This window comes from Juglans microcarpa x Juglans regia, chromosome 1S (genome assembly GCF_004785595.1).
Source record: "Juglans microcarpa x Juglans regia isolate MS1-56 chromosome 1S, Jm3101_v1.0, whole genome shotgun sequence".
Taxonomy (NCBI): domain Eukaryota; kingdom Viridiplantae; phylum Streptophyta; class Magnoliopsida; order Fagales; family Juglandaceae; genus Juglans; species Juglans microcarpa x Juglans regia.
The window spans coordinates 28160576-28295040 of record NC_054595.1 but is presented as its reverse complement, the minus strand read 5'-3'; the positions used below and the strand labels follow the sequence as shown (position 1 = coordinate 28295040).

The 134465-nt window shown below is 35.7% G+C and overlaps 12 protein-coding genes, 2 long non-coding RNA genes and 1 pseudogene across 22 annotated transcripts; 11 read left to right on the top strand and 4 right to left on the bottom strand.

The window, feature by feature from the left end:
- The first annotated feature begins 12485 nt into the window (after positions 1–12485).
- Positions 12486–16665, top strand: LOC121246316 (ethylene-responsive transcription factor RAP2-7-like). Its single transcript, XM_041144432.1, has 8 exons — positions 12486–13509; positions 13697–13722; positions 13825–13855; positions 13949–14036; positions 14123–14268; positions 14823–14926; positions 15765–15871; positions 16483–16665. The coding sequence occupies exons 1-8, from the start codon at positions 12971–12973 to the stop codon at positions 16603–16605; spliced, it is 1164 nt and encodes a 387-aa protein (XP_041000366.1). The 5' UTR covers positions 12486–12970; the 3' UTR covers positions 16606–16665.
- Positions 16666–23757: 7092 nt separating this feature from the next.
- LOC121246317 lies at positions 23758–24783 on the top strand. The gene is made up of 2 exons (XR_005937103.1): positions 23758–24262; positions 24592–24783. It is a non-coding gene; the product is annotated as an uncharacterized LOC121246317 (long non-coding RNA).
- Positions 24784–27502: 2719 nt separating this feature from the next.
- LOC121246318 lies at positions 27503–28141 on the top strand. Its single transcript, XR_005937104.1, has 2 exons — positions 27503–27947; positions 27991–28141. It is a non-coding gene; the product is annotated as an uncharacterized LOC121246318 (long non-coding RNA).
- A 4145-nt stretch (positions 28142–32286) lies between these two features.
- LOC121246315 lies at positions 32287–35317 on the top strand (annotated as a pseudogene).
- Positions 35318–40679: 5362 nt separating this feature from the next.
- LOC121246312 lies at positions 40680–49543 on the top strand. Of its 2 annotated transcripts, none has more exons than XM_041144428.1 (8): positions 40680–40840; positions 40909–41374; positions 41504–41621; positions 47414–47535; positions 48102–48187; positions 48559–48668; positions 48766–48798; positions 49202–49543. In XM_041144428.1, the coding sequence occupies exons 1-8, from the start codon at positions 40747–40749 to the stop codon at positions 49256–49258; spliced, it is 1086 nt and encodes a 361-aa protein (XP_041000362.1). In that variant the 5' UTR covers positions 40680–40746; the 3' UTR covers positions 49259–49543. The 2 variants fall into 2 exon arrangements, with proteins under 2 accessions (XP_041000362.1, XP_041000361.1); XM_041144427.1 differs by having other exon boundaries at positions 48763–48798.
- A 1575-nt stretch (positions 49544–51118) lies between these two features.
- On the top strand, positions 51119–55779 carry LOC121246314 (nuclear transcription factor Y subunit B-10-like). Of its 2 annotated transcripts, XM_041144430.1 has the most exons (8): positions 51119–51404; positions 51570–51815; positions 52080–52209; positions 53098–53103; positions 53523–53606; positions 53734–53772; positions 54335–54409; positions 55423–55779. In XM_041144430.1, exons 2-7 carry the CDS (start codon positions 51595–51597, stop codon positions 54353–54355), a joined length of 501 nt encoding a protein of 166 aa, XP_041000364.1. In that variant the 5' UTR covers positions 51119–51404; positions 51570–51594; the 3' UTR covers positions 54356–54409; positions 55423–55779. The 2 variants fall into 2 exon arrangements, with proteins under 2 accessions (XP_041000364.1, XP_041000365.1); XM_041144431.1 differs by lacking the exons at positions 53098–53103; positions 53734–53772; positions 54335–54409; positions 55423–55779 and having other exon boundaries at positions 53514–53609.
- Positions 55780–57016: 1237 nt separating this feature from the next.
- LOC121246311 lies at positions 57017–61343 on the top strand. The gene is made up of 3 exons (XM_041144426.1): positions 57017–57186; positions 57366–60550; positions 61000–61343. Exon 2 carries the CDS (start codon positions 57377–57379, stop codon positions 60539–60541), a length of 3165 nt encoding a protein of 1054 aa, XP_041000360.1. The 5' UTR covers positions 57017–57186; positions 57366–57376; the 3' UTR covers positions 60542–60550; positions 61000–61343.
- A 4880-nt stretch (positions 61344–66223) lies between these two features.
- On the top strand, positions 66224–68421 carry LOC121246313 (probable RNA-binding protein ARP1). Its single transcript, XM_041144429.1, has 7 exons — positions 66224–66545; positions 66676–66817; positions 67110–67224; positions 67330–67372; positions 67607–67853; positions 68063–68103; positions 68148–68421. Exons 1-6 carry the CDS (start codon positions 66360–66362, stop codon positions 68080–68082), a joined length of 753 nt encoding a protein of 250 aa, XP_041000363.1. The 5' UTR covers positions 66224–66359; the 3' UTR covers positions 68083–68103; positions 68148–68421.
- Positions 68422–71358: 2937 nt separating this feature from the next.
- On the top strand, positions 71359–77001 carry LOC121246310. Of its 4 annotated transcripts, none has more exons than XR_005937102.1 (4): positions 71359–71504; positions 71722–76093; positions 76653–76734; positions 76962–77001. XR_005937102.1 is itself a non-coding variant. In XM_041144425.1 (3 exons), the coding sequence occupies exon 2, from the start codon at positions 71894–71896 to the stop codon at positions 76082–76084; it is 4191 nt and encodes a 1396-aa protein (XP_041000359.1). In that variant the 5' UTR covers positions 71359–71504; positions 71722–71893; the 3' UTR covers positions 76085–76093; positions 76653–77001. The 4 variants fall into 4 exon arrangements, 2 of the variants coding, with proteins under 2 accessions (XP_041000359.1, XP_041000358.1); XR_005937101.1 differs by having other exon boundaries at positions 76643–76734; XM_041144425.1 differs by having other exon boundaries at positions 76653–77001.
- A 1384-nt stretch (positions 77002–78385) lies between these two features.
- LOC121246309 (40S ribosomal protein S23) lies at positions 78386–80296 on the bottom strand. The gene is made up of 4 exons (XM_041144423.1): positions 80113–80296; positions 79328–79483; positions 79102–79228; positions 78386–78706 (listed from the first exon to the last, which is right to left on the bottom strand). Exons 1-4 carry the CDS (start codon positions 80115–80117, stop codon positions 78566–78568), a joined length of 429 nt encoding a protein of 142 aa, XP_041000357.1. The 5' UTR covers positions 80118–80296; the 3' UTR covers positions 78386–78565.
- A 10501-nt stretch (positions 80297–90797) lies between these two features.
- On the top strand, positions 90798–92885 carry LOC121246308 (LOB domain-containing protein 1-like). The gene is made up of 2 exons (XM_041144422.1): positions 90798–91248; positions 92152–92885. Exons 1-2 carry the CDS (start codon positions 90889–90891, stop codon positions 92494–92496), a joined length of 705 nt encoding a protein of 234 aa, XP_041000356.1. The 5' UTR covers positions 90798–90888; the 3' UTR covers positions 92497–92885.
- Positions 92886–99294: 6409 nt separating this feature from the next.
- On the top strand, positions 99295–102534 carry LOC121246307 (ATP synthase subunit d, mitochondrial-like). Its single transcript, XM_041144421.1, has 5 exons — positions 99295–99563; positions 100288–100369; positions 101865–101929; positions 102029–102115; positions 102195–102534. The coding sequence occupies exons 1-5, from the start codon at positions 99393–99395 to the stop codon at positions 102294–102296; spliced, it is 507 nt and encodes a 168-aa protein (XP_041000355.1). The 5' UTR covers positions 99295–99392; the 3' UTR covers positions 102297–102534.
- Positions 102535–102919: 385 nt separating this feature from the next.
- Positions 102920–112920, bottom strand: LOC121246306 (mitochondrial substrate carrier family protein C-like). The gene is given in 8 exon segments (XM_041144420.1): positions 102920–103572; positions 104477–104710; positions 105583–105661; positions 105739–105854; positions 106040–106184; positions 106564–106981; positions 111253–112002; positions 112005–112920. Coding segments are annotated over 8 exon segments (2424 nt in total). The 5' UTR covers positions 112339–112920; the 3' UTR covers positions 102920–103224.
- A 1513-nt stretch (positions 112921–114433) lies between these two features.
- LOC121246305 (mitochondrial import inner membrane translocase subunit TIM14-1) lies at positions 114434–117685 on the bottom strand. The gene is made up of 3 exons (XM_041144419.1): positions 117529–117685; positions 116311–116489; positions 114434–114733 (listed from the first exon to the last, which is right to left on the bottom strand). The coding sequence occupies exons 1-3, from the start codon at positions 117529–117531 to the stop codon at positions 114577–114579; spliced, it is 339 nt and encodes a 112-aa protein (XP_041000353.1). The 5' UTR covers positions 117532–117685; the 3' UTR covers positions 114434–114576.
- Positions 117686–118700: 1015 nt separating this feature from the next.
- On the bottom strand, positions 118701–123687 carry LOC121246304 (protein IQ-DOMAIN 1-like). 4 transcript variants are annotated; one of them, XM_041144415.1, is made up of 7 exons: positions 123216–123687; positions 122616–122713; positions 122100–122456; positions 121411–121638; positions 120670–120813; positions 120408–120527; positions 118701–119727 (listed from the first exon to the last, which is right to left on the bottom strand). In XM_041144415.1, exons 2-7 carry the CDS (start codon positions 122694–122696, stop codon positions 119005–119007), a joined length of 1653 nt encoding a protein of 550 aa, XP_041000349.1. In that variant the 5' UTR covers positions 122697–122713; positions 123216–123687; the 3' UTR covers positions 118701–119004. The 4 variants fall into 4 exon arrangements, with proteins under 4 accessions (XP_041000349.1, XP_041000350.1, XP_041000351.1 ...); XM_041144416.1 differs by having other exon boundaries at positions 122100–122453; positions 123216–123686; XM_041144417.1 differs by lacking the exon at positions 120670–120813 and having other exon boundaries at positions 123216–123681.
- Between the last annotated feature and the right edge of the window lie 10778 nt (positions 123688–134465).

The window sequence follows — 134465 nt, the reverse complement described above, 5'->3', positions numbered from 1 at the left end:
GACAAGGAATTCTGCTATCCTCTACATCTCAACTCCAACTCAAGGCATTTTGTGACTCTAATTGGGCCTCGTGTCTTGACACTCGTCGCTCGGTCATGGGGTATTGCATCTTCCTTAGCAACTCACTTGTTTCTTGGAAAGCAAAGAAACAATCTGTGGTTTCTCGCTCTTCAGCTGAAGCCGAGTATCGTTCCATGGCTTCCACTTGTTCCGAGCTCACTTGGTTGAGGTACTTGCTCACTGATCTAAGGATCTCACATCCTCAAGCTGCTTTACTTTATTGTTACAACCAAGCCGCCTTACACATAGCTGCAAATCTTGTTTTTCACGAAAGAACAAAACACATCGAGTTGGATTGTCACTTAATCCGAGACAAGATTCAAGAGGGAAGTATTCTCACATCACATGTGGCTTTTCACAGCCAATTGGCGGATATTTTTAAAAAGGCATTACCTTCTTATCTTCTTCAATCACATTTATCCAAGATGGGTATAATGAATCTCTATTCTCCATCTTGCGATGGGCTATTACACATTGTGCATAAACAAGCTGCTACAAGTCGTTCTGGAAAAGGATAACCTTTCTTTTATTTCTATTTATATGTATTTTTTCTTATTCATCTCCTTTATTTCTGTTAATATGTATTTTGTCTTATTCACTTTTCATTTTATTGGCTGATTCTGTTTTGGGTATACGGTTCTGTTAGGTTGTTAGGGCAAAGTGTCTATATGAGGATTCCATTGTATCGTGCATTTCTATTCAGTGAAAATAGTACAGAATATTTTCCAGACCTCCATGCCTTATGCTTTCTGCTATCTAGCATTTCCTCCCTCTATTTTATGCTTTCTTACAAGTTTTGTCTCACAATACTAGAAACTCGGCACTCTTTGCCATGAACTTGTAAGTTTTCTGCAAATGTGGTCCATCAATCACAAATATCTTCAATGCTCCCAAGCAATGATGAATAACTATTAGGGTGGCAATACGTCAATACCAACACGATACAAGATTAACGAATTTGAATTTAACGTTAACAAGTTCGGGTTAAAACGGATTGATTTATTAAGACAAGATTTATAAACAGATCAATAATGATTATTTTTAGATTAAAATTTTATTATTGTTAAGTTGCAATATTAGTATTTCTCAGTATACTTATGTTTTTATTTTTTTATTATTAGAATTGTAATTTTAGACCTATGCTCATGTTTATTATTGTATGGTTTGTAATTTTAGTTTTATTTTATGTTAAAATTTGAAAAATATTGATATATATTTTTTAAGATATTGTTGTTATTAATAAATATATATTTTAATTTTTATGTAAAATTATGTTAATTAGGTCAAATGAGTTATACGTTTTAGTTCAACCCATTTATATAAAACAAGTGGATTTAAATTAGTTGTGTCGTGTTAACATATTTCTAATTAATTATTAAATGGGTCAAAACAGATGATACAATCCGTTATCCAAATGTGTTGATTTAGTGTTTGAAAGTTTGGCATATTTAACTCAATAGATTGATTCGTATTGACCTATATAATCAAATATTTATGACTTGACATGACTCAAAAACAAGATTTGCCATCCCAAGAACTATGCACTTATGCACTATCCTTTGCCTCGATTCTTGACGTATGAATCAGACTTTTTACCCGAAGGCAGTAGTTATAGGGACTGAAGGGGCGAAAAATCCCTAATGGATTATGGGATAGATATACCAAGCCCAAGGTAAGGACCGTAAGGTCATCAGGTATGATTGTGAAGTGGAATCTGAAAATAAATAACTTAGGAATTGTTGTGTAATTTGTTAAGCGCGGAGATAACAAAGATATCACTTTTCTTTTAATTCGAACATCGCCCGAAAAGCCTTTGGCCCTTTACTAAAACACAGAGGAAAATAATGACTAGACCCCCCACTTTTCTTCTTTTCTTCCACTATTTCTGGATAAACGTCCACGCCTACCCTTTTTACTCGAATATGAAAAGGAAATAGTAAAAGAAAGAAATATAATAAGGAAATAAGAGTAATACTATAAACTATATTCTAATTTCACTTTTATTGTATTTTATAAAATGCATGTGATATTTTTATTCTTTTTAATTATTATTTATTTAAAAAAAATTAAAAATTGATAAGTAATTTTATTTTATTTTTTTGTCCTTTTTAAATTTTACTAGTCAAAATTGTGTGCCATTGATGGAACACGTGCGACCAGCATTTCCATTTATGTTAGAGAATTGTGTGCGACACCTGAATTAGGGCAAGCTTTTTAAAGCGGCCATTTTCGATGCGATCAATGGGAGTTAAAATAATGAATAATTTCTAATTATCATCTTCACAGATCATTTAGTATAAAATTTTGTTATGTACAAGTAAGTTTGCGTATTAATTTGTGTACTAATTTTGTTGCCTTCATATTTTAAATTAAAATTAGTACTGTTTTCAATAAAATCTACTTTCTGACCAATCATATTGAATGTGTGCGCATATTAGTAGGCAGAATCGCTTACAATTAGATTTTTCCTATACTATATATATTTTAAATGTTTTTTCATTTTTTTAATAAATATATGATATATGGATAATAAATAGAATAATTTAATTAGTTTAATAAAAATAAAATAAAAAAATAAAAAATAATATTAAAATATATAAAATATATAGTGTAGGATGATGAGTATAATTTCTCACGTGTTCTTTTTTTTTGGCCTGCAAATTTCAAGCCTGTTCTTTTCTCTCACCTACCTTTCAGGGTTTTTTCTTGTTTTGAGCTTCAGCTTTCAAGATTTCACTCGAGAGTTCCAAAATGCAAGAGATTAGGATTTAGGCGCATGCTGTCATCCAACCACCCGTTTCGTTATAGCTAACCAACGGAAAAATGATTGGTTATTGTCTTCATATTACTTATTTATCTAATTTTATATTTTATGTAATAGTTAAGAAAATAACTATTAATCAAATTATATATATATTTTTTAATAATTAAGGATATTAAAAAAATACTTAAAAATAATAATAAAAAATTTCGAATGTACTATAAGTAGTGGATGGGTAGTAAAAAGTAGTAATCCTATCACTATCTTATTTTTTTTCAATTTTTTTTTTCAGAATTTTTAATCCTTTTAAAATATTTTTAAAAAATATGTAAAAAAATATCAATATATTAATAATGAATTCTTTAATTATTAAGTAAAATAAAATAAAATAAATGCCGACACTGACACTGAGAGACGAAAGCTAGGGGAGCGAATGGGATTAGATACCCCAGTAGTCCTAGCCGTAAACGATGGATACTAGGCGCTGTGCGTATCGACCCGTGCAGTGCTGTAGCTAACGCGTTAAGTATCCCGCCTGGGGAGTACGTTCGCAAGAATGAAACTCAAAGGAATTGACGGAGGCCCGCACAAGCGGTGGAGCATGTGGTTTAATTCGATGCAAAGCGAAGAACCTTACCAGGTCTTTGGTGCAGGCTGTCCCTCATATCCAGGATATATACATATATGGCTCCAAATTCTCGTAAATTCGATTTTGATCTGTGATTTCAGACAAGACTGTCAAACATCTGCTTTTGTCCTGTCCTCGGTTCCATACTTTGTCATTACGGTGCGTGGCTGTGTTTTATTTCTCTCGGATTATTAAGACCTTATATATATATATGAGATTTCAAAATGAATGAAAAAATTAAGTGTGCAAGTTAATTTTTCAACCCAAAAACGCAAAAGTTCAAACCAAACCTGTTGACTTTAAAGTACAACGTTTTTTTTTTTAAAGTTTGGTGAGGACAGTTTGATAAATTTTTAAGTTCATATTTTTTCTCTCTATAGGAAAAATTGGGTACTGAATGAAAGGAGAGGAAGAGGCCACGTCAGTGCACGAAGTTTAAAAACCTTTGTGTTCTGCCGACAACTACACAAAAAATCTCTCATCTTTGCTTTCCCAACAAATTTTGTAAGATTACAAGTACAAAAGTCTGTCGTGGGTCACACATCTAATCAAATCCAATACATTCAGCAATAACGTGAAATGAAATCCGAGCCCTAATCTAGTATAGAGTTTCCGTTTTAGAACATATATGGTGAGTAGATGACACGTTCGTTAAATTTGAAGGTTTATGTGGATGGATTTTTCGGGTTGATATAATCTTAATTTTTGTTTGAATTAAATAGTTCAATTCGGGTAAAATAGATATAATATTAAATATTTTATGTAATCTATCAATTCGGGTAAAATAGATATAATATTAAATATTTTATGTAATCTATAACTTTATACGAATATAAAAATTTTTATAAAAATATATTTACAAACTGATATGATTTGATATTGTACTTTATATTGTAAAATATATATAACGTATCATATAAAATTATGTTAATTTTTAAATTTATTTTTATGAAATCTATTTATAGTCCGTAACACTTCTCAATTTTATAAGCCATATAGACAATAATATTGAAATGCGCATTAGAATTAGGTGGAGCATCACAATCGAAATTTAGAGACATCTTGAGTATCACATTTTACAAATATCTTGTTTTTTTGGCTGTCTTTATTAAATTTGGTCTGCCATTTTTTTATTGGTGAATGCCAACATTCTTGTCAAAATTTCTGCAAAATGCATTGTTTTTAACAAAGGGAAGTATTTATATGTTCACTACTGTCATATTGATCATGACTGTAATATAATAACACCTTCCGCATGTTTCTTTACGAAATCGATGTATCTTGTGACGATCATAATATATAGATAGACTTTGGAAAAAGAAGCACTCTCTCTTGAACTCACATGCTAACGAGTCAAGAAAAATTAAGAGAAATGTTTATTATTTATTTTATTTTATTTTATTTATGGTCACGGGTGCTATGGTTAAAGCAAAGGGGAAAGTGCTCGTGGGCTTCACGCTCATAACGGACGGTCAAACCTCCCAAACCCCAACTGAAGACGCGTGGTTCCTCCTAGCTAGTAGATCTCAACGACCCAACTAATTAGCTTTGTCAACGGCCCACCCTTAATTTGCTTTGTCATTATTGGTTTCGTATATATTTGTAATTATCTAATTTTATGCTATTATAAATAATTTTATACATTATTTTTTTAACAAAAAAGTGTTCAAAAAATAATTTAAAATATCTTATAGGATCAAATATGATCGAAAATGATAACTAGTATGAAAAGTTGCATTCATGAATAAAACCTTTCAATTTGAGAAATGTTTTACTTATAAATCGATCTCACAAAAGTAAATTCATAAATCGACAATATTTGATGTAATAAGTTAGATTGTAAAGTATATCTAATATATTATATGAAGTCATTTTCAATTTGTGAATTTACTTTTATAAGATCTTATTATGGTTGTAGTACTTCTCTTTCAATTTATAAGTGAAACAAAGTTAATGACGTGCATAAGTTTTTGTAAAGATAAATGCTTTAGCAACAAAGAGTTTTTCAAAAGTAAATCACACAAACTAACGTGACTTGATATGATACTTTAGATTATAAAGTTATTTTTATTGTAAAATAAATCTAACGTGTCATATGAAATCATATCAGTTTGTGAGTTTACTTTTATATGATTTATTCGTGAATGTAGCATTTATCTTTTGTAAATAGAATATGACATAAGTTTTACAGAAAAAATATCTAGTTCCTTCCATATTTTTATGTTTTGAATGGCTATAAATATTCTTATACTTTATATTAAGTGGAAAAAGAATAATGATAGACTAACAATCCATTCACAACTTGTAGATAATTTTAAATATAATAATAATTTTTATTAAATTTAAATAAATCAAATAAAAGTCAAAATAAAAATTTAAAATAAAATTATTTTATTATATAATTGTATATAAGTTGTTATTTAGTTGTAAGTTTATTATTTCTCATGGAAAAAAAATTTCTCCTTATAAATTAAAGACTTTGGAGTGACGAGGGATTAAAATTTAGTGGCGACCAAATCTGATTATAACACTAGCAATAGTGTAGACAAACACCAATGCAAACTAATATTTATCTAACAACCCCATTAAATGTACTATACTGGAAGAGCCAAATGTAAATTTTTTGCTTACAAGCTACAGTGTCTCTCTATATTTGGATAGATTGTTCACCATCTATTGATTATTTTATCACTTGTTTTTCTCTCCTCCCACTTGCTCTCTCTTGACAGAAGGCAAAATAATAATTTAATTAAAAATTAAATTATTAATTAGGTCAGTATAATTGTAAAACATGGAAAACGAAATTTTAAAAAAATTATTATTAAAAAAAGTAATATTATTTTGACTAATAGATGGATAATCTAATATGAGAATTTCTCTTAAATGATAAAGGTAAAAAATAAAATATATAATTTTGGCCAAATTTTATCTTTATCTTTACCTAGACCATTGGTAATGCTCTTAGGTCTTGTTTGGATTCAGAAAGTATTTAATCTCATCATTACAAATTTTTTAAATTTTTACACAAAATATAGTAAACAATTCAACGTTTTAAATTTCAATTTAATTTTTTTAAATTTTAAAACAATAATAATATTAAAAAATAATATTCTAACAATATTTTTTCAACTTTTATCTTTCATCTAAAATCATCTCATCTCATTTATGAATCTAAACCATCCAAACCAGCTGATTACTTGAAGACTGAAGTGGAATGGGAATGGAAGAGCATATTTATCTTTTGAGTCGTCAGAATAGCCCGCTCAAGTTGACCGCTTTTCACTTTTTGGTTTTTTTTTTTCATTTTTCTTCTCACATTTTTTTAATATATTGAAATATTTTAAAAAAAATAAAAGAATATCCCAATATATTTAAAATCACTAAGTAAAAAAAAAAATTGACAAACGATTAAATTGAATGATACAATTAAGAAGCAAAGTAGTTTGTTCCTTTATCTTTTTTAAGGTAAAAGGATTACAACAAAAAAATGATAAATACACAAAATTTTACACAATAATATTTTAAAAGGATTGGTATTTTTGTAAAATATTTTATAAAACTAACATCTTTTTATAAAAATATCTTTATTTTATAATATATATTGTGAAATATGTTGTGCATATATTACTGTTCCAATAGAAAAAGAGGAAAGGTTCTCACGTGGTAGGGTATGAAAGATTCTGGTGTCCTTTATTTGATTTCCCACCAATCATACGCTTGTCCTTTCCTACTATGTTTCCCAATTGGGAAAGTTGGACGGTCCAGATTTGACGTCGATAATTACTGTGTTTGGTTGGAATCGATGCTGTTGAATTCGATGGTGTCAGTGACAAATGATACGACACGTCTTGTCTCCATTAAGGTCTCTCTCTCTCTCTCGATTGGTTTGGTTGAACCATTCGCTCTTTGTCCTAACTTTGCTGTAATGTCCTTGTTCTGCAATTATTTCTTTCTGAAAGCTACTTTGTTTCTGGAATACTGATTGGCTTAATATATTATTATTACTTATTTATTATTTAATTTATATTTGGCTTTTTTAATTTTTTATTTTATTTAATGATTAAGAAATAGAGTATTAGTTAAATTATATATTTTTTTAATTTATTCTCAGTGATTAAAGATGTTAAAAAAATACTTAAAAGAAAATGATAAAAAAATAAAAAACCTTGAAATAATTAAATGGATAGTGATAGGGTACTACCCTTGTATCTTTCATATATTTGTTTTTTCATATCATGTAATTAATTTAAATAAATGTTTTAACCATAAACATATTTTATAAAGTTAAATTTAATAATTTATTTGATGTGATATATTATATTCTAAAATTATTATTATTATAAAATAAATCTAACATATTATACAAAGTCACATTAATTTTTATATTTACTTTTACGAAGTATTTTTATAATGGTAACACTTATCATTCATTTATTCTCAAATTACTTAATAAAATTTAACCTTTAGAAACATAACATTGACATGAGGCGATCTAATGTATTATTTTGAAATAAAAAATTCTATACACTATATTATCATTCTACTATAGAAGATATAACATATTTATCACCATCGGATAATCTTTTATTAAATGATTTTTTATTATTTAATAGTAATAAATATGTCACATCTTATATAATGAGATGAAAATAAGATGAAAGTGTGTTATATAACATTTAATCTTTTGAAATTATTGTTCATGTCTCTATTGTAACACCCCGTATTTTAGTGTATTTTCACTGAAGGATTATTTTTAATAATTCAAAATTTATTCTCTTATTTTATAATTATCGGATATTTTAAATGGGTTATTTTATGATCTTTAAATTGTGAAAATTAAATTGTTATGTTTTCTTAATATTTATTTACTGTTGTACATTTAAATTGTTCTTCTTTTAATTTAATTGATTGTGGGATTTAATTATTTTATTTTCATTGTATCATTACGTTTAATATAATTTAATTGATTTGCTGTTTTAAAATCATTTTCGTTGGATCATTTTCTGTGACCCAAGATGTGAGGATTTGACCTCATTTCTTTCCCTTCATTTTTTCTTTTTCTCATTTTTCTTTTCTTTCTTTTCTTTTTCTTCCCAGTTTCCCCCCACCCCGCGCGACGCTCTCTCTCTCTCTCTCCGTCCGATTTCGTCTTCCACCCAGCCCGCCGCCGTGAGCCGCCGGTGACCGACACCGCCCCCTCCGTCCAACTCCCCACCGGCCGGCGACCCTTCCCCGTAAATCTCAGCTCCTCCATCGCCGGCGTTCTCCTCCACACACAGCTTGAAGCCGCGGCCTTCTCTTCCTTCACGCGCCGCCGTCGCGCCACCTCCGGCCACCATCTCTTCACTACTTCATCACTAACCTCTTGGCAACCCAATGGACCCAACTCCGGCTCCGATCCGTCACCGGTGAAGCACAACCAAGCCATCTCCGATTTCGACTTTTTGGCCTTAAAACCACCCTTTGCGCCGCCACCAACGGCAAACCACCACCACCATTGGCTTCACCGACCTCTCTAGGCCCTATCCTATCAATTTCGGGTCTTAGTTTGTCCCCATTCAAAAGTAAGTTTTTGAGACCCACAGCCACAGTGTATTTTACACTGTTACGTTGCTGAGTCACCACTTCTTGCACTTCCGTGATCATTCGAAAATCATATTATAGCACTGTAAGTATTTTTCCAAAGAACTTTCGTGATTTAAATGTATTTTTGCACTAACACATATTACTGTAAACTGGTTGGTTATGCCGGACTGAGTCCGAGGAGTTCGGGGGTCGGATGGATTGCGGACGGAGTTGATTGTATGTTTGGTTTGTGATTGGATTGTGTTGATATTGTTGGTTGTTGGATATTAGTGTCGTGTTTGTTCACTGCATTTGCACGCATGTTCATATTTGTAACTGAAAACTGAGTTTTCGCATGATTGCTCACATGTTCATGTGTTTATTTGAAAACTGGATTTTCATGTGAGAAATGATTTTTGGGTGTGTTTGAAACAACTGGATTGACTGGTTTAAGAAAAAGGAAAAGGAACTGTAAGTATGGTGGTAAGCAGGGATGGTGGTAGAGTTCCGCCTGCGATTCCCGCTTACGGTGCACGCGGTAGGGATGGTGGTAAGCAGGGATGGTGGTTGTGTCCTGCCTGTGATTCCCGTCTACGGTGCACACGGTAGGGATGGTGGTAAGCAGGGACGGAGGTAGAGTCCCGCCTGCGACTCCCGCCTACAATGTCTGACAATTGGTTTGTTTTGTGTGAATCATTTTCTGGGAAAATGACAGACTATGTTTTTGGGCCAAAATGAGATTTTGGCGTGTGTTGGAAATAATTATTTTTGGGAAAAAATGGTATTTTATGGCTAAGTGGATTTTGTCATATGAATGTATGTTGGTTGTATTAATATATTTTTATCTCGAGAGTTGTTTGGTTTATATTTACCTGTGGTGCCATTTTATGGTATCGCAGATTTTGATGCAGATGAGGATGACGAGCCTTAGCTTGGCTCTGTTGGTGGAGTGATCTGGGATTGCTCCTGTTTATCGAGTTTTATTTTTTATCAATTTATGTATTACCTTTGTAATATATTCGGGATGACTGTATAACTCTTTAAAGGTAATTTGTTTTGAATATTTGTATTTAAATTTCTGGTACTTAGATGACTTATTTATATTATCTGCGGCGATTTTTATTGGGCATTCTTGCACGTTGCACATATTTGAGTTCAATTCATTAGGATGTATGACCTCTGTTATCATCATCCCGACATCACGATGTTTTTATTTTATACGTGAGAGTCGGACGTCAGATCTATTTCACTTTGTTTTAGTCTAATACACCTTTGCTGCTATATTGGGTGTGGAGTTCTTAAATAGTGGTTAAAAAAGCGATTAAAAGCTGACCAAATAATGATTAAAAGACAAAAAATTAACTCTCCTACTTTTTGAGTAGATTCCGATGGAATAGTTAAATGGTAGTAGACATTAAAGAGATTACAAAAGAGATAAGATGCCAGAGTCAATAAGATTTTTTAATATAAAATCCGATGATGATTTGTTAACTACACTTGTAAGAAAATTGAAGTACACTAGACTTAATTTTATCCGTCGTAATACTTTTATTAATTTGGATTCTAGAGCTTAAAGTAAATGGAATGTTGACTGATAATAATAAGATAAATTGGTAAAATTAACAAAACAAAAACGTGGAGACTTATGAAAAACGCAGAAAACATGAATTTTTAGCATTTTTATAATTATTTAAAGAAAATAAAAGACAAGAATGATGCTTATTGTATTATGAACGTCACAATTTAAGGGAATCTCCAAAAGATTAATATTAAATACAGTTTTATGGTATATTATAAATTCTGCCCATTCTATTTAAAAAAATTGAGATATATCATTTAAAAAATAATTTTTTATTGAATCTTAAATTTATCTAATGATTTTTTTTAAATATGCGGGACTTGCATATCCTAAAATTACAAATATAATTACTCATATCCAAATTACACATAGCAAAATGTTTCTTAAAACATTAGTAAAAAAAAAAAAAAAAAAATCCAGAGTCCTATAAATTCAAAGATTGGTCTTTCCGAGTTGTTGGTGTCCAACTTTAGAGGATGCCCCAGCCCAACTGTTTGTATTTGATTGAGGCTTTGTTTGGATCTTCAACTATTATCAACTCATCTCAACTCATCATTATAATTTTTTCAAATTTTAACATAAAATATAATAAATAATTCAATTTTTTAAATCTCAAAATAATAATAATATTAAAAAATAATATTCTAACAATATTTTATTATCTCAACTCAACTCAACTCACTTCAACATCCAAACGCACTCTAAATCTATGTAGAAGGGGACCAGCACTCATAAAATAGTTAATACATTTAACATAATTTAAGGTGCTGTGGTCCTAATTTACCAGAGATCCACATGTTTGGCACAGTCCAGCAATTAAGCTGGACGTTTGAGATCCGGCAGTGAAATCTCCGTCCATCCTTTGAGCTTGTACGCCTATCAGTAGCCGCCACGTAGAGTTGTACCACAATAAGTAGATGAAAACCGAATGCCTTCGTATTCGTTGGAATTAAAAACCTACGGCTTTTCTATTTAGGAAAAGGGTAGTGATACTGTGATATGTGACCTCAATTTGCTCGGTTGGTGTGCCTAATAGTCATTTTCTTAATTAATAATAAAAAAAATTAAATATTTGAACAGGTAAAATGAGTAAGCATACTAACATTATTAAATAAATGATAATGCTATTATACCCTTTCGATTTGCCAACTTGGTGCGTCCTTAGTGTAAATTGTACTTTTATTTTATTTTTTACTTTTTATTTTAAATATTGTTTAAACATTTTTAAAAAATAATAATGGATTGAATTGGGAGTTCCGTAAATTTTACTTATATGTGCAATATGCCTCGAACGTGTCTGTACTAAATTATGAAAAGGGACGTCATTGTATAGGCCATCCCAAATTTAAGTTACCAACTACTCATTCTTGTAAGTACTTGGATTTCAATAACCAAATTGGGCAAGATTTCTCATTTCTGTAGACTGTACCCATTTTGGGATCAAACATGCATGCATTAACTTGGGAACAATTTAGTTTGATCAGGTTCTTCTAGATTTTCACTCAAACTTTAAAGGTATAGAGGAGAAATCAACACATTATAAATAAGTTTCAAAAGATTTATTGTTGTTGGGACTTGGCATTTAACAAAATTATATTTCATGATCTACGCCGCCATTCCTCTTATCGCATCTTCAATATATATATATATATATATATATATATATATAATTGGTTGTTTCAAATTATATAATTCGTCGTTAAGGACGATGAGATTAGAGGACTGTGGCTCACTGGCTGCTAGGCGCGGCTAGGTAGTGATAATGCTGGGGTATAAATAGGTTTAGAAGGGAGGTGAGAAAAGAAGGTGAAAGGGGTGTTAAGTTGAAACGCAGCAACCCAAAAGTGCTGCAAGTGTGGAACCACGCTCTACTTCTACCTACAAAGTAAACACATCCCACCTCTTTGGCTATTTCTTTGAAAGTCCCCAGACTCCCCCAGCCTGTTTCTTTCTTGTGCCTCACAATCCTCTGATCATCTATTATTGCCTCTCTCTTACCGCCTTCTCTGATCCCTTTTCTCTCCACTCGTCCTCTCTCTCTCTCTCTGCCTGTGGACTGTTTCCTTGCAGGCCTTTTCTCTCTGATCCATTTATCCATAAAGCCTCAAGAGTCAAGACGGCTCCTTTTTTTTTTATTAATAACTTAGGAACACCTCTCTCTCTCTCTCTCTGCCCAGTACCGTTGCAGAGAGGAAGCTATACTTTGCAATACCTCTCAAAAAAAGAATTTTTAGCTGCTATTGTTCGGTATTTGTTGAAGAAGATTTTGCCATGCAAATGGGTTTTTCGTGTCAAGCTTACAGTGCCATGTAAAACGGATTTTTTTTCTTTGAATATTAAACAGCCAAGACAGATCAGAGTCGAAGAAAAAGAAAATATGTTGGATCTCAATGTTAAAATCCTCTCCAGTACTTCACTTTGTGATGAAAAGGTGGAGACGTCAATGGAAGTGGAACTGGAGAACCTCCCGCCGGGCTCAGGAACACAAATGGAAGACTCGGGGACTTCCACCTCCTCCGTTGTCGAAGAAGCTCCAAACAACCGAGATCATGAAGCCTCTTCCAATAACTCCTATGAATTCATCTTCGACATCTTGAGAAAAGAAAATCACGGTACTGCCCGTCCCACTAAGGAGGTCAAAGACGAAAACCCGACATCGGAACTCGTTACTCGACCCCTTTTCCCGGTTACCGGCAAAACAGGAGGCGAGGAGTCTGAGTTAGGGTCAGGGTTGTCGTCGAGGCCTCAATGGTTGAACTTGTCGTTTTCTGTCTCGGGTGGTCAGGCCGAGCCGAGAATTTTGCAGCAGAAGCAACAGCAGGTGAGGAAAAGAAGGCGTGGGCCGAGGTCTAGGAGTTCGCAGTACCGGGGCGTTACGTTTTACCGGAGAACCGGGCGATGGGAATCACATATCTGGTATAAATTTCCATCTATAAGGATATATGTATGTTTGTTCATAAATAAACCGTCGTATGTTTCAATGGTTTAATGTCTTTACTGATCTCGACTTTTATCACATGAGCTGTTTCATAAATGGTTTCATCTTAAATACATTGAGTGAATTTTCATCAATGGTCTGAATTCATTCTCTCCTGATGTACAGGGATTGTGGGAAACAAGTATATTTAGGTAAGAAGATGATCTTTAATATTACTATGGGGAAACAAATTCACTGAATAACTTTATGGTTTTTCGGATATTTTGACGAATTCGGGTGTTGGTATTTTTCAGGTGGGTTTGACACTGCTCATGCCGCTGCTAGGTGAGTTTGTTTGTTTAATTATAATATTTTGAATTAACATAATTTGCTTTATGATTGATTTGATTGTCCTGAGTTTGGACCTTGTGATTTCAGAGCATATGATCGAGCTGCGATTAAGTTCCGTGGAGTTGACGCTGATATCAATTTTGACATAAACGATTATGAGGAAGATATGAAGCAGGTGGAAGTGGGATGTGTTTAATGGCTGATTGCTGCAATTTTGTGAATATCGGATTGCAAACTGACTGTAATTTGATTGATGCGCAGATGATGAATCTGACAAAGGAAGAATTTGTACATCTTCTTCGTCGCCACAGCACAGGATTCTCTCGAGGGAGCTCAAAATACAGAGACATGACCCTGCATAAATGTGGTCGATGGGAAGCTCGTATGGGACAATTCATGGGGAAGAAGTAAGAAACATTCCTTTAGCTGAAACTTCATGTCTGATGATTTTTAATCGAGAAATGATATTTAGAGTGTACAAATCTCGTGCAATCCTTTTAAAAAAAATGAATAAATACGAAACTCATACAAAAAGAAACTAAGAAACTCATTTTTTAATAATGAACCCCATTCTTTTTTAAAATGATTGGACGGCACTTACGTACTTCACGACTGTATGTAGCATTACTCTTTTTAACCAATGTGGATATCAAAAGTTGGTATATATTGTAGTTCTACTTCTATGCACCATCTTGATTGTTCAGAACTTGTCATTTTGACCTTCCTATGGTGGGAATGAAATCTAATATGGTTATGCAAAATAAGAAACTGAGGGAATCAAATTTCATGTCTATGAAAAAATTATGATTGCTTGCAAATACATATACGTACCTTGGGTTATTCGACACTGAAGCGAAAGCAGCAAGGTCCTTGTGATCACGAATTTATTGGCCTTGGACACTCTGATTTAGATGGGTTCAATCAAACAGAAATCTTTATTTTCTTTCTTTTTTCAATCCAGGGCCTATGATATGGCAGCGATCAAATCGAATGGAAGGGAAGCAGTGACCAACTTTGAGCCAAGCACCTATGAAGGGAAGATAACTGCGGTTGACAATAATCAAGGTAATATATATATAAGAAAAAGTCTCGTTAGAAGCTCCTGTTCACGCATCATCCAAAACACACTTTACGTGTCATAGTAAATTGACAAATTTATCCCTAAACAAATTGACAAAATCCCACACTCCCCCTCCCCCCTGCGAATTCGAAAAGTTGAAAACTCATTTTGGGTTAGGTTGATCTCAGCTGCGATTGAGGGTTGCCGTGACTTGGATTTGGCGGTAGGGGTTGCTGGGAGGTCGTGCAACTCGGTAGTGGTGGCTGGGTTGGCTTATGGAGGCGGGCGGCGGCATTTCAAGACTAAATCCGTGTGAGACCCATTTCGGGAGTGAGAGGACGCTGCGCGTGGAGGCTTGAAGGTGGCTGGAGGATTGCCAGTGTGAGAGAGAGCTGGTGAGGTGTTCGATGGCACTGCTGGGTGGCTGACAGCAGCAAAGAGAGGCCGAATGCAATTCGGTTGCTTGGCGATGAAGGAGTACGCGATGTGGCGAGGGAAGAGTACACAAGCATCAGCGGTACTGACAGTGGGGTTGGAGGCTGACGATAGTGGTGGCCGGTGACTGCAGGTGGCACACGGCAGGGTCGGGTGGGCTGAGAGAGGGAATCGGGTGGGGGTAAGGGCTGGGTGAGGTGAGAGAAGGTCGGTTCTGGATTTAACAAAAAAAAAACATGTCACATGTGCTACGGATCCGCCGAACAAGGGCTGATCCGTAGCACAGCTCTATATATAATAGATTCCTATCTTTTCATTTGACTTTATGGAAGGTAACTCTTTTTCGCACTTAAAAATAAGAAGAATGTTAATGAATTTATTGATGAATTTCTAGTGCTATGAATTCAGGAAAGCCAATCCACAATCTGGATCTAAGCCTTGGGGTTTCTAACAGATCAAAGGCGAAGGACAGTGGGGTCGATCTTCATCTTCATTGCAACAGAGATAGATTACTGGTATGATCACTCTATTTATATTCGGCCTTTAAGTGTTTAAGACATGTTTTCTCCAAGTCATCTTTTAGAGATGTATGAAATGCATGTGGCCAGTAGCAGCACATTAGCATACATTCAGATTCCCATCAGACAGCCCTTACCTTCCCATACCGTCTTGTAGGGGGATCATTTATAATGGTGTGAATACGACTGATATCGGCAATGGCAGGTTTTGCCATTCCTCTGTTCATTGTTTTAGGTCTCTTTGGTATATCCATGTTATCCGAATACATTTTGCAGTCGTTTTCGAGGTCTGATTTGTGGTAGTTGCCAACTCACCATATCAACCTTCAAATCATTACCTATCCTTCTCTTACTATCTGCCTCTAATTGGTTAAACAATTGCTGGATTGTCATGCATGTTAGCATTTCTTAGAGATTTTACAGAAAATCAGAACCAGAGTTGAAAAGGATTTGACATGGTTTAACTCGGTACTTATGTTTTAAGAATAATCAATAATCTGATATTATGATGTGCTAAGCCTTCTCTCAGATCATGCACGTGAATTTCTTCTTTTTGATCACTTCAGATTTATTAACTAGAACTTAAGTTGGTTATCTTTTACTTGCAGGGCATTAGGACCACAGAGAAGACAGATGAAACTGTTTCTTCTCCAAGATTTGCAAACTGGGCATGGCAAATGCAGAGCAATGGGATTGTTAGTGCAATGCCAATATTGTGGTTAAAAGGCTAAGGCCTCGTTTGGTTATACAGTTCAGATAAGATGAGATGTTTTGTTGAAAATTAAATAAAATATTGTTATAATATAATTTTTTAATATAATTTTTATTGAGATTTGAATTGTTTATTATATTTTGTATGGAAGTTTAAAAAAATTGTAATAATTATATGAAATGAGATGAGATGAGATCAAAAAATTTAATTTTGTGTAACCAAACCAGTTCTAAATTCATGTGATTGATGACACATCACCAATATAATAAATATCGGTTTTATTAAAATATAAATTAAATAATTAAATTTATCTATTACCATCGGCTTAAACTATTGGAAATGTGTTTTAATAGGTTTGACTTTTCTTAGGATTTGAAGTTTTAGTATTAGATGTCTTTTGGATAGTAAGATGAGATAAGATGGTTATAGATAAAAGTTGAAAGTTGAATAAAATGTTGTTAGAATATTATTTATTATTATTATTATTATTTTGGCATTTAAAAAATTTGAATTGTTTATTATATTTTGTGTAGAAATTTGAGAAAGTTGTAATGATGAGATGAGATGAGATGAATCACTTTCATTATCCAAACGGGATCTTAGTAGATGGCTTTTCTTTGGATGTAGCACAAAGCTACAAGTCTCAACACCATTTGAGTACCTTTCTTGCTTGCGAAAATGAGTCTGTCCATCTCTACCTCTCATTTTTCTGAGTAATGTTAATTTTAAGTTTCAAATAAACAAGTTTAATATAAGTCATTTGTAAAAAAATGAGTCTCATTAATAAATAAATAAAAAATTTACATTTTTTTAGGTAGAATCTACTTTTTTACAAGGGCTTGTATGTAACTTGTCTATTTAAGCTCTTAAAAATCATTTTTCCATTTTTCTTCTGTTACTTAAATGGCTTCACAGTCAAAAAATTCATTATGGTATTCAAAAAGTCATTTTATTCTTCATTCCATTTAAAGCTAAACTTTATTCTTTGACTCCATTTAAATTAAAAATTTTATATATTGGGTATATTCCGTGAGGGAGAGTCAAGATGAGAATTGATTGTGTTTGCATTTATTTACAAATTTAAACACTTGAGCCAACTGGAATCGTACGGATAATAATAGAGTCCTACTATAGATCAACCAATATTTTTAGGGGTGGGCAGCAGGGCCCCACCCCCCGTCTGCCCTGCCCTCATGGGTGAGGCGGATTACCCCGTCCGCCAGGTGTGGGGGCGTGTGGCCCTCGCCTGCATCTGGCATCCATGATGAGGGCGGGGGCGGGACGTCGTCGCTCATTTCTCTCACTCTAAATCTCTATCTGAGTCTCGCTCCCTCTTTGCATTACGCCATCTCCGATTCTCCAATCTCCATTGTCGTCGAAGAACTCTCAAATTACGTCGTCGCCGTCTTCATCTCCATCGCCGAATGTAAGAATCTTGATTAAAAAAATAATTTTTTATGATTTATGGAATGAAGATTGGAGGAAGGATGGAGTTTAATCGGAGATAAAGGATGAGATTTTATGAATTGTGTGTTGTCGAGACTTGATTGTGCATGTGGTTTGAATCATTGATGATTGATGAACTGTGTGTGAATTTGTCCTGATTTTTATTTTTGTAGGTTTGTATTATGTAATGTGTTTTGAGTTTTGATGATTGAATACATGATTTTGAATCATTGATAGTGAATTGTGGCTAATTAATTCAGATTGAAATCCTAAATTAATTTAGGATTTCGGATTAATAGAAAAGCGGATGTATAAAAACGTGGATGTATACTAAATTCATTTAAAAACATGGATGTTAATACTTTTATTAACCATCTGCTAATTGATTTGTAGTAGTCCACACATTTTTTTCCCTATAAAAAATTGACTTTTTCACTTATCATCATCCCACGCACCAAGTTTATTTGTATTCGAAGAGCATGATGAAGTATTTTCATTAGCATAATTCATGTTTGGATGTTAATTGTTTAGCATGTTGTTATGTTTGCTATAATTTCAGATTTATTGTTTACTTGAGTTCATGGATATTCCTGCAAATTCTAGTGCGAGCTACCCTTTCCAGGCCTAAGGTACCCCCACCCCAAATCCTACCCTTACTCCTACTCCTATTCATGGCCCAACACCTATCCTTACGGCACCTTGCCCCGCCCCCAAGTCCAACAAGAAACATTCTTGAAGAGTTTGGTCTCATTTCACCAAACTAAAAAGTGGTGACCCTAATAACCCCCAAGTCAAGTGTAGCTACTGTGAGAAAATTTATGGATACCACTATAAGAAACATGGTATCTCACAATTAAAGGTGCACTTAGAAAAATAATGTAAAAAATGTCCAATATTAAGATCATTACAAGAGAAGAACCAATCTAAGCTAAAAATTGGACTTAAAAAAATGGTGGATAAGAGTAGTGAGGGTGCAACGTTGATGGGGTATACTAAGTATGATCCCAATGAGTGTAGGAGACACCTAGCTCGTATGGTCATTATGGACGAGCTACCTCTTCAAATTGTTGATGGAAAAGGGTTCCAAGCGTGTTCTCACTACTTAGAACCAATGTTTAATCTTCATTCTCACCACACGGTGGCAAATGATGTAAAAAAATATTATTTGTCTAAAAAATAGAAGTTAAAGGATCAATTAACGGGTCAATTTGTTTGCCTCACAACTGATACATGGACATAAGTCCAAAATTTTAATTATATGTCTTTAACTGTGTATTTTATTGATGATGATTAGACATTACACAAGAAAATTATAAAATTTTGTCTTATCAATGATCACAAGGGTGAGACGATTGCGAGGGTCTTGGAGGCCGCAATAGAGGAATGAGGGGTTGACGCGAGTTGTTACAGTTATAGTTAATAATGTCTCGTCTAACGATGTCACATTGGGACATCTTAAGACCTATCTTAAAGAGGCAAATAAGATAATCATGGGTGGTAAGTGTCTGCATGTGAGATGTACGGCACATATTTTGAATCTTATTGTCACTATTGGTTTGAAAGATCTTCATGACTCGACTGCTCAGGTTAGGACTATTGTGAGATGGGTGACATCTTCTCCTTCGAGATTGGAGAAATTCATGGTTGCTACGAGGTTTGCGGGCCTAATATCGAAGAATAGTCTTTGTACTAATATGCCTACACGCTAGAACTCAACATTTTTTTATGTTGGTGGTAGCCCAAGAATATAAGTTGGCATTTGCATTATTGGATGATGAAAACATCCAATATGTAAAATATTTTGATGATCACGGGAGATTGAGGAAACCCGTGGATGATGATTGGGAAGTTGTATATATTTTCATATAGTTTTTTAGGTTTTTTTACGAGGTCACCACGACACTATCTGACACTTTGTACCATACTTTCCATCAATTCTGTCAAAAAATATGTAAGGTAAAAGAAAAATTAAATGACGTGGTCGCGGGTGGTCACATTAGATTGCGGGAGATGACTTTGATTATGAGGTCGAAGTACGACAAGTATTGGAGAGATTTCACTAGGGCTAATATTTTGTTTTATGTAGTTGTTGTTTTTGACCCTCGGTTTAAGGTGGATAACATGGTATTTGGATTGGGAATTGGGAATGGGCAAGCATGGGCGGAGCATATTGTAGCAAGGGTTAAGAAAACCCTTGGTAGATTATTTGATGAGTTTACCATCTTGCGGGTTGGTAATATTGCGGCACCTACACCTACCCCCATTAGTTCCAGACGCCGAGGTTGGGAAAAGACGTGAATTGGACGAGAGTGAGAGGTTGGAGTAGACCCCCTTTGTCTGGAGTTCTACAGAGGCTCAGTCAAAAATAGATAGATACTTGGCAACGGAGTTTCAACCATTTTCACGAGAGTTTGATATATTAAACTGGTGAAAGGCGAATGCTGTGAAGTATTCCATCATTGGAGATATAGCCTACAGTCTTTTGGTTATCCATATTAGCATCGTAGCCTTAGAGTCGACATTTAGTATTGGAGGGTGCGCATTGTATTCATTTCGGAGTTCATTAGCTCCTACCACTATGAAGGCTTTGATTTGCATGCAGAATTGGATCATGGAGACTCCAATTCATATTTCGGATGTTCTTGACTATGAGGAGGCCAACATTGAGAATGAGGGTGGTGATCAGCCTAGATCTGGTAATCGACAAATCATGGGATTTGAATTTCATTTTCTAATTTCTTATTTTTATTTATTTATTTATTTATTTTCATTTAATCGTTATTAATTCAAATTTAATTGTTGTAGTGATAGATGAAACAACGTCTACAGCTACCTCCGATGCAGAATGACCTAGTGTGTATTGGACCCACCATTGCCATGGCTTGCACAATTTGTCCCTTAATTGTTTTTTGCATTTATAATTTTATATAACATTTTAGTATCTAATTATTTTCCTTCTATGTTTTTTAGCTTTTATATTCTCAATATACATATGTCGAGTCCTAATCCTAAGGACCCATGATCTATGCTCATCACCCTCATCTTCATTCCAAATTCCAATAGTCCAATCTCATATTGGTTAATACTTTTAATATTTTGTATTTTAAATAATGTTTATAACTTTATAATTCTATTTTGTTTTATTTTTAACTTATTAATATTGCAGGATTATAACTTATTAACTTTTATGATGTCTCACAACAATAGACACAATTCACCACTCAGTGAACTCACCACCACGTCACCACCCCAAATTGATCAAATTGAAATGATATGATTGTGTTAATTTACAATTAATTATAATGTTTCCACAATATTTAATAATACAATTTGTAATATTTACTATCTTTAGATGAGTTTGTAATATTGTAATAGTTTATTAGTTCTCTTAATTTGTATAATTGTAAATTGTAATAGTTTAGTATCTTAGTAATGATTATATGTTAATACTCAATAGTATTAATTGAAATTTAAAATATAACTAATAGTTCTATCTATATATATATTTTTAAAATTTTTAAATATATTTATTTATTTAGTTAAATTCTGGGACCAAAGTGGCCCAAAAACATATTCTGGGCCATTTTCGGCCTAGATAACTCAACTAGGCTGAAGGCCTAGTAAGGGGGGTGGATGGATGGAGGTCCACCTCCGCATCCCGGGCTGCGGATAGGGTACCCCGCCCCCGCATGGACGGGGGTGAGGTACGGGTAAAATTTCCCCACCCCTACCCATTCAGGGGCAGGGGCGGGTAGCACCCCTAATGTTTTACTACACACCCTGTACTTTTTGTCATTTTCAACTTTATGTCAGTCCATCACCATCACCATCACCTTCGACCTCTCTCATTCTCCCCCCTCAATTCTCTCTGGCCTTTCTCTCTCTCTCTCCTCAAGTCTCCTCGGCCTCTCTCTCTCATCAAGCTCCCCTTGACACCTCTCTCTCTCTCTTCTCAAGCTTTCTCTCTCTTTCTCTCTCCTCAAGCTCTCATCGACCTCTCTCTCCTCAAGTTTTGTTAAAGGCAAGAGAATAAAAAATGAATTTGAAATAGGTTGTCTACATAAATGAGAGAGGAGGGAAAATTTTTTTTTGCCGACATGTAAGGTGTGCTCCGACTGCTGCCCAATAGTGGCTGATCCAAAGATTAATTCATAATAATATCATTACATACCTTGGTTGCTACGCTGGAACAACAATAATAATATATGCACACTTTAATTTGAAATCACTTGTATATTTGAGGTCCAAATTAGTAAGGTTAGATATAGTTGTAGAGTGCACAAGTACTATGCAATTATTTTAAAAAATAGTGATGTCTACAATTAAAAAAAGAGCGGTGCTACTCTGCCGCCCGAGTAGCACCGCTCAGTGTTACCGCTATTTGCAAAAGTAATTTTTTTTTTTATTTTTCTATTTACATTTTTAATGTATTTAAATATTTTAAAAAAATAAAGAAATACACCTATACACTTAAAATCACTTCTATCATCATTCGGTAAAAAAAAAAAAAGTTACCAAGAGGTGCGTTTGGGGTGGCGGAGTAGCGTTTTTCTTAAAAAAATTAATTTTTTTTTTTTTTATGTGAATCCCTTAATTATTTACTTTTTAAAAAAAAAAATTGTGTGACGCTTATTCACACAATTTACAAATATCATTCGCATATCACTTGCCAGTTGATTTGCTCTAGTCAACTTCAACTTCAACTTCAACCAACGTAAGTTGCAATGAAGGCATACGCATGCACATGACATTGGTGGGTATTATTGACTCTGTCCCTTAAAAAGAACGTGGTTATTAATTAACGTGGTCATCTGACCTTGATTAGAGGGCTCTTCAAAGAGATTACTCAATTCCATGTATGGTTAGTAACATCGCTTGTTAAGAGAAATATTATTATTTTTTCTCGAATTTTATCATTTCAGTCATATCGATTGATGTGTATGTTCAAAATTGCTTTAACATAGTTAATTCTTGAAAATATTTAAATATCAATTCATATAACTGAAGAAAAATTGCTCGCACTTAAAAAAAATTTACTTTTTACATTTCAATTATTAATATATTGGAAATCATAAAATTTAAAATTTAAAATTTGAATTTCAAAAAAAAATTAACAAAATAAATTTTATAAATAGAATTGTAAGTATATATAACATTACTCATTACTGAAATGTGAAAAAAATAACCATGACCATTACTATTTTACAAAAATATGTTATTTGGCCTCATTTGTTTTCAGAAAACATCTCATCTCATCTCATCTCATCTCATCTCATCTCATCTCACCTAATCATTATAACTTTATTAACTTTTAATACAAAATAAAATAAACAATTCAACTTTTTTAAATTTCAAAACAAAAATAATATTAAAACATATATTCTAACAATATTTTATTTAACTTTTTAACTTTAATCTTAACTTATCTCATCTCATTTCCGAAAACAAACGAGCCCTTAGAATAGAGTAGATATAGGGTAGTTGGGACAGTGGCCAAAACCATGCACGCGAGTTAAGCTTCTTTTGGATAAGAAACACTTTTAATCTATCTCATCTCATGTTATCTTATTATTAAATTTTTTTAAAATTATAATACAAAATATAATAAATAATTTAATTTTTAAATTAAAAAAAAAATAATATTATTAAAAAATAATATTATTTTCAATTCATCTCTCAATCATATGCTCTCACCGTCAAAACGGCTCGAAATTTCTTCCAGGAATCAAAGGTGATTGATTGACAATCCTCGTCGTACGGCCCAATTAAGGTCTGTTTGGAATCAAAACCAGGCTCATAAACCCTCCGCAGGCCCAGCACTCTCTCGGATCTCGATCCGAAAGCAAAATGTGGCGAACCATTTCGACGCCCACCTCAGAGCACCGGGTCTCTTTCCTTCATCCACGCAATCTTCCTTCTCACTCAAAGCCCTGCCGAAAATCCTCACCGTCACCCCCGAGTCTCACACTCTATACGTCCCCAAAGCCCTCATCTTCCGCACAATCGACGCACCCTCCGTCTCCTCGATCCCCGGCCTGGGAATCCGCGGACTCGGTTCCAATTTCGGTTTGATCGTCGTGCGGTGCATTTCCTCGGACTCTCCGGCGCCCACATTGGATTGGAACGACCCGGTGTCGTGCTCGGAGGTCGGCAACGGAGACAATGGCAGCGTGGAGGTGGATACTTAAGCCCTCTATTCTTGTCAGAGACTATTTCTTCTTCTCTACTAGGTTTGCTTCTTTTTATTCATTTCCATTTTTTCGGAGAGTTGATTTCAGTTTAGGTTTTCTATTTGTTTATCAATTTGTCAATTTCAAAGTGGAATTGTAAAAGCAACATGAAAACAGAGTGGGAAACAATTTCGAAGCTCGTTTATAATTACTTGATTACGTACGAAAGCTATATCCAGAATGATTTTTTTACTCTATTTTTCTAGGAACATTTGGGAAAAAATTCGCTTTTTTCCATTTTCTTTTACATTTACATCTGCTATTTAGTTACACCAAATTAGCACACATATATGTTTCTGAAATTTTTAGTTACTTTTTTTTGGGTGTAGTGTGTGAGAAGGTTAATGGAACATCAATTTTATTCTGCCAACATCGCGAAAGACTGATTAGCGTGTTCTTAAGTTCAGCATCGGGGCTTGGCTTTGTGGTATGAGACTAATCAACTGGAAGAGCTTGCCAGGATGGCTTGGTAAGCAAGCAAGCAGGCGCCAACTCCCAGTTCTTTCTCTTCTCTCTTTTTTGGGCCCCCTGTGAACATAGGAATTGGATGGATGACTCCCATAAATTCACACCTACCAGATATCTTTCTATAGGCAGTAATGGTATTAACTCATATGACCATATTTTATTCGCTAGAATAAAAAATAAAATATAAATTGTCTCAATTCCACCCAGAAGGTAATGAGTTACTCCTACAGCACGGCCTTGGACAATGCTCAAGGCTTTGGGCTGAGTAGCAGGAGCAACTTTTAATTTATTATGAGCCCAAACGATGGATTCAATAAGTTCTTGCCAATTGAATATACTCATCTTTTTTTTTACTTGTTAAAAAAAGAAAAAATGCTCATCTTTTATATCTATATAACTATAAAGTGTATATGCGCGTGTATTGTAATTAAGTTAACTGTGTTAATTAGGACAGTTTTGTTTCAGGGTTTGAGTGCTTCCTTAGGTGGAAGTAACTGCTGTACATGGTAGTTTTTCAGTATGGGTCCATTGTCTTGTTTAATGCCGACGAAGATGACGTTGATGACTATTTGAAAGTCGTAGAAAAATAAGCATTGTGATTACTGCCCAAAACGAGAAATGACGGTAAGGTCTAATGTTCAGAATTCTTTTATTTCAATATTAAGTTACTGGTTTCTCACTTACAAAAAAAAGGTTACTAGGTTGTCTCTTGTAAATCTCTATAAATCATTTTATGAGGAGACTGTTTTGGAAAAAGAATTTCCTACGGTAGCCAGCAGGAGTTTTTTTTTTTTCTCAACCAGTAGACAGCAGGACTTAGCACTTCAGTGTTTGTCCAGCATGCGAAAGTAGTGGCAACGGTCAAAGCTGAACTTTTAGTGACTGATACAGTAGAAAGTACAGTAGATGCCCTTATTTACTTGCTGAATAATGATATATATACAATATACAATATATTATATAATAATATTATAAAATGAGAGTATTTTTATAAAATGATGGTACTTTTATAAGATGTTTTATAAAAATACCCCTTATTTAAAATATAGTTGTATAAAGTATTGTAAAAAATGTTATGTGTAAATCATTTACCTTGCTTTAGATGATACTACCCTTGTATTTGTTTCTCTCGATTTTTGGTAAAATGTGCACTTATCTTTTGCCTGGAAAATATATTATGGACACGGCTAAGGTTTTTTTAGTAGGGAGAAGGATAGGATGGTAATAGGCTTTTCGAGGATTTTGATTGGCGAATCTTAAAAAGTTCATTTTAACTTTACGGTAGGTTGTTCTGTTATCTTTTTTGGGGACAACCTACCAATCAAAAAAATATCTTTGTTGTATGTTCACTATTTAATTTCCAGGTGTTGTTACTCTGTAACGTTCCATAGCTGTCCATTGTTTGTAAATAGCTATTTCAAATTTGATTAATGATCATAAGATCAGTCTATGAAATCATATATAGGTATCTCATATTGATTTTAGAAATAATTGTGCCATCTTCTTCTCGTACTTGACATCTTCGCCTGGGGTGTGCTACACCGCTTTGTTTGGATACAAAAGCCTCTCAACCTATTTCATCTAATCATTATAATTTTTTTAAGCTCTCACACAAAATACAATAAACAATTTAACTTTCTCAAATCTCAAAATAAAATAATATTAAAAAATAATATTCTAAAAATATTTTATTTAACTTTCATCTCAACTCATTATCCAAACCTCTCATCCTCATAGGCATTTTGAAATTTTTTACACATACAAATATCTAAGTAACAACATCATCCGGAATCTATAAACAGGGTCTTCCCACATCACTTAATTATCAGTTTTCACTTAAAAAAAAAACTTAATTATAAGTTTTGGTGGAGATTTATTTCAGATGCATTAGAAATTTTGATGAACTCTAGATCGAAAGATTGGAGCATATTCATCTTGTTTGGACGACTCAGCATAATCCATACACAAGAGGAGAGAGTTTTTGGGCAAATTAGGGATAACAAGGTCAAATGTTTGGATGATGTTGGGTTCTGTAAGCCATTGCAAATGAGTGATCTCCTTGAAAACATAACAAGTAAATCTCTTTTTTTTTTTTTTTATAGAGGGCTGCTAGAGACATAAAGGGATCTCACACACTGATGTAGCATACAATCAGTATGCCACGTATCCATTTTTTCTAGTTCCTCATTCCACACTTTCCCTCTCTCTCCTCTTTCCCCCTTCAGTCGTGCGTCTCACACGACTCGATCTCCCAGCCACAGTAGCACTGCCGTAGCTTGTCGTCGGCCACCACCAGCGGCCGTTCCCCCTCACTGGTGACCTCCCGACCGGACCCAGCCCCCCACAATGCAGCCCCTCTCCCTCTCCTCCTCCCAAAATCAAACCCCTCTCACACGGCTTCTCCCTCTCGCCGTTTCCAATGCCGCCGTCGCAGCCCAACTGTGCGACTGCACCCAGCCCCTCGTCGACATAAGCTTTTACCTCAGCCACCGGAGCCCTTCTCTCTCTCATTTCTCCCCGAGTAGCGCCTCCCTCTTTCGGTAACCTCCTTATCGGCGCTCCACACCGATAGTGCCACTTGGACCGTCGACGTCTTCTATCCACCATGAGGTAGTCACCGACCACCATGGCTGGCACGGGGAGATGGTAGGGGCGGCAACCGGGGGGAGAAAGGAAAAGAAAAAAAAAAATAGGGGGAGACGGGGCACATTGTGCCTCATCAGTGTGTGAGATTCCTTTGTGAAATCTCTTTGTGTCTATAGTGTTTTCTTTTTTTATAATTGCAGGACCCTTTAACCAAAAAGTTCACACTCACTAAGGCTTTATTCCTCTCTCTTTATTTATTCCATTCTCTCTCATTAGACTATTGCTTAAAAAACAAAACGAGTTTGTACGTGCACTTGTCTGATTGTCCCGCAATTTGGGTGATAGAGTTTTGGAATGTTTTGGTGGGGGCTTCCCTTTCACTCTGATTCCCCACTTAAGCTTTTATAATTTGTAATACAAAGTAGTTGTGAAGCATACTGTGTGTTAAGAAAGTACAGCTCGAAGATTTCTGGTGTAATAAAACAGATCTAAAAGAGAGTTTATTCTTTCAGTACTAATAGTTAGATTTTCTGTTTTAAATCTCAAAGTCAAGGAGGAGCAGGAGTAGCACTGTAACACAGCCTGGAGGCATCTCAAGCTGCTGTCTCAGGCATCCAACAACATCATACTTGTTACGACGACTCCCAGATAGACTTGAGTGACGAATCCATAAGCATACTGATACTGTCCACCACCATGGGGAACTTTAATTTGTACTTAATTGGGTGGGTGCATAAAGTAAGGATGAATGTGATCCATGGGGAAATTATAATATGTGTCCGCGAGATTATATCATATATATATATATATATATATATATATCTACATATATATATTAAATATAACTACTAGTGCCCAAAACAAAACTTGTTAATTTATACGGGATAAGATATTATAATCTCGCCGAGATTCATTGCTTTGATAATAAGCCAGGCACAAAAGTGCGTCTTCAATCCAAACGGCAATTCAATCTCAACTCTTCATCTCGTACGGTAAAACAGTCTTCAATCCAAACAGCAATTCCTTTTCAGTTTTTAGATGTTTTCACATGTTTTTACTAACGACAAAAGTGATACCTTTTGCTTCATGCCCCTATTTTTTTTTCTCGACAAGTTAACTATTTCATTATAAAAACTGGAAAAAGAAATACATAGTTTGAGTATTAAAATATTACAAACTAGGAGGATCATTTCCACTAAAAAATTTCAGCAGTGTTGGTGGAATGGCAGAGAGGGGCAAGTTTCCATAATGATGATTGGAAGCAGCCCATTGAGCAATTTCATGCGCACATCAATTTTGTGATCGATCAATTTTATTTACAACCTAGTTTTCAAAGGATTGAAGCAAATATCTTGAATCCAATGAAATACCTTGAATTTCCCAATCAAATATGGAATTATGGTCTGAAATGGAATCAATCATTTGTTGGGAGTCTCCTTCAATTTGTAATTTTTTCAGATTTCTGTGGTGTGCCTCTTAGATGCCTTCAAACGCTGCTGTTGCTTCACCCACGGAAGGATTGATGTTGTTAATGAAAGTTGTGGTAACGAAGATGGGGTTGCCATCACTTGATCTGCAAATGGATGTTGTAGTGCGTCCTTTTCCTCTAATTGCCACATCAAATTGAAGCAGGTTAAAACCTTCTCTAATAATGTGTGCTCTAACTATAGGATGATCAGACTTTTGAGTCCAGGCTGAGATGTGGTCCGAGAAAAGTGAGGTTACAGATGAGACAAGTTGAGTTGATGACGGTTTGAAGACTGTGTGGATGACTTTGTTTTTGAGGAACCAAATGCAGTCCATAGCTAAAGATGCAAAGAGTTGGAAATTTTGAGACTCTTCTTCAGGAGTTAAAAAAGAGCTTGAGGGATTGAGGATGTTGTTTATTCAGATTGCGATGAAAAATTCATTAAATTTTGAGATGTTAATGGGCCAACTTGATTGGCTCCATATTATGTGCAGAGTAACTTAAGTGCCACTCTTTCCATTCATGCACACATGCATGCAGCTTCTTGAATCGTGCAGCACTGAAAAGTGAAAACTGAAAGCGACAGACAATTAATAAGACGGCTTGTATGCAAGATCATGGAGGCTATGTAAGGCTACGTACCATGGAAGAAGTGGCTGACCCCAGAAACCTACTCAAAATTATGCCACTTTGGACTACTGGAATTTTATTAGGTACCGCGATAGGTATCTTTAGTAGCCTCACAATACTCCAAGCCTTAACCGTGAATCGACACCTTGGGTCCCATTTCAAAATCCCAGCTGCATCATTCCTTGTCTTCAACCTATTAGGAACGGCCATCTCAATCTTCATCATTGACCATTTCCTCCTCCCCACGTGGCAAAATCTCACCCGTCAATCTTTGATACCCCTCCAACGTATCGGAGTTGGCCACATCATCAGTATCTTTTCCTTGGCAGGGTGTGCTCTAATTGAAACTAGACTCCACGTGATCCGAAGCCATCAACTCGGGGGCCAACCCGGCCAGATTGTGCCCATGTCAGCCCTATGGCTTGCACTGCCACTCGTCATGATAGGCGTTGTTAAGGGATTCTATGTCCCTGGTTTAGTTGCATTTTGTTATGAAGAATTTCCCGAATCTTTAAAAAGTACATCTACAGCTATGGCATGATTCTTACTAATCGGAATTGGGTTTTATCTAAGCACGGCGATTATGGATTTGATAGAAAGAACCACAGGATGGTTACCGGATAATATTAATGATTGGAGATTGGATTCTGTTAATTAATTGGATATTGGTAGTGGGGACAGTCGTGAATTTTGGGTACTTTTTACTATGTGCCAAGTTGTTCAAGTACCAACCAACATGACGAGGAACATGATCATGGGCCTTCTGGGCTAGTTCACCAAGGTCAAGGTTTTAATCGCATGCAGGTAAGTATACTTGGATAATATACATACATTGCAAAACCATGAATGCATTGCAAAAATCAAAGGCTGTTTTTCTCTCGATATTTAATTAAATAGGGTATAGAGTATAAAATTAGGGTTCGAATTCAGAATGTTTGCTCTAATATCATGTAAAATTATCGTTTGTTTAAAAAATTGATGAGAAGAAGTAGATTTTATTACTTATTTTATATTTTAACAAGGTAGTTATACGATCACTTATACTCACATTAATCCTGCTTCGTGCATCTTATTAATCTGAGGAAGGCAGGCACGTTAAACGACTCACCGACTTGTTACGGGTTTTGTAACTTTTATTGCAACCTAGCAATCTTAGCCTGTCTTCATGGGTAACTTGGCCAATGTGGGAATCGATCAGCAGTCCAGGTGCTAGTTGTGGACGACACGACGAACAAGGTGTTGGATTTCATAAGCCATTGTCAATGAGTGATCTCCTTGGAATTAAACAACACTAGTAATCTCCTTGTTTTTCTACAATTTCATCACCCTTTAGCTAAAAGTTTTTTTATTCCATTCTCTCTCTTTTTACTCTATTGCTTAAAAAACAAAACGAGTACTTGGTTCACTTTTGATCTGATTGTCCCGCAAATTGGGTGGTAGCTAGAGATTTGGAATGTTTTCGGTGGGGGTTTCCATAGCTTTCGCTCTGATTGTAGGCACTACTGATCAAAAGTTTGAGCATCTTTAGCCGCACCACTCTCTGCCTCGCAATTTTCCATTCTTTGTTAAAAAAAATGATAACAGCTTGTCACGTACATCTCCAAGATTTTTGATGTAATTGAACAGTTCTAAAGTACGACCTATCATGCCAATATATAGTTGATTCCTCTGAGTATTTGTGACAGACTTTCACATCAATAATGTGTATGGTGGATGGTTCTTTTAACTGGTGAAGCTGAGGTAGAACTGTATCACATAACTTGGCGGCCTGCCATATCTCAAGATCATCATGAACAGTCTCAGGCATCCAACAACATCGTACTTATTACGGCGACTCCAAGGATAGTCTTGAGTGATATATACCATCCACAACTATATATGTAATATATATGTAACTCCACAACTTAATAATTAGTTGAGTGGCCGCTCCTCATTGCGGACCTATTTATTATTATATTAGAATCGATACCCTTAGATCATTTGATTCCAAGAACTGTTTTTGAAAATCCTCTTCCTTTAAAATGTGTATCTATTGCTAATATAATCACTCCAATATGGCAAATCATGGGAAGGTGATTCTGAGAGCACTTCCTCGAATATATATATATATTTTTTTTTTATGAGCACCTTAATTTTTCTTGCATGTTTACATTTTCGTACAGGTTTTCTTTTCATTTATTTTGATTACCAATGGTAGCATTTCAAGAAATGTTTTGATTTAAGTGATAGGGTTAATTGCATATATAGTTTGTCTTTGAGGTTTTTACTTTAAGTTTTGCTACAAATTAGTAATTGTTCACATCATACACTCCACACATGATGTGGATTTTCTTTTCCATCTTCTTCTGTAGAATGTAGGGGCGGTGATGACTATGAGAAAAAAATTTCTTTTACTTTTCACACATTTTATTCTTTATGAAATCTGTATATATTTTAGTAAGTGATTCGACGTTTATCGATCTAATGTCTAATGGGAGAATTACCGCATGGTTAATTTACAGTATTCAATTCAATCAATCAAAAGTTAGTAAGCAGCTTCTTCTTTATAGTCATGTCAATGGCTACATTAAAAATAATAAATAAATAAATATAAAAATAGTATTTTCGAACAAAAAATTTATTTAATACCCAGAAACTTAAAAAACAAGAAACAATTAGAAACAACAATATTATTAAAAAAATAAAAATAAAAAATAAAAAGAAATCCTAATATTATGAAAAAAAACATACATGACTAAGACCCAAAACAAAAATAACATTATAAAAATGTATGTTTCTTAAAATTCTCATATATATAAGCTTTGAAAACTGAAAACTCATATTGTGTGAGTGATGCATGTCCCTTAATTCCTATATATTTAGTACGAACATCTAAGACCTCTACTGCGTGGCAACTTAACTAAAACCTAGCAAGATCAAACACAGAGAATGGAAGCCTTGGAAGGGAAGCTCTCCCCCAGGACGACAATACCCAAAGAAGAAGATCATCCACAAGCATATGAGGAATCCAAACGAGGAGGCTGGATTACCATCCCCTTCATTACAGGTCTCCGTCTCTCTCTCTCTTAGATCTCTCTGTTCCTCGAATCCTCCCTCCCTCTCTCTCTCTCTCTCTCGTTGTGCTGTAAGTTCAACTTATCCTGCTCATTCCCTTTTATGTTGGTGTAAACATGCATGGAAACTTGCACTGTTTTGAACATGCAGGAAGCATGCTGGGTCTTTCCATAGCATCCGCTGGGTGGGCGTCGAATCTGATAGTTTTTTCAATAACAGAATTTAACGTGAAAAGCATAACCGCTACAAAAATATCCAACGTCGCTCTCGGCTGCAGCAATCTCTTTCCCCTCGCCAGTGCCATCATTGCCGACTCTTTCTTCGGCTCTTTCCCTGTTGTTTGCTTCTTCGCCTTCGTTTCCTTACTGGTAATTAATGTTGATTTTATTTTTTAAACTTTCTATATGTTCGGGGTAATGAATTGCTGGTAATGGAAGAAAACTTATAATTAAAAGCCTATCTTAGATGAAATTTAACGCCATTCCTTTTCATCATTTTCTTTCAATTCTTGAGATTACAGGGAATGATCATGTTCACCCTAATCTCAACAATACACACCTTGAGGCCAGCACCATGTGCAATTGGCTCATACGCGTGTGAAACCCCATCAAATCTTCAATATGCAGTCCTCCACATGACCTTAACGCTTGCTTCACTAGGACTTGGAGGCACGCGCTTCACAATTTCGACCATGGGAGCCCAGCAATTAGACAAGAACAAAGATCAAGCAACATTCTTTGGCCGGTGTTATCTCACTTTGTACGTTGCTAATATAGTCAGCTTCACCGCAATTATCTATATCCAAGACAGCGTGAGCTGGGGATTAGGGTTTGCATTATGCGCCCTTGCAAATGCCATTGGCTTGGCCGCACTTGTCCTGGGAAAGAGACTGTATCGCCAAGTTAAACCAAAAGGAAGCCCTTTCATGATCAGCATAGCTCCAGGACAGTCCTGGTTGCAGCCATTAGGAAAAGGAAAGCATCGGGAACTTTTGGAAGCCAGGATTATTATTATTCGGGAGCCACCCAGATGTTAAAAATGGAAGACAGTTCATCAACTAAAAGGTTCAGGTATGATCATTTTTTTAAATGAGAACTGTTACAACACATAGAGATTAATCACAAAATAGACTCACAAATTGATATTATTTTACAACATAATAAAGATAATTTTACAATTAGACGTACCACATCAAACCACATCAGTTTGTGGATTTACTTTTGTGTAATCACTTTGTGATTAAAGACTTTTCTTTTTAAATATTTCAATGTTTTTTAAATATTTGTACCCATTCGTTTGTGCTAATCATGAATTGAGTACTGCATATATATATATATATATATATATATATATATATATATTTGTCCACGAGATAACCTTATATGTGTGTATATATATATATATATATATATATATATATATATATATATATATTATATAGCAGTAGGTTACAAATCACTAACCAATATTGCTTCGATAATGCATGTCAAGATCATTTAGATCAATTGACAACATATAAATTTCTCACTAAGATAACCAAAATCCCCCCCTCCATGTATAAAAAAAAAAAAAAATTCCTTCGATAAAAAGCCACACAAAAATTAGTATGTACATAAATTAAAAGAGAAAATATATTTGTAATAGTGAATTATATAACTGCCGCGTAATCGTTTAAAAAAAATTAATAAATATGAAACCCACATGAAAATAATTAATTTTTTGAAAATGAACCCCACTATTTTTCAAAACGATTACGTGGCGGTTACGTACTTCGATCACGGTTGTATATAGAATTATTAAAAATTATTATTATTAGCATTTAAAATATAATTATATAGAGAGTTGGTTAACCCTATCAATTTCTTATGATTTCTTTTTCTTTTACGAGTAGTTGTTTAACTCGAGTACTGGGATTTCCATGCAGATTCTTAAATCGTGCAGCATTGAAAACCAACAGCGACAAACAATCAGACGGCTCGTGTGCAAGATCATGGAGTCTATGTACTACGGAAGAAGTGGAAGACCTCAAGAGCGTGCTCAAAATTATGCCACTTTTGTCTGCTGGCCTTTCTTTATGTACCGCAATAGGTATCTCTAGTAGCCTCACAATACTCCAAGCCATGACCATGGATCGACACCTTGGGCCCCATTTCAAAATCCCGGCTGCATCATTCCTCGTCTTCAACCTGTTAGGAACAACCATCTCAATCTTCCTCATTGACCATTTCCTCCTTCCCACGTGGCAAATTCTCACCCGCCGATATATGACACCCCTCCAACGTATCGGAATTGGCCACGTCATCAGTATCCTTGCCTTTGTAGGGTCTGCGCTGATTGAAACTAGGCGGCTCCATGTGATCCGAACCCATAAACTCGGAGGCCAACCCGGCATGATTGTGCCCATGTCGGCCCTATGGCTTGCGCTGCCACTCGTCCTCATAGGCGTTGGGGAGGTATTTTATGTCCCAGGATCAGTATTGTATTATCAAGAATTTCCAGAATCTTTGAAAAGTACATCCACGGCTACAGTATCTTTAGTAATTGGAATTGGGCTCTATCTAAGCACGGCGATTATGGATCTGATATATAGAACCACTGGATGGTTACCGGATAATATTAATGATGGGAAATTGGATTATGTGTATTGGGTATTGGTGGCGATGGCGGTGGTGAATTTTGGCTACTTTTTAATATGTACTAAGTTGTTCAAGTACCAACGTGATGAGGACCATGATCATGGGCCTTCTGGGCTGGCCCACTGATGACAGGTTTTTAATTGTACATGGATGTATGCAAAAAAAGAAATATTTCAAGTCATGATTATTCAAAAGTAATTCTTCAAATTGATATGGCTTAATATAGTTTGTTAAATTATAAAATTATTTTTATTGTAAAGTAGATCTGACGGATCATATGAAACTACATCAATTTATGAGATTACTTTTATGTAATCTTTTTATGACTGTAGCAGTACTTATGCAAAAATCAAAGGGTCTTTTCCTCTCACTATTGTGTGATGCTTTGAAAATGTTTTTTTTCTAATTCTATGCGCTATGAAGGTTTTATTAATTAGGAGAAGATGAAGGAAAATTTTTTTAATAATGTATAAAATACACAATTCTTAGTCACCTACGACCCAACATTTCTAGTTTATATAAACAGAATATTATTTGGTTTTCATCGCTCAATCTCAATAGTAAACAGTTATATGTTGGAAATTTTCAAATAATCAACCCATAGGTGTCATTGATTAGCTTGGTAGTGGGTGTGCGAGATCCACCCCTCACGATTCAAGAAAAATATTAATTTTACATAAAGAATTATAAAAATAAAAATAAACCATAGAGGTGTGGCTCCACTCATTTTTTTATAATTGATTAATGTTCTATATACAAATGAATTATATAAAAGTAAACTCATAAATTCACATGGTTTTATGCAATCTATTAAATTTACTTTACAATAAAAATAACTTTACAATCTTACATAATACGTCAAGTAACGTTCATTTTGTAAATTTATTCTTATATAATCTTTTTGTGGTTTGAGTATTCATTTTTATAATTAAAATGAAATTCTACTCATCAATTATACATCACACACCTATTGAAGGAAAAAAAAAGATAAAAATAAAAATTCACGTCAATTAGTGTAAATGTTAAAATTTGAATCTTACAGATTAAACTGTATTATGTAAATTGTGGATGGTATAAGGTTATTCAAATAAGGATCTTATCCCGCAGAGAAAAGCCAACGATGGTGGCTACTGATTGTTTTATTTTGTTTTTTTTTTTTTTTACTTATTGATTAAAGAAGTGTTTTGTTAATGATGTTGTGATTTTGGTCTCGACTATTTTATTTATAATACTGAGGAAAATCCAAATACTCTACAAGAAGCTTTAGCATCATCTGATTCTGTGTTTTGGAAAAAGATTATGAATGGTGAGATGGATTCACTAATTTCTAATAAAACTTGGAAATTAGTGGAGTTACCAGTGAGTTGCAAAACTATAGGGTGTAAATGGGTCAGTAGAAAAAAAATTTAGACCAGATGGAACTGTTGAAAAATTCAAGACTAGGCTTGTTGCAAAAGGTTTTAAACAAAAGACTGATCTTGATATTTTCAACACCTTTTTTCTAGTTACAAGAATAACATTCATTAGATTATTGATTATCGTTGCAGCAATTTATAATTTAAAAATATATAAAATGAATGTTAAAATAGCTTTTTTGAATGGAGATCTAGATGAAGAAATTTATATGGATTGAGCCGAACACTTTTTAGAGTCTGGCCAAGAAAGCAAAGTGTGTAAATTGTCAAAATCTCTATATGGCTTAAAGCAGGCCCCTAAACACTGGCATGAAAAATTTGATTATTGCATGATCGATAATGATAATAAGTCAAATGAGAGTGATAAACATATTTATTATAAATCTTAAGATATTTTTCATGTTATTATTAACATATATGTGAATGATTTATTGATATTTGGTTCTAATTTGCATGTTATAGATGAAACAAAAAACATACTTAGTAATCATATTGATACGAAATATCTTGATGAGGTTAATGTTATTTTAGGTATGAAAATCACCAAAACTTGTGATTGTATTTTTCTTGATCAATCGCATTACGTAGAAAAATTATTAAAGTAGAATTATGTTGGATGCAAGCATGGTGTTACTCCCTTTGATCCTAATGTTAATTTATTTTCTATCGAAAATGATGATGATGTGATTAATCAAAATGAATATGCTAGTATGATTAGTAGTTTATGTTATACAACTGATTGTACTAGACCTAACATTGCTTATACAATAGAAGTACTTAGTAGATTTACTACCAAGCCAAAAAAAGACCATTGGTATGCAATGGATCAGATAATGAAATATTTATCCAGTACAAAATATTATGGTTTGTTTTATAAAAAATATCTTGTTGTACTCGAAGGTTTTCGTGATGTCGATTGGAATATCTTGTCAGAATCACTATTTGTTATATTTTTACTTTGTATGGTGATGCTGTATGTTGAAAGTCTAAAAAATAAATTATTATTGCTAACTCAACTATGGAAACCGAGCTTATAGCTTTGACTTCAGTAAGTGAGGAAGTAAACTGATTGAGAAATCCACTACATGAGATCCCATTGTGGAAAAAACTAGTTTCATCCGTAGTAGTTCATTGTGATATACTGCTATTATTGGTAGAGTACAAAATCGATACTACAATTGTAAATTCAGACCAATAAGAAGAAAATATAGTACTGTGAGATCCTATTTGAATGGTGGTGTCATTAACGTGGATTATGTTAAATTATGTGATGATCTAGAAAATCCACTGGCCAAGACATTGACAAGAGAAAGAGTTTATAATACATCAAGGGGAATGAGATTAAAGTCCATACAGTCATGAACCACATATGAGGATACCCAACCTAGAGATCAAAGATTCTGAGAATTGGATTCAATAGGAATAATGAATTATTTCGTGGTAGTAAGAAATGCACAATTTACTTTAATTGATAATTTTTCCATTCCTATGGTGTGAGTACATTTATCATATAATGATTGACCGGATGAATTGTTTTAAATACTTTTAATGAAAATCTGTAACTCTTATGAGTAGGGTATTAAAATTACATGAGTTTTCTTGACATATTTCACCTATGTGAGTGTGGGAGTGAGGCTGCTCTCTATGAGAATTGGACTTGTTCTCAAATACACTCGTGAAACCAGGAATAATACAAGGCCGTAATGTGCTGGCTAATAAAGTTCATGTCAATACCTGGATTGTTATGTGTGAGCAGTGATTTTTTATTTTCTTTTAGAAATTATTGTTCAAGTCTGAGATTACTACTAACTCTGGAGTAAAAATTATTATTTTACTAAATGAGAGTTCAATGCAGAGCATACCTTCATGATGCATAATAATCATTCTTTGTCTGTAAATATCTATATTTTTTATGTTTTTTATCATTAAAAAATAGTGAAAAAATGTTGGTATTTTTTAATAGATTGTATTTGAGGAAGTTTTAAACGAAATCATTGGAGTACCGAATAATCTGATAAAAATCTTTAAGACTGTTTTCAACGTATAAGTAAAAACTCAGCTACCCGTTTGTATCTTTTTAGTTTCTAGAATTAGGAGCGATATGGCATGCATTAACGACACATGATCTGATGGTAGGATCCGTAAAAACCAACGTAGAGTTTATTAAGAAAAGAAAAAGGCTTTAAGAAGTGGTAGTGGGGTGTACGAAAAATAAAACAGAGAAAAAAAATTGAAGTCATTTTTTCATCATTGTATGTGTAGTGAGAAAAGAAAAAAAAAATTGTAATTTGAGATTATTGAGAATTTTTGAGATAAAAGAGAGATGCAATTTTTAGAGAAGCTTTGGGCTCAATAATTTGTGTAGAGTTGATTTGAGCTATATGATGATCTGTTGAGTTGTGTTTCTTAAATAAGACAAGTCAAAATGAGGTCTATTGCACCGGATCAATTGAAACTTTACATACCGCAAAGGGCTTAAGGCTCAGTTTGGATTATAAAATACTCTCAACACACCTCATCTCATCATTATAACTTTCACAAATTCTCATATAAAATACAATAAACAATTCAATTTTTTCAAATTCTAAAATAATAATAATATTAAAAAATAATATTCTAACAATATTTTATTTAAATTTTAACTTTCATCTCAACTTATCTCATCTCAACTCACTATCTAAACCTAATCTAAATCTTCTTAAAGAGAGCGAGATTTTCGTATCTCAATCCAAGCTAGTTTTGTTTGAATTTTTCATTTCATTATAATTTTTTATTTTGATACTGTGTATTTCCTAACATTTTCCTTCCACGAAACGAGAAAAAAAAAAGGTCTGAGTTTCTTAAATTTATTCTCTTTCTCCAAGTCTCTAATGTATATTCCAAGTCTCATATAGTAGAATATTAATATTTTTTCTATAATTCTTAATTTAGAAAAAAATAAATAAATCGCAAAAATAATTTTAAAAAAATAGTATTATTAAATTAATAATATTTTATTATTATTTTAACTAATAGATGGATAATCTAATGTGAGAATAGATTTTGAGCGGAATATCTAAATGTAAAATTATGTGATATTATTCAAATTATAACTTTACATTTGCATAATTTGTGGCCAATACTCTTAAGGGAGGTTTGGATAGTGAATTGAGATGAGATAAAATAAAAATTGAATAAAATGTTATTAGAATATTATTTTTTAATATTATTTTTATTTTGAGACTTAAAAAAAATTGAATTATTTATTGTATTTTGTATGGGAGTTTGAAAAAGTTATAATGATTAGATGAGATGAGATGAATTGAGAAGCTTTCACAATCCAAACAACCCCTAAATTGTATTTTGTAACTTTATATTTTAAGCATCCACGATCCAACACTCCTCATTATTCAGAGTAGGCAGTGCCTAGTCAAAATTTAGCTAATTTTTATTAAAGTGATCTGAATTGGAATGGTTCAAACTTTAAGACTCTACTTTTGAAGTATAGTAAAATCATTTATTTCTCAAATTTTGGTCAGTTACTGTTCATCTCCAAAACAATATTTTATTCTAAATTATTTTTGTTGGCTTTACAAAATTGTAAATGTGGATGTTGGATAGAAGAAAGGTTGACAAAAATTATATATGTGATTTTTGAGTGTGAGAAGGGTTTGTAAAATGTATTTATTAGATAATTAGGTTGAGGAAAAAAATAGTTAAGAAACAATAATTTTAAGTAAAAATTTAATTATTAATTAATAAATGAAGTATATTTACAAAATATTAAAAAAAATTATTATTAAAATATCTAATATGATCTTATTATTTTGATTTGGGGATGAATAGTCTAATGTGGATTAGTTTCTTCAATGACTTTCAACTTTTAGTCAAATTTTAAACTTGACAATGGCTAGATCATTATCAATGCTCTTAGATAACTACACTGTGTTGTTTCTATACGACAACTCCCATATTGTTTGTTTTTACAACCATTTTCATTTTATTTTATATCATCTCATATCATTATAAATTTTACAAATTTAAAAAAAATCAATTTTTTTAAATAAAAACAATTAATATTAAAAAAATATATTTTAATAATATTTTATTTAACGATTTTAATCTCAACTATTTTTTTTTTGTAGGCTTAATGTCAACTAATTTATTCTGAAAAAATCTATTCTCGTTTTCAAAATACAAACGAGGCCCGAGTAGTTCGGTGCGACTGGGTCCGCACTCCGCAGAGTAATGTCTAGTTCGAGGTTTCTCTTCAGAAACGGTACGGTGCTCCACACCTCCGACGCCACCGCTCCAATCACAACCTTCCTCGAGTCTCATCCAGGTACTCCTACCCATTCCCACCGCTTACGCGATTTCTTTTGCTTACGGAAAAGGCACTTTTCTTTTCAGGCGCTTATACGACCACTCGTACTCACAACATTGCTTCGTGCCTCTTGTTCTGGGAAAGGCACGTTAATCGACTTGCCGAATCGATCCGAATTCTATCGAATTCGGCTCCGAAACTTTTATTCCAACCGAACAACCCTCGACTTTCTTTGCCAGTGACTTCGCCGATGTGGGAATCGGCAGTTCGGGCGCTTGTGGACGACTCGATGAACAAAGCGTTGCCCATTGCAATGAATGAGAGGAGCGGTGGGGAGGAACTGTCCGTTACGGTGCTTGTTTGTGGGAGCTCAGGTAGATTTAATGAATTCGAGTACGTGGATGAAGAATTGATGCGCGAAGCTCTTGATGTGTATGTTTCTGTTGGGTGTTATGTGCCTCGTGCCTTCGGTGTTCGAGGAAATGGCGCACGCCTGGCCGTGGTTGGTCAGGGGAGGGATGTCGCGAATGCTAAGTATTCGGATTGGGTGAGGTCGGTACTGTGTTTCCAATCTCTCTTTGGCTGTCGAAAAAATTGAGATAAAAGGAAAAAAAGTGAAAGTTATTCTTACTCTGGTGCTTATTTGAGAACAGTCATTTGGAGAATTGGTTTGCTGTACAGACTTAGGAAGCCCCTGGAGAAGTTGAGGCCTCCTTCAGTGACCGAGCTCCTGTTGTCGAATGATGGTGATCAGATACTCGAAGGTTGTGTGACAAACTTTTTTGTTGTCTGTCGCAAGGTGAGCGGCTAAGGACTTATAAATATTCATCCATTGTTGGATTAGCTCATTTGTGCTCAGGTTAGATTTTATTAGGAAATTATTCGCCAAGTAGCATTTTTGTTCTACTTCTCGCCGTCGATGGTCCACATGTGAACATTTTACTGCCATTAGACTTGAATAGACTTAAGTCGAACGTGAATCTTATTATGAGATTGTTGTGTGGTTGGAGAAGTTCGTTTTTTTCTTTTGGCTCGCCATTGTTCCATACTGAGACCACATGGGTGTACATGTCCTTGTTAAGAGGTGGCTTGAATTCAGATTGAACAGTGCATGTGTCGTAGGTTCGCTCAAGCGAAGTCAGACAGAGAGCTTCGTTCGACATTCAGCTCGAGCGAATTCAGACAGAGAGCTTCGCTCAAGCATCGCTCGACATTCAGCTCGAGCGATATGAAGACAGAGAGCTTCGCTCGACACTCAGCTCGAGCGAATTCAGACAGAGAGCTTCGCTCAAGCATTGCTCGTATGTTGGCTTGAGCGAAGTATGCAAAACCTACGCTCGCTCGACACTCGCTCGACGTTCGCTCGAGCCAATGTTCACAAAAGTGAATTCTCACTTTTCCTATAAATACCAAACGGCGCCCACTTCTTCCACATACTTCAGAAATCACTTTTTTGTCTAGTTTTTAGTGTTTTCTTGAGAGAGAAGTTTAGAGTGAGTTTGAGAGATAACTTCTTTGTGAAGTTTTGTTGTATTCATCTATACTCCATCTTTATTGATAGTGAAATCTCTGATACCGACCCCACCAGTGGACGTAGACTCACTTTGAGTCGAACCACTTAAATCTTGGTGTTCTTTCTGTGTGATTGTCATCAATTTCTTTTGTTTATTTCCGCTACTATACTTCGAGTTAGTCTTAGATCTACAGTTATTCCCAACAAACTGGTATCAGAGCTTGGCTCAGGGTAATCTGGAGGGATGGCTATGGCTAAGTTTGAAGTGGAGAAATTTGACGGTCAGAACAGTTTCAGTTTATGGCGCATCAAGATGAATGCTTTACTGCGACAATAGGGCTTGTCAAAAGTATTAGAAGTGTCGGTATCTGACGATTCTCCGGCTCCTTTGAAAGAAGAAGAAGAAAAGGTACACAGTACTATTCTTTTGTCACTATCTGATGGAGTTTTAAGAGAGGTTGCTGACGAGGAGACTGCAACTGGTCCCTGGTCGGCACTAGAGAATCTATACATGAAGAGATCTCTCACCAACCGTTTGTATTTGAAATAACGGTTATACTCTCAAAATGAAGGAAGATACTCTTATTTTTGAACACCTAGATGAATTTAATAAAATCATTATGGATCTGAGGAACATAGATATTAAGCTTGAAGAAGAAGATCAAGCGTTAATTATTTTATGTTCATTACCCACATCTTTTGAGAACTTTGTGAATTCCATGTTGTATGGTAGAAATTCAATTTCCTTGATAGATGTAAAGTCTGCTTTGAATTCTAAGGAGTTGATGAATAAATTGAGTATGAAGAACACTAATGAACAAGCTAGTGGCTTGTTTGTTAAGGGGTCCTCAAGCAGGGGTAGATCGAATGACAGGGGTTCAGAGAAGAATAAGGGAAAATCCAGAGGCAGTTCACAAACAACGTTTAGTAAGAAAAATGTTAAATGTCATTACTGCCATAAGTTTGGTCACTACAAGAATGAGTGTCCAAAATTGAAAAACAGAGAGGACGGCACTAGTTCATCTAATGCCGTTAGTGTTGCTGATGATAGGTCTAACGACCTAGATCTTGTTCTAGCAATTAGCGACTCAAGTAGTCGCTTTAATGACAAGTGGGTCATGGACTCAGCTTGCACTTTCCATATGTGTCCCAAGAGGGACTAGTTCACTAACTATGAATCGGTCAATAGAGGTTCCGTTTTGTTAGGGAATGATATGGGTTGTAGAATTGCTGGAATTGGTTCAGTCAGAATTAAGATGTTTGATGGAATTGTCCGGACATTGTCTAATGTTCGACACATTCCAGAGTTGAAAAAGAATCTTATTTCTTTGGGTACTCTTGATTCTCTGGACTACAAGTACACTGGTGAAGGTGGAGCTACCAGAGTCAGTAAGGGCTCTATGGTTGTGATGAAAGGAGATAAGACAAATGGTCTTTATTTCCTTCAGGCTCTACAGTGACAGGTGCAGCTGCAGTGTCGGTTTCAGATGATCCAGATTCAGATGTCACCCGTTTGTGGCATATGCGTTTGGGTCATATGAGTGAGAAGGGGATGTCAATTTTGAGTAAGCAGGGTTTGCTATGTAATCAGAAGATAGGGAAACTGGATTTCTGTGAACACTGTGTGTTTGGAAAACAGTGCAGGGTTCAGTTCTCTACAGGGGTTCACAGAACCAAAAGTTCTGTGGACTATATTCATTCTGATCTTTGGGGCCCATCTTCCGTCCCGTCAAAAGGTGGAGCTCAGTATTTGCTTATGTTCATTGATGATTTCTCACGGAAGGTTTGGGTTTACTTTCTGAAGTAGAAAAGTGATGCATTTGTTAACTTCAAACCGTGGAAAGTTTTGATTGAAAATCAGACGGGCAAGAAAATCAAGCGACTTCGCACTGACAATGGTATGGAGTTTTGCGGAGGTGAGTTTGATGAATTCTGTAGAAATGAGGGTATTGTCAGACATCGTACAGTTAGACATACTCCACAGCAAAATGGGGTAGCTGAACGGATGAACAGGACTCTCTTGGAGAGAGCCCGCAGCATGCTTTCTAATGCAGGCTTGGCTAAGGATTTCTGGGCTGAAGCAATCAACACAGCCTGCTTCTTGGTCAATCGTTCTCCAGCCACAGCGATTGGTTTGAAGACTCCGAATGAGGTATGGTCTGATACTCCTGTTGATTATTCAAATTTGAAAGTTTTTGGTTGTCTTGCATATTTTCATGTTAATGATGGAAAACTTGAGCCAAGGGCTAAGAAGGGCATATCATTGGGTATGCCAGTGGGGTGAAGGAATTCAGGTTGTGGTGTACTGATCCTAAATCACCCAAGTTTGTGATCAGTAGGGATGTCACTTTTGATGAAAAATCCATGCTTAATCTGAGAAAGGAGATTACTGAGTCTACAGGACAAGAACAGGATGTTAGAAAGCAGGTGGAGTTTCAGGTGGAAGCACCACAAGGGCTGCCCAGTGGTGCCCAAGATCATGCTATTGTAGATGAGCATGATTCTGATTCGAGTAGCGGCGCACAAGGTGAGCAAGACTACAATATAGCGACTGGTAGACAGAGGAGGCATATTAGACCATCTCAGAGATATGCTCATGCAGATATGGTGATGTATGCTCTTACTACAGCAGATAATATTGTTGGTTAGGAGCTTTCCAGTTATTCAGAAGCTGTCAAGAGCGCAGAATCTGCACAGTGGTGCGCAGCTATACTGAAGAGATTAAGTCTCTTCACAAAAACCAAACATGGGATTTGGCTCTGTTGCCAAAGAAGGTGAAGACTGTTGGCTGCAAATGGGTCTTCAAAAGAAAAGAGGGAATCCAGGGTGATACAGATGCAAGATACAAGGCACGTTTAGTTGCTAAGGGCTTCAGTCAGAGAGAAGGCATCGACTTCAATGAAGTCTTCTCTCCAGTGGTGAAACACAGTTCGATCAGATTGCTACTTGCTATAGTAGCATTGTATGACTTAGAGCTGCAGCAACTTGATGTTAAAACAGCGTTCCTACATGGTGAGCTTGAAGAGACCATTTATATGCATAAGCCAGAGGGATTCATTGTTGAAAACAAGGAAGATCATGTGTGCAGATTGAAGAAATCTTTATATGGTTTGAAGCAGTCGCCAAGGCAATGGTATAAGCGGTTTGATTCCTTTATGATTGATCATGGTTATTTGAGAAGTAACTATGATAGTTGTGTTTATCATAAGGAATTATTTGATAAGTCTTTCATCTATTTGCTATTATATGTTGATGATATGCTTATTGCTGCTAGAAGCATATCTGACATAAGTTTGTTAAAGACCCAACTCAGAAATGAGTTTGAAATGAAAGACTTAGGTGCTGCGAAGAAGATTTTGGGAATGGAAATCTTCAGAGATAGGAAAGCTGGAAAGTTGTACTTGTCCCAGGGAAAGTACATTGAGAAAGTGCTTCAGAGATTTGGGATGTTTGATTCCAAACCAGTAAGTATACCACTTGCTACGCACTTTAAGCTTTCAGCTAGCCTATCTCCTCAGACAGATGAAAAGGAATTGTTCATGTCTAGTGTTCCTTATTCAAGTGCAGTTGGCAGCATCATGTATGTAATGGTTTGCACCCGCCCAGACATTTCACAGGCCGTGAGCGTAGTTAGCAGGTATATGGCTAATCCGGGTAAGACTCATTGGCAGGCTGTGAAATGGATACTCAGGTATCTGAGGGGAACCCTGAACTTTGGGTTAATATTTGATAGAGATGTCGATCTCAGTTCCAAAGTTACTGTTTTTGTTGATTCTGATTATGCTGGAGACTTAGATAAGAGAAGATCATTGACAGGTTATGTTTTCACTCTGTGTGGGTTAGCTATTAGTTGGAAAGCAACACTGCAATCCACTGTTGCTTTATCAACTATCGAGGCAGAGTACATGGCAGCAGCAGAGGCTGTTAAGGAGGCCATTTGGTTGAAAGGCTTGGTCAATGATTTGGGTTTACAGCAAGATGGGATCTCAGTATTCTGTGACAGTCAGAGTGCAATACATTTGACCAAAGATCAAATGTATCATGAGAGAACGAAGCACATTGATGTCAGGTACCATTTTCTCAGAGAGATTGTTATAGAGGGTGCTATACAGATTCTGAAGATTGCTACTACAGAGAATCCAGCAGATATGATGACTAAGCCAGTTGCAGTATACAAGTTCAAACTTTGTTTGGACTTGATTGGTGTTCGCATTTTGTTATTCCCGTAAGGGATTTGATGGTGGGGATTGGTTTTGTGGTCGGAGGTTTTTTGTGTTGAAATTGGCAGAGTTCAAGCCAAGGTGGAGATTTGTTAAGATGTGGCTTGAATTCAGATTGAACAGTGCATGTGTCGTAGGTTCGCTCGAGCGGAGGTTCACTCGGCTCGAGCGAAGTCAGACAGAGAGCTTCGCTCGACATTCGCTCGAGCGAATTCAGACAGAGAGCTTCGCTTAAGCATCGCTCGACATTCAGCTCGAGCGATATGAAGACAGAGAGCTTCGCTCGACATTCGCTCGACACTCAGCTCGAGCGAATTCAGACAGAGAGCTTCGCTCAAACATTGCTCGTATGTTGGCTTGAGCAAAGTATGCAAAACCTACGCTCGTTCGACACTCGCTCGACGTTCGCTCGAGCCAATGTTCACAAAAGTGAATTCTTACTTTTCCTATAAATACCAAACGGCGCCCACTTCTTCCACAGACTTCAGAAATCACTTTTTTGTCTAGTTTTTAGTGTTTTCTTGAGAGAGAAGTTTAGAGTGAGTTTGAGAGATAACTTCCTTGTGAAGTTTTGTTGTATTCATCTGTACTCCATCTTTGTTGATAGCGAAATCTCTGATACCGACCCCACCAGTGGACGTAGACTCACTTTGAGTCGAACCACTTAAATCTTGGTGTTCTTTCTGTGTGATTGTCATCAATTTCTTTTGTTTATTTCCGCTACTATACTTCAAGTTAGTCTTAGATCTACAGTTATTCCCAACAGTCCTAATGTACCACACTCATGTGCATTCCCTCCTCTATTTCGTGTTTGTTTAAAAACTGGAATATTCTATTTCTATGTGGAGGTCTTTCCAGGATAACGATGAAGCCAAGGGGACTTGCTTGCATGATCAGAATAATACATGTGCTTTCGAAGTACAGACAGCTCCTATTCAGGATGGTGTCCTTCCAGGAATTATTCGCCAAATAGTGATGGAGTAAGTATTTTTTCTGTTGCAAACTTTTGAATTTTTATTTTATTTAATTTTTTTCATTTTTCTGACTACATGTGGAGATGTTAACACTATTGCCACAAAGTTTGTTCATTTCTCATTCAGAGTTTATGTCCATGAAAATTTGCCCACAGTCAATATTTCCATCTCTTTAACAGGAGAAGTTCTTTGAAGCTTTCTCTAATGTCCATAGATCATGTTGAGGGCTGCAAGTTGTCCTTTCAACGGTGAATTTAATAATCAGTTGCTCTAACCTGTGAGGTGTTCTATCACGCTCATTCAGATAGAACTATAACCGCGAAGATGCAACTAATTTGCCTAATAATGGAATTATTTCTCGTTCAGTGAGCATATGAGCTATTATTTTGCAATAGAAGACAGGGCACTTGGTCAATACTAGCCTAGGCATTATCGCGGTATTCAACTTGTCCATGTTCACTTTCTGTTATGAATCACCCAACATTCACATGTTACTAAATAAAAAAAGAATGAGCGCATATCATGCTTGTAGATTCAATATGTTTAGATTTGTTATTCTACAATTTTGACAGAGTATGCTTGAACAAGGGAATCTCATTTTGGGAAGTTGCCCCTTCATGGTCAAAACATGAAATTTGGGAGGAGGCGTTCATCACAAGTAAATCTTTGTTCTTTCTATAACTTTTTTTTTTTTTTTGGGGGAGGGGGGGTGGCAATCACCTCTCTTTGTTTCTAGCACCAGTAAATTTCAGGCCTTGGGTACTTATTTTGGCATTAAAACTGGTTCCAATCTCACAGGAAATTCGAATGCTCAACTCTTTTTTTATAAGTAATCCAAATGCTTGATTCTTATCATCCAAGAATGAGGATCTCGACAATTTGGTCCATTACAAATTTCAGGATTAACTTTGACCAGAAAACTTATTTTTGTTGAGGGATTTTATGTAGTTGCAGTTATTTTTTTTATAATTATGTAATTGCAGTTGTTTTACCATACAACTGTACCATTGATAGACAGTCGTATTGCAGGTAGCTTGAGACTTTTGGAACATGTGGAGACAATTCAAGTTCCAAGTTCATGGAAGTCACTTAATTCAAAAACTTGGGAGGAGATATCGTGGGAACAGAAGCAGTTTGAGGTGCGCGAGGCCTTGAGAGTTTTAAAATAGATTTATGGCTTTGAGCTGCTGTGAGTTAATGACTTTTCACGAGTATGTTATTTTGAATTAAAAGCAGGAGGGTCCTGGGATGATCACAAGAGTAATCCAGGTGAGTGTATACGTTCTTTTATTACTTGCACCATCTATAAAAATATAAAAATCATCATCATTTTAACATATCATCCTTTGATATGACATTAAATGATTGGTAGGTAAGTGAAACATAAATAGTTTTCCAATCATTTATTGCCACATTATTGGATGATGAATAAAGTGATAATGGGTAACATCACTCAAAAATGTATTCGTGTGCAACAATATTGCATATACATGGACACGAGTAGATAGAAAGATCAGAAACCTCCTGTGGGGAGTGAAACTATGCAATGTCATCAAGCCCAATATGACTGTGTTATCAGCTTCTTAAATTTCGGAAACATTGAGAGGCAGGATGATGATGACAATTATTTCTTCTTCTTCTTCTTCTTCTTCTTCTTCATGTTGAGGAACAGAAAGGGATCATGGAGAAAGCAAATCTGGAAGGGTTCCCAATAGGTGATGCTGTGTGAAATGTGGAGCAATTTTGTTTACAATGTCGTCTTCTCAAGCGCAAACTGTGTCATCTTTTCTGAAGGAACCAATGAATTGATTGCCTTTTTACTATATAAATCTCAAGTCTACCTACCAAAAAAATAAATAAATTTCAGGTCTGTAAAAGGTCTAGAGCTCGTTTCAGCTCCACCAGCCCCCGAACCAAGGTCCCATGCCTTTGTCTATGCTGGCTGGAACTGGCTGTGGAGAGACCAGGGATTTTTGCATCAGCTAATTAAGGTCTCGTTTGGTTAGTTCAAATGAGATGGGATAGATGTTTTGTTGTTAAATAAAATATTGATATAATATTATTTTTATTTTGTGATTTGAAAAAGTTGAATTGTTTATTATATTTTATATAAAAATTTGGAGAATTTGAAGAATTTGATAGTTCATATGAGATGAGACAGATGTTTTGTTAAAAATTAAATAAAATATTATTACAATATTATTTTTTAATATAATTTTTATTTTGTAATTTGAAAAAATTGAATTATTAATTATATTTTATATAAGAATTTAAATAATTTATAATAATTATATAAAGTGAGATAATTTACTTTGGAAACCAACCTAAGTTTTCCGTGGTTAATATGGCCCACGTCTAGATGGAGGCAAACTTTATTTTTTATTTTTTTAAATCTGAGCGATAACATATGGCAAAATCTTTTCTGATTAAAAATGTATCGCACGCGGTGGAGGAAAAAATGTAAAAAAAAAAAAAAAAAAGCTGCACGTAGCTCTAGAAAAATGATAGGCTTCTGGATGAAGCTAGCGTAGCCGTAAGAGAGGCCTCAATGTACGTAGCATTTACAGTCCTAATAATAATTTTACCGGGGCGCAGCCAATTCCAGCAAGATGGTCAGGTTCACCAGTACCATTATTTTGCTTCTGTACGAATATACACCAACATGTTTCCCTCGCTGAGGTTTAACAGTGAATTGTATTGAAATTTAAATAAAATATTATTTTTATTTAAAAATTTAAAATAATTATAATAATTAAAAGTGATAAATTAAAATATTTTTAAATCAAACATCAACTCCATTACACGAACAGATGTTAAAGTTCCAACAAATAACTTTTTGTATTGCTGCAAGAATAACGATAGTCTGTTACCATTTTTCTACTATTCTTTTTAATTTTTTTTTATTTAATGGTTAAAAAAATAATTATTAATAAAATTATATATTTTTTAATTTTTTTCAATAATTAAAAATATTAAAAAAATACTTAAAACACTAAAAATATTAAAATGATAATAAAAGATTTGTAAGTCTATCGTTACTCCGATCATAATATTTATTAAATAATTAAAATCCATAATTTGAAATTATAATTTTTCTTTAGAGAAAATAAGAGAGAATTTAAGGGTGATAAAAGCTGATGGTGAAGAATTACATTTATAAAAGAATTTTACAAAAATAAATTTATAGACTAATATGACTTCATTCGATATATTAGATCTATTTTATAATAAAAATATTTTTATAATTTGATGTACGACATCAAAATTATGTTAATTTGTGAATTTATTGTTATAAAATATTTTTAAGACTAAAATATTTTTTAAAACGACATATTTCTCTTAAATGAAAGTAGGAGATAAATGCTAAATATAATATTGCTCTTAACTTAGAATTTCACACACCCCTGGTTCTATTGTCAAGTTTTCGAGTCGAGTTTGAAAATTGCATTTAAAATTAAAATTCATTTAAATCTTGGTAAGATCAGAAGAAAGAGTGCAGTGAGAAAATAGAGAGGCACGTGTCTCCCATTTTTATGCAAAGTAGATAGAAGGAGACTGATCGGGGGGAGAAATAGACATAGTAGGCCCTATAAATAAGGAAACGAAAATGAAAATGGGAAGCTGCAACCAACGGTGGTGATAAGCTCAAGGCCAAAAGGCTCGCGCTCTCTGATCCAACTCTCTTCCTCTCTTTCCTCACTCTCTTTCTCTCTCTCATTCTTCTCCAGCGTCCGATCACTCTCTCCATCAAAAAACAATTCCACCAATCCTCTCTCTCTCTCTCTCTCTCTCTCTCTCTCTCTCCCCAACGCGCGCCAAATACAAAACTAACAAAACCGCGACGTCTCTGCCTTCTTCTCTTCATCTTTCCACAGGTAACTCTGCCTCTCGAAATTGTCTTCCATGGCGGACCTAGGGTTCCAATTTCCACCATTCTTTTTCTCCTCTCTCAGTACATATATAGATTCCATATGCGCGCGTAATACTGTCTTCATTGGATTGGTTGGTAAGTGTATGTGTGTGTGACCGTGTGAATGCAGTGATCTAGGGTTTTTGGGGGCGGATATGGCGGAGGCTCCGGCGAGTCCAGCGGGTGGGAGCCACGAGAGTGGCGGCGATCAGAGCCCGCGCTCGGCGGGGGTGCGCGAGCAGGACCGATATTTGCCGATCGCCAACATAAGCAGGATCATGAAGAAGGCGTTGCCGGCCAACGGCAAGATCGCCAAGGATGCCAAGGACACCATGCAGGAATGCGTCTCCGAATTCATCAGCTTCATCACCAGCGAGTCCGTTCTCTACCAATTTTGCTTATACGGTCTTGTTTTAGTATGAGTTTCTGAAATTGATTGTCATTCGTGTTTGTGTATAGTAAGGGTTTGTTTTATGACTTGTGATTGTTGTTTTTAGAAAGTGAGGTTTTGTTTTATGAAACATCACTGTTGATTTTGGGAGGTTGAATTTTGTTATTGTGGAACACGATTCGTATATTGTGGGGAAGTTGGGTTTTAGACTTGCGAAATGGAATTAATGTTTTGTGGTTTGTTGTTTAGGGCGAGCGATAAGTGCCAGAAGGAGAAGAGGAAGACCATTAATGGCGATGATTTGTTGTGGGCAATGGCGACGTTGGGGTTTGAAGACTATATCGAGCCACTTAAGGTGTACCTAGCTAGGTACAGAGAGGTAATTAGCTTTTCACATTTTATTAATTATTTTTTCTGTAGTCTTTGTAATGCCCGGAAAGTTTCAAGCCATATATGGGTCAATAATCCAGAAAGACTAGTCAATATACAATCAGAGCTCTATTGGAATTATTATAAAGAGCAAGAACTTTTCCATTTCTAACAATATGGGATCACACACCACTTACACTTACACTTACACTTACACTCAGTGTGGGGTATCGCAATCACCCTACCTTATATTCTCAATGTCCTCGTTGGATCATTTCATCATACGTGATATGGCTTAAGTTTCACATTTCTGGTTGGGATGGGCTATGATAGCATTTATAACGTTCTAAGAGAAGGCTCAAGTCACATCTAGATCCATACTCCAAAATAACTAGCCAATGATACATTTAAAGCTCCATTGGAATTATTATAAAAAACAAGAACTTCTCCCTCCCAAGTGATGCGGGGGATCTCATTCACCATACTCATTACTCAGTGTCGAGTATCACAGTCTATGCTTTATAAATTTTATTTAAAGGTTGATTTGAAAATGTTTACTTGTTTGGTGAGGAGATGTTGGTAGGATAAACTTTTAATGATAGGTTTGACACTCATTTCATTTATAGACAGTCGGGCACACAAATCATTGGAGATGCTTTATTTCCATTGGGCTCATTGGCCTGGGGGCATTATCCGTTTTCCTGCTGATTAAAAATCTAAAGTGTAAAATTTTGTTTTCTGTTGTTTCCATACATTTTTCTATGCATTGACTGGAGAATTAGTATAGTATATATTTTATATTATTTTTATGTAGGACGCATTCCCTGTTAATTTTCTCTAACAGTTTCTCTCTCTTTTTTGTCTGATTGATTTCGTTGGGATGATCCTGCTGTGACAGTTAGAGGTAAGCAAACCCACTCTCTTCCCCTAATATAAATTCACTTAGTTTAGCTAACTTTGAGTATCTAGAGACTGTTTGGTTCCTGTTATTCTAAGCAGTCTTATGTTTTAAATCCTCAAAAGAAATAAAAAGACAACAGTGAAAAATGGTGCCACCAAAGGGTTTTCAGAATATTTGAATAACCTGCTTGTACAGAACTTTAGCATGATGTTTTCTGATTTTTTTTTTTTTTTATCATTTTTGGAAAAATAAAACAAGTGAACATCATATGTGTAAGTTTTGTTTATCACATGATAAAAAAAAAAAGTCTTTTTTTAATCAAAAGTTGTTTTCTTGAACTCACGACCAAACAGGTCTATAGTTTTTCCTCAGTATCTTTCCAGTAATATTAGGAATTACATTGTTGGTATGAGTTCGATTAGGGTGATTCCAAAGGATCTGCTAGGAGTGGAGATGCATCTGGTAAAAGGGATGCGGTTGGTGCTCTGGCCCCTCAAAACCCACAGGTGCAGACTTGTAGTTAAGGATGAGATTTTGAATAGTTCATTGCCTTATGCGATTTTGTAAATTAAGTTTTTAAATATTATCTTACCGTGTTCTGTTTCTGCATTGTTGGTGATAAAAAAATGTCAGTTTGCTCATCAGGGGTCATTGAACTACATGAACTCCCAAGTAACTCTCTCTCTCTCTCTCTCTGTGTGTGTAGATATGCCCCCCCCCCCCCCCCCCTCCCAACTTACATATGTGAGATTTCTTTGGAAAATGGGAGGATAATATTTCTGGATTACTCTTCGGAACTATAGGATTTATTATATGTCCAGGAATGTATGATTGCATATTTTCTGCTCATATTCTGTTTCTTTAAAGACAAATAATCTCAGTTTCATATCAAACTTTCTTTTCTTTTCTTTTCCATATTCATGGTTGTGATTTGTGAATTTGCTAAGCATGATCAGAGAAGATGCAGTAGTTTGTGGCCATATACATCTAGAAAGAAGGTGATTTTTTTAGGACTCTGTTTGCCAAAAACTTGAATTTTCATTTTTGTTATTAATGAATGATGTATATAGAGGGTTCATTTATTTGGTGTTCTTCATTACATCCTGCTGATTGTTTATGGGCATTTAGTTTATCCATAAATAGATTTCCTAGCCCTTCTCATCTTCTTTGTCTGGCAAATTTATTATGATTCACAATTGGTAATTGATAGCTTGCATGTTTGTCTTCTATTCAGTTTGCTGATGCTGAAGGTTAGGACCATATCTGGATCTTCCCTGCCAGACTCCTGCCAAGGCAGGAGTAATATTGGGTAATGGACCCTCCTGTGTACTTGGGCTAAGCCTTTTGCGCTCTCCATTAGAATCTTTATTACTTATTAAAATATTGGGTTATGGACACTTGATTTTGAAGTAGGAATTATTAGTTATTTATCTCGGATTCTACCATTCAAAAACAAAATATCTTGGATTCTTTGTCTTTGAGCATTATCCATTTTTCATTTAATAGTTTAGAAGACCATTGGTGGCTTTATACTTGTAAAAAAAAAAAAAAAAAGACCATTGGTGGCTTTAGTTGAATGCCAGATAATGATGTGACTAACAGCCACATTTATAACTTATTTACTCAGATTGCTCATTACATAGTTTTACACACACATGAATATGACTAAATAAGTTATTTCTAAACTCTTAATGTAATATGTTTTGGATGTGTTTGGATTGCAAAAATCAAGCCTATATGTGATTGTTTGTTAATAGAAATAACAGACTGTTGCACCATATTTGACTTGTCAACCAAGATTGGTTATTGGATTGAGATTCTTCAACGATTTTTTAGTTGTATGAAGAAGATAGGAAAATCGGCTGGTAGAGCTTTGTAATGATTGTTATCAGAAGGCAGCTTGAGAATGCTGCTATGTTTAGAGAACGTGGTTTTTTCAGGGCATAGTCTCGTATTATCCACTTTTAGAGACTAGTTTCTTATGGTACTTGTGTAATCTGAGCTGATCTGGCAGAGACCCGAACATGTCTTTTTTGTGCGATAATGGTAGATGTAAGCATATAAGCTCAAGTATATCTCAATGGCATCATTTTTATAGACTTCATATCTCATAGAAATGAAATTTTTCCATTTTTATGTAAGGCTTTGTGTAGAAACAATGAATTTCTGCAATGACATCATTTCCTCTCTCTCTCTCTCTCTCTCTCTCTTTTGTGTAGAAACCAAACGTGTTTTTTTTTTTTTTTTTGGCTGAGTTTGAGGGGGCATGGGGGTTAGTTTTTAGTTGGATTGCAATAATCCAAGTTTTCTGGGATCTTGCAGGTACATGGACGACATATGGGTGTTCATTCTGTGCAAGGAAACGAGTAGGAAGTTCTAGCTTTATGTTAACTGTCTTTGTGGATTGTACGGCGGGTTAAATTATATGGTTTCAGCACCAATAGCTTAATTTATGTGGTTTTTATAAATTTTATTTTTAGCCAAAATACTATATATGTGGGGCGTTTGTTTTGGTTATTGTCACGAATTGGAGGGGAGACCTTTTTAGGATTGGTCTCGTCACCTGAACAGGATTTGATAGTCTGATGAGCCCTGTAAATTTGCTATATCTAAGTTATAGTTGCCTGACATTGTTGGCTGCTTGAATATGTGGAGATTTGGTAAGAGGGCCCACACTTATATTTGGTTTTGGATGATTGGTGATTGATGAAGTTTTCTGCATATCTTGCCTTGACCCCAAAAAAGAACGTGGCATTTGGAGGTTCTCTCTCTCTCTCTCTCTCTCTCTCTCTCTCTCAAATTTGATGCGTAGCAAGTAAATTTCTCTGGGAATAGAGGATTGCCTTTCAATGGCCTTTTAAAATTGCTTGTTTGGTGTGATCGATTCCTTGTTGTCTCTATCTTTTGTTTTGTACCACAAGTCATTAATTTTATGCTGATATGGAAAGGATCGTGTGGGATTCTGGGGAATGGTAAAGACGATACTTGCTTACCTAAGTTAAAGGCTTCGGGATGGTCGTGAAATATAGAGAGAATCTGGCCATTGGTCTCTCATCGTCTGCGCTGCGGTGGTTTCTTTCCCCCATAAACGATGCAAAAATAAATCGTCCTATCATTTTGGACCCATCAGACGGGCTGAGTTTGAAAATGTGCCCTGGGCGGTCTCTCAAGGAAAACACGATAGCATTGCATCCATTCGAGAAGGAACACGCAAGGGCAACCCTTCCTGTTTCAGGATTATAAATAATTTTGCTATACATCCGTATAAATAGTCCTCTTTTTTTTATATTTTTCAAAATTCAATTTTCACCATTTTTTTCTCCTACGCCAACGCCAAACACATTCGTTCCGGTTGACGGCTAAACTATCACGCATGCTGGACAGACGAGAATTCCGAGCTCCCAACACCCGGTACATTTGAATGTAAGATTTTTTTCACAAAAAAAAAAAAAAAAAAAAAAAAAAAAAAAAAAAAAAAAAGAGATGAAACTTTTTATAGATTATTTTTTATGAGACATTGTGAAAGTGCTATAAGACCCATTAAGAATATATTTTGATTAATTAAACTATATATAGGAAAATGTCAAAGTGGTGTGCAGAGTAGCAGCTCCTATATATATATATATATATATATATATATCTGGTTTGGAAAAAGCATAGGGTCAATTGAAAATATATTTGACAATAAAACTTTTATAAGAAGTTTTTTATTTTCCAATTTTCCGAAAGGTATTTTGACTTTTATTTATTATAGAAATCGAGATAACATACTTTTTATGAATTATACTTTTTAAATTCTTCTGACATTAAAAAAATGTTTTTGGATTAAAAAAAACAGAGATTATTTTGAGTAGAAAAACTGTGACGTTCTAAAAAAACAGAAGATGTAGATTAGGGCCCTGAAGTCCCAGTAATTCTATGACACTGAGCATTACTCGGCCTTATTAGAGTTGGAACTTGGATCTCTCTCTCTCCCTATCATCGGAAAGGACACCTACCTTTGCCCACTTCCTCTCTCTGTAGCTCCTCTCTCTAAAGTCTAAACCCAAAGGCCTCACAGCTTTCTTTTCCAGAAGATCTAACAAGGTAACCAAACAATCTTAACCCATCACTATCCTATTCCCTTCTTTTCTATTTCCTTTCTCGATCGTATAATTAGATTTGTTCGGTTGGGTTCTGTTCTTTAGGGTTCATCAGTTTGTGCAATTTCTTTTTGAGTTTTCTCGTTATATAAGCTGTTTTTTATGGTTTTGCAATATATCCAGACATTGTTTCTATGGATGAGGTAAAAGACAAGGATGTTTATGTTGGGAGTGTAACTGAGCCTGCTACTGTGGTAGTTAGTGAGCATGTAGCTGGTGAAACCCAAGTTGAGGGGCCTCTTTCGGAGGGTGTTCAGAGAGTAGAGGATGGTGGGGCTTGTAATGGGGATGACGTTATGGTGGAAGTTTTGGGTTCTGATGTGTATGTTGATGGCGTTTGTACCCACGGGGAGGCGGGGCGGAGTGGGGCAGTCGAGAATGAGATTGGTGCGGTGGGAGATGGTAATTCTTTGGAGGAAGATGTTAATTCTTTGGGTGGAGGCGCTGCACTTAGTGAAGCGGGTTTGCAGGGAATTGGGGGTTCTAGTGTTGATGCATCAAAATGTGGAACCGAGGCCGGAGTTGAGGGTTCTTTGGGGATTGTGGAGTCACGGGGGGAACAGACTCAAGCTGTCGTGGTGGAGTCTGAGGTACTGGTGAGAGAGGAGACTATAGAGGGAGGAGCGGTCATGGGGGAGAGAGTTAGAGAAATAGTTGCTAGTGATAGTGGAAATTATGACATGACACCACGGTATGTCACAGTTTTAGATGGGGAAGCTCAGAATACAGAGGTTGGAACTGTCGATGGTGGTTCTTTTTCGGTTCTGGGTTCCACATGTGGAGAAACACAAGTTGTCCAGTTACAGGAAGTTGTCATCGTTGCCAGGGAAACTGGTTTGAAGAAAGAAGGGGTTGAGGTGAGTGCAGATGGAGGTAGGCAACTGATGGATGATATGGTTGATGCATTTGAGGATGGGAATCCAGAGGAGGTTAGTGCTTTTGATGAGAAAGCAACTATTACTAGAATCGAAAATGGGGTAGGTGATTCTTCTGTACTTGTGGCTTCTGTAGGTGTGGAAAGCCAAGTTGTAGGAGAAGATGCGTTACTTGAAAATGTGGAACATTCAGAAAGTGGATTGGTTGTTGAGGGCGATGAGCTTGGTGGTGGATCGGGTGATAATGGATTGGATGTAAATGATGATTTTGCTCAGATTGATTCAAAATGTGGGCTTCAGGTTGAAGTTGAAGAACAAGAGATGAAAGCTGAACAGGTTGGTTTGAAAGATGACCAGGGAATGGAAGTTGAAGAAGGCATCACTGATACTGAACAGTCAAAAGCTGATGAAGAGAAATTCCTTGAACAGGAAGCTCTAAATGCTGGAAGCATAGGTGAAGTGCATCAAGCTAGTTATCAGCTGCCGTCAGAAAATGAAGGTGAGTTCTCTGTATCGGATTTAGTATGGGGGAAAGTGAGGAGCCATCCATGGTGGCCTGGGCAGATATTTGATCCTGCAGATTCATCTGAGAAGGCAATGAAACATCATAGAAAAGACTGTTTTTTGGTGGCATATTTTGGGGATCGAACGTTTGCTTGGAATGAAGCATCTCAGTTGAAGGCCTTTCGAACACATTTCTCCCACATTGAGAAGCAGAGCAATTCAGAAGCATTGCAGAATGCTGTTGATTGTGCTCTGGAAGAAGTCTCAAGACGAGTGGAGCTTGGGCTTGCCTGCTCCTGCATACCAAAAGATGCCTTTGATAGAATCAAATCCCAGATGGTTGAGAACACTGGAATTCGGCAAGAATCAATCACAAGAGACACAGTGGACAGATCTGCCAGTGCTATTTCCTTTGAACCAGATAAATTAATCAAATATTTGAAAGCCTTGGCACAGTACCCTTCTGGCGGTAGTGATCGGTTGGAAGTTGTGATAGCTAAGGCTCAGTTGCTGGCTTTCTGTCGTTTAAAAGGTCATCGTAGTTTGCCTGAATTCCAATTTAGCGGAGAGAGTGACCCGGATAAGTTAGTTTCTGGGGGCAGAATGCATTCAAGTAAAGAATTTGAGCATGTCGATGACGTGTTGACTTCCTTTGAACAGGAGATATCGAAAAACCAGAACAGCTCTTCTAATAAACATAAACAAGATTTTAAAGATGATGTATTTTACAGAAAGAAAGAAAGAAGTTTGTCAGAGTTAATGGGTGGTGTGACGGATTCTCCAGATGGTGATGATTTGCTAGATGGGAAGACTAGTGGTGGTTTGGTTTCTCCATCGTCTGGCAAGAAAAGAAAGACTGTTGATTACCATGATGACCATGGACCACAAGATGGGAGGAAAACTATTGCCTTCGCTAAAGTTTCCAGTACCATGCCACCTTCTTTCTCCAAGCCATCATTTAAAATTGGCGACTGTATCCGGAGAGTTGCAAGCCAAATGACTGGGTCTCCTTCTATCCTGAAGTATAACAGTGAGAGGCTCCAGAAGCTAGATGGCGGCCATGACATACCTGCTGGGGATGAAGCTGATGCTTCCTTCCAGGATTCTGAGGACACCCAGAGAGGAAGGGTGAGTGTTTCAACAGATTACTCATCACTAGATGAATTGTTATCGCAACTTCAGATGGCAGCACAAGATCCGCTGAAAGGATATGATTTGTCAGATATCATTGTCAGCTTCTTCTCCGATTTTAGAAACTCAGTAGTAGTTGGTCATCATTCCAGGAGAGAGTTATTGGCTATGGACAAAGTCGGTGGTGGTAAGAGAAAAAAATCATCCCATTCTGTAGTTGGTTCACCTGAAACATATGAATTTGAGGATATGAGTGACACTTACTGGACAGATAGGGTTGTCCAAAATGGTTCGGAAGAGCAACCTCCACGGAGAAACAAAAAAAGAGAGTATCAAATTGTCGCTGTTGTACAAGACCCCCCTCAAGTGAGCCGTAGGCCATATTCAAGGAAGCGATATTCAGATGGCAATAATGCTGTGGCAGCTGACAAACCTGCTGGCTACGTGGATGAGAACTCACCTGCCGAAATTGTGATGAACTTCTCTGAGGTCAACTCTGTCCCAACAGAAACAAACCTGAATAAGATGTTTAGGCGTTTTGGGCCTTTGAAAGAATCTGAAACAGAAGTTGATCGCGATACAAGCCGTGCTAGAGTAGTGTATAAGCATTCTTCCGACGCAGAAGTTGCTTTCAGTAGTGCTGGAAGGTTCAACATTTTTGGGCCAACGCTGGTAAATTACCAGATTAACTATACTCCCTCTGCTCTGTTTAAAGCTTCTCCAATGGACACAGCCCAGGACCATGAGATGCAACTTGATCTTGCCGCCCTTGATGTTAATCTAGTTTGAAAGTTTCAGGTATATATTTACACCTGGATCAGATTTTACTATTAATCCTGTTTTGGAATTGGAAGCCAATGATCGCTTAATTACAACTGGTTGGCATCTCATTGCTGAAGTAGTCGATACTCATAATAATTAATATCCCTTGCTAAACAAATCGACGTACTCTGTTTTGTGAATGATAGACATGTATGGCTGAGTATGCATGAAAAAGGAAAAAAAAAAAAAATAGAGGAAAGGGATAATACATATCATGTTTTCAACCACTAATGGTAGCAGAACTGATTAGGGGTCTTTTAGGTGGTTATTGGTGGAAGCCTTGTTCTGTATCTACCCCTGCATTTTGCTGGACATTCTTTGGACACTTCTTATTATTTTCCTTTGCATTAACATCCCATTTTTCTCTCTTTTACACCTTTTATATGTGGTGTTATATATACTTAGTGAAAAAAGTTTTATTATAGGGTACGGCAGATGCCTAAAGAGAAGCCAGATGTGATGACGATGAGGATGGTGATGATGATGCAGCACATAATTGTACGGATGGAGTGCTGAAGAAGATAACCAGACTTTCAAGTGATCTGGCTATCTGTTCAGTAATTGTTCAGGTTCTTTTTGTTTTGTTTTTGGCTAGGATAGGTAATTTTTTTTTTCCTTCGTTATGTAATCTTTAAATGATTCGCTTAGTCCGTGTACAGAAATTTAACTGACCCTTTTTTTTTTTCAAATGGTGGTTATCCTTGGCGGCTGTAAGATTTGGGAATGGTTATCGTTGTCTTGAAGATCTTCATAAAAATTATATTTATAATCATTTTAATCATTATCTTCTCAACATTTGGCATTAAATAATTAGTTGACAAGTAAAACTTAACAAATTTTTTTAAGTAGCACTATAGTAGAACTTATGAATTGGGTCTTGGCTAACCACAAAAACAACCTTGAATTTATCATATTCGTGTCGAGTCGACCGGAGTATTCATCATTCACAAGGACGTGACATTCATGTTGTCTGTCACTAGGGAAAAGTCCTCACGTTACTCGCAGGCGACCTCTTTCTGATAATGCAATGAGAAGGCATGATCGCATGATATATTGGTCACTCTTTTCTGTACCTCAGATTTGGAATTTGTCGTTGAAAGTTTTGCGATTTTCCAATGCCCCCGGCCGGCCTCCCTTCTCTCTCCCCATTGTTCCCAGGACGTGACCATCATTTCTTGCCTGATGGGTCTAGCACGCCAGCTCAAGTGCTCAATCCTCAACACAACAACTCACTCTCCCTCTACCATTTGATAAATAGTTTTCGAATCCTTTATTGGCAGCCTTAAACACCATGCTGAGCACCATCTCAACGAGGCTAATTTAAAACTCTTGCTCTTTCCTCTTTTCCGTTTTCTTTCTCCAAAAAATATACCATTAAATTGGAGAAATTCAAGTTATGCAACACAACAACAACGATCGAACATCTGGATGGCCCACGTGGGCATTGCCCACAATATGTGATGGTAATTAGTATATCCAAGTCTGTCCACTTTTTATAGACATAAACAGCAAATCCAGCAAAGAAGACTTGGAAGATCGAATATATATATATATATATATATAAATATATATATATATATATATATTGTGTATATGCACGTATTGTCAAAGCATGCCGTATTCGATACACGCCATGGATCAGGTTTGGAGGGGCAAGCAATTATGTTCGATTAATTTGTTCGGCCAACTCATGATACCCTGAGAGGGTCCAGCTCACCCCCACCACATGCCTCAACTTTTGCAACTTTAAATCAGATTCTAGCTGGTTTGAGACAGACCTCATAGTCACATCACCTCTATGTTAAAGGTTGTGTTTAGATATTGAGTTGAATTTATTTATTTATAAATAATAATTAATTAAATAATAAAAACAGTTATATGGAATTCATCTAAACTGAGTTTAAAATATATTTAGATGTTAAAATAAATTTAATATTTTTTATATGAAGTTAAAAAAATTTATAGATCTCACGTATAAAAATGTGTTAAGTTGAAAAAGGTTATGCATTGTATGTATAAGAAGGTTTTGAGTTATTATGAGTTTAGTAATTTGAAAGTTGAATATTTAGATGTTAGATTCAATTTAAAATTATACTGAATTCAACTTAGTCTTGTAACTAAATGCAGGTTAAATACATCCAAAACTCCCACACTGTTCAAAATCTTGGGTCAAAATCGCGATTCGACGGTTGGTATACAGCTGGCCACGTAATAAACCCAGAAAAAAGAGGAGGGATTGGGTGGGTTGGAAGCTGCCACTGCGAGAGAAAAGAGATTCATTCAGTACCATCTGGCAATCCTCCCGTGGGCTATCCTGATGTTCGTTCAACCACGAGTTGATCTGCATTTCATTGCAATGTCCAATGAGACCGAAATACAAAGCCTGGCTGTTAATTTTGATTGACGCCTTCGTGTGTCTGTATGTTTGTATATATTATATGTGTATATATATATATATATATTAAAGCTTCTTTTATATATATAAATATATATATTCTTCTTGCTCAATTATCTACAAAACCTGGTTCTTGTATCATTCTCTTTTATTTTGGGGTGGAATATATGTATCAGTTTGTGTTGTGTCGACGATAATGGTTTATACATTTCTGGTTTCCACACTGACACATGAGAAAGATAATTGACTTTCGGTCACTCGGTTTCATTTGATATATAAATCTATTTTAATTTATCTCAATTTATCATTATAAATTTTTTAAAATCTTAATATAATAAATAATTTAATTTTTTTAAATTTTAAAATAATAATAATATTAATAAATAATATTTTAAAAATATTTTATCATTTCAATTCAATTCAACGTTAAAACGCAACGTTATTCCACGTGAGTTTAGCTATATTTTCGCCGGACGAAATGTGGAAAAGCATTATTTTCAAGTCTCCTTGCATGCTGTCTAAACGAAAAGATCAATATATAATTATATCCCGATCAGCTCCTTAATCTACGCCTGGATTTTACTTTATCTCGAAGAAAAAACAAGCAACTGAACAAAGGCAATGATAGCCTATTTATGAATGACGTGCGTCCAATCATACGATCATGTACGTGTGGAATCATCTATACTTTTTTTTTTTTTTTTATACAATCTCATTTAAGGATTGTGATGCAAGTTTAAGTTATTTTAATTTTAAAATTTTTTAAAATTATAAAACTATTCCTCTTTAAATGATATTTTCTCTCATTTAATAATGTGTCTGTACATACAATCTCTATTTAGAAACTATAAATAAAATTTCTTTTTTTTTTCTCAGGTGGAATCATCTCTACCTGAATATATCAATCGCCATGCACTTCCAAGTTTCACCCTAATAATTATCTTGTCCCAACCTTAATCTACTGATCACAAAATGTCCAAGTGATCTCTAAAATGAAATTAATAATAATATTGTTGTTGATATTATTATTATTATTATAAATTTAAGGAAATTCCCTAACACGGTACGTATATAGAGCATGAGTAACATGATATCATGTCGATCGACTTGTTAATCATAGTCATAGACGAAAATAGATATTGTAGGATTTCATTTCTAAATTTATTTCCAGTACTTCTATAGTCCAAAAACCACTATCATATGATAGGCCTACCCGAATGAGTTGCGCGCGTCTATATATATATATATAAATATATATATATATATATATATATATATATGTATGTATGTATGTATTTCAACTTTTGTTATTCGTAATACTTCGAGCACATTAATATTTGATAAAAAAAATATAAAATATAATAAGAATTGAAATGGAGAAGAAAGAAGCATTTAAAAAATACTTAAAGTGATACATCTAATTTGCTATTCTAATTTACTATTTACAAATTTCGTAGTGAGGTTTTTGTTGTGTTACACTTGTTTGCCTCTTTTTTTCTTTTTCTTTTTTATTCTTATCAGTATTAGCTGACTTTTATCTGTAGGAATGTCTTTTTCTTTTAATTTTATAAGGTGTGCTTTGTTGTTGATTGACTTATAATCTTTAGATAGTTGTCTGTTATTGCGTTATTTTAGATCTTTTGGATGCTTGGATTTTGGTTCTCTATGATTATCAGTAACCCTCAGGTGTCTGCTTACAATCACAATTTTTTTTCGCCACAAGTGAGGACTATCAATAAACATAGGATACTATCATCTTCTTTAAAAAAAAAAAAAAAAAAAGTAAACATCTTCATTATAATGAAAATCAAATATCTTGATTTGATAAATATAAAAATATGATTAATTTAATTTAATAATTATAAAATTAAATCAAGATAATAATCAAATCAATAAAAAATCATGCAAATTATTGATTTGGTACTATATATCAACAATAATAGTCACATAATATCCATACATATTAACACTGCCGTATCATCAAACCTTAAAATATTTCCAAACTCCTACTGCCTCGTCAATAATATGAACGGATTTACTCCGATTCGAAGCCAACAGATTATGAATCAGGATGGCTAGCTATTATCAGCATGCACTGGAGGCGGCCGCCGGAGTACCATATACGAACCCAACATTCAAAGCTTAAAGTCTTAACAATACAGCACGTGGAGTACGCACGTTAAATTCGTTAATTTCTAGGGACCCCCGGCCAGTTGTACGTACGGCCTTGAGCTGTCACCCTGAGCACCCCGTTTCTCACTCCCTTACGCATCTTATAATTTGATTTTGAAGCACGTAAAAAACCACGCTCTTGTCAAAAGCCACGTACGTTGGCCAGCTTTTAAAGATAAATTGAATACAAAATTAACTAAACTCTTGATATTCTTTAAATATATATATACACATGTGTCATAAAATGTACAAGCAGTCATTTTAAAAAATAATAAAATTTATTATTAAAAAATTAATTTTTTATATAAATTTTATATTTATTTATTTTTTTCATAATGATTATACGATACTTGTACATTCATATATATTTTATATATATATATATATATATATATATATAAATGTTGAAGTCCATAACATGCAGAATCCATAACTAATTATATATCATAACTGGCTAATAGTTATATGACAAAAAAAAAAGGCTTGGAAGTCGGAAAGGATTAACTCGATGGATCATCAGAAGATTGAACCCAATGTCTCAGTTTTCCATCCAGTAGTAAGCACAACATTAACAGTAGAAATGTAAGATTGAAAAAAGAACATCTTTTGTTTGAAAAATAATAAAAAAGTTATCTTTTGATGATTTTATTTAAATAGTAACATTGCTGCGTACGTAATTGATTCTAAACTAAAGGTTCGTACATTTGATTGATTTTAACTTTTTTTTTAAAAAAAAAGAAGAAGAAAGAAACAGATTAATGTACATACTCTTGAATCCAGAGACAAAATGCTCAAACAGACGAGACGAGGAGGCCAGAGGTGCGTGTGAATCATGATCACGTTGGTAATGCTTATGGCTAAAAGCCAAAGTCCATCTGTGATCTGTCTGCCGCCCTGTCCCTTTCTTTCCTTTTTATGAAAAAATAAATTACTGTACCTTAACTTATGCAGTTATGCATTCTATCTGTCCTCCGGTCTCTTCCCCTTATAAACCTTCCCACTTCCCACAAAACCCTGGCCTCCCCCCCCTCCCTCTCTCTCTCTCTCTCTCTCTCTCTCACACACACACACACACACACACAAATATTTAGAGACCTAATTAACATTGTCAAGCTAGGCACATACTTGATCAGTTTAAGGTTGATCAGTAGAGTTGTATAGATTTCTTATCGGATTTTTTAACCCTTACTGGGTGTTCTGGGGAACAACTAGATAACGATGACGACGAGCAAGTACAGCATTGGGCAATTTGCGGATACGACACTAACAAAGGTGTTTGTCGGAGGGCTAGCATGGGAGACTCCGAAGGAGGCCATGAGAGAGCACTTTGATAAGTACGGTGAGATATTGGAGGCTGTGATCATCTCCGATAAGGCCACGGGCAGATCCAAGGGCTACGGATTCGTAAGTTTACTTTCAGATCACCATATCGACGGATCTTGTACTCAAAGATCGAAGAACGTAAACTTCTTCTTCTTTGTTTTTCTTGTGCCAAAATGTGATCAGTGTGGTGGTCATTGATTGTATATCGTAGGTGACGTTCAAGGAGGCTGAAGCAGCTAAGAAGGCTTGCGAGGACGCCACGCCCATCATCAACGGACGCCGAGCTAACTGCAACCTGGCTTCGCTCGGAGCTCGGCGCCCAAGGTCGGCTTCCACCAGCCCTTCTCATCAAGGTATACTCATTATTAATATATATCGTCTATTAACGAAATATATTGAAAAAGATAGTCAAATTTAATGGAATTTCATGTTAGAGAAATTCTAATATTTATAGTTTTGAGAGTATATGAATGAGGGTAAAAAAAAAAAAATATTATTTTAAAAAAATATTATTTTAATTTTAATTTCTTTTTAAATATAACGGTACGTATCATTTGAATGAGCAGTGTAGACTAACTCTTAATGGGAGGATCAGAATGGGGACTTAACGGCATGTGATGTACATATAAATATATATTAATGCAGGATCCAACGGTGGAGCAACGCCTCTACCGGCAAATTATCAGGTGCAGTGGTACTACCCGGCGGGGACACCGCCGTCGCCCTTTCATCATCATCGACCGGCCGTTCCTTTCTATGGGTACGAACGTTACGTATATTTTAGGGGAAATATGGAGCAGCGGCTCTTATATATGCTATATATATGGCTGTAATTAATTTTCCTAATTAATTGTCTTATTTTCAGGTACTCTCCCAGCTATATTGCTACAGATATCAGTTACAATCATGTGAGTGGATGATCTCATTTACAACTTCTTAAATTCAATATATACGAGAGTATTTAAACGGCCGCCACCCACAAATTCTGTGACAGTCTCCGAATCATTATTCTTTGGTTTCTTTTTTCCTTTCTTTTAGTTTAATCAAGCAAGACATAAGTTTAAGATCCAGCGTTTAGGGATAACAAGTTTAATTATTAAAAGGTCGTTTCTTCTTTTATTCTGTTTATTACATTGACGCAGAAGTTAAGCTACGCCGGCGGGAACTATATCATGAATGGGCGTTTTCCGGGCCATGTGTATCCTGCTCAACCTATTGTGGGTGGCAACGCATGGATGCCTATGTACCCCTCTTACAATTACCATCAATCACAAACAATGGGCCTACCTAATGCCCATATCTTCAGTACTGCATCAGCGGCGGGCCCCATGAACGGTGCTGTCCCTGCCATCATGTCCAAACCAGCAGCAATTGGTCCTAACGTCACAGGTAGACAGACACGTACTTGATTTATGCTGTAATTGCCTCACGTGCTAATACTCTATAAATGTGTTTCGAAAAGAACAAGATATCATAGTTTCACGTGAACATGTTGTTGTGTTTTGGTTAATTTTTTATGATAAATGAATAGATCGAAGCTGATCTACTTTCAGGCAATAATGTTATATAAATGTAAATTACTGATATTACAAAGACAGTTTGCTTGGCTGTGGAATAGGTAAAGTTGGCGCAGGTGAGAGCTTTAAAAAGGTTGTCTAAGAGGCAATTATGTGTACGTAGTTGGCAATAACAAAGGGATCGAATTAAGGTGGTGGCTGCTCAGAACAACAGTATACGATCTGATCTGTTGTGGCTGTTCTTGATCTTTTCAAGTTTTCGTTTTAATTTTTAAAATTGTTGTTCTTATTCTTATAATTAGGTGCTTGATAAGATTCTTTCATTCTCAAATTCTATCTAACAACTCAGCTTGGCCTGTAAACCATTTAAAAAATATAACCAGTTAAAGTCCATGCGTTATCTGTAATATGCCCATATAATCTTGTGCATGGGTTTTTCATGGCTTTATTGAACTTTTCTATATATATATATATATATATATATATATATATATATATATATAGTTATTTTATATACAGTCGGTAGATACAACTGGCGTGCAGTCATCCATGCCACGTCAGATTTAAAATGAATAATTATTCATCTCTCATCAACTCTCTCTCTTATCAGCTCGGCCTTTCTTTCTCGTCAGCTCTCTCTCATCAGTTCCAGCAACTAGGTCTCTCCCTCTTCTCAGCTTTCTCTCATCTCTCGTATTAGCTCGGTCTCTCTCTCATTAAGTGTTTCCACATCAACCACGTTTACACGTCGTTTGCACCAGGCGCTTGCAACAAGCATTTTTCATATATATATATATATATATAAAGCCTTCATCTTCAAATAATTTGCATCTCTCTCTCTTACATGCACGCACGCTTGAGCCAATATATATATATATATAATATATATATATATATATATATATATATTGCCTAGAAGAATGATTAATAAATGAGGTTGAAAAGTGTGCGTGGTAGTATTAGAATTAGTACCTTTAGTTTGTATTAAAATCATTTTTAGTCTAACATCATTTTTTAAAATTAGAGAAAATCTGTTTATAAGTTTTATTTTTTATATTCACAACATACCTGCGTTGATGTGAAGCTTTTCACATCATTTATGCTAAAAACGATTAGAGTTTTGATTTTTTTTTTTTTTACAGTTATAATAGGTTCTATTATAAGTGATGTGTTAACACACTAATTTATATGAAACATAACTCTTTAAGTTATCTTATAACAAAGTTATTAAAAATGACATGATTGATTTTGCGTACGAAAATTATCATATACTAGAACGTGACTTATTAAGTCATTTTCCAATCCCATATGATCACATATATAATTTGAATTAATAATCTCACCCATCCATTAAAACCCATGAGATGAGGGAATTGGTCAAACAACCTTCATGAATCATGGCACACAAAAATAGCAATTACACAACAAATATTAGAGGATCATAGGCTGAAATCATTTCCCAATTTGATGATGGGATAAATGCTCTTAAAGCCAAGCCGAGATGGTTTGAGTACTTCTACACACAGGCGCTGTGTACGGACTTATACGGACCCCTCACATGCATGAACATTAATGTTCAGGTACAGTGATTGATCGCTGATTTTCTTCCCACCATATATCAGAGGAATGCAGACAACAACACAGCAATAAAAACGTACACACCTGATTTTTCTTCCCAACTGGTTTCTGTGCCATATAACGCTGCTCATCAAAATAGTGGGCATCAGCTCAGTCATGCCGGCGAGCAATGCTGCAAAAAAAATAAAAAATAAAAAACAGAGCTTCATCTTCTGAACTTATAATAAGCAATAAAAAATAAGCCGACCCCTACATAAAATAAACAGTACATGATGAATCTCTTTATTTTGATCAACTAGATTCATTCCCTTCCGATGAGCACCATGTTGTTCAGCATTAAACATAGTTTGGGGCTATGCTTGAATGTATAGTATTTATTATTTTTTTTTTTACCAAAAAAACAACTGAGATGACATTTTTATAAGTTGTTTTTGTACGAGCATCGTGTAGTTTTTGTTTGTAAGTAAAAAAGTAGACTCTACCGTCAAAAAATATAAAAAAATTTTAGTAAAATTTTCCTTTCTATAAAAAAACATATATATACATAATTTGTACTTGATCCTAACATTATTTATTTATTTTTAAATAGTACTGAAATCTATTAAGGTTACATTTAGATGTTGAGTTGAGTTTAATTAAATGGAATTTTTTATGAATAATAGTGAGTTGAGTAGTGAAATGAGTTATGTGGAGCCATCTAAATTGAGTTAAAAGTGTGTTTAGATGTTAAAATGAATTTAATATTTTTTATAGAAAATTGAAAATTTTTATGGATTCCACGTATAAAGATGTTTTAAGTTAAAAAAAGTTGTGAGTCCCACATGTAAGAATGTTTTAAGTTGGGATGAGTTTAATAATTTAAAAAATTAAATATTTTGATATTAGATTTAACTTAAAATTAGATTGAACATTGTTTGGGAACAAGTGTAGCCGAATATGTTTTGACTGACAACTTTTTTCAGATATAGTTTTACTGGGTTTAAAAAAGTGGTAGGATCAATTGAAATTATATCTGGAAATAAATTTTATTGAGAATGTTTAGATTTTTATTTTTTTAAATATATTATAAAAATAGAGGTAATATATTTTGATGAAAATTATGTTGATGTAAAAGAGGATTCGATTAAAAAGAAGAATTTTGAGTAAAAAAACGACTTTCTAAAAATCATTAAAGGTTAGTGCCCTGAAATAGCAGTAATTCTATGACATCATTTTCAAGTACTCAATTAATCGTTACAATTTTTTTAAATTTTAACATAAAATATAATAAACAATTTAATTTTTTCAAATTTTATAATAATAATAATAATATTAAAAAATAATATTTTAACAATATTTTATTATTTCAACTCAACTCAGTTCAACATCTAAACGCAGCCAGGAGTGGTTTGAATTCAAAAATAACTTGAGATGAATTGAAATAGTTTGTGAATAGTAGAATAAAAATTGAATTATTTATTATATTTTGTGCGGAGATTTGAGAAAACTGTTTTGAAATTTGAAAAAGTTAAATTTTTTATTATATTTTGTGTAAAAATTTGAAAATATTATAATAATAAAATAAGATGAGTTGAATTGAGATAAATTGAAATAAGTTTTTGAATGTAAACGAGGTTTTAATCTAGCCCGCCCAAACGTGGCACAAATCTATTTGACTGTCACCGTTCTTTTGTAAAACAGCAAAGTCCATCCAAAGTTGCCATGAAAATTCAACCAGCTCTAAGTGCTGACCAGTGACCAATCACTGTAAAAAGTGAAAAGGACAAAGTACGTATTTTCTTCGGCCTTATTACTAGTGACCTCTCTCTCTCTCTCTCTCTCATCGGAAAGGACAATAGACATGTACCCTTTGCCCACTTCTTTTCTCTGTAGCTCTTCCTCGCTCTAAAGTTTAAACCCAAGGGCCAAAGCCCTCCCGGCTTTCGTTTCCGGAAGATCTAACAAGGTAACCAAATGATCTTAACCCATTCACTATCTTTTTCCATTTTTTTTCTATTTCCTTTATGTTGTGCTGCATGCGGTCTATCATCTTTCTCGATCGTACAATTAGGTTTGCTTGGTTCTGTTTTTAGGGTTTATCAGTTTGTGCGCTTATTTATTTATTTATTTGTTTTTTTTTTCTCGTTATATAAGCTGTTTTTGATGTCTTGCAATATACGTAGATACTGTTTCTATGGATGAGAAAAAAGGCAAGGATGTTTGTGTGGGGAGTGTTTCCGAGTCTACTATGCTGGTTGTTAGCGAGCATGTAGCTGGTGAAACCCAAGTTGAGGGGCCACACTCGGAGGGCGTCGAGAGAGTAAAGGATGGCGGGGCTTGTAATGGGATGAAATCATGGTGGAAGTTTTGGGTTCTAATGTGTATTTTGATGGTGTTTGTACCCACGGGGAGGCAAGGCGAAGTGTGGCAGTCGAGAATGAGATAGGTACGGTGGGAGATGGTAATTCTCTGGAGGAAGATGTTAAATCTTTGGGTGGAGGCACTGCAATTAGTGAAGCAGGTTTACGGGGAATTGGGGGTTCAAGTGTTGATGCATCAAAACATGGAACCGAGACTGGAGTTGAGGGTTCTTTGGGGATTGTGGAGTCACGGGGCGAACAAACTCAAGCCGTCGTGGTGGAGGAGTGTGAGGTTATGGTGAGAGAGGAGGATAATATAGAGGGAGGAGCGGTCAAGGGGGAGACAGGGAGAGAAATAGTTGCTAGTGGTAGTGGAACTGGTGACATGACAGCACAGGATGCCACAGATTTAGATTGTGAAGCTCAGAATACAGAGGTTGGAACTGAGGATGGTGGTTCGTTGGTGGTTTTGGATTCCACACATGGAGGAGCACAAATTTTCCATGTGGACAAAGTTGTCATGGTTGACAGGGAAGCTGTTTTGGAGAAAGAAATGGTTGAGGTGGGTGCAGATAGAGGTGGGCAAGTGATGGATTGTGTGGTTGATGCAATTGAGGATAGGGAATCAAAGGAAGTTGGTGCTTTGGATGAGAAAGCAAGTATTACTAGAAATGAAAATGGGGTAGGTGATTCTTCTGTGGTTGTGGGTTCCGTAGGTGTGGAAAGCCTTGTTGTTAAACAAGATGCCATATTTGAAAATGTGGAACATTTAGAGAGAGGATTGATTGTTGAGGGTGACCAGCCTGGTGGGGAATTGGCCAATGGTGGATTGAATGTAGCCTATAACTTGATGCCACAAAAAGCTGGTGTTGTGGATGATGATGTTTGGAATCCTGGAATCAGTTCTGTGGTTGTGTGCGCTACGTCAAGTGTGGAAAATTCAAGTTTACAGACCGATGCTTTTCCAGAAAAAGCTTTAGTAATATTCAACGAGCAGGGAAATGTTCTTACTTCTGGCATTAGTGCTTTGGATGGGGTTGTTTCTAGTTCAGGAAGGAAACTGATGGAGGACACTTCTTCTGGAGGAACAAAAAATGGTGACGGAGATCCCAAATCATTGGATGAGAAAAGCAAAGTTGCTACTAAAGGGGATACTTTGTGTTCCAACGTGGAAGGAATGAAAAATGATGCTATTGATGAAAATGCTACTTGTTCAATGGAAGTGCAACAGGGAGACGTTGAGCAAGTAGGTGAGAGCTCTGAAAATCAAAGAGATGTATCTCCCACTCCAGTATCCTCATGTCTACCAAATCAAGCTGCTGTTGGAGGTGTTGATACAGTAATTGATGACAAGGGTTCTTCTCAGTTAAATTCAACTGTCGTGCAAGAGATGGAAGTTGACAAACAAGTTATTGAAGAACAGTTGGTAGACGTTGAGACAGTTTGTTTGAGCACTGCAAGTCATGAGCATAAATGTGCAAACTCAACTTCAGATCTTGTAGTTACTGTTGGGGAAGCTACCGCCAAGTATGACAAGGTTCTGTCAGATTCAAATGTCGAGGTTACAGAAACTGTTGATAGGGATGGGATGTTGTCTTGCTCAGTAAATGATCAGAACTTAAAAGAAGAGAGAATGTGCGGGATCACACAAACAGAGGCTCATATTACCAACAGGATGGAATCTGCTTTGATGGAATGTGAAGCTGTTCTAGATTCAATTAGTGAAATTTCAGTGCCCACCAAGAAAGACGAGCCAATGGAGTCTGAAGAGTACTTAGAAAAGGGTGTGGGTGGTGATCTACCTCAGATTGAGTGTGAAGATGCCATGTTGTCTAACCAGCCAATTCAAGTAGTTGTTGAAGCTGAAGTGGCAACTGTTGATGGAAGTGATCTTCTAAACTCAAATGTTGAAACAGACACCCAAGTCATTGGCAGAGAGGAAATTGCTCCCATGGACACTGAGGAAATTTTAAATTCCAACATGGATGTACTGGGAACTGAGGAGTTTGAAGAGTGCCTAAGGAGAAGCATGGCTGGTGATTCTGCTCAGATTGATTCAAGAAGTGAGCTTCAGGTTGAAGTTGAAAAACAAGAGACGAAATCTGAACAAGTTGGTTTGCAAGAAGAACAGGGAATGGAGCTTGAAGAAGACGTCGCTGATACTGAACAGTCAAAAGCTGATGAAGAGAAGTTCCTTGAACAGGCAACTCTGAATGCTGGAAGCATGGTTGAAGTGCATCAAGCTAGTTATCAGCTGCCATCAGAAAATGAAGGGGAGTTCACAGTATCGGATTTAGTATGGGGGAAAGTGAGGAGCCATCCATGGTGGCCTGGGCAGATATTTGATCCTGCAGATTCATCTGAGAAGGCAACAAAACATCATAGAAAGGACTGCTTTTTGGTGGCATATTTTGGGGATCGAACTTTTGCATGGAATGAAGCATCTCAGTTAAAGGCCTTTCGAACGCATTTCTCCCACATTGAGAAGCAGAGCAATTCAGAAGCATTTCAGAACGCTGTTGATTGTGCTCTGGAAGAAGTCTCAAGACGAGTGGAGTTTGGACTTGCATGCTCCTGCATACCAAAAGATGCTTTTTACAGAATTAAATTCCAGAAGGTTGAGAACACTGGAATTCGGCAAGAATCAATCACGAGAGACAGAGTGGACAGATCTGCCAGTGCTAGTTCCTTTGAACCTGATAAATTAATCAAATACGTGCAAGCCTTGGCACGGTACCCTTCTGGTGATAGTGATCGGTTGGAGGTTGTGATAGCTAAGGCTCAGTTGCTGGCTTTCTGTCGTTTAAGAGGTTACAGTAGTTTGCCTGAATTCCAATTTTGTGGACAGTTGTTGGAGAGTGATATGGATACTTTAGTTTCTGAGGACAGAATGCATTCAATTAAAGTGTTTGAGCATGTCGATGATGAGCTAACTTCCTTTGAACAGGAGATATCAAAAAACCAGAACAGCTTTTCTAGTAAACATAAACAAAATTTTAAAGATGATGTATTTTACAAAAAGAAAGAAAGAAGCTTGTCAGAGTTAATGGGTGATACGATGGATTCTCCAGATGGTGATGATTGGTTAGATGGAAAGACAACATCCTCCGGCAAGAAACGAAAGGCTGTTGATTACCATGATGACCTTGGGCCACAAGATGGGAGGAAAACTATTTCCTTTGCTAAAGTTTCTAGTACCATTCCACCTTCTTTCCCCAAGCCATCATTTAAAATTGGGGACTGTATCCGGAGAGCTGCAAGTCAACTGACTGGGTCTCCTTCTATTCTGAAGTGGAATAGTGAGAGGCTCCAGAAGATAGATGGCAGCCATGACGGACCTGCTGGGAATGAAGCTGATGCTTCCTTCCTGGAATCTGACACACAGAGAGGAAGGGTGGGGGTTTCGACAGAGTATTCATCACTAGATGATTTGTTATTGCAACTTCAGATAGCAGCACAGAATCCACTGAAAGCATATGGTTTGTCTGATACTATTGTCAGCTTCTTCTCTGATTTTAGAAATTCAGTAATAGTGGGCCAACATTCTAGGAGAGAGCTCTTGGCTATGGACAAAGTTGGCGGTGGTAAAAGAAAAAAATCGTCCCATTCTGTTGTTGGGTCACCGGAAACATATGAATTTGAGGATATGAGTGACACTTACTGGACTGACAGGGTTGTCCAAAATGGTTCGGAAGAGAAAACTTCACGTAGAAACAAAAAGAGAGAGTATCAAATTGTCCCTGTTGTACTAGACACCCCTCAAGTTGGCCGTAGGCCATACTCAAGGAGGCGATATTCGGATGGCAATGATGCTGTGGCAGCTGAGAAACCTGCTGGCTACGTGGATGAGAACTCACCGGCTGAAATCGTTATGAACTTCGCTGAGGTGAATTCTGTTCCATCAGAAACAAACCTGAATAAGATGTTTAGGCGTTTTGGGCCTTTGAAGGAATCTGAAACAGAAGTTGATCGCGATACTAGCCGTGCTAGAGTGGTGTATAAGCATTCTTCCGATGCAGAAGTTGCATTCAGTAGTGCTGGAAGGTTCAACATTTTTGGGCCAACGCTGGTAAATTACCAGATTAACTATACTCCCTCTGCTCTGTTTAAAGCTTCCCCAATGGACACAGCCCAGGACCATGAGATGCAATTTGATCTTGCTGCTCTTGAAGTTAATCTAGTTTGAAAGTTTCAGGTATATATTTACACCTGGATCAGATTTTACTATTAATCATGTTCTGGAACTAGAAGGCAACGATTGCTTAATTACTACTTGTTGGCATGTACATGTGGAAGGAGTTGATACTCATAATTAATATTTGAGTAATGCTTTATACAATCCTAGGATATGCAAGCCCCATGTATTGTCTTTATGCATACTCTACCATACCACTGTACAAATTATTTTCCTTTATATCATTGCTAAACAAATCAACGCACTCAGTTTTGTGAATGATAGATATGTATGGCAGAGTATGCATTAAAAAGTAAAAAAATTAAAAAAGATAAAAAGATAAAGGAAAAGAAGGATAATACATTTCATGTTTCCAACTACTAATGGTAGCAAGAGTGATTAAGGGTCTCTTGGGTGGGGATTGGTGGAAGCATCCTGAAAGTGTTTTGTGTTTGAACTGGCTTGTCCAGTATCCGTGGTGCACTTTTTTTTTTTATTAGATCTCTTCTACACCTTTTGTATACCGTGTTTTATATACTTTCATACTTAGTTAAACATGTTTTCTCGTAGGGGAGAGCAGATACCTGAAAAGAAGCAGATGCGATGATGGTGATGATGGTGACGATGTAGCCCATTATTATATGGATGGACTGCTGGAGAAGGTAATCAGACTGTCAAGTCATCGGGTTATCTGTTAAGTATTCTGTTCAGGTTCTTTTTGTTTGGTTTTGGCTAAGATGGGTAATTTTGCTTTGTTCTGTAATCTTTGCATGATTCGAGTCCATGTACAGAATTTAGCTGACCTTTTCTTCCCTCCCCCTCCAAATGGTGGTTATACCCAGCGGCTGTAAGATTTGGGTATGGTTCATGTTGTCTTATTTTCATTCAGGTACATTTCACTACTGAAAATAACAATTTCTATCGTCAAAGAACCATCGTAGAGGAGATACGATTTTTTCACCTGATCTCAACGGCCTTTCAAGCGTCGGCATTGCTTTGGGATAAATGAAGCATGGGGGTCACACTGAAAGTTATGCTTTCTAGTTGTCTTTTTAATGATATGCATTGCTGCTATCACAAAAGTGAATTATCTTTTCGAAAAATGCTAGGGAGCCCGTTTTGGGCTCCCCATTTGTTTGCCCGATTGGGTTTTTTATTTTTTATTTTAGTTTTTTTTTTGACTTAGTGATTAAGAAAATATTGTTTAATAATATTGTGAATTTTTTTAAAAAAAATATTCAAGTGTTAAAAAAATGATGTAAAAAAAAAACTAAAAATTCTTTTTTTTCACATCATTTTTTTAATACTTTTAAATATTTTAAAAAAAAATATTATTAAACAATATTTTCTTAATCACTAAGTCAAAAATAAAACTAAAAAAATAAAAATAAATCCAATCGAGCAAAAAAATGGGGAGCCCAAAACGGGCTCCCTAGCATCTCTCTATATTTTCAGTTCCATGAGAGATTGCTTGTGGGCTGGCAAATAAGAGAGCTTGAGACCTAATAATGAAAAGGCCACGACGACAATCATATCACAGCGGCCTCAATACCTTAGGTTCCCACTGAGATCCTAGTGGAAGGGGGGGCCGCCTTCACTGCACATTCCGTTAAAATGAAGCAGAAACCTTCATTTCGTTTCGTTAAAGGGTATCAAATGGAGCCTGTTGTTTCTCTTACACCCCCATTCTCCACGCGTCCGAAAATGATTTTGAATCTCGTGGCGAGAAGAGAATTGCTCCATTGATACATAGGCAAGCTTTTGAGCTTATATACACGACATGAGACTCATCTCGTGGCGATAAGAGAATTGCTCCATTGATAATACAGGGCAAGCTTTTGAGCTTATATACAGGCCATGAGACTCATCTCCCTTAACCACATTTATCATTTTAGTATCATTTTGAATCTCCTTCGGTGGAGTTGGATGGATAATTCATGCCTCAACGACTTCCGGCCGTCTTAACTCTCTTTTCTAAAGAGCCTCCTCAATGGGCATTAGATGTTACCATGATAGACGAACATCAAAACGATCACGCCATCCTCTTGTATTTTGTATTTTTTTGTTTTTTTCCTTGATATCCAAGGCAAGAGCATTGAAGTTTGAAACCAACGTTAACTGTTAATGTATTCCTCAATTATCGTATTCCATCAAATCATGTCAATTTATAGATTTATTTTCGTGAGATTTTGTAGTTAAATCATTTCTGTCATTATAATGCCCTAATAGGGAACAAAACTTGATGACAAATCATCCCAAGTTAACCGTCACAGAACCGAATAAAGAGCATAGTAAAAAATATTCAACGCACAATTTCCAAAATTATCATTTTTTTTTTTTTTTTGACAGAAACATGTTCTAATGCAATGATAAGATTTCGCGTAGAAAGTTCGCTCTCACCCAATAGTTGCTACAAGTATCCTCTAAATAAAAGGCATCATGGAACAAAAATATGAAATAAAATAAATGGGAGCACACGGAAGGACACAGAACCTAAGACCTTGGCTTTTCCTTTTTCTCCTTGAAGAGAGCCAGCAGAGACACACCAGATACCTTCACAACCTTGAATCTGACTCCAGGGATATCACCCACAGCATGTCCCTTCCGCCCAAATCCTGCAATCAACACCTCGTCCTGCACCAACCACACCGGCAATTTATCAAGGCCAAGCATACAGAAAAGCGAAAGTAACAACATTCCATCCTTAATTTTGCAGAAAACACACACAATGTTTTTTTTGCAGAAAACACTTTCTAAACCCTTGATGTGCACGTCTTTGTGAAGTCCAAGATGTCAACAAGAAAAAAGCTCGCACGAACTTATTGTTTTTGTTACTTTTAAGCGTCAAAAGTTATTTCAACCTAGGAAGATTTGTATGACATCAAAGTTATACAACATTGTATGACTTTGGATGTCAAAACTTTCCCTTTTTTTTTTTGGGGGGGGGGGGGGGGGGGGGGGGGGGGGGGGGGGGGGGGGGGGGGGGGGGGGGGGGGGGGGGTGGGACTTCTGCAACTTCTCATACTTACGTTCTCCTCAATATAGTTTAAGCAACCATCATTAGGTACAAAAGCAGCGATCTTTTTCCCATTTTTGATCAGCTGAACACGGGCACATTTTCTAATAGCAGAGTTTGGCTGCTTAGCCTCAATGCCACTGCATCCAGCAATCATTATATGTTAGACCCATGGTGAGTTGATATCATCCCCAGATAACATTCATAAAACAAGAAAAATGCAGAAAAGGTAATATCACATCTTTTCTAGAACAATGCCCTTTGCATGGGAGGATCCAGCAAATGGTTTTTTCCACTCATTTCCCAGGTGGGACTTCTTATATGACTTGTCAGCCCACCTCTGCCTTCTACGGTGGGACTTGAGCTTACGACCAGCTCCCATTCCACGAGTCTTCCTGCGTAAACAAACATATTTTCTTGCTAAAATCAGAAATTCATTGATCATCAAAGCACTACATCAACATAAGAAGCACAAATCCAAATTCAAAATTTTCAGCTGTTACTCTTAATATGCCTCTTGATCTTACTAAACTCAATTTATAATGTTTCTATTGCTGAGCCAAGCATTTCAATGACAACGTTAAGATATGGGCATCTAATTTAATGCAGGCCCTATAGAATCATTCAAAAATAAAAATAAGAGAAACTTTCAACTTTCACGGATTAACTAGAAACCTATAGTACTTCAAAATCCATCGTGAATAAGTTCGATCCCAATTAAAAGCCTAACACGAATATCTGGTATACTCGAGAAACTCAGCATATGAAGCATCGAAACATGCAATGTTCAATTAAAAAATCGAAAAACAGAGATGAAAATTCTAAAGAATCTTCCCGTTACTTTGAACGAAAATTAAAAGCGACATACTCCATATTTCAATTCACTGAATGCCTAAAACCTAAACGAAATGAGCACCCTAAAAACTTGTCCCAGAAAAAAACAGATCATATCCGACAGATTATTGATAGATTGTCGAGAAGCTTCGACGACAAGAATTACTGAAAGTAAGGGAAAAATACTTACCCCATGGTGGATGAGCAAGAGGTTAATCGACTGTAGCAAAGGGATCAGGAGCTGGAAGCGGATGGGAAGTGCCGGCTGGTGAAACCCTAGCCAAAGGTATGGTGGTGTGCTGTGTTATATCGTAGATAGAGGTCCGTTTGGATTGGATACTTATAAATCTTTTTGCGAAAGAAAAATACTTTATCGTTTCCAAGTTTATTTTGCCAGATGTGTAACGCTAAAGAGTAGTTATTGTAGTAATGTATATTTTATATTCACTATATAGCTGTTTTTAATTTTTAATTTTTTAATTTTAAATTTAGAAGATGTGTGGTCTAGATGATGTCACATCATATATGTAAAATGGTTATTCCTAACAATTATTTTTATCTATATTTATTCTTGTCAGATAATATAAATGTTTTTTTTTAATTTTAAAAAGTAACGATGCACTTTTTTTTTAATTGTGTTTTAAATTAAATATATTTATATAAAATGATGTTATTTTTATAAATTATTTTATAAAAATATTTTTTATTTAAAATATAGTTATATAAATGATTGTACGTGGAAGGTGCCAAGAGAAATAACGTACGGTAAAAATCTCAAACACCTCCCGACAAGCGTTCTGTATCTTCGAAACAACGCTCCTACATGTTATTAAATTATTTTCAAGAAAAAAAAATGTTAAAAATCATATTTTTTTTAATCTAAAAGTCTATATTTTATTACAATTGTTTCAAGAAAAAATGTTGTTGAAAAGCTTATTTTTCTTTTATATATAAAAGCTTATATTTTTTTAAAGTTTTTTCAAGTAGTCATGTTGAAAATCATAATACTAATGCATTAAACATTGTCTATAATAATAAAAATATATTAAAATAAAAAACTAAATTTTATGTCAAAAATAAATAAAATTATAAACAACTAATTATCTTTTTAACTAAATGCATGTAAAAAATTATTTTTTTTAAAGTTACGACTGAAGATTTTTATTTATATAAATCTGAAACCCAAGTTTCATTCCTAGCTTGGACACGACATGTCCGAGTTTTGAAATCCAGGCTTCAGCCCAGGTTTGACCAGGGCAGGAAACTATAATCGAAACCCGATTAGGTTTTAGACCATGCTGGGAAAAAACTCGGCCCAAATGAACAATTTTAGGTGCAAGATGTGGTAAATCATGAAATTCTGATTCAAGTTCTATTGCTTATTAAGAACATATTAGTAAGTTGTGTACAAGGGATCAAATAGAACTAGAGTTTTGCTACTCATCATCTTCACACACTGCATTTTTTTTTATAATTTTTTTTTATTTTATTTTTTCTAAACTAATTGAATTGTTCTATTCATTATTCATACACCACACATTTGATAAGAGAAAAAAATTAAAAATTAAAAAATTATTTTTATAATTATTTTTAGTTTTATTCTTTCTAAACTAATTGAATTATTCTATTCATTATTCATACATCACACATTTGATAAGAGAAAAAAAATTAAAAATTAAAAAATTATGTGTGATATATAATGTAAAGATGATGAGTAGAACTTTTCATACAACTAGGATTCAATGCCCATTTATGAAGAATGGACGGTTTCACTGAAAATAAATCATCCATATTTAATTTGGTGGACGCGCTGATTCAAGAGGCGAAAGAGCATATCAGAGGCTCATCAACGTATTTTATTAATGCATTGTCATCATCTGATAACTGGTTGTCTTAAGTACTTAATTCCATCGTACTTGATGGGAGGAGTATGTTAAATAAAAATTCTCACACTTGCACAGGTAATTAAAAGTAATATTGTAACTAACTTTGTAAATCTAACTAACTTTGTTTGTATCCGGCTAAGGAGTAATTTAAATGGAGAGTTGTTATGCATCATCTACTATTCACTCTCACACTCTACACGTATAACTTTTCATAGAGTGTGGGGTATGGTGTAGTCAATAGTAGTTAATGAGAAGAATTTTTGTTTTAAATATGTATTGAAGTTATATCCAAGAATTAATAGTATACTATATTGTATCTTCCTAACACAAAGGCAACTCATTTATGGAAAGAAGTCGTGATCTCCTTTAAATATGTTTGTTCTCATGCAGAAGAAGAGTAGATCTATATGCTCCTTGTTTATTCTTAACTTCTTATCTGGATTTGAATCTTCTTAGCTTCTTCTATAGATCTATAGGATCCATCATTGTGAAATTCATATGGTTTCTAAGTGTAATAATTGTGTGGATGGTCACGTGGAAAACTATGATCACGTTCTCTCTAATTATACTCTTTCTAAAGAGGTTTGACATCATTTTTCTAATGTTTTTGGCTTCACCAATATTGCATCTCACAATTGGAAAAATAATACCTCTCAGTGGTGGTCTTTTTTTAGAGACACGTGTCAATTCCATTTACTTGCACATCTACTACATTCTCTATTCTTTTGGGAGATTTGGTTAGCCAAAAACAAAGCTCGTTTTGAGGACTCTTAATACTCATCCATCCACCGTCATCCATAAGATCAATAATGGATTAGAGGCCTTAACTCCTTCATCAAGCCTCAAACTCTTACTTCATTTTCCAATGCTTCCGTCATTGCTAATCTTCGCTTTCCCCTTTCTATCATCCGAACTAAGAGATATTTACTTGTCAATTGGTTGCCCCCTTCTAGAGGGTCCCTTAAGTTCAACATTGATGGTGTTTCTAAATGTTATATGGACTTGTTCAATCTTATAACTGTTCCAGTATTAATAGTTTTTCCTGTTATCTTGGTATGAGTACTAACATTTTTGCAGAATTGTTAGGTTTAATGATCAGGCATACTTTACGCTACCAGCTTAATATTCGGAACCTCATTGTAGAAACATATTCTTTTCTTATTGTGAAATGGTTTAGTAATAATTCTCAGCCCCTTTGGATTTATATTGATATTTGGGATGCTATTTTACAATTTACATTTCAAAAATGCCTTTCCTTTTAGTATTAATTATGTTTAGAAGAGAACGCTTCATTTGGATCAGCACAGACCGCACAATAAGTTTTTCCTCTATTTTTGAACTCCCCAAGCATATGATTTGGTCTTTTTGCTTTAGACCATGGCGTTATTCCTAGTTTCCGATATTAATTTGTAATGTTTTCTTTTTCTAGTTTTTAGTAATATACATTCAGATGTATCTCCCAATAATATTTTTTCCTAAAAACTTGGTTTTGGGATTTCTATTGTAACTCTCTTGCTCTTTTTATACCAAGTATTCTTCTGTCACAAGTGAAAATTTATCAATAAAATTGAAATATCGTTATTTAAAACAAAACCACTCTTCTCATATTTCTTCTTAATTTTGTCTGGCCTACATGAAAAGGACTCGCCATGTTTTGTGGAAGCAGAACTTGAGGACCTGACTCTTTTGTCCTACTTTAGTGTCTTCATCTAAACTGAAAAGATGGCTGTGAGACACATTAGTGAACAGAAGCCGGCGTAAGACTCGTTGGAGAAGGCTAACGTCTATTTCGGGCAGATAAAAATTCTTAGATTTCATTTTCATTTCGCCTAATATCTTAGAAAAAAAGGGATGAGCTTAGGACCCACAATCCACGTTATTCTTAGTCTTCTGATCTAATTGTCAATAATTTATCATTTATATACGAAATACATCATGTGTTTGCTAGTTAACGTGAAAATCACACTCTCCACCACTTGACTGTTAGCATAACATAATTTCATTTATATATAAATTAATTTAATTTTAAGCTCCCTTTCCATCTCAATATATATATATATATATATATATATATATATATATATATATATCAGTGTCTCCAATAAGATCTAGTACCATTATCATGACCTACGTACCTTTTTCTTTTCCTTTTTATTCTCGATTAATGATGATATTAATTAATTAATGTAACTAGTTGGGGTTTGCTTGACTCGTGAGCTGTATTTTAACATCTATGTATATATCGAATATCAATTCGTACGTAGTGCTCCAGCTTGGTTTTAAATATTCTTAATTTCTTCCTCATGATTTCCCTTCTTAATTAATAATTAGTGGGTGATGTGCATTTCTTTTATCAAATTATATAAACTAAAAGGGCTGCAGGTGTTTGAATCAGAGCTGGCTTTCTTGAAGCCCACAAAGACCGATCGAAATCTCTAGCAGCATGAAGCCACGAGGATGTCATATGATCCTTACAAGTTGTATCTCCATTTTTTGAGTTGATGTATGGTGAGAATTAGTTGCAATCCTACCCCTGCATTCACAAGTTTTAGCAAAGCTAGACTTCGCATTTTTCTTTTTCGAATATATATATATATATATATATATATATATAGCATCATATATTATATATATATATATATATATTATATTAAGAACATGGCATTTATCTTCGTTTTGGAATAATGTTCTTGACAATTTGGCTTCATTCTAGATCTGCTAATTAATTCCAATATGCAACGTTTCTTTTGGTCTCAAAGTTCATAACAATTTAGTCTTATGCATGGGGCTATGAGCTAATTAGCACGTAAAGCTTGCTTTAGTTAATATTATTACTTTTTTGACTAATTATAATCCATGCTAAACACTAGGGCTGCAACCCGATCCATCGATGGTTGATTTGGACCCGACCCGACCAGCATATTACGGGTCGGGTCGAAAACCGGACAGTGGGTTGCTCTTTTTTTTTTCCTTCTTCTTCTTCGATCTCCACTGTTCGCTTGCCCAGGAACTCGACAGGCCACAGTCCTACGGCAACAGACCTCTCACCACTCTCAGTCTCTCCATTACCGAATCGCCAGACCCTCCATCAGGTTCCAAACCCTCCGGCAACTCCAATATCATTCCAGGTTGGGTCGAGGGGCGAATTCGGCCCTCCAAAACCATTAGAACCCTCGAGACCATGACTCAAGTTCACCCCCAGCTCTTTACGCGGATCCTGATTACCAAAGCTGTCGAGAGTTACAGCGTGGGGTATATGAGCCAAGTACTTGAAGGGGACGAGGAAGAGGTCAAGGAGGTCGAACTCGAGGACGACTCGATCAGGGACCTAAGGGACCAAACTCGGCCTCCAGTTCCATCGACTCTTTCTCTGGCAAGGAGAAGACCAGGGGGCAGGGGCTAGGTTTTGATAGACGGGTTCCACCGACATTCATCGGGTTCGATAGTTTTGAAACCGATTATTATGTTAGCCCGACTTTATCAAGTTGGAACTACTTGAGCTGTACGGATTCCTCGGCCTATTGGGCTTTTTGCTCAGGCCTACTAAACACCATTCCGTCCTTAATATTCACAAAAAGGAATGCTGCCAAATGAGATAATTAATGAAGTCAGTCAGCCAGCAAAGAAAGCAACTCACGTGTTTCGATCGGAAAGAAATTAAAAGCTAGCTTAGGCTGACTAATGACAGGCGGGCGCGCGTTGAACCATTTAACAGCTTTTGGGATGCAGCCTAGCTTGGCCGGGTTTGCCTTTTTCCAAGGCCAGCGCTACTTGTTCAACTCTCACACATTTCTTTACTTGACTCGATCTGGCAGTTTAGCTTTGATGATCAACTTGACTCCATTGTTCAAGCCAAACTTTACGACTATATATGTATTTTCACAGACAGAAAGAAGAACGAAACCGTACGTGTGGGAAACCAGTTCGTAAAACGTACATAAAGTCCAACAGTAATTGCGTGTAGTCCCTAGCTAGCTGTGCCATGTCTGTCAAATATGAGTAATGTTTAATATAATTATAAATTGCAAAAACGTTACGCTCTTTTTTTATAATTGTAAATATTATTTATCTTTAAATATATACTTAATTAATGGAGGCCCGTACGTACGTAATTTGCAAAACTGCACGATCGAAGATCTTTATTTTTATTTATTTATTTTAATTAATCCATGAAAATCTGATAATGTCCAAATCATTTTGGATTATATTTTATATCCCAGTACTAGTTGTGCAAATTAAATTGGTACATGCGTAATCTTCTAAGAATAGTACTTTTTGATCTAAAGCATAAACGTAGAGTGGAATTAATGTGTCTGCAGCTGGTCATCTAGCTAATTTCCTAACAAGTAATGATCAGCATAGTATACGTGATGTTGATACATATTATGCACCTATTTTAATTATTGGGTGCACAGATTAGTACCATTTAATCGTTAATCAAGAAGTTATACATAGAGGCCGACCAGTTGGGGAAATCTTCTTGTTCTTTATTTTAATTTATAGAGATTCCATTAATCCTTTAAATCTTATGGGCCGTACTGTTGATCTGCGTACAAGAAGTCAAACAGCGTGGAATTATATACATCTTTCGGCCTATTTGTCTTTGCATATAAAATTATTTAATTAGTTTAGAAGCTTCCTGATCATGGACACGTACACAAATTGATGCCTAATTTTGTCAAACAGAACGTACTGCCATGTGTACGGATCGATGTTTAATTTTTCTCAGGCCGGCCGGGTCATTGAGTTATGCTCTGCTGTTATTATTATTATTATTATTATTATTTTATAAAACATATTGTATTTATTAATATCGGATATTATAATTTTAATCTGAAATATACATAACAAGTCAATTATTATATTAATAGCTTCCAAGTACACATTACACAACTGTTAATGGTTTAGTCCATGTTGCAAACTTCTACAGGCCACCGTTTGAGAGATAGCACAATTTTGTCCAAGATAAAGTTTACAAATCCCATACTCTATCTAAGACAGAGTAGAGGACACACTCTATAGACAAAAGTCCAATAGACACATTTATGGAAAAAAGTCCAAGAGATTGTGTGTCTTTTATTTTTATTTTTCTAAAACAAAAGACATAACAGAAATTAAAGATATATGAAAAAAATGAATTACATTTTGGAAAGATATAGAACCGCATTTTCAATTTTGGAGAAAATAAACACAGTGACTGTGATGGCGCGTGACAGTCATGTGCCACCCTAGGAGTATGGTGATCAATCAGGTCTAAAGTAATTGGTGGCCCTGGACTCAGAAAAGTCGCGCGTGGCGGCAGAAGATTGAGCACCCTCAACCGCTTGGATTTCACGCGTCCACTTTAGACCGCGTGGATGGCTCACGCGTAGTGCCGTTTGGTGAAATTTCTCGCATATTTGAAGGATTGGCATCTTGGAAAACCTACAGTAGGGTGCGTGGTGCTCGTTGGATGTCAAAGAGCAGCAAATCGACTTTCTTCCATACTTATCCATAAAAAAAAAAATATATATATATATATAAAATAAAATAAAATAAAATAGAGAAAAGATGAAGAGTATAAAACTCCTTTAACTATAAATATAAAAAAATAAATCGGCTTGTATCTTCGTTATTAATTATAAATATAAAACTCCTTTAATTCCATCTTTATTAGATCGATCAAAAGTCCAACAAAGTGTAGAAGTTAGTAGTGGAAGCTGGCCGATTCAGCACTAAATATATGTATATATATATATATATATATATATATATATATTTATATATATATATATATATTATATAAAAGAAACTGATCGATCGAGTAAACTTCGATTATGAGTATGAACTTGGATTAGTATTTATTCGATGGATGTAAAATGCTGTCATGCCATGTCACTTGTCACTTCTATGGGATCGAATAATCGCATTAACCCACTTTTTTAGCTAAATAATTAATGGTGTTCACTTTTTCTTGCATGCCTAATTTCTTCGAACATGTTTAAGTCCACACGCAAAAGACTCCGGCCTTAATTGATGTTTTTCCTGCGAAAGTTATAATTTGTTGAAAAAGAGATCACAACTTATATATATAATTAATACCGATAGTACTTTAACTGTATATAATGATCTATTGTTAGGCACTTCATATAATCCAAATGTTTGCATGATTTTGTTGTGAGTCATGAGAGGGGCCCCCAGAACTACTTTCACTGTGCAACTCTTTGACATTTCCCGATCGATCGACACACACATATATATATATATATATATATATATTGAGTTATGATATATACTATATTATCATTTTATTTTAATTATATTAAGTAATATGTATCATATTTATTATTATTAGATGATAAAAAAATACAATAAATGATTATTTAATAGTGATAAATATATCACATTTTACTTAATAGAATAAAAGTGAGATGATAGTATAATGTATAGAATTTTACTCTATATATATATATATATATAATCATGGTTATTGATAGGAAGAACTCCATTAGCTAGCTACTAGAGTAGAGAGTAGAGTCTGGGGCTTCAAATATTAAATAATCTAATTAAAATCAACAAAATTTTAGTTCTATATATATATTAATGTTAACCTTCTTTTTCGCAATTACCTTCTTAATTAGAAAAGCCCTTAATATTTCACATTATACCAACATTTTTCCTAGCTATTATAGGCTTTTGCGTGTGGACTTAAACATGAAATTATGGCCTAATTTGTTTTTCAGCGAAATATTCCACCACATGAAGCCGTGTTAAAAGGACGGCCTATTTTTTCCAAGTTGATCAGGAAATTAACAACGTCCAAAAGTCTCTTTTAGATGTCGCATTCTTCGGGACTTTTAGCACAATGGCACCCTCTCTCGTAATATTCTTGCCATCCACGAGCCTAGCGGTCTCTCACCGAACATGGTGCCCCACCCAGCTCGCTACCTAGCTAGTCGTTGCATGCCTTTAATTAATAGTAAAAATATGGTGGCCGATTAATATTAATAACTACAAGATATATATAGGCTGTCGCATTTGAGGTGGCATACACAAAACTGATCCAAAATAAGAAAGAATATATGTGGCGGCATCCAATTATATACATATAAGTATATATTTAATGAAAATATTATATCAAGTTAGCCATGGAGGTGGCATGCATTGATCTTCTAGAACAACTAAACAATACTAGATATAAGCTAGGGTTTGACACCTACTTACCCCGGTTTAATTGGATTGAAAACTCACATCAACTCATCTTATCTCATTATTATAACTTTTCTAAATTTTCACATAAAATATAATAAACAATTCAATTTTTTTAAATCTCAAAACAATAATAATATTAAAAAATAATATTCTAATAATATTTATTCAAATCATCTAAAATTATCTCAACTCATCTCTAAATCTATTCGTCAATGTACGTTACTCGATCAATTATATATGTATATATGAAATCTCTCATTTTTATTGATATATATATATATTTTGAATTTTATCATTTATAAACACATGATATTTCACGGGATGTTATTATAATATGACTTTTTATAATATATATATATATATATATATAAGTTGATTTGTGAAATTCGTTAAAACGAAATGATAAGATACAAATTAATAAAGAAATTAGTACTACCGTTGATCTCTTATCTTAATTAATTTGATTGATGGGTTTGAAATTAAGCAATTAAAGCTAGTCCCCTTTCGAGCCAAATATCGATTGTATTAATTAATTAATTAGGCGGCGTATGACCAGCATGCATGCAAGATCATGTACTGCTGGCCATGACACACATGATCATGAGTAGTGTAACTTGAGACATAATGGATAGTACCTTATACTTAGGAATTTGAATGATAGCCAATGATAAAAAGCTACGTGCGGTGTGTGTCTATATATATATATATATATATATGTATATATATATATATATATTAATGGCCAGAATGTGAAATATATGCCATGCATGATGCATGCACCGTGGGTTTTGATGATCTCGGGCAACATGCAAGAAGAATACAGATGCCCGAGGTTTTTCATTTTATAAGACATGCATATATTGATCAGATAACGTACGTGCATGTATGCGTGTCCATTATATATGATTAATGTTAGGTATAAATCTAAAAATGAATATGATAGAACTAAACATATATTAACTTTTTTTATCATTGTATTCAATAAGAATTTCAGAAAAATTAAAAGATAAAAGATATAGTTCTTTATTTTTTTAGTTGAACAAAAAATTAGGAGATGAATAAGTATTTTATATTCAATTTGTGGTTGTGCATATAAAAATATTACATTAGCCATGTGCTTATAACTGAATTGTCTTTATCTTCTTCATATATGAGGCACAAAACGTGGACAATTGAGGTTAAATACATAAATTACATATTTATTGAAACTATTTAAATTCATATAATATTTTTATTAAAAATAGTAAATTAATTTATATATTATACCTTTTTTTTACATGATATATATGTTTTTTTAATATTTTTTTATCAATATTGAAATTACCGATTCAATTTTGAATCGTCTTATTAATTGAATCGGTCATTACTCGATTTTCTATTTTTCAAGCCTCACAGTAGAGTACTATTAATTTTTAGAATATTAACGTCTCTTCATCAATTTATTTTCTTGTTTTGAATAATGATGAATAGTTTTTGGAATAGTAAGAAATAATTACTAATTTTATTCTCAAACTTATGTGTAGAACATGACATTATGATCTACATAATTATTTAAATAGTAAGATTTAATTTGTAAAATTTAAATTTTAAAGTTTATTTTTTAAATTAAATTATGTCATATAAATATTTTACCAGTCTAAAAATATTTTCTTTCCAATAAAATGAAAATAGAAAACTAAAATAGAATTTAAAGTTTTCGCCGCAGAAATGTACGAGAGTGAAGGGCATCTTATCACATGATACCTTACACATGAACTTCGATCGACACCACTCTTTTTTCCTGACAAGTGACAACACTCTTTTTTCCTGAGCCTTTCCTCCTATATATAACTCAGTGCTTTCTGCTCTGTAATGCAAAAAACTCTCACTCTTCTCTCTCTCCCGAAAAAATGGAATACAAGGGCAAAGCTATGACACCACAACCAACACCAACAACTGTCCCCCCTCCATTCTCTAGGTCTCCATCTTCTTCTCTTTCACCTCCCCAATCCTCTCCAAGCTTGTCTCCACCTTCTAAATCTTCTCCGTTTTTTCCATCATCTTCGGTACAGCACTTTTCTTCTCCTAATACTGAAATTCCTCCCTCTCCTCCGCCTGTTGTTCTCAGCCCATGTGCCGCCTGCAAGATCCTTCGCCGCCGCTGTGGGGAGAAATGTGTTTTAGCTCCATACTTTCCTCCAACTCATCCACTTAAGTTCACCATTGCTCACAGGGTCTTTGGAGCGAGCAACATCATCAAATTTTTGCAGGTTTTGTTATTTTCTCTCCTCTCTCTCTCTCTCTCTCTCTCCCCATAAAGTAATTAAGGTCAACTGATCATGTGCGCGCATATATTAATATACAATTCTTTTATATCTAATATATATACAAATGTGTATATGGTTATTTTTCAATCTCCTAGTGGGTCTTCTACAAATAAAGCAAATTACAGAGTGTTTCTTTTATAGTACGTCATGCAAGCTTTATCTTAAAACGACCATGAAGTGAAATCATGGAAATCAACTTAATTAATAGATTTAACTTTAGAACCCTTTGAATTGGGAATTTGGGACAATCCCAACTCATGGTCCGGTTCTAACTTCGATCCATTAATTAATTTATCCTTAATATATATTGGCTATCGTGTAATTAATGGCATATTGGAGAGTTTCACACACATACACCCACAGAGATATAACTTTAGGAGGTCGGTCAAAGTTAGGTAATAGAGCTATGATTTTTCTACTATTATAGACAATCATATCGAACCCGTTCTACTCGTAAGCTGCACATGATGGACTCAAACGTTTCAAAGTCCACCCCGAGTGGGACATGCTTGCATCCTACTGCAAATCAAGACCATCATAGTACGAAAAATTCACTCCAAAAAAAAAACTGCCCCCGGCCATTCTCGTCCCATCAATATCACTGATCAGTACATACAAAAAATACATGAACCAATTAAAAAATTAGCCGAGTTATCTGGTATATATCTATTGATATCTCATGCATGATTCATACTGATCTCAAGATCGGTTTTTGTTATAAATTTTTGCTATTGCTCTGATCAGTAAGTACTTAATAATGTGACTTCTTGCAATATTACGGTCATCAGGCTTCCAAGCATCATGGTAATTATTTCGATCTCCCATCTCACAAACAAAAATTATCAGGAAATTCCGGAGTCCCAGAGAGCAGATGCAGTGAGCAGCATGGTTTATGAAGCAAATGCCAGGATTCGAGACCCAGTCTACGGTTGTGCTGGTGCAATTTGTCAACTTCAAAAACAAGTTAGCGAGCTTCAAGCACAATTGGCAAAGGCGCAAGCTGAGCTCGTCAACATGCAATACCAGCAAGCCAATTTGGTTGCCTTGATTTGCATGGAAATGACAAAATCTCAGGATCAGTGTTACAACGGCGTTATAAATGAGCAATTACAAGTTATACCATCTGTTGATACAGGAAGTCTTTTAGAGGATAACAATTTGGCCTTGGCTTGGGAACCTCTTTGGACATGATCATCATCGATCATGCATCAACAGCGGAATGAAAATTTTCGGTCACCTTTCCAGCAGGTGGGGTCCAGCCGGGATGCGCGATCGTGATCAAGATCGAACATATATATGAATTAGAGAATATTTGCAATAAAGTAATTTACTAATTTGTTATGGTATAGATCATGATGATGTTTCTGCACTAGACCTCATGTCGTCATTATTGACAAGGGAAACCTTTTACCTACCATGAGTAGTTTCTGTCTTACGTACAATTAAAATTAAGGAGTACTTGAGAGAGAGAGAGAAAAAAAAATAGAGCAAAACTTTAAGGAAATAATTAGGAATTTATAAGGACATCCTAATTAATGATCTTAGTGCATGATCTCTGTTCTAATTCTTGAATCAAAGAACTAATTTTATCTTCGGAAATTAATGCTTATGAGTAGTACCGAATATTTCTTCTAGATTGTCCTGAGAATACTTCATGTACATGATTTGTGAGCAACAAAGCGTACGTACGTGCGTACATTTTATATACCATACATGCACATCCGAGCATAAGATAATTTACAGGTAACCATGCAAAGGAAAAAATTGCAGGATTGATATATATTAGGAAAAAATAAAGACAGTTCGATCCAAAGTCACGCAGCTAAAGACAGGATTAATAAGACAAATTAACCCTTATCATATCCGCCAAAAATAGAGCTGTGACGTTGAAATGTCAAGGTCATGATCAAATATTGCTATTGGTAATAACTCCATCTATGTAGGAAAAATTTATTTACCTGCCTAAATAAATATGGTTGGGGATGATCCAAAGTCACACTTATTAGTACTATTGGATTATTCTTATCCAATGATAATGAGTGTGTCAAGTAAAATAAAAATGAGATATATAACATTACTCCTCTGTATATATATTTCCTAGCCCCACTCTCCACTGGCTCTAGAATTGGCATTTCATCTTAATTCTGGCCCGAGAATCCTAGTTTCAAACCCGGGCCGGAACCCTGACTAGGTTAGCCTAGCCTATATGAACAGTCCTAGCTAGGCTCCCCTCCCTTTTTCTCAAGTTTGATCCTCATCCCCAACCATATATCGAACTTTAATTTATATGGTAATTAATATATGTATATATATATTTATATGTGGATCATAGGCCGCTAGCTGCTTAATTATAGTCAATGATTTACAGAGGAAACGTGAAGTGTAATTAGTCCTTTGGAACATTAGAAGTGAAGTGATTGATCATTAATAATTATATAGTACTGTACGTCGCTAAAACTTGTCTGATATTAAAAGGTCTGCATGCATGCATGCATGGAGTTAACTTATATATTTTTACCCACGGCCTGTATATAATGGTTAGTTCGGTTGCATTCACATCATGACTATTAATCATTAATTATTTTCTTTCCACATTTTCTATTTTTGCCCCAAGGTCAGTTTCCACATGAGTGAATTATGTATTAGGTGCTAACTAGGGCCTGATGATCTATTGGCCGGTAGCTAGCTTACATGTTATTCACAACCACGCATGCATGCAAGGATTGCTGTCGGCCGGTCACATATATTACCGCGTACTTGACCCATAGTTGTCGGAGTCGGAGATCAGATCAAGTAGTTCTGTTGCTTTGCCAAGCTATGAAATTACATCAAGTTTTCAACTTTTTTCTCGAACCTGCGTAGCCATGAACATTAAAGAGGCTGCATGCATGCAGTAACTGGACGATCACCAAAAACTTTAATTTGGAGTAAGGTTACGCATCTTACTTATATTGGATACCAGTTACAACAGCAATTGTTAATTATTGATCACGACGAAACCAGCGACGTACAGTACTAGGTTATTTAAAAAACCGCCATTGTAGATACACGCGATTTGAATTTAATTCAGGCTTCCACACAGTACTGCGCGCTAAAAGCATGCATGCAGTTCCAGATTGACACGATTTCATATATAAGATGGTCAACCAAATTCACATTATTAACATTCGCAAGCTTTTAGAAATAAGAATGCATGATTCATTTATATATTCTCTCTTGATCAGATCATAACGGTTTTCCGACAACACCATACACCATGCATGCATGTTTGAACGAAAACTTAATTAGTGCCTCTTGTGACTCTTGGTCGACTCTGTATAAGATTCTCCACGAGGACGATATGTAGAAACTCAGAACAAGTAGAAATTGGGAGAAAACTTCCTAATCATTATTCAAGAAAAATAATATTTCACAAAATGAAATTCGATACTATATAATTACAATGAGGCTCTTACTTATTTACCAACTAAATCAAGAGCCAACTAAACTAAGCTAACTGTAAAACAAAACTGTAACTTATAAGTTTGTTTTGCCAGCTAGGCTGGTTAGCTCTAATACTCTCCCTCAAGGTGGAGCATGAAGATTATGAATGTCCAACTTGGATAGAAGAAACTGGAACTGAGCTTTCTCGATGGCCTTGGTGAAAATGTCTACCAATTGGTGAGCTGAAATAACATAAAAGGTCTTGATAACACATTTTGTTTTGTTGTTCTCGTATAAAATAACAATCAATTTTAACATGCTTTGTGTGAGCATGATGAACTGGGTTTGCAGCTAATGAAAGAGCAGATTTACTATCACAATATAGAGAGGCAGGTGAAGAATGAGAAATTCGTAAGTCATGAAGAAGCTGTAATAACCATATGACTTCACAGCTAGTTGATGCTAAGGCGTGGTACTATTCTTCAACAGAGCTTTTGGACACTGTAGTTTGTTTCTTAGATCCCCAAGAAAGCAATGAATCACCAAGGTAAAGGCAAAACCCTGTAATGGATCTTCTACTGTCAACACAAGCAGCCCAATCAGAGTCAGAAAAACCTCTAATTTGAGTAGAAGATGATGTTGGAAAATACAATCCTTGTGCAGGAGTTCCTTTTACATATCGAAGAACTCGGTAGACAGCATCTAAATGGGATTTGCAAGGCTTGTCCATAAACTGTGCTAGGGAATGAACCGAATATGACAAGTCTGGACGAGTTATTGTGAGATATAATAATCAACCAATGAGTCTTCGATACCGAGAATGATCTTCTAAAACATCAACATCAGCTTTTGTCAACTTAAGCTTGGAATCCATAGGGAACTAGACAGGTTTGCAACCAAGATAACCACTATCCTCTAAGACTTCAAGAACATATTTGCGTTGAGATACAGAAATTCCAGATATAGTACGTGCTATTTCTAAACCCAAGAAATACTTAAGTTGACCCAAGTCCTTGATTTTGAATTGATCGTGAAGATAAGACTTCACTTGAGCAACATATGACATACCATTGGAAGCAATTTGCAATGATAATTTGTGAGATCAAATTTGAACTTTGAGAGATCAAATGTTGTACCAGGATGTTGCTGTATAGAACCCGAAGGCAGTGAAGTTTGATCAAAAGTATGAACCATTTTGCAATGATAATCCTGCAAATAAGATAGAGGATGTTTGGTACGAGAAGATCTTCTAGGAGGAACATCAATCAGATCATAATGTTCTGGACTGATGTCACTAGAAGCTGGTAGGGAAAAAAGTACATCAACTGATGGAGAATGATCAATGCATTGACACAAGTACGAAGAACAAAGTCTGAGTGAGAAATAGAATTAGGAGTTAGATTTGGAAAAGGAAATGAATTCTCATGAAAAACAACATCATGAGAGACAAAGATAGTTTGAGTGTCTAGATCTAAGAGTTTATAACCCTTGGTACCATATGGATAACCAAGAAATACACATTTCTTAGCACGAGTATCAAACTTGGCTTTGTGAGGAGATATATTGGTAGCAAAACATAGATATCTGAATACCTTTAAGTGAGAATAGGAAGGTTTCTTGGAAAACAAAAACTCATAAGAAGACTTATTGTTGAGTAAATGAGAGGGAGATCTATTGATTAAGTATGTAGCTGTCATGATACAATCACCCCAGTAAGATAAAGGGATGTTGGAATCTCAACACTTTAGCAACATTCAATAGATGCTGGTGTTTTCTTTCAGGTATTCCATTTTGTTGTGGAGTATATGGACAGCTATGTTGATGTATGATTCCCTTAGAAGACAAGAGATTAGATAGATTAAATTCTGTGCCATTATTAGAACGAAGGATACAAATTATGTTTCAACCATAGCCAAGAAGCACTCAAGTGTATTGCCAGTTTGGAACTTGAATTTTAGCAAATAAAGTCAAGTACAGCAAGTGAAATCATCAACTATTGTTAAAAAATAGTGTTGACCATTATTAGTATGAACACAAAATGGACCCCAAAGATCGCAATGAATAAGCTCAAAAGGAATGGTAGATTTAATAGAACTAATGGGAAAAGAAGGTCTATGCTACTTAGCTAAGGGACAGATCTGACATTGATCATTATTATGATGAAAATTGACATCAGAAAGTACATCATGTAACATACGCATTCTGGACAAAGACATGTGTCCTAATTTGCTATGCCACAAGGCAAGTTTATTTGTAGAAATTGAAGAAGAAACAGAGTTGAAAGAAAGTAAAGATAAAGGTTGAAATACAAAACATGAATGAGAGCTGGAATTCAGCAAATATAGTCCATTCTTTTGATCAACCACTCCAATTGTTTTCCAAGCAAGTAGGTCCTGAAGCAAACATTTATCAATCAAGAATATCATGGCAATATTTGAATCTGAGGTGAGTTTATGCATAAAAATTAGATTGAAAGTGAATGAAGGGACATACAAAACATGTTGTAAGGTTAATGTTGCCGATAGCATGACTGATCCTATATGAGATACATGAACAAATTGACCATTTGGTAGGCTAACAGTAACATTAACAGGAGTAGGAGGTGAAAAAAATAGAGAAAGAGAACAGACTATATGGTCTGTAGCTCCATTGTCAACAATACAAGTTTTTGGGGAATGAAGGTGTGTAAAAGAAATGGAATTAAGACAATGAGCTATTGCAGAACTAACAAAATAAAGAGGAGATAAACTACTTGTCATATTGGCATAGCTGGTAGGTTGTGGTGGATTGAATTGAGAAGAAATACCTAGAGGTGAATCTGGTCTAAGCTGAGTTTGCAGAGCATTGAGAAGCTATTGAAGTTGCTCTTGAGAAAAAACTTGACCAAAATTAGGAACTGAATTTGCCTTTAGAGAAGTAGACACTTGATTAATAGATGATCGGTGAAATCCAGATTTAGAATCAACAGAATTTTTCTTCTTTGACACCCAGCCCGGGTGATAACCATGAAGCTCGAAACACTTGTCCCGAGTATGGCCCTTTCGGTTACAATGTGTGCAGTGAAGAGATTCTCTCTTACTAGTAGAATGAAAATTCTTCCTCGATATAACAGCAACATCCGATTCAAAAAGTGAATGTGCTTGAGAAGCTAGCATCACAATGTTCTCTTGATTCAACAAAGAGGTATGAGAGAATCCACGCTGACGCTCTTCTTGAATAATCAAATAATAGATTTCATCCAACGAAGGAAATGGTTTCATAAGGAGAATATTACCTCGAGTAGTGAGATAATTCTCAGTCAATCTCATGAGAAAAAGCATGGTTGGAAGAGTGTTTTCCCTACATTAATAATGCATGGTACTTACTGGGCAAGTCTAATTTGGGATTCATGTTTAATAAGAAAGAGACTTTTGGGTTGTCGGCTTTATATTAAGACCAGCTAGCTGGCTGGTTATTCAAGCTAGCCAGAGACAAGAGAAGAACGATGTACGACGTTATTCTTTTTGAGAGAATAATACTCGATGCTTGAAGTTGAATGCATGTGCTAGCTATAAGCTTCATCTTGTGATTAATATAATGCATATAGATATTTGACCCATTAAAGGTTGAGAAGCCAATCGTACGTGTTGTGCTAGCTAGGTAGCTTCTGAGGGGCTTGACTTTTGTATGGTCGGAATGATTAATTAGGCTAAATATTGGCAATCATTTTAATTTCTAGGTCAATTTTAGTTTATAGGCATCTTTGGTGCAAATGTAACACTATTAATTAATGTCCCACATAATGTTTTTATAGGTGCATGGAGCTGATCATGTCAACTTATAATATAATTATGAAGCTGCATGTTGGGTCACTTTCTATTAGGTTGGGATTAGTTTAGAAAGCGATCGACTAACTGAATTCAGCAAATGCCTCTTGTTTTCATTTATTTGTTTCAATTAATTTTCTACATTCAATAATAATAAATATTTAGATCTTCCATTGTGTGTGTGTTTATATATATATATATATATATTATAAGTAATTAAGTGTATGATCAGCAGACTACTTGTTGTAAGACTCATTATGGTTATAAAAATATTAAAATATCAATACTTTTTTATGCTAACTGATATGTTTTTCTAACGTTAGTGCTGTGTTGAGTATTAAAATAAATAGATTTACAAATAAATTACTTTTAGAACATATATAAGACTCTAACCGGCTTATATATATTAAAAATTTATTTAATTTATGCATTAAACTGCTAAAAACCATTAATTTACATCCTAAATTATCGTTTTATACTAAAACTATTGAAGATTTTAATTTTATAATTTCCTCTATTTTTATACGTAAAGAGCAATAGTTTATTACGCGAGCCCATGTAGGGAAGAGAGTTCAGCCAGTAGTCATGGGCCCAAGTCCCAGTGCTATCTTCGCTGGATCCTTGCATTCATTTAAGGACCAGAAGCTCAACGTTGGGTCGCGCTTTTCAAACCTCTGATGTGGGAATTTATTTATTTGTCCGGACTCGATCCAAAATGGGCCAAGACCCACCTTCTTAGCCAGACCCAAAATAGAGCACAACCATTGCACCACCGGCACCAAGAAAAGGGCATCACCATGAGCGATTAAGCATCTGGCAGTACATTCGGTCTCTTGAGCACATAGGTTTTCCGGGAAAATGAGCGGAGCGGGAAAGAAAGTTGCCGATGTGGCACTGAAGGCATCGAGAACCATAGACTGGGAAGGGATGGCGAGGCTTCTGGTCACCGATGAGGCTCGGAAAGAGTTCGCAACTCTTCGCCGCGCCTTTGATGAGGTCAACTCCACCCTCCAGACCAAGTTCAGCCAGGTCCAAACACCACCACCAACCCCCTCTTATCTATTACGGGTGCCTCTGTAATTTTGCTGGATCTTTTCCATTTCTAAATTGATTTCTTTTTTATTTTAATGTTTTTTTATTTGTTATGCATCGGAGCTTGCTCAGAATTGTCGTGTTGAAAGACTTGGATTTTCGTCAGTTGGGGTTTTGTTCGTTGATTTTCGTTGGACGGGTCTCTTCTGTATTTCTGTATTTTAATTACTTCTGTTACTATCTGTGGTTTGTGGTAGAAAATGAAAGAGGGATAATCTTTCATTGGCTACTGTTTTGTGAAATTCAGTTCGGGGAAATAGAGCTAAAAATGTAGGTTATTTTTATTTTTTCAATTTAATGTTTTCTTTGGTTCGTTAGGAATGTAGGTTAAGAAAGGAATGATAGTTTTTGGAACAAAATTTTTTTGCTATTGTTTGATATCAAAGAAAACAAAAATATTAGCTTTAGACTAATGCATTTGTTTTATTTAGCTAGGAGCTACAATAATATACTATGATTTGATCCTTCTAATGCTCTCCATGTTTCAAATGAGTAGCATGCTTGGAGAGTATGGCATGTAGGAGCTCAAAGGAGCGTTTTATGTGTGGCTTTAGATAACATAAAATGGCTTCATGGAGATCGATAATGAGTAGTAATTAATTAGATTGCCTTTTGACCTTACTAGCTGTTGATCTTGAATGAATGATTTATCTTTGTGCAGGAACCAGAGCCCATAGATTGGGAATATTACAGAAAAGGAATTGGGTCTCGCTTGGTGGATATGTACAAAGAGGCTTATGACAGTATGTTTTCTAACTCACTGGTGAATGCGCTGGCAATATATATTAGTTTTGTGTGGTTACTTTATGTTATTATAGTTGCATCATCCTTAGGGTCCTTGTACAATCACGATTTCTGCATCTTTGTGGTCAGACGATTCTACTTTATGTTCTTATGTCATTAGATGGTACATTGGAGTGGTTTGGATTTAGAGATGAGTTGAGATGGTTTGTGAATGGTAGAATGAAAGTTGAATTATTTATTATATTTTGTGTGGAAATTTGGGAAAGTTGTTTTAGTATTTGAAAAAGTTGAATTGTTTATTATATTTTGTATGGGAATTTGGAAAAGTTGTAATGATGAAATGAGATGAGTTGAGGTGGGTTTTGAATGCAAACAAGGCCTTAGGTTGCTAATTCTGGTACCTAGTACTTATTAAAACAAAAACTCTGGTACCTAGTAGTCTATTCAGTACCTAACCATTTCTTTCATTTATTTTTGTTTATTAACCCTTCATTCGGCTAGCATATCTCAACACCATTTATTCTAGGTGGCATGCTCTCACTCAATGTCCTTGTGCTATTTACTTGTTGCTTAAGTGCACTTGCTTAATTCCTTCATGTGCTGCACTAGGGAGGAAATTTTTTTTTTTTTTTTTTAATTATTATTATGTCGGGGAACCTCTTCAAGGCAGGGCCCTTCAGACCCATCCCTGCAGAGTAAACTCCGGTCCCGTGCACCGCATCCTCGGAAGTTTCTGTACATGGAACTGATTAAATCTCTGGCTTTTCACCAGGGGGTGTGGCCTCAAAGAATTGTTTGCACCCATGAGATGTTGAACCTTGGACCTTGAAGGGAGTGATATCCCAAGACCAAGGCCTTCACAACTTGGGCCAACCCCTTGGGGTTAGGGAGGAAAACTAAAGGAAGAGAAAGAAAAGGGTAAGAAAGGAAAGTAAATGAGAATTCTTGTATTCCAAGTTCAAACTAACTCTAAAAGCAGCTTATGCTTGTGTATGGAAAGGATAATTTAGGAAATATGTTCTAATACTTTTTTTGATCGGGAAATATGTTCTAATACTTCATTATCGTTGCCAGATTAGCCAAGAACTCTTGAACACAATTGAATTTTTTATTAGCGGGATCAAGTAGTATGATTCATTATCGCAACTTTGTGCCGAGTAAACCATTATCAGCGTGACACACTCGAGGGACTTCTAGGCTTACCATTTGACAAGTTTTTTTCTTGAGGGATTTGCTGAATGTGGAGCATGTTTACCTATGAATATATTATGGGCAGCAGGAATTTGATTACTAACTTGTACAATTCTTTATTTATCGTTTCAAATGCCAATCACGGGATAATGAGTTTTAGTGCTTTTACTAGTCCATTCTTAATTTCTTAGTCCATGTCTCTGTTGGGAATTACTTTTATTGTTGTTTTTTTAGTTGGTTTTCACTTTTCTAGAGTTTATGCTTATCCATGTTTTCCCCATCTCAATTGTTTGTAACTTGCAGGCATAGAAATCCCCAAGTATGTAGACACAGTCACTCCTCAGTACAAGCCAAAATTCGATGCACTGGTGAGAACTTACTCAAGATCAATTGCTTTACGCCCTCTTCCTCCCTACCTCTATCTTGATATTAGCATCTGATATGTTTGTATTTGACTTTACATAAAGTTGGTGGAATTGAAAGAAGCAGAAGAGAAATCCTTAAAGGAGTCTGATCGTTTGGAAAAGGAAATTGTCGAAGTACAAGAGATGAAGGTGATAGAAAACAACTACTCTTTACATCTTCAGTCTCCCAAAATTTTTATCACTTCTCACAGCTTTTCATTTATGACAGAAAAAGATTAGCACCATGACCGCAAATGAGTACTTTGAGAAGCATCCTGAGTTGAAGAAGAAGTTTGATGATGAAATCCGTAATGATTACTGGGGTTATTGATTACGTCTTCTGATTCTACCAACTAGTCTCATTTCAGCTGAATCCCGGAAAATTCTCATGTCCCATGTTTGTTGGGTAATAAATAACCATTTTCTCTCGTTTGAAATCTGGTTACTTTTGGTTGGAGGATTTGAGCTTTAGCCAAACCATGTGAAAATAGGATTTTATTTGTACGGCTAACAGATCTCCTCTTGATTTATATAAAAGCAGGATTTGAATCTGCGAGCATTACCGAGTATCATGTTTCCCATTCGTATAATAGGATTACAGAAATTCTCACAGATGTAGTCCCGGAAATCATCCAGATGATGTGTTTTCCATCTCATCTGAGCATTAGAAATTCTGAAAGCAATTTTGTGGTCGCCATTTGCTACCTGTGGATGCGCTTGATAACGTTCCGTCAACCACCATGCAACCTAATTATATTGAGAGCCCGATGTTGTGGCATCGACATTTTAAAACCACCTTTTTCAAGAGACAAAACGGCAACAACCGCATTTCTGAGTTTATCGTCTGATCAATAAAACCATCATCGCAGAATGGTCATATCACAGATTCACAAGAGCTCAAGAAAAAATATATATGTGCATTTTAATCATGTATATAACTGAAAGTCAAAAGCAAACAGAAAACAAAGTCCTCTTTTTTTTCATGAACTATAGAGAAAAATAAAGTTGGAAACGAATTAACTGCGGGAGATACAAGATAGAATAAACATGTTTGTGCCGCCATCAAGCGGCCCAAAAAAGTACGAAACAAGTAAAGAAACTGCAAAAGAAAAATGGCATTGACGTTTGCCAACGGAAAATTCGGGTAAAAAATGCTAATACTAAGCTCGGAAAAAGCTCAAAATTTTTTCAGCAGCATTAACTTGCTATCATCATGTGAAAAACCAAAGGATGCATTCTAGTGTTGCTGCTTCAAAACTTTAGCCGGAAGTTGCCACCTTTTCCTGAGACAGTTGCTCGCCTGCTACCTCCTTACTTTTGTCCATGGCCTTCCTTGCAAGCTCGTAGCCTGCAAAGTTCATAGCCCCGAGGGGAGCAATCCAGAAGAACCTGGGTACTGCACCTTTAAATAAGCCAAGGGGTCCCTCGCGGCGGAGAATAGAGATGGCTACCATTGACATTGGTAAAGATCGACCTTGTGCAGTCATCATTCTAGTCTTCATCACATCAAAGGGTGTAGTGACAACAGCAGCTAGCCCACCAGATAAAGCTCCAACAGCAATTGTTTCCCAGGGTTCCAGGTCCCGTCCCAGAAGTTGCTGCACAGCCTTCAAAACAGCACATGAAGATCAACATGATAGTATTTAACTAATTGACTTTCACATGGGTCCCACCTAAGCACATGTCAAACTCAATCTAACAAACAACAATAAACAGACAAAACAGAACACCAATTACACCAAACATATTTTATATTGTATCAGCTCAAGGCCTGCTAGATAATTTCTCCCATTTGATCAATTATCAGCAACAGACATTTATGCCCATAGTGTAGACTTCTCTCTCTCCACAGAATTCTGGCGTCCGAAGGCTTGAACGAGTTCTTAATTTTTTATATATAAGGGGGCCTACATTGGACATTTGTGAGGATATTCCTTCTTAAATTTCCATTTGCCATGTTTTCTGTTGGCTTCATTCTCTTGTCCAACTCTTAAATCATCCTACAATGGAAAATGATACATAACTTTTTTCACAACCCTTTTCAAAAGAGTAATGCTATACACCACACTAACATCCTACTTTCATTCCACTATGTAAAATGTGGCACTTTTATCACCCTGAATGATCCTTTATTTTTTTTAAAGAAGAAATATTAATAGTGATGGGCAATGCCACCTCATCATAGTATATGAATGTGGTGTATACAATTTTCCTTTTCAAAAACATGTTTTAAATGAAGGGCAAGTTTGTAAAGTAACTTATAAAACAATTATAAAAGTATCATCATTTTACAAAAATACCCCAAATTTAAAACATTATACTGAAAATGGTTGTCTATCATTACTCTTCTACAATATCAATGTAAATAAAATTTGGTTACTTTGGGATCAATGAATTCTTTCAGTCACTGGTACAGTAAGAAGCTTACAATCAACAAACCCTATAAAAGAAAGACAATCCTGGCACCTGTGCATCTGAATAAGAAGAACAGCTATGACTAGAGTTCCACACCTTTTTGGATTCAGCATAAAGCCCCATGCCAGCAACATAGAATGGAACCTCCCGACAAAGAGTGGCACCAGTCCCTCGAAAGAAACCTTTAAGCCCATCTTGTTGCCAAGTCCCAACAATAGCCTCCCCCACATTGTCAAAAATGCCAGCCTGCAACCGCTGTTTTAATACCTCACAAGGGATCCGCACTGCCGTCCCCAAAAATGTACTACAGAATGATGATAGCGATTGGACCTACACAAGCAAATATAGTGACTTTTTTTCTTTATCTGTTAAAACATAATTAGCAACTAAGAGTCGAAGACTTTTTTTTTCGTTTTTTCTGTCGTGATTAAATCCATTGCCTCTTGCAAATATCTGAATTCCTCTTCCAAAGGTATATTAGGCAACAAAGAGTCCTATCACATCCCAAATCCCATTATTGTTTATGCTCTTCAAGTGCGTGTGTGCACGTGCATACACACAGAGAGAGAGAGAGAGAGAGAGAGCTTATAGTAGCCACAAAAATGCAAATACAGGACATGGAAGCTAGCTGGTTGGAGTTACTCTAGCGGTACTTTACTTCTACAGTATACTCTACAGGTCATTAATTTGATTTATGCTATTATCTATTTTGAAACTAGAATGAAAGAGCTCCTTAACTTTATATAAACATATAATTTAGATGCCATGAATAACACCCACTATGTTGAAGATGCATGCGGGATCTATGCTTATGTGACAAACCAGGCAGCTTCTGAAGGACATTTAACTGGGGCAAAAATTTCTTCATGGTTTAATGCCTTCTTGTGATGTTCAAAAGGTACAGAACAACAAATTGATGACAATCGTAAACTAAAATAAGTTAGTCAACTTCCCAGTAAGACTCTTAAATGGGAACTACACAGTCTGAAAAACAGAACAGACTGGATATCTCATGCTTAGGAAAACCTATCTCTGACATTTTCAAGACAAAATAGGCAATTGTTGCCAATTCCTAACATCAGATGGTACATAATTCTCAAAACTTCTTTCAAACAGAATCCAAGGAAGATACAGGACAAAAACATGAAAAAATTGGATAGTGGTGTAAAATTCTGTAATAAACACAGCTAAATAACCATTACCTGGATGTCTGAGAGTGCTGGAGCAACATTTATTAAAACAAGTTTACTTGTTTCAAATATCCCAGTTCGCAGACCATGGCTGCAATGTCCAGTGAAAACATCAGCCAAAAGAACAAGAATTGACTGACAAATGAGAGAAGAAAAAATAAAAATAACCTTGAAAATTGTCCAAGAATTGCAGGGATTGAACCCCTATACAAACCCTGAACTCCGATCTGTGGAAGCTTTGAAATGATTTCAGGGAAGGTCAGCGTTGATGCTTGTACACGAGTCTGAAAAACCCAATAAATCCAATCACTTTAAGAAATGAAGCTGTACCAATAATATCTCCAACCATAGAAATCTAAGAAATGAAAGTGCATTAAGATTGGTACTTAAAATTTATATATACTGTTCATGACAGCACAATTACTAGAAGTGCCAATGCATGACCAAAAAACCAAGCAAAAGAATTTGCCTTTATTGTATCGACAGGGTGCATTAAAGAACATGAAAGGGCGCAAGAAAGGCCTCCTGCTAATGCAGATCTTAGAACACTTCCAGCTGGTATTTCCACAGGCGGTGCAACAGCAACAACAGTTGCAGCTTCAAACCAGATGCTCCTGTACATATTACAAAAAGAGGTTACCATCAGCAAGAAATTAGTAATTTGTGAATACTAGTCCTATCAGCAAACAAAATAATCAAAAGTGTATATTAGAGAACTGCTTGATTGTTTCTGCATTCTATAATCTCATTCCAAAGTTTCAGTCTCCAGAAACTATGCATTAACCAGCAAGAAAAAAATAGAACTGTTACCATTTCAAGGCACCAAGCAAAGAAAAAAGTATACATGAGAAAATTTAGGAGTAACTGAACCAAACAAGCTATTCAGCTATCAAGACTCAAACTACAGGTTTGGGAACAAGTTCATACTTCTGATTGAACCAAAGGAAATTCAACAAAAAAACATGCATGAACACGTTCTGAAAACTTTCTTACCGAGGATCATCTTGAAGCCGATCAGAAGGGAGAAGCAGCATAAAGTTTCGGAAATGTCCATAAGAAATAGGTCCTTCCGTGTCTGCTTTCAGAAATCGCATCATAGCGACAGCATTGTCTTCATTTGCAGGAAGCCCTGCATTTTTCAGCGATGCCAATATTTCACTCTTTTGCAGTGTCCCAGACTTGCTCAGGCAGAGAGAAGTATAAGCACGAAGAATGGTTGGTTCCTTCTGTTCCATCAAGGACAAAAACTGTTTCCAACCAATTGATTTTGAAAATAAGTGACTTCTAGTGCGGTGCATAAACTCCTGAGCATATCTTCGAGGTAATTTTCTCTTTCGAAATGCAACTTCAAGGTCTTCCAAAGTTACTTGGCCATCACCATCCCTATCCAACTCCTCAAAGAACCTCCTTCCTGTAAGAAAGTGCAGGCTAAAATGGGTAAAAATGTTTCTTTTCAGATAATGTACATGCAGAAGAACCAGAGTAGGAAAAATATATTAACCAAGATGACTACTCTTTTCCCTTTTCCCCTTTCAAAACTCTCAATCTCCTAAAATTGTATATTTCTTCGTCAACCATCTAGTCATTGACCAAGCGTAAATGCCCATCATTTAGCTATGGTAACCAATGCCCACTCATGTGTAAGTGTCTCCCTGTAATATAGCATGGTTATGGCAGTATAAATGTTTTCCCTGTATCCATTCCTTATCTGGCCTTTTTTGAAACACAATATAAACCTAAATATTACTGGATAGCTTTTTCATAGGGTGTGGGAGTGTTTTTCATAGGGTGTGGGGGGTGTTTTTCATAGGGTGTGGGGTGTGGGGTGGTGAATAGTGACTAAATAGAAGAATTTTTCTACTGGATATTACACTCAACAGTGACAAAAAGAGGACAGGCAACAGACAATGGTTCCCGCATCTTCTCATAAGATAATAAACACTCCCCCTGCATTTTTCTCTTCTTCTTTCTAGGGGTAGGAATTATTTATTGAAGCCTGAAATGTGTACCGATTGCCAATCCACGTAAATCCTACTCTAAACCTTATCCTACAAACCAAACACAGCCTTAACGTCCACAAACATGTTACCAGCAAACAACATCCATCGTTATGGGTGTCAATTAAACTAGCTGGGAACAACAGTTGTTCAATGTCGTGACAAAGAGGTACAAATAGTATCAACTTTCTAGATAATTTACTCCACTTACATAGAAACATCATAATTACTTTCATTTTTGCCATCACTCAAAAGCATAAATAATTGTCTTAGATGTTTTTAGAACTTAAACATCAAGCATCTCGCTATTAAAAACCAGCTAATTGTGCAATCAAAGCAAACATATCTTCGCCACCTGACATTTTCCTCCTCCGGTTTACTGTCATACTCAATATTAATTTTTAGCATGCAGAAATTTGGTAAATAACAATAAGACAGGTTCCTGCATGTGTGTGTGTCTATATAGCTGTACAATGGTTTTGTTTTAAATTGGAAGTTGTTTGTGTTTTAAAATGGAAAAAACGTTACTGATAAAAAAAATGGAAAGAAGTTGGTTTTAATAGAAAATGCAGTTTGATTAAGATTTTAGAGAAGTCTCAAAGGAAATGGAAAGGCTGCCAAATATAGATGAGATCTATATAGAGAGTTTAGGGAAAATATCAGGAGCTGTTAGGGAAAGTTTGAAGCTCTAGAGAGCCTAATATCCTGATCTGCGCTGTTCCTCTAGGCTTTCATCTCAGGTGGGCAGCTAATACCAATGTTCCTCTAGGTTTTAAAGCTCTACAAACAATGGCCCCCACCCAAGAAAACATTGTTTGTAGAGCTTTAAAACATTGTTTTCTTGGGTGGGGGCCATTGTTTGTAACGGACTAAATGTCCATGACTTTCTACTTTCAGTTGTAAACTCTATTAGGTACTTCTCATGTATACTTCTCTGTATACTTGGGCTTTGCCTATTATTATGAATAAAATTTCTTGATTACCGATAAAAAAAAAAAAAAAAAAAAAAAAAAAGGACGAGTCAGCAGGTTAAGGCAGTAGAGAAGACTTGGCCTAGTAATAGAGAGAATAAGCAGTAATCACTTGGACTGTTATGTTTATGTTTATACTAAGTATATGACGGTCGTGTTTCATAAGTTTATCATGGTCATGTTTCATTCTAGTCAATGACATTATTTTTTTAAAAGTATTCTAGTTTGTGATCATATGAAATTTTATGCTGGAATTTTTACGATTCTGCAAATCAAATGATTATGCTTGGGTGATTAAAGTTCATGGATGGAGGTTCTTGGGAATCTTTAATCATCTAAAAGGGACAGCTGATATTTCCAAATCAGTGGAGTATTCTTTAATTAGAATGGAGAATGTAGAGCCAAGATACACACATCACGAAAAAGAAAAATGAACCGTATCTTAAATAGTATTTTTTTTTTTTGCTGAATAAAAGGGTAAGAGAGGGCAGCCGGAGGTGGCTTCCCTACCTTGGTGTGACCATAATAGCCCTACCCAACCGGACAGGAGAGGCCTAGATGGTGGAAAGCTGCAGGCACTCTCTCAAGTTGGGTTTGAGCCATAGCTTAGGACCCAGCCCCACTAGGGAGTTCAATAAATCCTTAGGCAGCTAATACCAATAATCTCAGATGAATCCCTATTCAGACTCGAACCTAGGACCTAGTACATGGCAAATCATTTAGAAGTAAACCAATGACCAATGACCATTGAGCCACCACCCTTGGTAGAGTTAATGAAGTATTAATAAAGTGCCGGTTGTTCTAGTTTTTTTAGTAGGCTGTATGATATGAAAATTGTGCAGGGAAGGGAGGACAGATTGTTGTGGCAACATGCTGGAAATTACATTTTTACAGTCAGCTCTTATTATAACACGCTGACTTGCCAATGTGACAATCAATTCCCTTGGAAGGGTATTTGGAGAGCCAAGGTGCCTAGTAAAGTTGCTTTTTCTGCTGGTTGGTGTTTCTAGGGAAGATATTGACAACGGATAATTTGAGAAAGCGCGGTATAATCTGCTTGTACTGGTGTTATTTGTGCAAGAAAGATGGTGAGTCGGATCACTTGTTTCTGCACTGTGAGGTTGCAAAGACTTTTTGGGACGAGATTTTCAGCAGGTCAGGTATTGCCAGGGTGATGCCCAAGAGGGTAGTGGATCTCTTGGCTTGTTGGAAAGGATTTATGGGTAGTCATCGCATTGTTGATATCTAGAAGATGATTCTTTTATGTTTAATGTGGTGCATATGGAAAGGAATGGGCGGTGTTTTGATGATAGAGAACACTCGTTGGGGGAATTTAGAGAGTTTTTCTTTCGAACCCTGTATTTGGGCAAAAGTTCTTGTATTGAATGGGGATAATCTTAGGCTCTGTTTGGATGCTAAGAATATCTAAGATGATCTGAATTTATTTGTGAATAGTAGTGAATTAAGATGTTTGAGTGGGTTTTGTAAGTCCCATTGATATATGTTTGGATGTATGAAGTAGGTTGAGATACGTTTAAATTTTTTTTATGGAAAGCTGAAAAAGTAATGGGTCACATCAATGATTGGTTTGTTGTTGTAGTGATGGAATAATAATAAAAGTCCTATCAATGAACAATGTTGAGTTAAGATAAAAAAAAAAAAAAAAAAAAAAAAAAAAAAGTTTATTTCAGATGGAATAAGTTGCGTGTGTTTGAATGGAGGGTATATCCATCTGTACAAAACTATCTCAGATGATTTGAGATCACCTTAGCACCCAAACGGGCCATTAATGATTTTCTTTTAGCATTTCCTAGCTCCTAGTCTCTAGCTTGTATCTAGGTGTTTCCGCTTGTATACTCCATGTGTACTTGGGTTATGCCTATTTAATTGCTCAAATAAAATCTCTTATTACTTATAAGAAAAAGGATTAATAAAGTAACAAGATCGAGTTGGTCCCACACAGCCAGGGAAAATCCAAATTCATCATGGCATATGTTATGATAACTAGATCATATGAATTCAGCTGATCCGCAAATTAATAGTGAAACTTAATTGAAATTTTGTGTGTAAATTATGGAATTATGCGATGTTTCTAGCATTATATTGATAGAAAGAACTTTTAGATCCTATTTCCAGTTCTGACCAGAATAGCCCAGAATCAACAACAAATTGATACAAAATTATAATGCAGGTGTTAACATTGGAACGTATATTTTCATGGCCACATGTATATAACAATATCATTTAGATGAGTAGGTTATAGGACAAATGCAGCATGCAAGGAGTTTTACTCTGTCAACAAGGTTGTGCTCTAAAACTGCAGTTCAAGTTGAAGGCTTCATTTAGATGAAGGAAATAAGATCCCAGAGATCTTATTCCAAAATAACCCAAATACTAACGTTCTTGCAATTCAAAATAACTTTTTCTTCGTCCTTCCAAAAAATGAGCAGAATGGCACCACCGGTTTTTTTCCCCAGGTTGCCACCTTCCATGATAATGACTAGACATAACAGTGCTCGGCACACATTACGTAGATTCTTCAATAACATAGCTTTAGTGTTTTACAATTACAAGGACAAGACGGCCCATCCACCAGAACGAAAAAAACTTCCGTTGAGAATTTATACCAAATAGACAAAAAATAAAAAGAAAAAAGTGAAACCAAATTTGAAGCAACCTTCATTTTTATTATTAGGATACCTGAAATACCATACCTTCTGCTTCAGTGTATCTAAAGAAATCCTGGACAGAGAATAGTTTCTTCTTATCAGGATAATCTTTAGAAGTACGCCCCAACTGTGGTACGAGCTCAATTAGTTCTGTCAACGAAACAGTGGACAATGTGGATCTCAAGCGCTCCACATTTGATAGAGGAATACTAAGGATACCACTGCCCAGCTTCTGCGGTATAGTGCCTCCAGTTTCTTCACTGTTCCCAGCGGCAGCACCATCATAACCGTCTTCATTAACCGAAGAAGCCACGTCAACTACACTCGAAGGCACACCTCCAACTCTAGCAAACCTTAAATTTCCTAAAAGCCCATTTACATCTGCTTTTCGACCTTCTAAGATATTAGTGAGTGCGCTCAAATGATCGGAATAAGATGAAGAGTTCGGCAGAGAAGTGTCAGAACTCTTACAACCATGTTCTTGCACAACCTGATCAAACTTCTGAAGGTTCTGAGTTAACTGATCCAAAAGAAAACCAATAAAGCAATCGAGCGATACATGTTTTGCTTGATTCTGAAATGTTCTAATTGGTCCCTCGGAATCTTTTTGTTTCGCTTCCCATGAAACCTTTGGTTTTATAGAAGTACACAAATTTTCCTCATCCCCGGGTTTCTGAAACCGCTTCTTTCCCGTTTTGAACGGGCTGGGAAACCCCTGAAGGAAACTGTTCAGCAACAAAGACCAGGTGACTGCAAACTGCAAGCAATTCATACAAGAACCAGCATCCTCCTTACCCCCAAATCCCTCTCTTTCAAACCCCTGTCAGGTAACTCAGCCCGATGCCCATTTCCCGAATTCGGCGAAAACACTCCCAGGAAGGCCTTGATCGGAACCTTAATCGACAAACCCATCTTCCTCTCATCACCAACAACACACTGGCCATCCCTATCACCACCGCTCACTTGGCCAACCAACGCAACACTGTTTCCCTTGTTCTTAGGGCCTCCCCCCCAGCAATGTTCTAGATCTTTAGCCGCTTTCCGAATGCCCAATTCGAGAGGTGAAAGCACTTCTTTTACAACTTGAACCGAATTGAAAAACGATTCGATGGGGTCATTGGCAGATACCATTACTCACCAACCCGAAGATTTCCGCTCCAATATAAATTATAATTTGTATATATCAATTATCGCAAAATATGGGTATGAGTTTTTTTTTTTATATAAAAATAAAGAAGGACCACAAAAGTTACAAATTTCTTCCTTACAATTTAAAAAGGCTTCTCAATAAAATATAAGAATTTCAATAACAAGGGATAAATAGGGTTATTGAACCGAACCAGAACATTTTGAAGAAGGAGCGAGCTGGTGAGATCCGATGAAAATGATTGTAGGACCGCGAAACCCTAACTGCATGGACTGGAAATTGAAGGGAAACCGTACATTTGCTGGGCTCAAAGGAAAAAAACATGTATGTATGTATCTGTGCCAAAGAAGAGATTGGAAATGAGAGAGAGAGTTCTTATTACAGGGTGCGGAGTGTGAGCTTTGTTTAGAGGAAGATTTTTGGAAAGTTGGATAGGGTTGACTCGTTGAGAGTAGTTAATTTAGCGTTTTGGACTCTCTGTGTGTGTGTGTGTGTGTGAGACTCTGTTGATTCCAGACCGAGAGAATATGGGTGGCAAAGGAAGAAGAAGAAGCAACAGCCAGCAGTAGAGAAAAATATAAAAGATAACAATAAAAAATAAAACATTTTTTCGGATAATGAATGTTAAAAATGGATAAAAGCTGACGTAGCAGCTGCACGTAGGAAGGACACTTGGCCCCTTGGGTTGTAGGGTAGGGCTCAAGTATTAAGGTTTGTTTTTAAAAAAAAAAAAAAAGAAGAAGAAGAAATAATGATATTGCATTTAATTAAAAACGAGAATATAAGGAAATTGTACAAAAATCTCTTACAGTGTTCAAAAAATAAAAGTAAAGTTAATAATATCCTTCGACCGAAATAGGACTGTCCAAAACGACAATTTCAGCCCCAATCGGGAATTTAATAATTTGTTTTTTTGAATTTAATAATTTGTTTTTTTGAATTTAATAAAGTTTTTCTCCATTTAATAAAAAAATAAAATATAATTTAATAGATGCATTTTGACAATAAATATATGCACAACAATGTGAAATATAGTTTATATTCTTGATGGAGGGCATTTGCTACGAAATTATTAAAAAAAAGTAACAAAGGCTTGGCTCTCTTGTAATAATAATAAAAAAATCTGAAAAAAAAAAGATGTTTTTATTAAGATTTTTTTGTACATATTCCCCTTACATATTTTTTATCGAAATTGAAAAATAAAAAAAGGCAGTGTTTATCCAGTTATATATATTAATGTCCTCGTGGCTGGAGCTGCCAGTTATTAGAAGCCCAACAGACAGAACCAACAAAGGAAAAGAAAGACTTAAATCGTCCGTTACAAAGAAGGCATTACCAAACGACAGGCAGACAGGCAGACGGAAAAGGGCCGAGAATATGACTAGCTTCCTTAAGAGCAAGCAGCTCTTTGGACCCACGCGTTTCATTCATGCAGCCCGTGCTACTTACACGTGTAAACAGCAGTTGAACCTTGTTGTCGCTCTCCTTTTTCTTTTTCTTTTTTTTTTTTTTTTTTTGTGAATTATTTGTGACTTGAAAAGTTATTCTCTTTAGGCCCCCACCAACACTATTTAAGAATGATAGGTTTATTATTCCCATCACTATTTTATTACTCTATAATGTATTTAAAAATTTTATTTTTTTGTTATTGTCTTTTAAATATTTTGTTGACATTCTTATTTATTAAAAAAAAACATATAACTTCACTAATAATTACTTTCTTAATCATTAAGTAAAAAAATTTAAAAATAAAATAAAATAAAGAGTAATAAATAGATGATAGAAGAATAGTAATCCTATCATTATCCCACTTTTCATGCACACAGTCGACTTCTGTTACAATCAAGAGTAAGAGTATACATGTAAAGTAAGTATTATATTATGAAAAAATGATAAACTGATCAGTATTTCATAATTATTTTGACAACTATCTAACAAAATATTGATTTTTAAAATTGTCAATCTCCTGATCATCGTAAAAGCATATATATATATATATATATTCATGGCCAGTTGTGGATTAGGGCACGCTGTTTAATTAGGGAGAAGTCAAACCCTGCTGTAAAAAGGTCAAAGGAATGACAAACAGCAGTGCTACGAGATTTCAATTCTCCAACTTCAGGACAGGCACACAGGTCATGGTTCAGCATGAGTTTTTGTTTTGTTTTAAAATGTAACATAACGTATGAGAAAACCATCAACCATGAAACTTCCCACAAATTTTAGAATGCAGAGCCACTACCCTTTCCCTTTCCAAGCATCATATCTTTAGCTTCATTAATTTTGGAAGCAAGGTAATGGCTCCCACCTGCATCAGGATGGTTTGCAACCATTACTCTTCTATGTGCTTCTTTGACCTTGTCCGGAGTTGCATTCTCCCTGTTAAAAGTTTAAAACCATATGAAAGATTTATACTTTTCATCCAGTACAAAGGGTGCAAGATAAAGCAAATGCATAACTGGATGGGTAGATTCAACTGGGTCGTGAAAAAATAGCCAATCCAAGTCCATAACCCACAGGGAAAACAAATTCACACATGACCTAAAATCACCAGCATAAGATTGGAACATTGCTTAGCCCGAGTCACAAAAGCAACCTTCCGTAACAATCAAATACAAACGTCATTTCTGTTTTGCTTGAAACCAGCTCACATTAAACTCCAGCACTTAGATATAAAACCACTTCCACAAAAGAAATACTACTATGCCGCCCTAGTTATACCGCTCATTTTGTCTCATTGATGTGGCACCACATGGTTTATTAAAAAAATCTATTCAAAACAAAATGGCGACCGAAAACACAAAAAAAAAAAAAAAAAAAAAAAAAAGATTGAAACCCTAGGTTCCCTCTAGCCCTTTTATGTTTGTGTTTCTAGTTTTTTTAATAAACTATGTGGCACCACCACGTCAATGGGACAGTGAGCAGTATAACTGGGATGACATAGTAGCATATCTCCTTACATAATTAGATCCTTGAAACAGCCCAAACCTGTTACTTTCTCTCCTAGATTTTGTCTTTTTTAGGCAAAATTTTGAAATTTTTCTAATGTATATAATTATTGGAACTTTCTAACTTTAGATGCCCCATATCATCGAAGAAATGACTTGATAACCTCATTAAGTTTGTAACATCATTGCAGCCTCCTTAAGCTTGCAAAATTACGAACTTAATGCATCACAGTTAGTTTACCCCTTCACAACTTGAACTCTCCCTTTCTATGCATTCACTTGATCAAGTAACCACTTTTCTTGGAGTTCCCTAGTCACTTTAGAAAGTAAAATTTACAATGTTATGTCTCTCAACCACTTATGAAATTCTCTAATAACCCTTCCTTTAATGAACAAACATGATCCACATAGCATTTTTTCTTCCTTCAGGTGCCGTTTGGATAGTGAGTTGAGATGAGATGAGTTAAGATGAAAGTTGAAAGTTGGATAAAATATTATTAGAATATTATTTTTTAATATTATTATTGTTTTGGGATTTAAAAAAGTTGAATTGTTTATTATATTTTGTGTGAAAATTTGAGAAAGTTGTAATGGTGAGATGAGATGAGATGAAACACTTCTTGTATCCAAACCGAGCCTTCTCAAATATTAGTTGCCTTGTTGAACCTAGCTTACTCATTCACACAAAAAAGGTGGAAGGTTAACCATGGTAAACATAAACATGGCCAGGGAGACCAAGAATGCAATTTTAAATGGAACTTTGAGGGATATTCATCAACTAAATTATTTACAAAAAAAAAAAAATATATTCATCAACTAAATTGGTAAATTCTACAGTGTATGTTTAGTTTATTCTGCCCATGGATCAGTTTAGTCCTTAATATTTCAGTTGTAATAAACACCATGATAGTACATGATCCAGAGCACGACAGTTGCAGCTTCGTGGCTCTAAGCATAAATGGGTAATATAGGATTCTTATCTATTTTCAGGAAAGAAGCGATCATTACCTAATATCAAGAATAAGAGCCGCTTCCCTTTTCGTCATTGTTGGCTGGAAACCACCTTCATAGAATTTGCGCATTCTGGGTTTTGGAGGACGTGCCTTGAAAGCTTGCCAGGCCTGGATCCCATATCTACCAGCAAGAGCAGCAGTAGCTACTGCAAGGCCAGCTAGAAGTGGTGTAGCCTGATGCATGTCAAGTAATGATTCAGTTCTCAAATATAGCAATACAAAAACCTAATTTTCAACTGGTTGAACAATTTTACATGACTCAAATACAATTAAAAAGGTCCAAGTTCAACTCCTTCTGACTTAGAAATGCTCCAGTTCATCCAAATACAGTGCTCCAGATCATGACAAAGGAGCATTTCACTGAGAAAGGTATTATTATGTATGAATTGCAAAAGTAACTGGCTTTTTAAAAGCCCCACCGTGTGCCAGTCTGTGAAATGTAAATATTAACACACCGGCTTTCTAATTAGACCGCTGTGCTCTATAATTACCAGGATCTTCAAACTACATACATACTAGCCAAAATAAAAGATATGAAACCTAAAAAATAACCCTTTAGAACTGCCAGCAAAAATATTAGCAAATATGTCTCGCACTTCAACAATTTAAGAGTATTCATCACTTTCTGTGATTCTCTTTACTCAAACAGTGAACTGAATTCTCTTAGTTTACTAATACATGGGGTCTTGTAAAAGGGCTAGCTTTTCACATTCAGATTTTTATAAAGGAGCATAACCAATGTAACATTTTTTCTTGGATGAATCCAAGTAACTAATGGGACTTCACCCAAATCATGAGCCAAAGAAGTAAAGTAAAATTCTCCTCAGCTGGTCAACGAGAAGTGTAAAACTATTGCACAGTTCAAATTTAACAACCCAATACAGTTCAGTATTGGTTAGATAAAACTCCGATGAAGCACTATTTCGAACTAGCAGTCTTCTCATTGGAATCAAACATATGGGTCTCCAGCCCAAGTGAGTGTTTGGATGCGCAGAACCAGAGTTCAAATTAGGTTTAAAACAAAAAGATAAAAAACACACACGCACAGATGCAAAGCTCTAAACAAAGTTTTAATTTAGTCAAAAGATTCAATCATTTCGAATTTAGAACGAATTTAGAAACATTAAAACAAAGTGCGAAATTTCGTTTTTAGGACATGGTTTGTAAGGTAAAAGAAAGCAATGGAGGAGGGATATGATATTTGCTTTCTTACCATGTCTCTGAAATATAGGAGCTTGACGAAGGCTTCGCTCTCATTCAGCTTAGCTTTTGCCTTTGTGCTATGGAAGGAGATGCCGAGCTTGGTTCGTTTCTTTTTCTTTTTTCTTTTTTTTTATAATTTATTTTTATGAGCGATGAGCTTGTTTTATGTTATTTGTCAGGTTCGCTCCGGTGACCAATAAGGGGTGGGTTCAAGGGTTCAGGCCCGTTCAAGTCCATTTCACCATCATGGACCATGTGCCTGCTCGCCTCTTGGGCCTATAAAATAAAGTGGAAAAATAATCAAGAATTTTCTAAAAATAATATATATTGAAAAAAAAAAAACCCGGACCCTCTATAGTTAGAATTTGAAAAATAAAAATTATTATCCCCAATCAAATTTATTAACATGACTTCATGCATCAACTGTTTAAAATAAAGAAAATTCTTTTGAAAAACAAATAATTATTAAATAGTAATAATTTGCATAAGTTTCAAACGTACAAATATTGTGAAAGTTCTTTGTAAAAATATAAACTTCACCATAAAAAAGTATAAAAAGAATTACTTTATTTTAGTAGAGCCCATTTTTTTACAAAGGCTTTACGGAAGACTTGTACACTTAAAAAGCTCGTATTTAACCAAAGGTATATAGACTGGTTGGCATAACCACAACCTCCAAAATGGAGGTCTAGATTTCAAAACCCCACTCTCCAATAAAAAAGATAAAAAATAAAAAAATAAGAAGAAGAAAAGAATAGCTTGTATCTATAATTATTCTAAAAAACTAAACACATTAGATTTTGCCCCAGTTTAGATTGGAAACTCGTTTTAACTTATCTCATCATTACAATATTTTCAAATTTCTACACAAAATATAATAAACGATTCAACTTTTTCAAATTTTAAAATAATAATGATATTAAAAAATAATATTTTAACAATATTTTATTCAACTCATCTAAAATTATCTCAATTCATTTTAACTCATTCCTGAATTCAAATGAGAGTATGCCATATATTTAATGGAGATCCACGTTGTTAAAGTAATAGTCTCTGGACTCTCTCCAGGAGGATTATTAGTTGGAGTCCCTGTCTGTGAGATGCCTATAGAGTCTCTATACACAAAGGTATGCCTCGCATATGTACGAGAACAAGTTTGATTTCCACCGTTTAAAGAAAGAGAGAGGAAACCGCAAAGCATTAGATGAACGTGTTACACCAGGTTTTCGTCACAATCTCAAGAGCCCCACTATATAAAACGAGACATAAGCAAACTGATTAAAGAAAATAAATCCCACAACATTACATCTATGCATATCAGGAATCGTTGCCATAGAGATTGATCTTCCTCTTCCATGGCATCTCTAACAGAAGCAGACTCTGGAAAAGAACAGGATGAAAATGAAGATCAAAGTCGCAAACCATGTTATGCCCAATCTTTTCATGTACACTCGGCCTAAAGCCACAGTTTGTTTTGTCTCCCCCACTACCTGGTCCCAGCAGTATCGGCATTATTCCCTGTATCCGCTCCGATGTCCTTGTTGGAGGTAGAGTCCACCTTAGTAGGGCTGGAATGCCTTCTCGGTCCAGCAGGGGAGGCAGAGAATGAGAGACGTTTCTTCACAGAACCAGCCGATCCCTTCTCCGGTGTACCCTTTTTGGCTGGTCCTAATGGACTTGGCAGGCGGGACCTGGCCTTTGCCGATTGTGTTGGTGCCATGTAACTTGGAACTGCAGGTGAGCTAGCAAGGCTCTCGTCATCCCTCACTGATGAACCTCCGATGCTATGCCGCCGGCAGCGATCTGATTGGGCACTGAGCATACTCCTCAAGTCATCATCCCCACTCCAGCCGCTCCCCTTGGGACTATGTGTCTTTCGTCTCCCGGTTACTGATGATGAAGATGGTGCCTTTGAAGGGGGAGTTGAAGGGGATTGGCGGCTAGGAGGCCGGCTTGGTTTTTTTCCAGTAGGGGAAGGCTTATTATACTGGTTAAGATCACGACGAGAATAAGCTTTGGTGATTTCTCCAACAGAAATGGCACGGCTTGCAGTGCTTTTTACAGATACACGGTCACTGTGATCCATCACACTTTGGTTTTCCCATGGACGGGCTGCCATCCATCGCTCTAACCAACTCCAACCCCAATGAGGATTGTTCGAATCCATAAATGTTGAATTTGCGGATTTCGAAGAAATCTTCCACATTCGCTGTTGGAAAAATTAACAAGCAGTTTAGATTCCATGTCTGAATTTGCATTAGATTCCATAATATTTTTCGTATGCGCGTGTAAAAGAACATAGGCCTAGTGTAGGACTTCAGCAAGTATGGCCACGGATCAGATAGATACAAGCACTTGAGACAATTGTTCAGACAAGTTTCACCCTTAAAATATACTCAGAGAAAATCGGATCACCATGGCCATGGATGACTGAGAAATTCTATTTAATAGAAGGCCTAGAAATATCAATATCACCAGAACACTTGAGAGTTCGCGGACAATGGTGGTTCTGATCGTTCAGGAAGTTAATACAAAATCAACATCACTCTCATGCTGATGTTGGGTTCTAAACTCAGAAAAGTTCGTTGACCATCAGAGTTTGAAGAAGCATTCAAATCTCCCATGAAAGAAAATCACTCAAGTTAATTCACCGTATGTAACAGATAAGTTACTTGTGTAAAACTGAGTAGTAGAAATAAGATGAAATGAAGGAGATCCTAATAGAACCCCTTCTTTTTTTAAGCAAACAACAAAAGCAGATACTAAGAAGAATAAATTGATACATAACCACTCTAGTAATGGAATCCAAATCACACTTGACCCTTACTGGTCATCAAAGTTCAGATTAAATTTTTAAAGTTTTCGTAGGATAAAGGGAAGAGTCTCTACCTGATGGGAGAATGCATAAGCCAATGCCCTTTCTCTTCGCATGGTAGCTTCTTGCCTGATCTGTTGTTTTGCTTCAACTTGCTCCTTAGATTGTGTGCTATCATCCCAGTCTCCTGACATCTGTTGCAGAAGTGTTAACACTTCAAGACTTCAAGCAGTACAGTATAAAATCACAATTGAGAAGTTCCTTTTAAATATAAATCAAAAGAAAAGCCTTAACTACATTGTTCCACCATATTGAGTTTTTTGATAAAATGAATACCAGATACTGCCTGACGAAACATTCCCACTTTCCAAAACATCTTGGTGAGAAGGGGGGGGGGGGGGACCAACAGGCAACAACAACAGCCAAGGATTGGAAATTTCTTATCAAACAGCTGGGAGTCTGAGACCAAAAGAACACAGACTGGCCAAATAATAATAACGAAAAAGGCTTGCCATTTAGCAGTCTGTAACATCTGCACTTGTTAATTGTTATTGTTTTTGTTGCATTTATTATACTTGTATATTTCTGGTTGTAACACAAGTCGTGTGCTTTATTCTCTTTGAGAAATTATATTTGTAATTGTGGAATGCGCAAACATCGCGCAATCTCCTTAAAAAAAGTGAGTAAATACAAGGCTCACATGAAAAAAAAAAAAAAAAAAAAAAACTAATTTTTTATAATAGATCCCACTCTTTTTTAAAGCGATTGCGTGATGCTTACGACTATATGTAGCATTAATTTTCTTTTGGGGGCAGGGGAAAAGAACCCATGCAATTTAATATGTAGAAAGGCATAATTGTACTCTCAACTTTGAGCAAAATCACAAACAATTTAATCAATTCAGATACAAGCCAAAGCAGAAAAGAAAACACGTACTCACTTAATATTCACAGGTAAAACAATGGAACAATAAAAAAGGCATGAGGCAAAGTTTATGTGGCCAAAGAACAGTTGAGTTATGCATTCAGTAAGACCTCGATTCCGCTATATAGTTACTTACATAGGGAAAACACTTACAGAATTTCTCAACTTCTGAAGCTCTTTATCACGTTTCTGTTGGAGCTGCCGCTGGAGAGCCTGGTTCTCCTCCAACATTTGATTTCTCCTTGCACGAATCTGAGACTGCACACGAGCTAGAGTCTGCATGTATTCTAATGTCGTTGCCGCTTGGCGGTTGACAGATTGTCCTTTTATAAATGATTTCAATCTCACCAATCCCCTTAAAGCCCGCAATGCCCTCCTTGCCTAAGAGACCCATTAGGAAAAATTATTACATGTTATATACAGCAGATTTATAATAATTGCATGATTTTAGAGAACACAAGGTTGCAATTAGTCGCAAATCACTAGATATTGGCTCCTTTAATAGAAAAGAATTCCCCCTTTTTGCTCTAAATGCTGCAAACACTGGAAGAGAATATGGAATGCAATCTTGAAATTTGTAGTACAAGTTGACAAAAATGCTGGCAGCCGATGCCACAAGCTGTACAGCTTTTCCCATAAAAGGAAATCGATTCTCAACCAAGCCATTGCTTCCAACAATGGCAGAACACAAACAACTTAAACAATCAGAAATCATGCAAATAAGTGCACTTAATCGCTCCACATTTGCTAAAGCTAATAGATAATCTTAATTTAAGCATCGTCAATAAAATGGGAAAAGATCTATACAAATCATTGTGGTTTTATCTAAGAAGAACCCGTACCAAGTATCCTCGGAATGCAGTCTGAATCATGACAGCTGCAATTTCCTCCTCCGATTTTCCAGAAGAACGTGTAAAAGTAGAGAGACGAACAACCTCTGCAGCAGCCTGAACAGCTGCAGCAGCCGCTTCTGCAGCCACAGCGGAGGCGATTGCCACCGAAAAAGCATGCTTGTTCTGTTCATTCTCGGTTTCTGTCAACTTCACATCTTCTTCAATGGAAGCCGAAGGGAGAGGATCAGGAATAGCAGGAGCAGGGGGAGGGGAAGAAGTAGCCAAAGCAATTTCTTTGGATGAAGAAACAGGAGCCCGTTTAGTGAGCTTCCCAAAACAACCTTTCCTTGGTTTGTGGGTTTTCTGCTAAACAGATATAAGATAGTTTTAATTATAATATAATATTTGCTGAAATAATTGGAACAAAATCTAATTGCAGAAATCAAAACCATGATGTTTGTTCTGCATGCGGCCTGGGATAATAAGAATGGATAAAAATTAAAAACCATAAAAAAGAGACCAAACCTTCTCTTCCTTTTCCTCGAGTTTAAGTTTAAAACAGAAAGCTTTCTTCAGTGCGGAAAACCAGACCCCTTTCTTCTCCATTCTCTACTCTTTCACCTCTGGAAAATCAAATGAAAGCATAGTTTCAGCCCCTCATGAGTGCAAATTAACATAATTTCCAATGCCTACTACTACAATCACATGAACCAATGTGAGACATGTAAATGAAAAGAAAAGAAAAAAGTTTATGCATCAACTTGTACAGGGAAACAGCCACGACTCATAGATATATGGCCTTTAAAACTTCCGATACAGATCTATTATAACACACACGACCAATCAACCCTATTAAAAAACCATTGATGTGAAAGAAATAAAAACAAAGGACTAATTAGAATTAAGAGTAAGACACATCCAACCCAACAAATGGCGCAAGACCCAAATGTCGTAGCAAGATTTTCGCAGAAAACAACCAATTCATATCAAAGTTTCCAATTTATTTAGATAATTCTTTGGACTCGCCCACTTAAGAGAGAGACACACACGCAGAACCCACATAAATAAGGACAAAATGGACAAATAACGTTAACAAAAACGAATCAACACAAAACATTCTAGTACCTCTGCATGGAACTCCCAGATCTCTGAGGATTAAGAAACTCTCTTTGTCTCTCTCTCTCTCTCTTCGCGAAAGAACAAAAATATCCAGAGGACTTGATGATGAACACGAGTCTTCTGTGAACAAAGCACGAGAGAGAGAGAGAGAGAGAGAGAGAGAGAGAGAATGGAAAGAGGGACCAAATGATCTTCCCGAAGAAACCTTCAATTGTGGGATATTGGAACAGTAACAACAGCTTGGGAGAGGTTGGCGAAGGTGGGGGCCTACGGCAACAGGTTGTGATTTCTATTTTTAAGATTTTTAACAACGGCAACTACAGCAACTTCAACTGCAACGACAAAACGGCCTTTTGCTGTCTTTGCTTTTGTTTCTCTTGGTTTACTTTCTCCAATAAAAAGGTTCAAGCTTACAAGGTCAAGGAGTAGTTATTCAAAGATAATGATGTTCCCGTTTCAATTACGCATCCAATAGGAGGGAGTTTCATGTTTCGGCTACGTAAATACCTTTGACGAGTCTATTTACATAAAACCATGTGTTTTCGCAAAGGCTGATCGATACTGCTATGCTCGGAATTAGAGTGACGATCGCACTCACAGACACAGACCACAAGTATGGGATAAGGCATAGCATGGAACATCCTCACAAAGGTGGGCTCAGCTGGACCAATGATGAAACATAATGACAAAGGTACTTTAGTATTTTTTTTTTTTAATTATTATATTTTTAAGTCGATAATATAATACATTATTTATATCATTTAAATAACAAATTTATCGATGACACAAAATCCAAATCGATAAAGCACCAAGATTCCTAGGATCTTAAGAAATAGAAGAACTTGATATACTTGTTAATAATGAATAATGTTAAGTATAAGTTTTAAATAAATAAATTATAGATAGATTTTTTATTAAAAAAAAAAAGTAGATAACACTAAAAGAAAATAGTTTTTTTTACATTTTTTTAAGATTTAAAAAAAATTGTATAAAAATTATCTATTTAAAACTCTTACAAATCGTTTATCATTAATAATATTTTCGAAAGGCGTGTGTTTGGTGGGTGCTTTATTTACATCACATGTTACCTCCTTTCCTCAGTGCCTCAGGCCAAATACCAAAAAGAGAGCTGGGAAAATGTCCAGAAAAAGTAAAAAGCAGAAAAAGGAAAAAAAAAATTTGTACCGTCCCTCACGTGACCGTTTTGAAAGCTGAGTCCGAGACCATCTATACATTATATATAGTTTTTTAATGATGAATAAAATAATTATTTTTATATAGTTTTATATGCTATATCAATGATGAATAAAATAATTATTTTAATTTAATAATAATAAAATAATAAATAAATAAAATAAAAATCATTTTGTATATTTTGTATATTAATCCATTTTCTATCAAGAAAGTCGGGAGTTGTGATAATTGAATTCGTGTTTAGGATTCGCATTTTTTTTTAATAAATTATTTTAAATTAACATAGTTTTAATTCTGAAAAAAAAATTACATCTCTCCAATTTTATAATCCGGTCATTTTTCTATAAAAAAATAATACTACTTTCACAAATTTTAATTCAAAATGCATCGCAACAAATTTTGTATCTCAAACAACTTTGAATTCTACTCCACACTCACAAACTTTACATGAAATACAGGAACGCATTCATTTTCTTAAGTAATAATGTGCTAAATATTTGATAAAGAGTAATTATACATATAATCGTGAAGTGTACAAGAGGTATGCAGTTATTTTGAAAAAGAGTGAGGTTCACTATTTTTTTTATGAGTCTCATATTTAATCATTTTTTTAAATGATTGTGTGGTACTTACACACTCATAATTGTAACTATCATTTTATTTAAATAAAATATATTAAAATCTTATCAGATATTTATTACACACATACGTGTCTGCCAGTCAGGCGACGGCGGGCTTATGCTGCTCAATTTAATCTCCAATCCCAATTTATTATATCAAATTTGAATACTGTCCCACAATCCCATAGTCGTGCTATGCACATTTCGGCTCCATTTTGCTCGCCCTCGATGCCTTGAGTCTTGCTGGTAATGTTTGGACCTTCAACCAGCAATAATGTACATTCTGAGGGTCCCATTCATTATTCCTGCTTAACAATCACTTTCGGATATTAAAATGAAATTATTAGTAAGGGGAACAAAATAAACATAAATAATTTACTTTATTACAATTTTTAGAAAAATAAAAAATAAAAAAAATAGAAAAAAAAAGAAGAAGAAGAAGTCTTCGAAGAATAATGTCCAAGGCCGTCCCCATTTCGGGCCTTATATTACTAAAGGTGACTGACTAAGGCCCAAAAACCATTTCAGATTTCAAATCTATCAAATGGGCCCCTAATACTTGCTGCAGCATCTATCCTAGTGCAGACTACAGAGTGAAAAGAGGATATACATACAAGGGCATCCATAGATGGCATGGTAGATGCAAATGTTAATGTCTTGAAACGAGGGATAACTAGATGCAAACATGACATTGGTCTTTGTTTCATGGTTCTAACCAAATTCATCTTATTTGCTCAGTATGTTCCTTGCCTGATTATCTAGGAATTATGACTTGCTCGAAATCTGGCAAAACATAAAGGTGTGGTCAAGACTGTGTTAAATATTATCTGAAAAATTGTTGATTGCAAAAGCTAAACACCTGGATAACCAAGTTATGGGCCGGTACCCACATAGAAAAACCTAGGTACCGGGTTTTAAACTCAGAATCTAGATTTTCTTTTTCTTTTTGGTTTGATGATAATGGCCAAGATGATTCCTCAAGGTGCAAAGTGAATCGTGGATCAGCAAGATCCAGATGCAAGGGAAGGGTTAATCAAGGCAATCCAGAGAATGAACAACTGTTAATCTCACCAGGATCTAGTAGTCGATTGGGATAGGGGCAAAGTACAAAATATAGGAATTTTTCAAAACGTTTAGATGTGAAAAAATTGCCAGATGCTAGAAAGACTCTTGGCAGGATCCAATCTGATGTTTTAGCTATCAAAAGAGATGATAATGATGACTCCTTCTAGGAATGTAGAGTTGGAAGTAATGATATTTCTAATATGGTAAAGAAAGCAGTTATAACTGCCAAAGCTAAAGCAAGAGCAGCCAATGCACCTAAAGAAGCTATCAAAGCAATGGGTGATGCTGCTATTGAAGTTGTCAAAAGTGTAATTTTTGAGGTATGCAGCATACTCTCTATTTCTTTCATTTGGCATATATTATATAGAGTAATGAAGTCTTCTATTTCTTAATGCTTTGTTAGTTGTTACTCTATATGTTAAGGAATTTAAAAGTACGAGTGATGAAAAAGTTGCAGTTTTTGCTGCTTCTAGAGTTGCATCCGCTGGATGCTTCTAATTCAATTGAAATTTCAAGGTATGTACTTTCGTATCTAAGCATGCAATACAAATATTGAACAACAATGTGATGCTTATGAATGTAGGCTTTTATGTAATTTAAAAGTAAAAATGATTCATTCGGATTCTGGCCCGAGTCTGACTTGGGCTAACTCGGTCCAGTTTTGAAATTCAAGTTCCGGTTCGGATATACTCGAATTTCCGAACCAGAACCCGGTTGAACCAGTCATAGTTGAATCGGATGCACTTTTAGTGATTACTTGATTTAACAATTAGTAATGTCCTTTGTGTCGATACAAGGACTTTAGGGAAGACATTCTTTGTTATGGTAGCCTGATAGGATTCTAAATTTTGAACTTCAGCACATTAATAGAGAGAGAAACAGATTGGCTGATGGTCTTGCAAAACTTGGAGCAAAAGTTATGACTCATGTCACACTATCCGGTTTCTAAATTACCTATATTCATATATGGAATTTTGTTTTCGATAAAAGTGGACTACCCAGAATTAGATGGAAATAGTGTAATATAATATTTTTTCATAAAAACTCTGGTCTAATATTAAAAAAAAAATGCAGATGTTAATAATTTTAGATGAAAGTTTAAATTATTTTTTTAATATTATTATTATTTTAAAATTTGAAAAAGTTGAATGGATATTTAAAAAAGTTGAATTATTTATTATATTTTATATAAAAATTAAAAAAAATTATAATAATAAAATAAAATAAAAATTTTATGTCTCAATCTACTTACCATCTCAGGGAGAATGGGAAGAAAATAAAAGTTTGAAAATGAAATAGCTCGGAGTTGTCATTTCCGACCTCCGACCCCGACAAAAGTCGGAGCCGAATTTCCCCTCCGACTCCGACTCCGAACGTAGTTAGAGTCCGATTCCGATCGGAGGTCGGAGCTCCGAACTCCAATCGGAACTCCGACTGAAGTTCAGAAGGAGTTCCGAACGGAGGTCGGAGCTCCGACTCCGAACAAAATTTCCGAACTCAATTTCGGAAATTTTGTTCTTTTTTTAATTATTATTTAAATTTTATTCTTCAATTTCATTTCAGATAGTGAGCAACATATATATTTTTTTTAAAAGTGAACGATCTACAAATATTTAGTTTATTCAAGAGTTTTCAATAATTTAAATATTCGTTCTGATTTTGTTACTGAATTTTGATTATATCTTTAATTTGTTTTATGTCCGCCTGAAATTTAGCATTAAAAGTGCTCATGACTCATGAGTTGAAAATTACACAAATTTAAAATTTTATAAAAAAGAATGATGGTACGAATTTCTATAATTCGATTAATTTCAATTGGATAATAAATTCTAAACGTTTGAGAGATGATGGATAAGTACTAATAGAAATTATAGAATAAAGAATACTTATCTCACGTCTTTGCTCGGGGTATAACTACATAAATATAACTATATAAATAGTTTAAAAAGTAAATAACATGTATGATGTAGCCATAAGTTATAATAGTCTCATTTATAACGTAATAACAATATGACTCAATCTTGAAATATAACTACATAAAAATTAAACACGGATTTCACTCAAATATTTTTTGTTCTATTGGTAATGCCTGAAATGAAGATAGAAAATAGCAATCAATAGATGAAAAAAATTGATAATAAAAAATTGAATACGGTAAAAGAATAATTTGATTCTTACCAAGAAAGGAGGTTCTCTCAACTCCATCCCAACTCTCAAGTAGCGTCCGTTCCAGACTCTCAATCATCGGTAATTATGTTAGGGTTCACAATTAGATCTATAAAATCATAAAAAGTAGAAGTTAGAAACATTAAAAATAATTAAATCATCATTTAAAAGCATATAAACTTACCCGATTCAAGCCTATAGCTCTCGGCATCAACGCCAACGGTATCTAGTCCAATAGGCGTTTCACTTATCCAATTCTGTGTGCAAACGAGGGCCTCCACGGTTGACGGTGACAATGAACTCCGATAAGCATCCAACACGCGACCTCCAGTGCTAAATGCCGACTCTGAGGCAACCGTAGTGACAGGAATGGCTAAGACATCTCGGGCCACACAGGAAAGGACTGGATACTTGGTGGAATTAACTTTCCACCAAGTTAATAACTGAAATACATCACTAGGTGCCTCGACAGCTTCCATAAAATATCGTTCAACCTCAGATATACAATGCATAATATTTCTTGTTGGCATGAGTTGATGATACTGCCGTATAATACGATTGCCTCTAACCCCTACAGATGGGTCAATATCACTTGAGGAAACTGTCAATCCTATCGGCCTCCAATGTGAGAAGCTACCAACTGTGGATGAAGGCTGAGCACTAGTACTGTAGTGATGATATAAGTCATCACCATCACTTTTTAGCAATTTAATAAACTCTGCAGCCTTCACTGCCCCGAGGACAGAATTTACCCAAAATTCTAGAACGACCAACTTAACTCAGGGGTCAAGGATCACAGCCACAAATAGCAATCTATTTATCTTCTCAATATTCCCCCAATATTTATCATATTTGATCTTCATCCTCGTAGCCATAGCAGATAACAATCCAGCATAGTCAGTACAACTATTTTCCAACTGGAAGTGAAGCTCCGAGAGCTCGCTGAAAAATGAGTTCGCAGTCGTATATTTGGATCCAGATAGCCGCATGGTTATCTCATGAAAAGTTCTTAAAAATTCAACAAAATAACTCACACTGGTCCAATCATGTGCGTCCGGCGCACCGAGCCCCTGTCCTGCTGGCTCCAACAAAGCATACCTCAGGCCCCCATCCTCGACCTCTATCCGCTCGAATGCTTTTTGGTACTTCTGTGCCACATCCAACATCATGTATGTAGAATTCCATCGAGTCGGAACGTCCAAGCACAGCATACTAGAACATTCAATCTTCAGATCTTCTGCTATTGCCTTAAACTTGGCAAGTCTTTGAGGGGAACCCCTCACATATCGTACAATGTTGCGGACTCGGGTTATGGAATCATGAACCTCTTTTAATCCTTCAACAACTATGAGGTTAATGATATGAGCACAGCATCGAAGGTGAATAAACTCATGGGCCCGAATGACATCATCTCTCACCGTCGTGTTCCGCTTAAACCAATCAATTGCTGTTTCATTCGCACTGGCATTGTCAACTGTAATACACAGCACTTTTCAAATTCTCCAGTCCTTTAAACAATCATCTATCTTCGCCCCAATGGATGCACCTTTATGATTTAAAACCAATAATTTTTTTATGCAAAATCCACTCAGTGTCAATGTAGTGTGCTGTGATACACATGTAGCAGACGTTCTGTATGGAAGTCCATGTGTCAGTCGTAAAAGACACTCTCTGGCCAGTGGTAATAAACATCTTCCTCATCTCCTCCTTGTCATTCACATGCCTCTTCATACAATCTCGCATCATTGTATACCGTGATGGAATGAGAAATCGTGGCTCAACAAAATTTAGAAACTTTCGAAAGCCTCTTTTCTCGACTGTGGTAAATGGCATCTCATCAGTAATTATCATCTCTGCAAGCACGTCCCTCAACATCTTCTCACTGTATTGAGGGATGACCAATTTCTTAGTCTGTGTACCATCAGTGGCTGTAGAAGTTTGGTAACTGAGGTTGGTCTGATCAGTGGCTTGCAATCCCTTCGCTATCTTATATCGTTGACAACCATTTAGATGTGCTATTAACACACCGGTACCTTGCTTCTTCGAATGGCATCCACAAAGTGATCCACAATAATGGCATCTTGCTACTGGGTTCGCAATTTCACCAGGAATTTTGGTGAAATGCTCCCATGTCCACGACCTCTTTTTAGAAGGTCGTGGTGGTTGATCTTGCTCAATGGGCATCTCCTCCTCTTCGTTGAACATATTCTCATCCTCTATATCAACTGGGAGTGGGAGTCGACTACTCGCACAAGATGTAGCTGCTCTAGATGTAGCTGCCCTAGATGTGGCTCTAAGGGTGGAAGTACCCACCGGTGTAGGAGTTGTAGCATTGGCATCCGCCACAATCAATGAAGCTGAAAAAATTAAATTAGAAGCAAAAAATTAGTTTAAAAATAAACTAGGCTATTGTATTATACAATAGGACATGTATTATTGTATCATAATTACATCGAGGTTCGGTTGACGTGCGTTCGACTCAGCGGAACCCATCCAGAGAGGTTCGCTCGACGTGCGCTCGACGTTCGCTCGAGCAGAAACCATCCAGAGAGGTTCGCTCGACGTGCGCTCGACGTGCGCTCGAGCAGAAGCCATACAGAGAGGTTCGCTCGACGTGGCGCTCGAGCAAAATCCATCCAGAGAGGTTCGCTCGACGTGCGCTCGAAGTGGCGCTCGAGCAGAATCTATCCAGAGAGGTTCGCTCGACGTGCGCTCGATGTGGCGCTCGAGCAGAATCCATCCAGAGAGGTTCGCTCGACGTGGCGCTCGAGCAGAACTCTTCCAGAGAGGTTCGCTCGACTTTCTCTCGACATATCGCTCGAGCCAATGCTCAATACAACGTGCGCTCGACTTGCGCTCGACACCTCGCTCGAACGCAAGTCTGCAATACAATGTAAAAATTCAGGGTTTTAACGCCGTGTTGGGACTATATTGAATATTCAATACAAGCAATTCACAAGAATCATAACTGCTGGCTCCAATTCATAAGAGACGTGCTTGAATTAAATTTAGGGTTCATAAATTTAGGGCTCACCGTAGGTGGAAGCTGAACAGAGGAGCAACGAGGAACGGCGGCACGCTGGCAAGAAAGACACAAGACGTGAGGGCGGCTTCACAATTCACTGGTTCAGTCACTGGGAGGGAGACGCAAGAGAGAAGGGAGAAGGAAGAAGAACTGAAGAAGGAAGAAGAAGGGGAGGAACGTATGAAGAAGAAAGACATATGAAACGACGCCGTTCCATATTAAGTGGAATGGTGTCGTTCAATAATTTTTTTTTAAACCCAGCTATAAAACGACGTCGTTTTACAGCTGGGTTTAAAAAAAATTCGGAGTCGGAGTCGGAGCTACAAGGAGCTCCGACTCCGAATAGCTATTCGAAGCTACTCCGAATTCCAACAACTCCGACTCCGTCAGAGTCGGCATCGGAGCGGAGGTCAGACGGAGTCGAAATTTTCAAAATTTTGCATACCCCTAACGTACATACCCGAGACTCGGGGTCTTAAAAAATTTGTTACCATGTCAACGTTTATATTTAAGGCTTATTTGGATAGTACGGTTTAGAATGTTATACGATTATTTATTATTTTGTACTATTATTTATTAATTATTTATTATTATTTATCAAATATATGAGATGACCAAACTATGCAATCCTAAATTTAGAATAACATTTGTATAATATTATTAGAGTAGTGCTATATAGTATCCACTGTAGTGGTGCATACAATACATATACTATAATTCATTAACTTTTTCTTTCTGAATAGATAACTCACATAATGTCACATAAGATGTGTAAAGTGATTGTTCGTAAACAGTAACTTCTTTCAAAATTATTTGATATTATGAAGTGGTTGGGGCTGATATATGAAGTATCAACGTCTGTCACATTAATTATTTTTAAAAGATGTGAAGGCAAAGATGAGGTATTAAAAAAATATTTGATTCCGCACAAAAGTAGAACAAACACATGGGTAGCCTAGTCAAAATTGGACCCTTTGATGCCATGACCTTCACAGATTCCCAAGGGCGTGTCCGCCTCAGGGCTCGGGCCATCAACGGTAGCTAGACAAGAACAACCAAGTCAATCCTGGCTTGTTCGGACTTGGCTATTCAATATAGGAAAAACATCCTGGCTTGTTCTGGCACACGTACGCGCACCAACCCCTTTCACACATGCGGAATGCAACCAAAGGAAGCTTTTACGACAGCGTTTGAATGCTGACTCTTCCTGCGTGACCCCAATCCCAAAACCCTTAGCAGCCTCCAGAGCCCCTTCCCTCTGCTCCTATCCTCGTTGCCTTCGTCCATTTCATCGCATTGAACCGAACGGAACGTCGATGATTGGCTCCTCATCCGACTCTGTCTCATTTTCATATCTCTCAGCTCCATCTCCGTTGGAAACCTCGTCATCCCAAACATAAACAAAAACCACCGGGACTTCGACGAAGATGCCAGCATCGACACCTTCCCTACTGAAAAATCACAGTTACTAGTACCGTAAGCATAACCTTTTGATGAAGGTAATGCCAAAGTTTTCGAATCTTTATCTTCTGGCAGCTTCGAGCTGTATTTTGAGGAGCTCCTTGTTTTGTTGAAAGAGAGTGATTTCCATCGAAGAAAGCCCGTCTTCGCGCGCTTTGTGTTGGTGGTGCTTTCTTGGTTCTGTGTTTTTTCGGGTTCAGGTAGGTCTTTGCAGGGGATGATTTTACCGCAGAAGATGATGTTCTTGTTCACTGTGGTTGCACAAGTAGAGGCGGTGAACTCCTCGCTTAAGAACTCGAAAAGGTCATTGTCATCGGACAAGCTTTGATCTTCTTTCGAGTAATCATCCCAGTTGGATGCGTCGCTGTAGATAGGAAGATCACAAAGAGAGAGTGTTTCTTCAGCCTCGTATGAATCTTGCAAGTCGGTTTTTTCTTGATTTACTGGGTCTTGGTAAGGTTCCTGAACTGCCATGATGCAGGAACTGAAAGAGTGGCAGGAGAAGTAAATGGGTGATCGAAAGTGAAGAGGCTGAGCAATGGAGGAACAGCTTGTGCTCCAATCGCTTATTGGTCTAGTATCTTCTAGTTTGGTGATTGGGGGACCTGCAGAATTACCCGTATATATATAAGGAGATCCTCGGGGCGGTTGATGGGGCTTGTGCCGTTAGAGGAAAAGAAAATTGGTGCTAATAAAGTAGTACTATTAAATTATGCTTGGGCTTCTAGAAAAGCAGCCGCTAAGAATGAGAGAACAAATTCGCGAGTATTCTATCTTGTGTTTACTTCACTGTACATGTGATTTAATTAGTAAAATTTTCATTTTATTTTTTTTATAAATTAAATTATAATATATAAGTTTTTTATTAACTGTATTATTTATATTGATTTATAAATACAATTTTCAGAAAGAAATACGTACCTAAAATGTATCCTTTTATTACTATATATCTCTCATTTAAAAGCTTCAAATTTGAAACAAAAATTCAAAATTTGATCAAGAATTCAACTGTATGGTTGGTTCAAGGGGTAAAGATCTCGAATTTATAAATTTACTCTCTCTAATTTAAGATTTAAATCTCTTTAAATGTAACTATTAAATTGAAAATTTTTTTCCATAAATTATCTACTCTTTACTGCCAAAATTAGTCAAAACGAACACCCAGTTCAAAAAAAAACAAAAAAAAATCAAGAACTCTAGTAAACTTTTTCGTCAAGGATAGACAGTCTTCTAGATGATTACTTTTCCGAGATTTGAGCATTTATTTTTTGGCGTTTATTTTGGGGATGGGGGCTGCATTATTTGTCTCCAAGTTGTTTTAAAATTGTGATGGGTCATCCGGTGGGGAAGGAGGCTGCCGGCTGAGTTGATCAGGTAGCTTCCCGTGTCATGTCATGTGGTGTCCCCCCCCACTCTGACGGCACTCACTTTCTGTTCAATTGGTAGACAGAAGGATGACATGGATGTGACGTGCCACTCCGCGTTAGACCTTTTCCTTGGCCCTTCCTTCGGTGCAGAGTCCTATTCAATCTTTGTCCAGCTTATAATCTTCAGAATATGAAATTAAGGAAAAGCCTAATGCAAGTGAGTTGTAAATTTATGGTATTTATTTAATGAAAATATATGAATTAAAGATAAAAATAATTTTTATAAAATATAATTTTTTTTATTTTTTTTATTTTTATTTTTAATAAAAAATAATTATGTGAGTATTGTTATGCGAAT

Coding starts and splice junctions, on each gene's coding strand:
- LOC121246316 (XM_041144432.1), top strand. CDS start 12,971: ATGTTGGATCTCAATGTTAAAATCCTCTCCAGTACTTCACTTTGTGAT. Junction 13,856..13,948: donor ACTGCTCATGCCGCTGCTAG/GTGAGTTTGTTT, acceptor TTGTGATTTCAG/AGCATATGATCGAGCTGCGA. Junction 14,037..14,122: donor ATGAGGAAGATATGAAGCAG/GTGGAAGTGGGA, acceptor ATTGATGCGCAG/ATGATGAATCTGACAAAGGA.
- LOC121246312 (XM_041144427.1), top strand. CDS start 40,747: ATGTCTAGTTCGAGGTTTCTCTTCAGAAACGGTACGGTGCTCCACACC. Junction 48,188..48,558: donor GGAGGAGGCGTTCATCACAA/GTAAATCTTTGT, acceptor GTCGTATTGCAG/GTAGCTTGAGACTTTTGGAA. Junction 48,669..48,762: donor GGGAACAGAAGCAGTTTGAG/GTGCGCGAGGCC, acceptor TTGAATTAAAAG/CAGGAGGGTCCTGGGATGAT.
- LOC121246314 (XM_041144430.1), top strand. CDS start 51,595: ATGGCGGAGGCTCCGGCGAGTCCAGCGGGTGGGAGCCACGAGAGTGGC. Junction 51,816..52,079: donor ATCAGCTTCATCACCAGCGA/GTCCGTTCTCTA, acceptor TTTGTTGTTTAG/GGCGAGCGATAAGTGCCAGA. Junction 53,607..53,733: donor TGGCCCCTCAAAACCCACAG/GTGCAGACTTGT, acceptor AAAAAATGTCAG/TTTGCTCATCAGGGGTCATT.
- LOC121246311 (XM_041144426.1), top strand. CDS start 57,377: ATGGATGAGGTAAAAGACAAGGATGTTTATGTTGGGAGTGTAACTGAG.
- LOC121246313 (XM_041144429.1), top strand. CDS start 66,360: ATGACGACGAGCAAGTACAGCATTGGGCAATTTGCGGATACGACACTA. Junction 66,818..67,109: donor CACCAGCCCTTCTCATCAAG/GTATACTCATTA, acceptor ATATTAATGCAG/GATCCAACGGTGGAGCAACG. Junction 67,225..67,329: donor CCGGCCGTTCCTTTCTATGG/GTACGAACGTTA, acceptor TCTTATTTTCAG/GTACTCTCCCAGCTATATTG.
- LOC121246310 (XM_041144425.1), top strand. CDS start 71,894: ATGGTGGAAGTTTTGGGTTCTAATGTGTATTTTGATGGTGTTTGTACC.
- LOC121246309 (XM_041144423.1), bottom strand. Junction 79,229..79,327: donor GGCATTGTTCTAGAAAAGAT/GTGATATTACCT, acceptor TGCTGGATGCAG/TGGCATTGAGGCTAAGCAGC. Junction 78,707..79,101: donor TAAACTATATTGAGGAGAAC/GTAAGTATGAGA, acceptor TGGTTGGTGCAG/GACGAGGTGTTGATTGCAGG.
- LOC121246308 (XM_041144422.1), top strand. CDS start 90,889: ATGGAATACAAGGGCAAAGCTATGACACCACAACCAACACCAACAACT. Junction 91,249..92,151: donor ACATCATCAAATTTTTGCAG/GTTTTGTTATTT, acceptor AAAAATTATCAG/GAAATTCCGGAGTCCCAGAG.
- LOC121246307 (XM_041144421.1), top strand. CDS start 99,393: ATGAGCGGAGCGGGAAAGAAAGTTGCCGATGTGGCACTGAAGGCATCG. Junction 99,564..100,287: donor TCCAGACCAAGTTCAGCCAG/GTCCAAACACCA, acceptor ATCTTTGTGCAG/GAACCAGAGCCCATAGATTG. Junction 100,370..101,864: donor GTACAAAGAGGCTTATGACA/GTATGTTTTCTA, acceptor TGTAACTTGCAG/GCATAGAAATCCCCAAGTAT.
- LOC121246305 (XM_041144419.1), bottom strand. Junction 114,734..116,310: donor GCTCTTATTCTTGATATTAG/GTAATGATCGCT, acceptor AACTTTTAACAG/GGAGAATGCAACTCCGGACA.
- LOC121246304 (XM_041144415.1), bottom strand. CDS start 122,696: ATGGAGAAGAAAGGGGTCTGGTTTTCCGCACTGAAGAAAGCTTTCTGT. Junction 122,457..122,615: donor TCGAGGAAAAGGAAGAGAAG/GTTTGGTCTCTT, acceptor ATATCTGTTTAG/CAGAAAACCCACAAACCAAG. Junction 120,814..121,410: donor TTCAGAAGTTGAGAAATTCT/GTAAGTGTTTTC, acceptor TTATTTGGCCAG/TCTGTGTTCTTTTGGTCTCA.